Source organism: Cryptomeria japonica, chromosome 2, assembly GCF_030272615.1.
Source record: "Cryptomeria japonica chromosome 2, Sugi_1.0, whole genome shotgun sequence".
NCBI classification, from domain to species: domain Eukaryota; kingdom Viridiplantae; phylum Streptophyta; class Pinopsida; order Cupressales; family Cupressaceae; genus Cryptomeria; species Cryptomeria japonica.
In genome coordinates this window covers 529,656,828-529,801,006 of record NC_081406.1, presented here as the reverse complement: position 1 = coordinate 529,801,006, position 144,179 = coordinate 529,656,828, and the positions used below count along the sequence as shown (strand labels likewise).

Sequence of the window (144,179 nt, the reverse complement as noted above, 5' to 3'; positions counted from 1 at the left end):
CATCACATTCTACTATGAAAAGTTTCTCAAAACTAGGCAATACCAACACCGGTTGAGTAGCTATCTTCTCCTTCAAGGTTTCAAAACCTTTGTTTGCTTGTTCACCCCACTGAAACTTTGCCTTCATTCCACCTCTAATGGTGTCCAACATTGGTGCACATATAGCACTGAATTGCCTAATGAACTTCCTGTAGTACTGAGCTAGTCCATGGAAGCTTCTCATCTCTGTTGCTGATTTAAGAGTAGGCCAATTTACAATGACCTCAACCTTGCTAGGATCCATCTTGAGGTTTCCTTGAGACAACACAAACCCAAGGTAAACCAACTCCTGCTTAACAAATTCACACTTATCCAAGTTCATGGTTAGCTTTTCATCATACAATCTTTCTAGTACATCTTGCAAATGATTAATATGACCTGCCCTATCCTTACTAAAAATGAGAATATCATCTAGATATACCACCACAAATTTACCTATGAAGTCCTTTATCACCTCATTCATGAGTCTCATGAAGGTGCTTGGAGCATTGGATAAGCCAAATGGCATTACAAGCCATTCATAAAGACCCTCTGTAGTCTTAAATGCAGTTTTCCACTCATCACCCTCCTTAATCCTAATTTGGTGGTATCCACTTTTAAGGTCAATCATAGTAAAGTACTTGGCTTCCTCTAAACAATCCATTAGTCTTCTATTCTAGGAATTGGGAATCTATCTCTGATGGTGATCCTATTTATAGCTCTAGAATCATTATACAATCTCCAAGTACCACTTTTCTTTGGGGCTAACACGGTAGGGACAACATAAGGGCTAATGCTTTTCCTAATTAGGCCTTGGTCTAAGAGCTCTTGGATTTGCTTGGCAATCTCAACATTTTGTTGGGGAGTCATTTTATAAGTTGCCTTGTTAGGTAAGGATGCTCTGGGAATGAAGTCTATTTGATGGCATATGGTTCTTTTAGGAGGTAAGGTGGCTGGTTGTCCATCACTCACTATGCCTTTGAACTTCTTCAACAAATCTTGTACCTCTATTGGCAAATCTGGATACTCTTTCTTGTCTTCCTCTTTAGGCTTCATTACTAGTGCAAATCATATGCCTTCACCTTCCTCTAGTGTCTTTATGAATTTTTTTCACTTACCAAAAGACCATTAGGACCTGCTGCCCTCTTTTCACCTTCCTCAAGGATAGACTGAATCTTGAATGTAACTCCATCTTTCTTGAATGAGTATGCATTCTTGGCTCCATCATGATTTGCTTGCCTATCAAATTTCCATGGTCTTCCTAATACAAGATGGCATGCATCCATGGGCAGGACATCATATGACACCTTGTCCTTATACCTCCCAATGGTAAAATCCACCCATGCTTGCTCATTGACTAGGACATGTTGACCTTTGTTCAACCAGGTGACTCTATATGGGTTGTTGTGAGGTATCCTTTGCAATTTTAGCTTACTCACTACCTCTTCTAACACAATATTGTTTGTTGACCCTGAATCAATGATCACTTTGCAAACCTTGTCCATAATCTTGCATTAATCCTAAATAAGGACCTTCTTTGACTTGGCTCTTCTCTGACTGGTTCTTTGATAAAATTTCTCCTTATCATCAAGTTGTCACCTACCTCTAATTCTAAGGCAACCTCTAAAGTCTTGCTTCTTTAAGACTCTTCTTGAAGATAGTTCACTCTTCTTTCACTACCATGTGATGATGATCCCTTCTCTAGACATCTATATGTTGGATGACCAAGCTGGTTGCAATGGTGACACTTCATTGTTGCAAAATATGAGGAACCTCTACCTTGGCCACTAGATCTTCCTCTAAAACCACTGTTGGACCCCCTTCCTCTATTGAATCCTCCTCTACTAGTGACACTCTCTTGTTGCTCAGTGAGTTTAGACTCACCTTGTGTTCTTTGTTCAGAACTTCTTCCTCCAAAGCCTCCCCTATGGCCTCTATTGCCTTTTCCTCTACCTTTGCCCCTATTGCTGCATGAGTCATGTCTTCTTTTCAGTTTTTCTTCCACCTTAAGGGCAAGTTGATAGGTTTGATGAACTGTCTTTGGGCTCATTAGACTGATTTCTTCTTGGATGTTCCACCGTAGACCATTTAGGTACCTAGCAACCTTGAGACTCTCTTCTTCCACCACATGAGATCTAAGGCTCAGATTATGGAACTCCTCCCTTATAACTACTGACATCAAGGTCTTTTTGTCTTAAGTTTTGCCTCTTCCTATGAATTTGCACTTCATAGTCATCAGGGAGATAAACTTCTTTGATTTTGACTAACATCCCTTTCCATGAAGAGATGGGAGCTTTGCCCATTTTTTTCCTCTCATCTTGCACAAATTTCCACCATGTTAGAGTAGCTCCTCTCATCCTTGACTTGGCTACCTTGACTCTTTAGGCTTTAGTTATTCCTTCACATTCAAAATGGTTCTCCATGCCCTTTACCCATTCTAGGACCACTTCTGTCTCCATCTTACTAGTGAACAATGGCAATCCTTCTAGTGATTTACCACTTAATGCCTTCAATGCCTTTAGGAAAGGTTCTTGTTCTAGGACAGGGTTAAGTTCAAATACTTTGTCAATCTATGACACTTCTTTACCCTTCCCTTCTACTCCTTCAACCTTTACCAACACTTCATCTGCCTTGGTTTCAACCTCACCAAGCTTACTCTCCAATTCTAGCAACTTCTCCTTCAGTTGTCTATTCTCTTCCTCCTGATCATCCACTTTCTTTGCCAACTCTACATTGGTCACCATGTTGTTGTCTCCTATAGATTCCACTAAGGACATCTACTCACCTAGCCCAAATCTTATAGGCTCTGATACCAATTTGATGGGGTTCACCTAGCTTGCTCACACTTCACCTAGTTGGTGTTTCTCAATTCCACCAACTGTCTAGGCCTAGTTGCACTCTAAGACCTCCAATTCCTTCTCAATCTCTTCTAGGGCTTGCTTCTTATCCATTTCAAGGTGTTTTCTTCAAGTGTTTTAACTAGGAACCCTACCAATTCACAATGTTTCCCATGTGCTCATCATGGCCGTCTTGGCTTCAACTTGTCAATTTGACCTCCTACTATTGTGAGTTGATGAAGAGGTGGCTTCTAACATGATTTCAATACCTTTTGGGTCCATTTGAGGTTTGCAATCATTAGCTTTCTTACCGATTTCATCATTTTGCCTAGAAAAGGGCTACAAGGAATTAGCCCTATTAGGCCTCCAAAATCCGGTTTTCTAGGGCTTGAGAGAAAATGGTCAAAAAGACCCTACAACAAGTTTGGATTTTATTCAGAGATACACATAACCTCAAGTGATTTTTATGGTTTGGGTTCTTATCCCACTGTACAATTCCCTAACCCAAAAATGAGGGTTTTAAAGGGTTTATAGGCCTACTAACCAGCAGTGACTGGTCAAGTTTGTGTTTGAGAAACAAATGGTCTTGTCAAGGCTTCCATTTGCATTGGAAACTTATTAATAACTTCATTTACCCCTCAAAAAGGTTATATTGTGATTTGGCATTCACCCCTGCACTTTGCACACCAAATTCACCGTCTCCTCTAGCCGAGTTGCTCCTGGACTCGCCTAGAACAAGGTGACAGTCACATCAAATTTTATCTCCAGCACTTGTCCCTGCTTATATACATTGTACAATTGGTTTCCTTCCATTTCCCAATAGTCCATGATGGTAGCATGGAGGGAATTCATGGAGCAACCATTTTACACAAAAGAGCTATTTACAAGCCAAAATTGGTTGTTTGCAAACCAAACCAGGAAAACACCAACACACACTACCTAGGAAGATTAAAATGAATTAAAAGACTTTGAAATACACCAAATAAACTCAATCCATTACTGGATCAATGGATTCAATCCATTTGTATTCACAAAATGAGCAAAATAAGCCAAAATGATGACAAACAGTCTGAAAATGAGTAGTTTCAGATTGTTGATCTTACAAAAAAAATACTCTAACCTTGGTAATTGTGCAAGAGAAGTTTTTAATAGTATTCCCCATGTGTGGAGGTATTCTAGGGCATTGATAAATCCCTAACTCCATCGCTAAGTATTTTAGGACAAAAATTGTCATGACAACTTTTTGCGACTTTGCACTTTTTGCAATTCTCAACCTATGAGACCTATTTTAAGTCATTACTCATGACTTTTCAAGCATTCCTAAGACTATTTTAACCCTCCCTAATTCTTGTACCAAGTTTTGACACTTTTGACCATCAAGAAGGTCAATTACCTACTCAAACCACTACCTATACACAAAATGCAAACCTAGGAAGCAACTAACTCTACTAGGCCTACATTTGACTCAAGAAACTCACTCTTGGACCTTCCTGGAGTCCTTATTCAATACCTAACTTGGATAGGGTCAGTACAAGCAAAAATAGATAAAATCCTATTAGCCTAAGTCCTAGGTGCTCCTGCACCATGAGGAAGCAAGGATGGCAAAACATTAATCCTAGAGCCATTAGCTCACTTGTGAATACAGATAGAATCAAACTTAAGATAGGCGAAGTTTGGGGCCATCTTTTAAAATACTTTGTTAGTTTAATATTGAAGACAAGAATGGAACATGGGAGTGGAAACCCTTTGAAAATTTAGATGTCCCTAGGGCAGAGATTATATAGCTTCAAGAGATTCTTCAGAGCAGACGAATGGCTTTCAGGGATTTTAGAGACAGATCAAGATGGGATGGCTCTAAAACATGGGTTTACTCGGCAAAGGGGGGTTATAGGGATATGTCTATTCAATAAAATTGGTCAAAATCTAAGCTCCCCCTGCACTTATGTTGGAACAAAGAATGCGTACTTAAAGCTGAGATTTTTTCTTGGGCTATGCTTAAAGGACGAGTTCTGATAATAGAATGGTTTCAAAAAATTGGTTGTAATGGACCTTCGAGATGTGCCCTTTGTAAAAAGGTTGAGGAAACAATTAACCATCCGTTCCTACATTGTCCTTATGATCAACAATGTTGGCAATGGTTGTGTGCAAAATTAGGGTGGGCTTAAGCTTTTCCACAAGTTATCTTAAGTTTATTCAAGAGCTATCCAAGTATAAATAGGTTGGGCTTACTTAGTGGTTTGTGGACATCAAGTCTATCCATTTTGACTTGGGAAATCTGGAAAGAAGGAAATATAAGAATATTTAAATATTATAAAATGAAGATAACTTCATTAATCAACAAAAATTGAAGGGGCTATAGTAGAGATAGTGAATAGTAGGAATGGGCATATATCACTCAAGTACTCTTCATTCACTCATTGGGATGGTGAAATTAGAGGGAGATGGTATGGTATCAAAATACCTCATTACTGTGGCAAGGGGGGAATGGGTAGTGTTTAGGACATGCTGGAATGTAAATGGGAACCACCCAAGGAGGGATGGTTCAAATTAAACTTTGATGGAGCAGCCAAAGGTAATCAAGGCACATCAAGTGTTGGTTGTCTTATTTTAAAATGGGATGGAAGGACCATAGATAAATTGGTAGAGCCTTTAGAATAGGGCACCAACAATAAAGATGAATTCCAAGCTTTGGTGATTGGGCTTAGGAAATGCAGAGAATTGGATATAAAACTCTTAGAGATATAAGGGGATTCTACCATAGTTATGAATGCATTGAGAAACCGGAACAGATAATGTTGACATCAATGCCAAAGGGGGAGATTGTTGGCATTGAGTTGTCATTGATGTCAATCGGTATTTCAGGCTACCGGTAGGGTTTGTCAACCCTGTATGAAGAAGATTGAACCGACATAAGGAAGGCTGACATGAAGACTTGTCAACTAGTATGGTGGAAGATAAGTAGGTATTGGGACTTGTAGCATTGTAAATTGTACGCACTTGCTAGGGTGGTACAATTTCACACCTAGTTTAGCACCCGCCTTGGCGCATTTTGCATTTTGCATTGCATTTCCCCTTTAGCACTTAATTAATCAAATTAATTAGGTCTAAGGTTTTATTTCATCATCTCCCACATCATAAAGTTGGGCCCTTTCATTAAAGTGTGCCCTTTTCATTTTATTCCTCCTATACATCATTCAATCAAAAACCCTAATTAGGTCCTATTTTGAACTTGGGGGCTTGATTTCGGGGGTCAAAACATCTCGAAATCACCTGTAACTTCGGGATTCTCTCTAAAATCATCATATCCGACAGTCCTAAAAATTTGGTGAAAAGTTGTCGGGACCATGGCGCCTAGAGTGCAACATGGTCCCGGACATTTTTCCCGAAATTTTAGGAGCGCGATCCAATCATAAAATAAAGCTTAACCCCAAGAAATTGGCGGGATGTTCAATCTCTAGGTCAGCCAAAAGTTGAAATTAAGACCTAGGGTTTCATACATAAGAGCTCTCTTTCTTCATTTGAAAGGATCAGAATTTTGGCTTTCAAGGACCTTCTATGCAGTGAAAGAGTAGATCTTTGAAGACTTCAATAACATTCAACATCCATCCATCAAGCATTCATCAATTTCATTCATTTAGGGCTTGGGAGACATTGAAGAACAATAGGAGATTACCGACTGAAGATTGGCTTGTACTCCTCCCTTGAGGGTTGGGTATGATTTCATGTTGTTTTCATGTCTTTGCATAAGCTTCAATATATCCTTTATTCATGCTTTGGATCACTTTGCATCTTGATTTAGAGCATTTACATTATCATTTACAAGCAATTAGGGTTTACTTTCTAGGTTGCTCTAGTTTGCTTTCTTGCATTTAAGGACCTTGCACACACACTAGGTCTGCACACACAATACATTTTACAATACAACTTGGCTGTGGAGGTGGAAATCACCGAAGCAGGGGTTTGACTAAGGCAAAACCCTATATAGCCGCCCACCACACCTTTTCAGATATAAGTGTAGGTTTCGGAATCCGGACGACGCCGCAAGTTACAGATCCGGAAGAAGCAGACGGAGACCGAACTTCACACCAAATCTCAGAGCAAAAGACCAGGATAGGGGCGTGGGGCGCCCTGGTCCCTGGGACAGGGGCGCTGGGTGCCCTGGTCCTCCTGACAGATAGCATTTTCAGCATTTTTGACAGCTTTTTCCAAAGTGCAAAACAACAGTTTCCGGAGCAGTTTCAGGGGCAGAATCAGGACAGTGGCGCCCGTGCCCCCGTCCCGAACATTTTTAGTCAGATTTTAACTCCGGGTACGCATTTTCATTCTTGTCTTATCCTTGTGTTTACAGCTTTCCATCATTTAAGTTCAATTCTGTAATCTTGTTATTAGTTCATACTTGCACTTTGGGGTTAGGGATTGAACTTGCATCATTTCATCTTTCAATTGCAACAAAGGAATAGAAATCCTAATAGGTAGCCTGTGGCTCTCTCTTCCACAAGAAGAAGTAGCCAATTGTGTGATACCTCTAGGCTCTTTCGTATTCCACAAGTGTGTGGTTGAAAGTGAGATTAGGGCATGTTTGCTTAGTGTCACTTTTTCTCCCACACAGGACTGTTAGTGATATCACCGGTAAAAGGTGATATGAAGTTGTGTGTTGGCATGACCAATTGTAACTGGTATACAGGTTGGTTGTTTGCTTGTGATAATGTTTGTGATAAAGAGGTAGGATGACAAAGAGGTCACAAACTATCAGAGGTGAAGTTGTGCTACCTGTGTAGTGTGCACTACCGGTTAGTAGAAGGAGAAGGTCTCACCAGTAAGGGCTTGTGCCGATATGAGTTTGTTGTATGTTTGAGTTTAAACCAACATTCCGTCAGTGAGCTGAGTGTATGCCCATGTGATGCCACATGGAGCTGAGGTGACAAACATGCAGAAGTCGGTAAAGTGTCTATTGATATGGTTGTTGGAGTAGTTAATCGATATTAAATGAAATAACCACAAATCATGAGTTGATAACAGATAAATGTGGCTCAAGGATGAATGAATGATAGAGAATGATCAGGGAGTTGTTGAATCCTGAATCAAAGCAAGGAAATCAGATTGCAAGAGGGCCTAGAGAAGGAAACAGATGGGTCATAGATGAGTTGACAGATTACAGGTCGAAAATCATGGTCAAGATTGCTATTTTTGGCAAACATACTTTGTACAGATGGAAAAATGTGTACTGGTGCATCTTCCCATCATAGGTGTGTGATCCAACATGGATTGAATCAGATTGGATGTAGATTTGGCCAGGAGAAGGAAACCTTAGCCACCCTCTGTTTGAATTGGTTTTTGGCAGGAAAACTCTAGTTGAAATATGGCGACCTAAGATAGATAGTAGGGTTGTTGAAGAGTGAAGGTGAGTGTGAAATTATTTGAGAGTCGAAGAGATAAACACTTGAAGTGTTTATGAGTGAAGACTATACTGGTAAGGAGAAGTAGGGTAAATTGGTGTAAGGAATAAACCGACAGAGTGAGCATAGAATGCAAAGGTGAAATTTTGAAGGAAGCAATATCTGATAGAGAGTAATCAAGTGTGATTTGATTTCAAAAAAAAAACAGAAGGAGAGAAGATTAAGCAGAGTTAAAATCAACAGAAAGGTTGAGTTACAGTGTGTATTGAGTTGATACAGACCAGTAAGTTAGAATCTGGTAGTGCAGAACTTTGAAGGGTTGCAAAACTTCATTTGCAGCAAGGATCTCATTAGTATAACAGAGTTTTAATATTTTTTTCACTGAGTAGGTTCTTAGTGCAGGGGTTGTATCTCCTTTAGGTTGTAGCCTATAAATTGTGTAGGGTTTGGTGCTCCTTTGAGTTGGTGTTCATAAATCAGGGGTTGGTGCACCTTGGGTTCGTGTCCTAAAATTGTAATCAAAACTTTTACATTGTGAGGATGGATCGGAGCAGAAGATATCCAGTAGCTATTCACACCGAGGTTTTTCCCACATTAGGTTTTCCTCGTATATCTGGTGTTGTGTGATGCATTATTGTGTATGAGTTATGTTGATATTATAGCAAATCCTTTCACACACTTAGTTTGCAATGTCTAAGCTACTGGTTAGCACTCAGATTGTTTTATCTAGTACAGGTATATCTCTATTGAAGAAAAAGTATTTAAATCACTTATTCACCCCCCTCTCAGTGATCCATTGTGTCCAACAATCGATATCAAAGAAAGGTTCCCTATTTTTTCAAAGTATTCTCTAGCTTGGGTAGATCCTGTTAAGTGTTCACAATGGCAAGAAATGAATCAGCCTCCTCAAAAGCCCCTATGTTTGATGGTGTCAACTATGCCTTTTGGAGTAGAAGAATGGAAACCTAGTTGTCCTCTCTAGGTTGTGATGTATGGATGTCGGTTGTAAATGGGTATATTGTCCCTAATAATCCCCCTACTGATCCAAATGCTAAGAAGGAATATGAGAACAATGCTAAAGCAAAAAATGCTATTCTTAGTGGGTTATCTGATAATGAGTTTGTTAAAGTCATGCACAACTCCTCTGCCAAATAAACTTGGGATAAGTTGTAGAAGATATTTGAAGGCGATGCTAAAGTCAAGGAAGCCAAGTTATAGACATTGAGAGCTCATCTTGAGGATTTGAAGATGAGAGATGAAGAGAAGATTGTTGACTATCTCCAAAGGATTGATGAAACAACAAATACCATTAGAGGGCTTGGAGAAGAAATAAAAGATGAGGTGGTAGTAAAGAAAGTACTTAGATCCCTCACACCTAAGTATGATACAAAGTTTTCAGCAATAGAAGAAGCAAACGATCTGAAAGTCTTTACAATGGATGGGTTGTATGGTTCACTAACTACTTATGAAATGAGGACTGTCGGTACTGAGGCCATGAAGAAAGAAGCTGCATTCAAAACATCAAGAAAAGGAAAAGAAGAGTCTACTCATGATGGAACTGGTGAAGACTCAAACAATAACATGGCAAACTTTGTCAGAAGACTCAAGATGGGTTTAGGAAAATACGAAGGCAAGCTACCCCTGCAATGTTTCAACTGTGGAAAGATTGGACATTTTTCTGCCAAATGTCCCTATGGTGATAAGAAGGAAGATGATCAATCAAGTGGTAGCAGAACATACGGTAAAGAAAGGAAGCAGAATGTCTACCAGTATGGTAGAAGAGGCAACCGAAAGTAGAACAATCTTTACACACATGAAAATGATACCACTGATGAGGAGAGTGTCTCAGATGACTGTTGTAGTGAAGATGATGTTAATGCAACCCTTTTCATGGCCCAAGAGGTTCTGGTACCTAAAGAAGGAGAAGAGGAAGAGTAAAAAGGAGAAGTAGATCTTGAAGCAAAGCTCATCAATGCCTTGGAAGAGCTGAAGAAAACAAGAAGAGATCTAAAGAAGGTGAAAAAGACTGCACCTGAAGAACAAGAGATATTGGAGAAATCTCTTGAAGAGTCCAAGAAAATAATTGGTGATCTAAACATTCTATTGGAAGAGGCAAAGAAGATTTGTGAAATTACTAGCACTGGTTTGAGTAAAAAGGAGAAGGAGCATCAGAACCTAGAAGAAGAAATTGTCAAGCTCTGAAAGGAATTAGAGAAAAGTAAGAAAGAAATGAAGGTGAGAAGCAAATATGAAGGCAACACTGAAGCTTTAGAAAAGATGTTGAGCAAAGAAAAGCAATCTAAGGATATCAGTGGCTTAGGCTTTGAAGAAGGTCAAAGTTCAAACAACAAAGGCACATCTAGTAAAGAGATACTGTTTGCCTCTTCAAATGAAGGTGAAGAGAAGAAGACATTCACAGTAAGAAAAGATACTGGTGAAAAAACATATGCAGATGTTGTCAAGAATCGTCACACAAACCGGTATATACAATCAATGAACTGGAGACCATACTCAATGCACCGATAGGCAGATCCTAGGAGAAATGCAAGAGCTGATCATGAAGGATTCACCAGAGTTAGCAACATGAAAGGAAAACCCCTAGTGAGGTAGTCATTTGCAGGACCAAGACAATCTAACTGGTATGTTCCAAACTTTCATGGTTATTATCACTAGTGTAATAAGTTCGGTCATAGAATGGTAGGTTGTAGGAAAATGAATGTAAATTGTAGTTTTAAGAGTAGAAACTCATTTGTTGCATTACAAGGTACAAACATCACTTGCTATAATTGCAATGAGTTTGGTCATAAGAGTTATGAGTGTAGGAGAAGTGTGCAGATGTCTTACAAGAATGCCTTGGATACATCCTTCAATGCTAATGTCAAATGTTACAAGTGTCAAAATTTTGGTCACATAGCAAGGCATTGTACGCTGAGTACTGGTGAGGAAAAGAAAATAGTACCGGATCAGAATATAAAGACTAAGTTGGAACTCAAGATGATATAAGAGGAGAAGAAAGAAGAGAAACATGTTTGGATAGAGAAGGAGAAGAACAAGACATAGTCAAGCTTGATTGTGCAGACTGCTCTAGATGCTGAAAGGAAGAATTTATGGGTAATTGATAGTGGCTGCTCAAATCACATGACCGAAGACAAGAAAAAGTTTATCAAGCTTGATGATTGGAATGGTGGTTCCATCCATTTTGGTGACAACTCCTCCATCAAGATTAAAGGTCATGGTACATTGAATATTGATGGCAAGCTTAAGGCTCGTGATGTGTACTATGTGGAAGGATTGAAGCATAATATGCTAAGTGTAAGTCAAATGTGTGACAAAGGGTACAAGTTCACATTTGACTCTACCGGTTGTCAGATAAGAAAGTAGAGTACTGGTTAGGTTGTGGCAGAAGGAAAGAGAATAGATGATAATGTCTACAATCTAAAGGAATGCTATGAGTCCCAATGCATGATGGGACAAGTTGAGGAAAGATGGTTGTGGCACCAAAGATTAGGTCATATGAACTTTGACAATCTGGTGAAGATAAGTAAGAACTGGTATGTAAGAAACATTCCCAAAATAACAAAACCAACAAGTACTTTTTGTAATGAATGTATCAGAGGCAAGCAAATCAAAGTTGCAAAAAAAAAAGAGTACAATACCTTAAGACCTCTAGAATTAGTGCATACAGATATGTGTGGGCCATCAAGAACAAGGGCTCTGATCGGTGAGAGATACTTCATGTTGTTTATTGATGACTACTCAAGGATGACTTGGGTGACATTTTTGCATGAAAAATCACAGGCATTTGAAAGATTCAAGATATTTAGAAGGATGGTTGAAAATCACAGTGGACACTGGATGAAGTGTTTAAGGTCAGACCGGGGTGGAGAATATTCTTCAAATGAGTTTATTGCCTACTTTGAGAGACATGGAATCCAGAGACAGTATTCAGCAGCAAGAACACCACAACAGAATGGTGTGGCAGAAAGGAAGAATATGGCAATAAAGAAAATGGCTAGAACAATGTTGAATGAGGCTAGCATACCAGATACATACTGGAAGGAAGCAGTTCATACTGCTATCTATACATTAAACCGGGTACAACTAAGAGTGAACAATAGAATGACTCCCTATGAGTTATGGTACAATCATAAACCATCACTCAATCATTTTAGAGTGTTTGGAAGTAGGTGCTTCATCAAGAAAGATGCAGATGGATTAGGAAGTTTTGATTCTAGAAGTGATGAAGGAATCTTCTTGGGTTACTCAACCAAGAGAAAAGCCTACAAATGCTACAACAAGAATTTGATAAAAATGGTTGATAGTATAAATGTGAGAATAGGGGAAGACCTACACAAGAAAGATTTTGCATCGACACCCTATATTGATGTTTCAGATGATGAGCATGAAGATAAATTTGAAAATGGATGGGTAGAGGTAGCACCAAGAAAGAACTCCAATTGGTATGTGCAGAAGAATCATCCGGAAGAACAAATCATAGGAGATAAAAATGAAGGTGTGCAAACCAGAAGAAGACTAGCCCAGAGTGATGAGCAGGTAAATTTTTGACTCATGACAGAACTTGAACCCAAAACTTTTGATGAAGCTAGAAAAAGTGAGAAATGGGTAGATGCCATGGATGAAGAGTTGACACAAATTGAGAAGAATCAAACATGGGAACATGTTTCTAGACTGGCATACAAGAATATCATAGGTACCAAGTGGGTCTACCAGAATAAGATGAATGAAGAAGGCAAGATAATCTGGCATAAAGCTAGGTTAGTTTGTGAAGGGTATGCTCAAGTGGAAGGTATTGACTTCAAAGAAACATTTGCACCAGTTGCTAGGTTAGAGGCAATAAGAATGTTTTTAGCTTTCTCTACCTATAAAGGTTACAAGGTCTACCAAATGGACATCAAATCTGCATTTTTTAATGGTAACCTTGAAGAAGAGGTGTATATGGAACAACCAAAGGGTTATCTTTTACATGATGATGAAAGTTTTGTATGTCGGTTGAAGAAAGCCTTGTGTGGCTTGAAGAAGGCTCCCAGAGAATGGTATTCCTGGTTGGATAAATACTTGAAGGGGCATGGATTTTGGAAAGGGAATGCAGACAGTAACTTGTATGTCAAGGTAAATGGAGCTCGCATGATTATAGTTGTTGTATATGTGGATGATATTATCTTTGGTGGAGACAAGGACATCATGTGCAAAGAATTTATAGATTAAATGAAGACAAAATTTGAGATGTCCATGCTGGGTGAGTTGTCTTATTTTCTTGGTTTGTAGATCTCTCAGTTGGAGAAAGGAATTTTCATCTCCCAAGCCAAGTATGCGAAAGACATGCTAAACAAATTTCAAATGGAGGACATCAAACCGGTAAGTACTCCCACGATTACTGGTTGTAAGTTGAGAAAACTAGATGAGTCACCAGAAGTAGAGAAAACACTGTATAGGTCTATGATTGGTAGTCTGCTATATTTAACAACATCTAGACCAGATATTGTACAAGCTGTTTGCATGGTAGCAAGATTCAAAGCTGCTCCTAAACAGTCTCACTTAAATGCAGTAAGGAGAATCTGCAGGTATCTGTAAGGAACTATTAGTTATGGCCTGTGGTATCCAAAGAAAGGAGACTTTTCTTTGAAGGCTTATACTAATGCAGATTGGGTAGGAAGTATTGATGACCGAAAAAGCATAAGTGGAGGTGCTTTCTACTTAGGAGACCGGTTAGTATCATGGCACAACAAGAAGCAAGAATCAGAGTCATTATCCACTACTGAGGCTGAATATATAGTTGCTGCTACTTGTTGCTCACAAGTTCTATGGATGAAGCAAACATTGAAAGACACACAGGTGGAGATATCGGATCCTATTCCAATCCGGTGTGATAACTCAAGTGTAATCAATATCTCCAAGAGTCCAGTAATGCACTCAAGAACAAAACACATTGCAATCAAGTATCACTTCTTGAGGGAGAAGGTAGCTGACAAGGAGGTCATTGTTGAGTATGTTCCCACTGGTGAGCAGTTTATTGACATATTTACCAAGCCACTTTCTTTGGGCCGATTTGAGTACATAAGGCAAAAGATGGGAGTAGTCCCACCATCCGACAACACTTAAATGTGTAGGAGGATGTATGGTTCAAGGGGAGTCACCACATGTTACTATCTTATGACTCTTGAATCATGAAGCCTTGCCACAGTGGGAGAATGTGTCCTAATTGGATGTAGAGAAGGGAGACATTATTGGTGTTAGACTAAGGTTCCCTTTTCCATTGTTGTCAAAGGGAGAGAGAAACCAGAGAAATCAAAATAGACAATGTTGACATCAATGCCAAAGGGAGAGATTGTTGTTATTATTTGTCATTGATGTCAACCGGTATTGCAGGCTACTGGTAGAGTTTGTCAACCCGGTATGAAGAAGATTAAACCGACATAAGGAAAGATGACATGAAGACTTGTCAACCAGTATGGTGGAAGATAAGTAGGTATTGGGATTGTCAGTGACATCACCGGTAAAAAGTGATATGAAGTTGTGTGAACTGGCATGACCAGTTGTAACCGGTATAAAGGTTGGTTGTTTGCTTGTGATAATGTTTGTGATAAAGAGGTAGAATGACAAAGAGGTCAAAAACAATCAGAGGTGAAGTTGTGTTATCGGTGTAGTGTGCATTGTCGATTAGCAGAAGGAGAAGGTCTCACAAGTATGGGCTTGTGCCGATATGAGTTTGTTGTGAGCTAAGTGTATGCCGAGGTGATGCCACATGGAGTTGAGGTGGAAAGCATGCAGAAGTCGATGAAGTGTCTATCAACATGGTTGTTGGAGTAGTTAGTCGATATTAAATAAAACAACCACAAATCACCGGTTGATAACAGATAAATGCGGCTCGAGGAAGAATGAACGACAAAGAATGATTAGGGAGTTGTTGGGTCCTAAATCAAAGCAAGGAAATCGGATTGTAAGAGGGCCTCGAGAAGGAAACAACTGGGTCATAAATGAGTCGACAGATTTGAAGGCCGGAAATCATGGTCGAGATTGCAATTTTTGGAAAACATACTTTGGACAGATGGAAAAATGTGTACCAGTGCATCTCCCCATTGTAGGTGTGAGATCTAAGGTGGATCATATCAGATTGGATGAAAATTTGGTTGAGAGAGGGAAACCCTAGCCACCCTCTATTTGAATTGGTTTTTGGCGGGAAAGCTCCGATTATAATATGGCGACCTAAGAAAAATAGTAGGGCTGCTAAAGAGTGAAGGTGAGTGTGAAATTGTTTGAGAGCCGAAGAGATAAACACTTGAAGTGTTATGAGTGAAGACTGTACCGGTAAGGAGAAGCAAGGTAAACTGGTGTAAGGAATAAACTAATAGAGTGAGCATAGAATGCAGACGTGAAAATCTAAGGAAGCAATTTCTGATAGAGAGTAATCAAGTGTGATTTGACTTTAGAAGAACATAAGGAGAGAAGATTAAACAAAGTTAGAATATGTAGAAAGGCTAAGTTGCAATGTGTACTGAGCTGATACAAACCGGTAAGTTAGAAACCGGTAGTGCAGAACTTTGAAGGGTTGCAAAACTTCATTTGCAACAAGGATCTCATTAGTATAACTGAGTTTTAATATTGTTTTCACTAAGTAGGTGCTTAGTGCAAGGGTTGTAGCTCCTTTAGGTTGTAGCCTATAAATTGTGTAGGGGTTGGTGCTCCTTTGAGTTGGCACTCATAAATCAGGGGTTGGTGCTCCTTGGGTTGGTGCCCTAAAATTGTAATCAAAACTTTTACATTGTGAGGCTGGATTGGAGCGGAAGATCTCCAACAACTATTCTCACCGAGGTTTTTCCCACATTGGGTTTTCCTCGTATATCTGGTATTGTGTGATGCATTCTTGTGTATGAGTTATGTTGATGTTATAGAAAATCATTTCACACATGTAGTATGCACTGTTTGAGCTACCGATTAGCACTCATATTGGTTTATCTAGTACAGGTATATCTCTAGTGAAGAAAAAGTGTTTAAATCACTGATTCACCCCCCTCTCAGTGATCCATTGTGTCCAACAAGCCCTGTTTTGATAGATAATCCTTTAATGGTTTGATATTATATACTTGATAATGTAATAGAAAGTTATATATGGGCAGGATATGATAGTTAAATATCTTTGGTTTTGACAAACGGTAGAGATAGATGATATACTATGAATACCATATCTATTTTGCCATTTAGGGATAGTTGCAGTGAATAAATCTATTTTAGAACTGATATGGCTATGTAAATGTTCTGAAGAGATCCAAGAAGGATCATTTTGTATGATGTAAATCTCTATTTTTATTAATATAAATCAGCTATATTCCCTCTATTGAGCAAAAAAAAAAGGACAATTGGTAGGCCACTTAGAAAATGGTGTTGTTTATGCAACTATGGTCCCAATGAAGAAGTGATAGATGAAAATCAGTTATACATTTCTTTATAAGAAAACAAACATAAGTGAAAGAAAACCTTTGAATCATGTTATGTTTTCAATATTGAGGAAGAGAGAGATAAATGGATAGATAAAGAGAATATATATATCTAGAGAGAGAGAGAGAGAGAGAGAGAGAGAGAGAGAGAGAGAGAGAGAGAGAGAGAGAGAGAGAGAGAGAGAGAGAGAGAGAGATACACATAAAGAGAAATATAGATGTAGAGGGTGAGATAAAGATAATGATGAGAAGATAGAGTGAGAAAGAAAATAAGAAATGTAGAGATAGAGGGAGAGGGAGAGAGATATGCGTGGGCCAATTTGTAACTAACTCATCAACGAAGATGTTGACATAGGTTGACACCTAGTATGGTGGCTATACCTTTGGTAAATCTTTTAACCTAATAATAGTTTTAACAAAATATTGAATTATTTGTAGTTGACATGTATAACCTCAATTTTCTTTTTTGTCACATATGCATTGGCATTTAGTGGCCTTAGAAATTGCATAGTAGGTGACATTTTTCATTGATATGTATGATGTTACAAAATATTTATTGATTTGACTTCATTGCAATTGATCTATTATATCTTCTTTCTCACTTCTCTTGTTTGTACTTGTTTCTCACCTTTGGGAGTCTTAAATTACACTATAATATGATTTTCCATATATTCATACTTGGAATGCTTTAGTTTAATATTAAACCTTATGACCATACATTATGATGCCAAGTCATCATAAATTCCATATAACCTTGCACCCTTCTAATGATTTTTTGTGTTGCTCCGATTTTCTTAAATTCTTCTATTATATCTAAGTGTTATTCATAAATTTAATTATTAACTAAAATATATATTATTTCTATTATTACAAATGATATTAGATTAATAAATGAAAAAATACAAAGTAGTATCAAACTAATTTAATATTTTTTTATATAATATTAAAAATTATTTAAATAACATCTATTACTGATTAATAATGTAAATATAATATAATTATATATAACAAGGTTTTTCCTATGATTATAAAATAACATTGATATAATTTATAAATTATTATACGATATTAGATACAATGTAAATAATATATATTATTAATAACATTAAAATGTAATTATATTATTCTACTATAGTTTTATGTTAATTTAATTCGTATTATATAAAAACATATTAATCTTAATCACAACAATTACTTATTTATTTATTTAATAATCTTTATATATTAATTTTATTTGTAGCATATAAAGTTATATTAATATTAATTATATAACTTATATTTATATTTAATTCTTTTTATAAATATATAATAATCATAATATTTGAATACATAATTATATACTAATAATTAAAGTTATATTATATATTATTATATTTATTTTTTAATAAATATAAAATAATAATATAATTTGAATATATAATATTATATATTAATAATATAAACTATATTATAGATTATTATATTTATTTTTTATTAATCTATAATATAAAATAATATAATTTAATATATTTATGTATTATTATATTATCTTATATTTTATTATATAAATATATATGTATAATGAATATTATATATTTTTATTATGACAACTAATATATTATAATATTGCATAAAGGATAATATAACAATATATAATATAAATATTTTTTATTCCTTGTGTATTTATTTACATTTATTAAAATAAATAAGAAAAAAAATTAAAAGTCGTAAAGAGATTAACTTATTATCAAAACTCTTAATATATAATTAACAATTAATATATTATATTTATCATTTCAATATAATTTTAATAGATAAAAGTCTACGGAAATAAATTAAAATAAATTATTTTTAAAACTCTAAAATAATTAAAAAATAATTCTATGTATAAAAGGCATTTTCCCCCTAACTCAATCACATGTCTCAAAACTAATTGCGAAAAAATTTCCTCCACGTTTTAGCACATGAGAGAAACAAACAAAAAAACTAGAATTTAAATTCCTTGCATACACAATTTAATGTTTTTAAGAATTACTAAAATTCAAATCAAAATGAATGCTCCATAAAATGAAATTATAGCTTATTGAACAAAAAGTTGTAACGATAGTTATGAAGCAGTAGATGCATTAAAAAGGTTGTGGTAATGGTGCAACAAGTCAAAATGAAACATGCAAGTATATGTAGAAAACGATGAATGGAAAAAACGATAAAACAAAAATAATGATGGAAAATAAAGAAATCGATGAAAATAATCTAACGACCATTGATCTATGAATCATCTTGTATCATTTCTCCTTCAAGATACAATGTTGATGGCCGAATCTTCTTCTTCTTCTTCTTCTTCTAGGAGTGAGCCCTCTCTTTCTCGTGGTTTTAGCCAGACAATGAGCCACCCTTCGTAAAAATTACCTTAATCACTATCACCCTAACATGAGTTTTATACTTGAGAATTAACATCATCTGTGGTTTTTCCCTTCTTGGGTTTTTTCACGTAAAATCTGGTATTTCATGTGTGTGCTCTCTTGAATTATATCAGTTTATGGTTAAGTAATTAAGTATTAGTTTACCGGATCTATTTCTATGAAATAAGTAAAAGTTTTAAATTGACAACTCATTCACCCCCCCAATTGTCTAGGATATTCAACAAGTGGTATTAGAGCTTGGGTCACAGGTTCAAACCCCCTCACTTGCACTGGGGGGGTTTGTTGCAAGGTGTGCACCCTTGGTCTCCTTGTGTTGTGCAATGCAATTCTTGGGTTTGTGACATGGCTTAACAACCTCTTGTGGATTATATAAGTCTAGTGGGTGTATCGGGCATTAACAACTCGATCTTTTGGTGCAACAAAAATCGTACTTCTAATAGTGAGAATGAATAAGTTCTCTTGGTTAAGGAGATAAACTTCATTTATTTGATGTCTCCTATGGATGTCATTGTAATGCATAATATGTTGTCATAATATAAGTATAGGGTTCAATATTTAATTGTAATTATAATGTATAATATATGTAAAATCTCCAAACATATTGGAGAGAGTACATGGACAGTAGGCTCTTAAGTGGATAAGACATAATATTATCATTGTTCTCTTGCTTGGCTTGGAATATTAGTTGTAGTGGTTGTAATGGTTCAAATTTGGAAATTAGGGTTTCAATGATAAAACCACAAGCAATCCCAAATTGACCAAAACATTGGAAAGTGAGGTGAAATTAATTGATCTAGCCTCAATTCCACTAAGGAAGGGCCAAGAATTCTAATTAGATTCACCTAGGTTGGAGTTTGACTTCGTCTTTCCCAAGGATTGAATTGGATTGATTAAAATTAGGGAAAAATAAGTGATAATTGAAGTGATTTGAAAACAATAAGCTACAGTGTCCCACAGAGGCATCAACGTGGATTTGGACAAAATAATATGTCTGGAATCTGTTCTCAGAAGTTCGACCTAAATTTTTGAGACCAGGGAGTATCAATTTGCCATGGTCCTCTGAATTTTTCATTATTGAAAGTTGAACATGTTCATCTTTTTGAACTTTGTCGATCCTACCAAGTACAACTCTGCACCTATTTCTTGCACACAAAAAGAAAGGGAAAGATTTTGGAGATAGGGATTTGCCTAAGTCAAACCCTAGTCTAGGAATTAACCTTGAACAAAATAATGTAAATACTGAAATAAATGCTTGATAGATTTACCTTAGATCTGTAATTATTGATGATGATGCAATTCTCTTTGAATTTAATCACAAATTTGTATGTAATGGCATGACAAACACATGAACATGAAAAACCCTAATCACACACACATGCTTGCATAAGATTGATGTAATTTTTCTCCACAATGCTTGAAGGATGAATATGCAGCCTTTAAGATATCTGAAAATCCTTGATGATGAATGCTTCATGGATGTAGAAATATTAGGGTTGGAGAGTTAGGTCAAAATGAATTGATAAGATGTCTTTATATAGGGTTTCATAAGTAATTTACCAATTAGGTCGACCTCCAATTGTCATGTATATCCACTTGGATCAATTCTTGTTTGGGAGATACAACACCTACCCCAATTCAAATTTGGGCCCCATTGAGATGGACCGTGGCGTTTTGGGGCGCCATTGTGTAGACTAAGGCGTTCTACACTTTGGTCCCTCTGTAAACAAGACCAAGATTAGGTGCTGAGAGGAAAGGTAACTCACCATGGGACCCACTAATGGGTGTTCATGGCCTCAAAGCTGGAGAATGAGGTCAAATTAGACCTAGAGAAGAGATGAGGGTAAAACACGCTAAAGTGGGAACACAAACATGAGGTGTAAATTGGACCAATGACAATTTATGATGCTACATTTAACCCCCACTTTAATGGGAGTATGAGCCTATGCATATTCTCGCAATAAAGTAGATGAAAGATGAGAGAGAAGAGAAATTAGGAGCGAGATCATAAGGAGTATAAGACATCATTAATTTTTAGGAACCAAGTTCCTAATCTTAAAATCTTAACTCACACAATTACATGCAAGGGAACACAAAACAAGACAAAGACAAAAAGGCAAACAAAGATAAACAAAAACAAAAGACAAAAGACACACAACACAAAAACTAAAAACCAAAACAAGACCTCAAGTCAACTAGTCGAAGAGACCTTGATAATCAAAATGTCTCAACCACTAATATCATTCTTGAAATGTCATCACAAGAACACAAACGATCTCATAAAAAGAGCAAGAGCATGCATCAAACCATGAACCACAACAAAGCTATGAGGTCATGGAGAGAAGAAAGAAGGAAGCATGAGCTAGTTGTGTTTAGGTGATCCATGAGAGGAAGAGAAAGAGAAGACATGGATACCACATGATAGTTTTGGTTTGCTAGGTGATCCATGTTGGGGAGGAGAGTTGGAATAGTCTAGTTGTGTTTTGCTAGTTCCACTCATCCTGTTGTGTATGCAACTATCTAGTTTCAGGAGCTAAGCAACTCATATAAGATTTTGTTTTCTTTGGTTTCGAGCATGCAAAAACCATGAGGTCTAATGGTTACACCAATGGTAAGTTATGCTTTGGGTAATATATTGGAGGATAGGCAAATGTTGGAAGAAATGAACATTGCCTTTGTTAGGAGTAATTATTTAGAATACAGTTGAGTCAATCTTGAAATGTAGGAAAAAATTGAATATGAACGGATAAAGCCTATAATTTAAACCAGAAAGCTATGCAAATTATTTTTGTAATACATGTTTTTACAATTTGTTAAGATGATTAACTTGGGATATTGGTTACATTGAGTAGATTTATTTTGTGCTATGTTTAGGAATATGATCATCAACAATGATAGTTATTATCCAAACCCAAAAGTGTCAAACCTTCACATGATATATTGTGGTTCAACAAGATTTGTGCATCTTTACTTTGGATGGTTGCCTCAAACAATATTCTACACAAACCAATAGTTGAGTTAGAGAATTATTATTGAAAATAATAATTTCTAATTTTTTTAATAAAAATAGTTAGGTGAAAATAAACACTTGGTTACATTTGATGACAAGATTGTGTGATATATACCATTTAATTTGGTGATATATGACACTTGCAAAACAAAAGCAACAAAATGATTTGATGTCTAAATTAGATGTCAAATTTTGGAAGTAATTATATAACTTGAATCAATAGATAAAATGGGAAGAAAATTAGAGAGATTTAATGGAGAAGTGACACCACATAAATGGATTGACAAGCTTGAATTTGCATTGATTGACTGATAAGCATTACAATTTTTGGAAGGACCAACATATACATGGGGTGTCAAATGGAACAAAATGAATATCATAATGATGCATGGTTTTATTCATCTTGTCAAAGACTAACACCAAAGAGTAGAATGAATTTGCATGACCCCCATAAAATTATGAGGTACAAGTTGTTGGTTGCTTACAGAATAAGCGGTCAATACAAGATAATGTAGAAGAGATCCAAACATTGGATTCCAAATGTATAATTAATGATGTTGACTAGAGCTTAGGGCTAGAGTTAGAGAATTCCATCCATTATCAATCGAGCAAGCAATACATGATGCATGTATTGCTTCTAAAGTGCAAAGCCTTACAAATCATTTATTTTTCACACCAAATAATTTCTCTCTTGTAATGGTCAATACACAACAAGAACTCAATACCAACAAAGAAATAGCTATTTCAAGTGTGATGTGTAATACCCAAAGATTTCAAGTTACAACTCTTTTTGTTTCTCAGAATATGCTTATCAAACTGGATTTCATTTTTAATGGAGCCTTGTCACCATTTTATTTTATGAACATACAATGAGATTTGTGTTGACCTATATGAATTGGGATTTGCTAGTTAATAAACCGACTGTATTTAATGTAATATATTTATTTATCATCAAATGAAGTACAACATCTCACAGTAATTGCAAGAGTAATGTTCTGAATTGCACATGTCTCTACATCATTGTTTTATTGGAAAAATAATAACATGCTTATTCTCTGAATTCTATGGTTAGAATTGGATCTGACCACTTTCCTATATGTCTGATGGTTGAGCCTAAAAATGGTCCACGAAGGAGGTTTTCGTTTAGATTCGAGAAAATGTGGCTCTCCCACCCAAACCTTTCCAATAGCGTGAAGGATTGGTGGAATGTTCAAGTGGATGGTTCTGCTATGTTCCAGGTTGCTAAAAAGTTAAGGCATGTCAAGTATAGGGTTAAAAAGTGAAATAGAGAAGTCTTTGGGGACATCTTTGTTCAGAAATCTGTTATTTAGGAGGAGTTGATCCTGATCCAGGATAAAGTCCAAATGAAGGATATGTGAATGATAATTTTGCTAAGGAAAGTGAGGTTCTGTCCAAATACCACAATATTATAGCTCGTGAAGAGACTTTTTGGAGGCAGAGATCTCAAGCCTTATGGCTCAAGGATGGCGATAAAAAACACCAGATTCTTCCACGTCTCTACCCTTAAACATAGGGCTACAATTAGAATTGGCCACCTTGTGAAGAATGGGAGAAGAATTGACAATGAGGATGAAATAAGTGGAGCTATTGTTGAGTTCTTTGCTGATCTTCTAAAGAAAGATACATTGTTAGACTTGGAGGCTCAGAATATGTTGGTTGATATTATACCTAAAGTCCTATCTGAGAGCCAAAATCATAATCTTGCTACCATTCCTTCTAAGGACGAGATTAGGAGTGTTGTCTTTTCTTTTAAAAACAGTAAAGCTCCAGGCCCTAATGGCTTTCCTATGTTTTTATTTTAGCACTTTTGGGATGTGGTAGGGGAAGATGTGTCTAATGCTATTAAAGAATTTTTTGGAGCTAGATCTTTGTTGAAGGAATTGAATGCTATTTTCATTGTCCTTATTCCTAAGAAGCAAGGGGCTGATCCTTTGGATGCTTTTAGGCCTATCAGCTTGTGCAACTCCTTCTACAAAATTATCTCCAAGGTCCTTACATCGAGGTTGCTGAGTGTTCTTCCTCTTCCGATCTCCCCTCAACAAAATGGCTTTGTGCCAAGAAGACAGATTCTTGACTCCATCATCATTGATCATGAAAATATTCATTCACTTTTGGAGGCGAAGTCTCAAGGCTTTCTTCTGAAATTGGACATTGGTAAAGCTTATGATAGGGTGGATTGGTGCTTCTTAGAAAAATTTCTTTAGGCTTTTGGTTTCTATGGCAAGATTATTAGTTTGATTTGGCAGCTCATTTCCACCGCTTGTTCTGTTGTTATTGTCAATGGATTGTCATCCCACTTTTTTAGAACCTCAAGGGGTCTTAGGCATGGGTGATCCCATATCTCCTATTCTTTTCACTATAATGGCAGAAAGTTTGGGTAGATTCATTCATAAAAAAGTTGTGGAAGGATCCCTGAAAGGTCTCAAGCCGTCCTCTGCCAATTTGATTTTCTCTCATCAAGAATTTGTTGATGACACCATTTTAATGGGTAGCTCATTTTTTGGAGAAGCCAGAGTCATCAAATCGATTCTCAACATCTATGAAAAAGCCTTTGGACAGATGGTTAATAGAACTAAAAGTTTTATCTATTTTATCAAAGCCAAATGAAGATTGCTAACATTCTCGACTACCTCATTGATAAGCTCCCCTCTACTTACCTAGGTCTCCCTCTAGGATCTAAACCTTCTGAGTCATTTTGGCAATCTTTAATTGATCGATTTAATAGGAAGTTGGCTGGGTGGAAAGGCACCCTTTTGAGTTAGGCTGGTAAAATTCAGCTGTTGAAAGCTACTCTTCAGAACCTCCCAGTGTATGCACTCAATTTGTTCAAAATTACCTCTAAATTTGTTGAAATTATTGACAAAATTCAAAAAAGATTCCTTTAGTTAGGGGTTGAGGAAAAGAGAAGAATCCTTCTAGTTGCTTGGGAGAATGTCTGCAAGCCAAGGCGATCTGGTGGATTGGGAATTATAAGCATAAAAACCTTTAATAGTGCTCTTCTGGCTAAACAGTTATGGAGGTCTTATGACTGTAGAAGGGAATGGAACACCTTATGGCACAATAAATATCTTTCTAATGTTCATTCTTTGCAGGAATTTTTGAGTTCTTCTCATATCCCCTTTGGATCTCATCTTTGGAACAATATCCTCAAGGCTAGGGATGTGGCTAGCTGGGGAGCCTATTGGAAGCTAGGGAATGGAAGAACAATCCGGTTTTGGGATGATTGTTGGATCGGGAATCACTCACTTGCTTCTGATCCTACTATGGGATCTTTAAGGGATCTTTGTGTGGCTTCTTTTGGCTCTATGGTGGCTAACTATTGGAAGGAGGGTAAGTGGGTTAATCTTCTTGTTATTAATCCTTCTTTTACCCATTTGCAAATTTCCCTAAATTCTTTTGGTTTGGAGGAAAGTGTGGAAGATGAACTAATTTGGAAATTCAATCCCAATGGGAAGTTTTCCTCGGCTTCTGCGGATGTCTGTAATGAACCCCATGTGTCCTAGTTTTGTAAAGTTTGGATTAAGGACCTTTCTCCTAAGGTCAATATGTTTTTTTGGCTCGCCTTTCTGAATAAAATCTTAACTACTGACAATCTTGTTAAGAGAGGATTTTCTATCCCAAATAGATGCTACTTGTGCTTGCATGAGGCTGAATCTATGGACCATCTATTTTTACATTGCTCTTACACCTCTGAGATTTGGAGTTTGGTGCTTCAGAAATGGGATCTTTGCTATACTTTATTGGGAGCTGTTAAGGAGTTTGTCAACCAATGGAACCTGCCCTCAAGAAATCCCTTCATAAAGAAGCTCTATTTTTTTGTGTTTCCTCACATGGCGTGGGGTTTATGGAAAGAACGTAATAATATTATCTTCAGAGATATCAATCTCCCTTCTGATATTGTCTTCAAGTAAATTTCTAGAGCTATCTCTGATAACCTCTTGGTTGTTATCCCCAATATCCTCTCTCACAGTGGCATCCTTAAGGAGTATGAAGCCAATGTTGTCAAGGACTGGGATTTTGGTCATCATATGGTTACACCTAAGTTCAACCCTAGGGACAACATTAGTTGGAACTTCCCACCCCAAGGATGGGTTAAAATCAACTTTGATAGGGCAGTTAGAAGGAATCTTGGTCAAGCTAGTTGTGGTGGGGTGATACGAGATTACTATGGCAACTTCATTTCTGCTATTGCTCTCCCTCTGGGCAAATAGACTAATAATATTGTTGAAGCCATAGGAGCTTATTACAATTTAAAACTTGCAAAATAAAACAATTGCAAGCTTTTTTGGGTCGAGGGGGACTCAAAGAACATTATCAACTACCTAAACCTTTGATAAATGCATGTTCGTCCATGTTTATAGACAAGCCAATGTGATTGCTGACTTTCTTGCCAATAGGGGAGTGATGTGTAAAGCCTAGCTTTGTTGGACCCATGGTGACAAGTTGGACTCAGAATTTGCTATGCATCTATTCCACGAGCGAAGTCAAGGGAGTAAATTTAATGATTACTAGTGCCATTATGACTTTGAGTGTTTCTAGAATTGCTAATACCTTCCGTTTTGAGATAGGTGGCAAGAGAGGACATAAGAATTGATGCAAATTTATTTCACATACTTTGTGGGTGATTTTATACATTTTATGGAGGTTTTCTTTAACTTTAGAAATTCATTGTATAGAGTATTACAAAGAGATCGATAAAATGGGTGGTGCGAGAAAAGGAATTGAGCCGCCTAGCTGTGTGCAACTTAAGAATGAAAAGAAGCTATGGCATATTCTGGAGAAAGGTGGGCTCACTCCATACATTGAGAGGCTTCAAGGGCGAAATCAAGATGTTACGAGCTATTTTTCTATAAACTGGAAGGATGGAACGATTCTTCTTCATGGTCGGAGGGTCCTGATCGATGAAGCCCTTATTGCTCGAGTTACTGGGTTATCTATGGATGGCATGAAGTATTATAGAGATAGGGTGTATAAAAAGCAAGATGTGCATAATTTCCCCAAGAAGGAGGCAGAGTGGGCTAAAATCGTTAAGAAGATGACCAACTAAAAGAAGTTAACAACAATAATAATCTCCAAATGTGTGTCAACATATTTACTCACGGGTCTGAGTTGTTGTTGTTGTTGCGTTCATGCTGGGGATGAGGTCCCCCATTTGTGGCCTTAATAGTTTTGCTCTAGTTCAAAAATGTCTTGTAAAAAACAAAGTTGTAAAGATTCATTCATTTAACATATAAAATACTTTTAGATTGACTATTGTCATTTTATTGGTAATGAATGTATATAGTGGTAATATTTTTTCTAGATTCAAAATAATTCTCTTATGACGTTGACAACTTTTTTGCTAGTTGTTAAAATGTGACCATGTTTTCATACCAAGTGTATAATTTTCCACATTTTCAAAGAGAAAAATAGTTTATATAATTTTTACTTAGATGTAGATCTTACAATGGTTGTTGAGCCTACAATTTATAATAGCAAATTTTGATAGAAGTTGTAAGTTTGAAGTAAAATAGTATTTTCTTCTTTAAATTGTTTAATGAAGCATCATTTTATTTTAATTAGAATCTGTACGAATTTATAGTAAAAAATATTATATAGGACACTCTACATGCACTCTGAGCTCAATGAAATGTTTTAAAGTATGTGCACTTAAATATTGTTTATAATATGTATTATGATTATTATTAGGCAATGAGATTGGTGATAAATCATTTAAATAACATTTTTAATTGAAAGCTTTGCATCTTAATTTTATAAGAGATATTCATTTTCTTTAGATTAAAAAGTTAATAACATATAATTTGTTCTTAGGTACAAATGATAATAACCAAGTAAGAAATCTTGATTGCAATAATATAATTGCCAAAGATAAATACTAATGGTGATTTGATCTTTAAGAGTTTTTATCTTTCATCTTAAATGTTTGATGTTGGGTACTTCAATATAATTTTAAATGACAAAGATTGATTGAACTAGTTTTTTAAGAAGGTTTTTTGTTTTTAATCTAAATTATAATGTACATTTTTTAATTTTTTTTTAATATTTATGATTTAATTTGTTTTTGTAATGGTGAAATTAGTATACCTATATCATTTCTAATTTCATTTTGTACCCACCTTGACGAGAATGTAATAATATATTGATAAGTGACATAATCGAATTAAAATTGACTTATTACTTTTGATTTTTATTCACACTCATTTCGCCCTTTTTTATACTATTTTCTATACATTTATCTTGTTACACCCTATTTATACATAATTGTAAAGACCTTGATCCCTAACTCGAAATTATCTATATCCACATATAAAATAGAATTTGTTGAAAAAAAATTAGTTGCAATTTTTTTCTCTCATTGCAATTTTTTTCTACCAAAATATCTCCTTGTCAACATAGTCATTAAGAGGGAACATACCTTACCAACGTGTATAGGTATGGTCCATAGCTCATTGTTAACATGCTAAAAAATTTGGACCACTAACATGCCTAGACTGACGTGTACATTACCCCTAGAACATTAAAATATCTTGGAAAAGATTAAAAATCAAGACTATAGAGTCCTATTAAAAGTACATTACGTGTCGTTCACCTTGGAGATAAACGTGGGGACATTTGTGCGCACAAGACACTTTACATAAAAAATTGACCTCATTTTGGCATTTTATGTGTCTTATCCATAAAAAATAGATTTTGTGGGAAAGTTTTTAAATATATTTTATTCATGAAAATTGTATACTTATCTTAGTTTTTATTTAATTTGGAGGTTATTATTAGTTCCTGCCGACAGGCAGGATACTATCGCATCCGTTGGATGCATATAATATTTTAAACTGTCCAATAAGCATGAAGTATTTTTTAAACTTTTTATCTTATGCTAATGTTTTCATATTTAAATGAATTAATAATTCAAATAAAACTATTTATTCTAATTATGATTGGTTAATGCTGCTGAATATTTTTTAATTATAATAATTTTATTAGTGTTTAAAAAACATTGCCGAAAGGTTGGATGATTCCAGAACGATGTCGGATGATAAGATGCCCAGCAGCCAAGAACCAGAGCCATGACTGCGACATTTTCTAGACAATTTTGCTATATGCTGTGACAGAAGCGGATCTGAAGTCGGAGGAGGATGTGTGCGAGGGAAGAGGAAAGGCATGCTCCCATTAGCAGGGCCCACACTGCAGCAGTGGAGAAAAATAATAAAGCAGATGTACATCTTCTAAGCGAGCTGCCCGGGATGAGAATGGCCGCTGGAATGCTCAGCCTGATAATGTCATTTATACAGATTTGTATGTATTACTGTAAGTTTCGTTGAAGAATCCAGCTTTCCTTCTCCATCTTCTTCATTGTCTGTGTGCTTTCGAAATTTCTCGCTGGTTTGAGGCGATTGAAGTGTTTCTATACAAAAATCTACGGTACGATTTTTCCCCTCTGAAATCAGCGATTTTCCCTAAAGTTGTGGTGAAGAGCTTTGAGGATCTGTTCGCGCTCTCTAATCTTTTATGGTGGTTGTCCACGTGGTATTCTGCCCAATGAAATTACAGAGTACAATATGCAGCCGGCCGTTGAGTCCAAATGGAAAGTTTTACAGATCTTTTATCTGTTACATTATGACTTTTGATTTATGGGTTATACAGTGCTCCAAAAAAAATTAATCCAGATATTACGAGGTTAAAAATGATAAAAAATAATTTTCCATAAGACAATCAAAGCAGACCTAAAGTTAGAGATTAAAAATTTAGGGATGTATTTCAATGCTTCTGGTTTAAATTTCATGCCAAAATAAACAGTACATTTAAATCACAAGCACTCACCTCAGTCTCTTTGAAAAAACTGAAAAAACTCACCTCAGTCTCTTTGAAAAAACTGAAAAAACAACGCCTGTGCTTCAAATTCTGGGGTTTTTTTACTTTTAGACTTGCTTTCACCATTATGTTCTGCCAAAGAACTTATACGGAAACAAAATGCAAAGGAACAATGGTCATAGAATTATAAAGAACCCTACCCAAAACATTCTATTGAAAATAATGTTCTTTGCTTCCACATTTAGATCCATTTTCTCTACTAATTTATAAATTTGTCCTCTCTTCCACATTTTGAGACTCTTCACACGCATTGAGGGAAGCAATAATGATTCACAATCAAGTAAAGAATTCAGTATAAGCTTCTTTTAAAAATGGTAAATGAGAGAAATGAATTTGGAACCCACAGCTATTTCGAGCGACTAACCTCATCAAACGTCTTAAAGTAAATTCAATAGTTCAAAAATAAATTTGATTTTAGAAAATTATAACTAATAGAAAGTTGAACCTAATTAAATAAAATAGTAAAAATAAAATTAAACTATATTAAAAATGTTAATGCTAAAATATTAACTCTTATATTAAAACTTACAAATAGAATCAAATTTAAAAAGTTAAAAATAAAATAAAATCTATTAAAAATGTAAAAAGTAAATTCTCAATTCTTTTGAAATTTTAAATTTATTAAAAATAAACAAATATTTATATTTATCAAATTTTTATTTTCTATTTTAATGATAATTATATTTGTGATTGTATTGCATGCATAAATAAAATACTATGAGAGATGAGGTTAGAATCATTGGTCAAATGACATTGATTGAATAATTTTATCCAAATTTCAACTTCTTAATCAAAGAAATATTCCCTTACACTTATATTTCTAAGTTTAAAATAAAAATAATTTAAATTTATTGAACCCGTCATATAAAAAATAAAAAATAAAAATTTATAAGGAAAATGATAGAACCATAAAATATGTTATTTCTAAACAATAAACAGGAAAAGGATTTAATTACAAAACTTTAATGTTTTAGTATCAAATCTGCTCTCTTCATGTGAATCAAGTTTGCACTTAATTTATTTTTGGATTCTTCTACACATACAATGAAAATCAAGATTTGATAATGATAGCAATGGAGTGTGAATCAAGTTTGCACTTAATTTTTTTTTTATTCCTTTACACATACAATACAAAACATACAAAAAATTTCCTAATTAATTCCCCATTTTGCACTACTTTTATCTCTCATGCCTACTGCAATCCATTGACCCCACCTTTCTACTAATTCTTCATTTTTCGTTTTCTCTTCTACTCTCTACATTTCTAACTCTCGGCACGAACATGACGCTATGCCTCTCTTGTTTTAATAGTGATTTTATATACTTATATATTAGATAAACATTTTTTTATAAAGTTAGGTTTATTTTTTATTTTTTATTTTATTTATTTATTCTTGTTTATATAGAACTATTTTTTTGTTATTTTATTTATTGTACTTATATTTGTATTTGTTTTTTTTAATATATTTATTTGTTATTTGGGGTTTTATTTATTTCGTCATAGTGTGTATTTGATTTCATATCATTTAAATTTGATTCTTAAAATTCAAAATTCAATAATTCTTGATTCTTATCCATTTCACTGTTGTTACAAATGAACTTTACACACATTTACAGAATTAATTCCTCTTTCTTAACATTTAAAGACATTGAATGTGTAGATTAATATTATTTTTATTTAGAGATGATGAAAATAATTTTTTATATTGATCAAAGCAAAAGAAAATACAATAAAAGTAAATAGCAGTCCAAGGGGTAATTGTAGACAGAAGAAATAAAATTGCAATGGTTGTATCCACCAACTCACCATATAAAGAGACATAATACTACATGAAAAAGTCTGTTATGCTGAACCAATTAGCTCACTAAACATGACAATACATAATAAGTATGAGACTCTTGAACATGTACAAACAAACAATATACATGAAAGCTATGGGCAACAAGGAAGCTAAACAATATAGAAACAACAATATGAAGTTGTTTATCAATATAGAAATGATCAGAAACAAATTTGAAATATCGAAAAAATATTTTCATATTTTTTCTAGTTTTTTCTACATGTTAGTAATTGGGTATTTTGAATGCCTTCGGGGCATTTTCAGGCCTTGAAAATTTGGCCTATCCTTTAGAATGTTGCCATAGGCAATTTCTTTCAGGGCTTCGCCTTCAACTCTTGGAGACCTTTCCAACGAGTTAAATGGCTCGCAATTTTGAGTCCCGAGTAGAAAGTTATGTCTAGCCAAAGTTAGCACAAAAATTGATATAGTTTTTTGAAAATTTCGTAGTTTTGGATTTTATTATGTAAACAAACAAATATGATTGTTGAGTTTCGATTCTCAAGGGTTTTTGGTGACCCTTGGAATCTCATAAACTGTTATATGTTGGATTTTCGAATTGAATGGATTACTTTTTTGGCTTGCTTCAATTCTGTGCTTACCTTGTTTGTGTAAACAAATCCACAATACCACAGGTTCTCACTCAGGTGTTGTCGTCCGAATCCATAATTCGGATCAAGAAACAATCAAATCGAGAAGTTGTTTGTCAATATATAAACAACAATATGAACAATATATATAAAAGCTACAAATAGCTTGAACCATCAATGGACCACATCAAACGTGAAATTTGAGGAACTTTTGTAGTTGTCTGACACATTTTAATCTCTCCATCATGAAGCTGTAAAAATTGATATTTGATCTCATCTGATATCTACTGTGTCTACCACCATTTATTTGGCCAATCTTCAACTGTGAACATAAGAAAATGAGTTAAAACGTGATTTTCGAGTAAGACAATATATGATGAAGAGAATTGAAATGCACATTGTTAATTTTAGAAATTCATTTACCATTGATAGTCTTTGAACTTTTTTTTTGAATTTTAAAAAATTTCTTGGTCGCCTCAATTTTTTTCTTCTTCTTTTTAAATTGTAAGATAATAATTTGTATAATTTAAATTCTTTAAAACCCTAAACCCTAATTTTATTCCCAACAAAATGATGAAAAAGACTTAAAATTTGTGATAATGAACACATGACCTCCAATGAAAACTAATTTCAACAAGAATAAAGTAAGTTGACGTTTCATTGCTTTTTCTCCACCATAAAGGTTGCAATCATGCATTTATGTTCACAAGGTGGACAAAGAAAGAAAATTGCCCTACATATGGTATGAATATTGTCATATTTTTTTGTGTGTCATATCCTTTGTATCATAGAGAAAAGTGAGGTGGCCCACCCTTGGTATTGAATAATGAGCATGATGGGTTGTTGCACACGTACACCACCAATTTACCATATTTGGATTTGAATCACAATGAAGTGGAATCTGATTTATCCAAAAAAAACCTTTGAAATCGATACCTTAAAGACACTTCGAAGATGGCTTTGGATTGTAAAAGTGGCTTTTGTAGTTTTGAATGAAATGAAGATTTTATTGGAAATAATAAAATATATAAATATATTAAATTATAAATGATTTTAATTGGAAAATATGGGATATTTTAATGTAAAGAGAGGAAGAGGTCTTACTTAGGTTTTGACTAGGTTTAGCTTGTATGTTTTTCTATCATCCTTGTTATATTTATCTCATGTGATATTTTGAAGAGTATTATGGGTTTTTTAGGTTATTTGCTTTTAGGTGGTTTTTTCCTTTCTTATATGGTGATCAATTTGAATAGCCTCGCATTTGGTATTGGGTTGCTTTAGGTTTGGATGTATAGGAAAATAGTTCTCACACTATTGTAGAAATTCATTTTGAAAGTAGTACGAGGTAATGTCATTGCTCCAAATGTTGTCTTACATATTCATGATTTTAAAATGCTTATAAGTGGCTTAAAATTACATCTTTGTTGGTTGCTTTGAGGGTCATATTCCTTTTAAAATCATGTTGTGTCATGGGGTCAAGTCTACTTGGGTCCCACATGGGGTCCACACAAAGGCCATAAAAAATATCACTAAATAATTTTCCTTTTTCATTTTTCTGAAGTGAAGTTTGTAAATGCCATTTTTTAGCATGGCCCTTGGTATATTTAGTATCTAAATTGCATGTCTTATCCTCTTGGACTAGATACTTTGTTGTCTTTGAGGAGCAATATCTTCTTGTTCCTATCTAACATTGTTACATTTTTAAGGTAGGTTGTTCATATTGAACATGACCACTTTTTCTCTATCTCTTCTGAAAAGAGGGTTTGTGTTTATATTGATCCTGCGAAAGTTCTCAACATCCCATAGAAGTGCAAGTAGGAAGTTCTCAACATCCCATAGAAGTACAAGTAGGTGACCAAATTTTTACCCATAGAGTCTTGTACCTTAACTTGTTGAACACTTTTTATATATGCCACTCCTTAATTATAGAATCCGTGGCTGTCCTTTGATCATCCAATAAGCCAAAACTCCTCCCGAGTAGACCTTAATAATTCCCCCACCCCAAAAAGATGAGGGTGGTTGGACCACTATGGATAACAAAAAAAACCTATCATGTGGGTGGTTTGAAAGGTGTTGGCTCCCAACCTCCATTTGTTGGGCTAGAGAATTCAAAGCCTTTTAAGGTGATTGAGGTAGGAGATTATCATCTCTTAGGGGAATAATCTTAGGTGGCCACTAGACCATGCTTCAATTGAACCCTCATGGTAGCTTATATTATATCTTCTCAAATCAAGAAGAGACCTTCATCTCCTTCAACATCCCACTAGTATTGCAACTTGGTGCATGAGTTTGAGGATGGTAAAGTCATATTAAAAAAGAAAAAGAATTCTTTTATTTTTCTAGTTCATAGTTCTAATATTGGGTTTAGTCACTGACGATGGTTTCTTATAGAATGGATATGGAGCTCTTGATGAGCTCCCTAATGATGACATGAACCTTGAACCCATTCTCATCAAATTCTATTTCATGAAATGTTATGAGTCTCATGAATCCTAGAAGAGAATGCATCATGTCCCAGATGTTTTTTACTGATTTCATAACCTTCATATTTTATGTTTATAAGAGTAAAAAATTATCGGTTTCATGCTTTTTATTGTTTTTCATGTAATCTGGTCAAAATATCACGTATGTGACTTGAGAAACCACGTTTTGTGGTTTTTATTTAATATTGAGAACCTTGAGCTCTTAGGGTAATTACTATGTATACTTTTAATAATTTTGAAAGATCTCTTCTTTGGCAATGGATTGTATAGTCATTATCCACTACTTCTTGGATCATGTGAAAATTTTAATATGGTTGAGAATGGCATTTGATAAATATATCCTTTTGTTTATGTGCTAAATAGTTGGTAAAATGGAGGTTTGGTACTTCACGCACAATAGATTATTTGTTAACCCTAATGTTGGTTGTCGTCGTCTTGATTGTCTATGGTTTACATAGAATTAATTTGTGTGCTAGCATGGAAAAATTCTTGAACTCATTATTGTTATTTATATTTAAAAAAAATATCCACTCTTCAAATTCATCTCTTATTTGTATATTTTAGAAAACTCCAATCTTATTGGTAGCTAGATTACTATATAAAAATAGAAAGTAGAAGAGTTGAGTAAACAAATTATTGACATGAAATTTATCTCTTTCTTTCTCACCTCTATGTTAGTGGTGAGGTCATGAATATTTGTTTTATATTTTGTTATACATATATTCACAACCTTAAATAATATAAACCTTTGTATTTTTTATTTAATTCATTTCCCAACATAGTGGTATCTTTGCATGCCATTATATTAAGGGGTGATATTTTTACTAGGCAAAGTGTGTATAGAAAAATGTGAATAAAACATGAGAATAAAATTCAAATATTAAACCCTACTTCACATGTTAGAGAAAGAAACCCTAAATATTGTCCTAAAATTTTATGGTCACTCTCAAATTTCCATGTCATTATTGACCTAAGTATCCATGTTGATTCTTCTATGTGCAAGTATGCGAGAAACTATTTTTTGCATTACTCTTGTATGCGAATTAGCTCTTCATATGGGATATATTCTTCTATTTGTCTTTGGGTAATCCCTAGTTGCTCCCAAATATCTTTTCATATTTTCTTATGTTGTGTTTTAAAAGGATTTCTATCAAATTTGACATGTTTAATATTGTTCAACCAATTTTGACTTAGAAAGATATGGGAAAGGCATTCAAACTACACTTTTGAAACAAGTTGAGAAAATCCTTTGTCCGTAAAGGGATAGAACATGAGTTCAATCTATTGTTGAAGTTTAGGTCAATATTTTTTTTATCTTCTAAAGGATTTTAATAAACGAAAGAGGAAAACCCCCCAAAAAACTTCATAAAATAAAAAAATATATCAATTCTAGTAGTGATGTAAGTCACACCAACACATTTGTTAAACCATATGTATTTTCCATTTGTGGGTTTAAGATCTTCAAGATCTTGAGTATCCATGATATCTTTTAATGTATCTCTCTCTATTATAGACAAGAAAGCCACCCTTTTTCTCTTTAAAAAAAATAAAGCATTAAAATCTGCACCAAAAATCTAGTTAGCTAGAATACTAAGAGTCACATCATCAACGATAGATTACTACCAATCTTTTTTATCCATAAAGTAGATTAGTAGGTATTAGTGATATTGACAAAGAGATTGGAGTTCTAATGTAGAGTAATTATGATAGTTGGTGTTGAGGATGAAACTTCTAAGGGAAATACCTAGTTTTTAGGCCATGACAAGACCTTTAGAAACAATTGAAGAGAAGATTGCAATGTTGATGATATTGCTCTAAATCTTATTAATGGTTCTAATTGCTTCTATGCTATCAATTTTTTTGTTGTAAAAATAAAATATCTAGGTTTTTGAAGGGTAGAAGACATTTCAAAATGCTCTATTTTTCACTGCTAAATTTTAAAATTCCAAGAAAATAACTTTATTGATTACCTTGCTCACATTTGTATTTGATGATTGAGCCTAAAGTGGCTTGTTCATGTTTTTAATCTTCACTATTGCTTTTCTTGAGTCAACTTCAAAAATATTCTTTCTTCCTTTGGATTTTCAATGATTATATGGAGAGGCTAAGGCTTCTTCATATTCACTTTCTTTCTCTTTTTCTAGGATAGGGATTTTCCTTTCTTCTATCACATTCCATTTTAGGGCTAGTTGATTGAGCTATTTTTAACCAATTAAAAGTCAAATAATTTGTTATACATTTTAAATTATGTTATCAAATTTATGATTTGAAGGTAATTGTGCTAATATAGTTATATTTTTTCATGTTATGTGGAAAGACAATATCAACTTGAAAATTATTAAAAAACCTAGATGTGAATTCTTATTTGTATGATAATTGTTATTAGATGTTTTTATTATATGATAGATGCCATAGTTAGTGGACTAACTGTTAGGTCCCGGAGACAACTGGGAGGGGGGGGGGGGGAGGGTGAATCATTTGTCCAATAAATTCAACCAAAATTAACTTAGCCAAAACTTAATGCTTAATGTCGGTAAACCAAACTTTATGCCGGTAGACAGTTTTATCAATTAATTGTAGTACCGGTAAAGATTAATGCATGAAACAGAAAGACAATAACATCCACAACACATAACACAAATATTTGTACGTGGAAACACTGTAAGGGGAAAAACCACGGTGGGAAGCCTTACCCACAATCAAATGATACTACTGTAGATAGTATGTGTGTACAATATGGATTCTGCACATGCAGAAAGGCTAGCTGCCTAGAGCTCACTGCTCAATCACAAAATGAGAGTCACACTGACTACAATATGTTATTACATTTGCATAATATGTTTATATATTTATGTATGTATGTATGTATGTACATGCATGCATGCATGTATGCATATATAAATTTATTCCCTCTTAAATAGAATTGATTTTGAAATTTGTCGAGCTCCACTAAGTGGAGATAAAATATATTGAATGCATTTATTAGAGGTGTTGTGTAGTTATTGGAGTTTTAAAGACTCCATGAGCAATTGTAGTAATTGACAATATGGAGATGATGGAGGATGCTTTATAGGGATTCTTGTGACTATGGTAAAGAGAGGACAAACAAGAGGAAAGGTGTAGTGGTAGTAGATGAGATATAGGCTTTGTAACTCGAAGGAGAATTGTCAAAGTAGTACATCAATATGTTACTTAGTAAATGATTGTCTTCCATTTTTTTTGAAGAAACATGCAAAATATTGCTTCCTAAATAAGAATGTTTTTTACATAAAGGAGGGTATTTTAAGAGGAAGTAGGAATAGGAGTATCTCTACTCATTTATTTGAAATTCGTATGGTATGTTTTGGATTTATCCATGGTTTGTTTGTTATAGGTTGAAACTATAGATTTTTCAGGGTCTACAAAACTAGCTCTTAAATCTTTTGACAATATTTTTGGGTATAAAAGAAAATTCCATGTTTAATGGTTATATGGTAAAAACACCTTAAATCTAGTGTATTGTTTTTATGTTCTATATATTTATACTTATATACATAATTTGGCAACTATTGGTGTATCATTTTTTATATTGTCCTCAATAGCAATATTATTTTTAACCAAACTAATTTGCAAACAATTGAGATTTCCGTGAAAAGTTTGTCAAGGGTTTTAAATGTAAACTTATCTAATCACTTTGTAAATGTACAAAGCAAAGTTATTATTGTGATGCTTATATTTTTCTTGTTGTAAGTGAAGTGTTATGTTTTTGTATCTAGGTTTGCATACTATTTGGTCTATATTATGATGTCTTGACTATACGAAAAGTCAATGTTTTGGGGGTAGTAGATAAGAGTCTATATTTTCTCCAAATATTTATAAACCATAGTTGATTGCTCAAGAGTCATTATACTCATTTTAACGATAGAAAATTTCCAATCTTGTGAGTTTTATAATTTTATCATGTGCATCTATTGTTAAATAATGATAATCATGTATAAATACATGTTTATATAAGCATATATGTATATTATAGAACATCTCTACACTTATGTAGACATGACTATATATATGTGTGTGTGTTCTTATGCTATATTACAAAAGGAAAAGTTAAATTGATATGTTTACATATGTATATAGGTAGAGGAAAGAACATTCATATGTAAATATATGGGTAGATAAACTCATATGAATATAAGTGCATGAGAGTTATTCTAGATAAAGATATGAGTGCTCTTGAGTGAAAAGACTTAAATTTAGTATCTAACTTGTATCCATTTGTCTAGTAAAAAAACTCTGGTAAATACTTTAATCTATCAATTTTTTTATTATTCTTAATAATTGATTTGAGTGTTTGATTTTATTTGACCTTGTCTAGGTCTATCGATTGCAAATAAACATTTGTATTATTTTTATTAGGAGATTTTAGGAATTAGTTTATAGTGCTTGAGGCAAAGGAAAACAAAAGTAAGTAATTTTTTTATTTAATTTATTTTCTTATAGAAATAAAGAATATAAGATAACAATATAGAAAATTATATCATATTTTGAGCATATATATAACTATGATTATTATATAAATTAAAGATGTAGGATAACAAAAGGTAGATTTATAAATGCCTATAGAATTATGGAAAGTTGAAAATGTGAGTAATCTACTAATTTGATTACAAGCTGGAAAATCCATAATATTTAGGTGATTTAGTTTGTGTAAACCAATAAACCATCTAATCAAGCCTATGATAGGAGAGTGTGTTCTGAGATAGTAATGCTTGTCTATTATGAATGTGTGAAAGTGAAATAATAATTCATGTTAACTAGTTTGAGATAGAAGTGTGTGGAAACATGACATGCATATCCATTTCAGAATGGGTATTTGTTTATGGAAACAAAACTTTGACCAAAACAATGCAAAATCATTGCTTGTATTGTCAGTTCATAGTGTCAATTCATTTATAATTCAATCAAATTGTGTCATACTTAGCTAGAGGGAATATAGAATTGTATGATGGATTGTTTGTATTAGACACATCACTAGTTCTCAGATTGTATGATAATTTTTGATGATTCCATTGATTTTTTCATTGTGAAGGGTAGGGCCACTTCTTGATGGAAGGTGTGTAGGGGATTGTTGGTCTATGGTTAGGGGAAAGTGCTTGAGTGATGCTCTCCCTCTTGCAGATGAGGAATGTTGAAGAATTGATTACTCAAAGATAGTATTTGTACTTCACATGTCAATTATATTAATATTGATTTATAAAATTTGTATAATATGACATCATAAATGATACTTGTAATATGCACTTTATACAATAAAATGTTGATCAATGCTTTTGTTATCAAAGTTGAGTGCACCCTTGAAAGATTAACAAGTTAATTTTCTCCGCAATTGATAGCATAAAAACACCCCATGACTTGTGGGTTGCCTATAGATTGGCTTGATGTTTCACCTAGACTAATTTATCTTACTACCGTTTCACAAAGCAAATAGGTAGAAAATTGATAAAATCCAAAACCTAAAGGAAGGTGATACACCTATTTTATGACCTTTATTTATCCAGTGTCACAATTTTTCAATGAGCAAGCTATAGTGTGCACAACAGATTTCTCATTATATTTATGCATGAACGCGTCAAACCTAAAGGAAGGTGATACACCTATTTTATGACCTTTATTTATCCAGTGTCACACAATTTTTCAATGAGCAAGCTATAGTGTGCACAACAGGTTTCCCATTATATTTATGCATGAGTGCGTCATAGGAAAGTTAGAGTTTCACAATTTAGAAGGAAAACAGATGTTGTTCACAACTTAAGAGCTGTTTAAACTAGTGACATAACTTATGACCCGCATAAAATATGTATAGGTGTTGGAGAATGAGACATGGAATTTAAGGATTAATACGTACTAAATGCGTGGATAGTGTTCCATCCCATCCTAACAGCCATAAACTCATATGCAAGATGATAGGGCATGCGATTCTAATAGGTGAACTGAAGTAGGTCCCCATGATGGCGTACAATAAGGCCTTTTTCTGCATTGAGATTTGAAGGGCATGATAAAAACTCTTTTATTACTCTTAATCTCACTCCCTTACCTTGCTTCTTCTAGGTGGATACTTGGTAAATAATTTTGTCATGTCTTGGTTGTTGGGCTTCTGTTTGTCATTTAATCATGGAGTTTTGTCCAAAATCCACACTTGTCTGTCCTTTCTTTATTTTTTCAACTGTCCTTATTTATTATCACACTACCACCTCTCCACACTTGTCTGTCCTTTCTTTATTTTTTCAACTGTCCTTATTTATTATCACACTACCACCTCTCCACACTTGTCTGTCCTTTCTTTATTTTTTCAACTGTCCTTATTTATTATCACACTACCACCTTTTGTTAACATCGTTGTACTGCCATTTATTTTCAATGGTAATTGGATTGCCTTGTTCACTACTAGATACTATGTCTTGATGCTCTCCCTTTGACAAGGTGAAACACTACTTGTATGACTATCACTATACTGTCTTTTATGTATATTAATGTTATCATATTTCTTGCCATTTCATTCCTTACACATAACTCTGATACCGAATCTTCCATGAGCTTTCCATGACACACTATCTTCTTTTGACTACATTGTCATTTTGGTACTTTTCTTTGGATCCTTTTATTACAAACCTGTATCTTTCCTTATGACTGTCCCCTTCTCATGCTTATCCATGTATGACAGTGCCATTGTAAATATGCTTACAGATTGTCTTTCTTGTTTTGAGTTTTCATGAATGAGCATTCTAGACTGTCCTCCTCATTTTGTTGCTACAATCTATCATGCTTGATCCTTGATCCCCTGAGTTGTTCTTCATACACTTCCCCTTCTGTTAGGCCTATCATACTCTTCATTCTATGCACTATGTGCCATTTGTTCTCTACCACTACGATGACAAGCTTGTAGGTGTCTTTACCACCTTCCAGATGATTGTCCCTTGAATGCCACAGGGCCGCCAATATCTGCCACTGCTATCCCTTCATTATCCTTTAGACTTCTCATGCATACCTTGAGACTACCACCTAGGAACACATAAATGACTGTCATGTCTTTTTGATGATCCATGACAAACTTGCTATCCCCGTCCTCTATCAAATAAGACTCACTCTTGCTCTCAGGTCTGTATTACCTTCTACTCAGGTCCATGCTGTCCAAGCATCCTACAAGTCAGTCTCTTGGCCTTAGATTCATCGATGGTCATGATACTGCCAATATCTTGTGGCATGACATTGTACCTTACATGGGCTATCCTTTGAGAATGCAGCTAAACTGGTTTCAAAATCGCGATGTTGTATGATGCAAAACTTTCATGTTATGCGCACAGAAAAATTGCAGAATAGGCTCAGAATGGCTGCGGGGCTTGGCAGAAGTGCTGCGGCCTCTTCCCCCTGTGTATAACATGAAGGTTATTCGCGATAGTCAGGGACTTTTTGGAACCAATTTAGCCACAGCCATCCTTTGACCTAGCACTGTACCTGATCGCTGTAGATTGCTCTTTTAAGGTTTCTATTGTCATGTATTAGCCCCTTCTCAAGTTGTAACTATCCCTCTTATGAACTCCTTCCTTTCTCAATGAACTGTCATCATGAGAAGGTCTCTCCTTTGTAATGACTTATTTTTTTGATTGACCTAGCACTGTACCTGATCGCTGTAGATTGCTCTTTTAAGGTTTCTATTGTCATGTATTAGCCCCTTCTCAAGTTGTAACTATCCCTCTTATGAACTCCTTCCTTTCTCAATGAACTGTCATCATGAGAAGGTCTCTCCTTTGTAATGACTTGTTTTTTTGTCTTCTATATCATATACTGTCACACTTAGTGGATGGGTAAATTGTATTTTACTTTCTTGGTACTGTCATGCTCTTGGCAAAGGATTTCCACCCTCATATATCATGATTGTTTTGCCACGATAGTCTTGTTTCTACCTTCTATGGACTATATGTGCTTCGTTCCTTACGTGACTATCATGGAATTTTATAAACTCTCTTTCATACTCGATGTGTTCATGCAAGTGAGAGTGTCACTCCTCCACTTTCCTATTGACTGTAGACTATTTTTGCCAGTATCCAATCTCATGATATCTTTCACACCTTCCTTCACTATACAGTGCGTGCTCTGATCCTTTAACCCTTGGCATCACAGTACCTTGCACAAGTACACTGGCTCGTACTTATATTTCTTGCATGGCACAATCTTTTCACTGGTCTTTTGATGGAAACAATTATCCTTTCATGCCCTTCCCATAACTTTGTCATGGTTTGAAAATCACTACCCTTTAGGTCTCTTGTTTGCTGTGCAAGGTCTTTTATTCAAACCTTTGGTTAGTCCTATAGGTTGTGTATTGGATTCTTCACATGATTGTCCCTCTTAGGCTCAATCGAACCTTATCATGTTTTCTTTTGGTTCTATTCTTCGTGGATGGTGTTTGAGGCTGCCACTATACTATGACTTGTCATGTGTAGTTTGAAGAAACATTACTGTCCACTTGTTCTTAATATACTTTTCCTGTTAAATCATTTTTGTGGCATTCAAAATCAATTCATTTACTGCCATTTATTGACAGTCCTCTCATGTCTTTGCTGCCCTCTTTAATCACTGTACCTACACCTCTGTCATAATAATGGTTCCATCTTAAATTCACTGTCGTATTCTATTCTTTGAACTGTCCTTTAAGTTTAAACTATAGTCTCAAGGAGCTTAAGTACCACTGAGACAACAAACAAACTGTAATTGAAGAGAGCGGGCATGTTCAACAAGATGAAAAGTAAGCTCCATCCCTGTTGCCCTAGGGAGACTGAAGTTGTATACCACAAACAATGTATTTCATGAAGATTAACAATGCCTTGTTTATCACAACTCTGCTCTTGCTCTGGTTCGGCTTTGTGTTTCTGCAACCCTGTTTCTCCTCTGCTCTGCTAAGCTGGAGGAAACGGCTATGGGGGTGACAGGTTAAGATTGGAACCCGACAAAACTGACGATTTTAAAGCTAAGCCGATGGTGTGGTTTGTTTGTTCGGAAGGTGGGATCGACAAATTTATGGAAAGCATGAAAGGGAACGATGAGAGATTGTCTAAGCAATTCGTGGCTTCCTGGGAGGATATAAGGGTTACCATGGGGGGTATCTCCTTTGAAATAAATGAAGTTATTGCTCAAGCGATGGGTCTGTCTATGGAGGGGAGGAAATGGAAGAAACAGAGTCGCATTTCGGATACCACCAGTCTGAACTAGTTTTTTCGTGAAGGCGAAAACCCGGTGAAGAGGGTGGGCGGTTTCAACCGGGAGGAGCTTCTACCACCATGGGACGAGGTCTGCTATATCGTTATGAGATACTTCACTCTAGAGGGAAGGTATGGAATTTTTTACTATTACCACCTCCCGTTCCTTAACCACCTTGGGAACAAGGATTACATCTCCATTCTGTTTTTCCTGCTTCATTTGTTGGATTCAAATGTTAAGGATATTGCCGAGGCTAGGAAAAAAGGAAAAGACTTCCCCATTCTGCACCAAGGCCTCATCCTTCGTCTCTACAACTTCCACCCGGCCCTTTGCCTGCCCCGAACTATCTCCGTCTAGAATGTGGCTGATAACCGCCCCCCTGCTATTGCTACCGTTAAACCTAATGCAAGCCCTCCTCGGCTACCTGAAATTGGCTCTTGCAGTAAGAAAAATAAAAAGCGCCCTCCTGAGAAAGTTAGAACCCCTAAGAAATTTAGAATCCAGGAGATTGATTCTGATATGGAAATTACTGATGAGGCCAACACCCCCCGCCGTTCAGTGAGACTGGCCTCCAAATCCCCTAAAAAATCGCTAAGAGACCCCTCCTCTTCCCATGAAACTGGGAATTCCATCCCTTCTGAGAATGTGGCCCTGTTCCAGTCTACCTCGATCCCCCACTCTGTTAGCTCCACCCATGCCTCTAAAAGCCCTAAAAATTCCATGAGTCCGGAGGCCGGCCCCAAATCCCAGACAAATTCTCCCTCCACAACTCAGAGGTTCGAGAAGATGATGGTGGTGGAGGAAGTGAGCAACATAAAGGAGGAAGAAGACAACAACCTAGCGGAGTTGGGTAAGAAAGTGGACGTTTCATTTGATAATGTGCAGGAAATCACCAGCAGGATGGAAGCAATGGAAAACAAGCTGCAGGACGTCTCCAGTTTTGCTTTGAACATGATGCATTGCTTGGCGACCACTCTGTGTCTTCTGCAGGAAAGTTCTACCAAAGGCAAAAGCAGGGAAGACGATGACTACAAGGCCCTTTTCAAATTCCTCACCAAGGAATGGACTAGGAAGCTCCTCTCCAAGAGGAGCCATGGAAAAAAGAAATAGTTTGTTTCTATGTCTCGGAGGTCTGGTTTTTTGTTCGGTCCTAGTTGCCTCTGGGCTGATAGTTTTAATTTCTGTTTATATTTGAACTTATCCACCTGTTGCCTTGCGTGGCAAATGTTTAAAATGTTTATTAAGACTTTTATATATCTACTGAACTTACATAGAATGATCATAGTTTTTGATAGAGGAAAGTAAGAGAGCTGTAATTTTGCTGATGTTCTGCTGACAGTTGGCTTGCCATTGTTTCTTTGTTCTATTCCTGAGTCAACCCCCTTGTTTTGGTTGCTATTAATATAAAAAACAATGCTTTGTACTATTCCTTGAAATGAACCAAAATCATCCTTGATAATAATTTTTATAGCCAAAATTTCTACATGTCGGAAAAACACTGAAGGGAGACACTGATGCCAGTGCGTGTACCTAAGCCAATGTAACTCCTATATCCTTAGAGGACCAATGCAACAACTATGCGATTATTTTTTCTTATCTCATACTATGACAATGATAATGATAGTGATAACAAGGTTTTAAAACATGCAAACTGGTCATTGACTTATATTTTGATTCCTAGCTCGAAAAAATTGCTCTCATAGTCGAAAAAATTGCTCTCATAGACTATCTCTAAAACTCTGTCATAAATTGTAGTGTGCATGACTTTTTAGCCTCATAAATTGTAGTGCGCCTGTTAAATTTTTTAACGTGATTGGTGATGCTGGTGCGACATGTCCTCTTTCTGTACCACGTGAGCTGGGGAAGACTGGACCTTGTGATCTTGTACTTTACGACAGAAAGCTCTCGCCAATCAAACCAGACCCAACCTCTGTTTGAACAACTTTAACAGGACCTTTAATTGAACAACATTATCAGAACCCTTTAGAAATAGTCATTTCTAGTAATAACAATCACAATCATTTTCTAGTGATAATAGTTGTTTGATATCCATTATGCCTTAGTGGCTGTGTAGATTATCAATCTAGCTATTCGCCTATGGCTATTTAGGTTGTCATGATACAATAAGACCCCTATCACCATTGACGTTCACGGCCCTTAGAGAGACACTATTATATACCATCATCCATAAGTCGAAAGCATTGTCCACCAATAACAAGAAACTTAGTAAATCACTGCCCTCTTCAACAAGGGACACACGACTTCACTATCTTCACATAGACTATCCATCAAACATTACGTAGACAGTTAAGTTGTGACCTTGTTGTATACTGCCATGGACCAATAGATGAATTTCCCACTTTTCCAAAGATCAAAACCCATAACCATGTTGTGCAAGACCCCTCTTTGAGACAGATACTTGCCGTAACAGATAGATGAAGCATTCCATCTTGTTTAGGAAGGATTAAACTTTTCAAAATACTTCTATACTTTATCAACAAAACTTTACATCCTTAAAACTCTATGCAAACCCCCTTGACAGCCTTTGTAACGTACAATCTTCAACAAAAGAGAGCATACCTGTCAAAATGTAAAGACAACCAGATATGACCTGCAACATGTATAAGAAAAATGAATACTTGAAACCCCTCCAACCTCCCAACAATGTGCCATACCCATTTTCCTCATCTCTGCAACGTGTCGCATTTATCTCAATAAGGTGGCAAGGTGTAGTGGTGAAACTTCAACACCAAATCTGGATATGAATCCTTCAACTGCATCCCTTTAATGCAACCTGACATGCTGAGCAGAAGAGCAGTTTTCATGTAACAATTGAAACATGTCTTCTTTAATGCCGTTGTTAACAGTAATTCTAAAAGAAAAAACAGCCTTTATTTAAACAAATTATTCTCTAAAACTGGCGTGGAGTTTTTGGTGAATGTTAGGGTCTTCATTTAGGCACATAATGAGGTTTAAAAACATTAATACCACAATAATATTTTGGTTTTCAAAGTTTATATAACTAATATAGTGTTGGACTATGATAAATTACAATTTTTTTTGGTAGATTCTTGCTATGCGAGGATCAAATATTTGGTTGTTCAATGTCTTTTTGTTAGGGAGTAGGTATATATTAGTGATTATTTTACAAATCGTAAAAGTTTTATAACGTTTATATGGTGCAAGCATCCAATAGTTTTACTATTAGATGCATGAGTTGTATTTTTTTGTCTATTATAAACTCTATCATAGTACATGCAAAGTTTGTGCCACTTTAGATCATTGTTGTGTGACATGAGGGCTTCTCTTAGTGCAACATTAATGTGGCTATAATTATAAAATATTTGGTGAATAGCACATTAACAACTATATTTGAATTGTGCTATGTGGAGGTTGTACACTATAGTGTATAAATGAAGACTTTATGATCTTTGGCGTCCAAATGCCTATACTAATTAACATTTCAGCAAATGCAACAACAAAGTGACTTATATTTGCTTATATAAATTATTATATATATATGTGTGTGTGTGTGTGTGTGTGTGTATACATATATACATATGTATATATGTATATGTATATATATACATATATGTATACATATACATATATGTATACATATATATATATATATATGTATATATGTACATATGTATATATATACATATGTACACACACACACACATACACACATACACACATATATATACAGATATATACACACACATATACACACACACATATATACACACACATACACATACACATACAGATACATATATATGTATATATATGCATATACATATGTGTATATGCATATACATATGTGTATATGCATATACGTGTGTGTGTGTGTGTGTGTGTGTGTGTGTGTGTGTGTGTGTGTGTGTGTATGTCGTATTTGACTATTAATAATTTAATTCCTAGAGGAATCTAACTGAAACTAATTCCTCATAAGTCTGTAGAGATATGATACCAAGTAATGGTAGGAGGGATAATCAAACTAACGCATTTGATCCTCATCCTCTTAGACAAATTGTGAAGTAAGGGAACCTTGATTATAGGACCATTGGTTCAATGGGTGAAAAGCCTTGAAAGAGATTACAAAATACCATATTTCATTTGTTGTTTAGGTCTATAGTAAAAATACTCTTACTAGCTTGGTCAAGAGAAAAGAGGAAGTTAAAGATTATGTTACATCTAACCCTTGGTTTATAACATGGGTATGAAAAATAACTACTTACTTATCATTGAAAAAATAAGACAAGATAATTATAATGTAAATGGAAAGTGGACTAGAAAAGGATAAACAAGATATGAATAGGGAAGGAAGTTAGACATTAGGACAAGATAATTGAGGGAGTTTTTAAAATGTATATTGCTACTAATCTATTTTGGATTTTATTATCATAGATAGTAGACATATAAATATAAGAGGTTATAATAGTTATAACACTTGAGATATTTGAAGGGAAAAGTGTTTACAAAGATAATACTAGTATGAAGATACTAATCAAAAGAAAGTATAGATAGGTTGGGATGAAGGAGAAATTAAATGTTTTAATGAGGAAATGTTGTGTGCTGTTTAGAAAGATTGTTTAATATCATATTAAATTAGATAAATTATTATGTTTAAATTAAATAAGAAATACAAATTAAAAATAATTATTTATTTTTATGTAATTAAATAATGAAAAGGTATATATAAAAAAATATTCATACTATTAAATTTGTTTTAAAATATTAATTTAAAAAAAAATAAATTGTTAGAAAAGTCCAAAATATTTATCCTTCTTCTATTTGTTTACTTTCATATTAAATTTAATAAATTATTATGTTTAAATTAAATAAAAGATTAAATTAATATGGATATTTATCTTTTTTGCCAAAAAAATATTATTGAAATTTAATTTATTTTGATTATAAATTAAAGAACATTTTAAATATAATACATCTTTTTAAAATATATATATATATTTTAATCTTGTTCATAGGTTAACTTAAAAGAACTACCTATTACAACAAATAATGAAGTTAAAATTTAAGCACTTATTTTAGATGAAACCTGAGATTATGGGTTGTTCCGAGAAACCCGCCTATAAGAGGCAAAATGATATTAGCCAATAGTTTGCAACAAAAATAATTTTTGTAAATTATAATGTTAACAAATGTGCATCTATACTATAAAATAAATTAAAAAATAATTGCTTTTCATTGGTCTAAATAATTTTTTTTAATAACTGTGGGGGTGACCCATGACCTCAAACCGACCATGACAGCGAAAATTATTACTTTGTGGTAATTATGAGTGAGATGAAAATTTATTGAATGAACGTATGTTCTAGTGATGAAATATTTACATAGTGAATTGAATTTATATTATGAGCCCCTTTAATAAGTTAGTTGGGGGTGACCCACGACCTCAAGCCCACCATGATGACCAAAATTATCACTTTGTGGTAATTATGAATGAGATGAAAATTTATTGAATGAATGTATGTTATAGTGATGAAATATTTACATAGTGAAACGAATTTATATTATGAGCTCCTTTAATAAGTTAGATTTTTTTTTTCTTTTTTCTTTTGAACAGATAATTGTTTAAAGATCTCATTTTGGACTTCATTTGCTTAGGTTCTTTTGCATGTGTTTCTTCTAGAATATGGTCCTTCTTTTCTTCAATCTAGTTGAGATATTTTCAATATCCTCATTGAGTATCTTCAATATCCTCATTGAGTATACTAAACAAGTTTGAAGAAGGGGATTTTGGGGGATAAGAAGTTTTGGATTATTTTTGTTGTTTCTTTACAAAATTTTGGAAACTTTCATATTTAGTTTCTTGTTCATTAGTGAGTTTAGAATTTTTTGTACTCTTTTATGAAGTGTCCTTGTCCATGAAAATTATTACACTTTATTGTCCAATTTTTGGGTGACAATTGGGTCATCCATATTATGATTAATTAATGGTTGTAAGGAGTTCCTTGATGAGATCTAGTTCAACATAGACTTAGACTATTGATATTTTTTAGTTTGGTTTAGCCTGTATCTTGAAAATGTTAATGTGGTTCCCAATAAATTTTAAGGTTTCTTAATGTCACATATAGAGAAGCAAGAAGTAGAGCCTAACTTGAATAGGGATTTATGATAGGTTTCATTATGAGGGTTACACAAAATAATTAAGTGGATATTTAAAAAATATGAAGATGAGAAAAGCAAATAGGATTACGTCATAAAATTGTGAAAAAAATTCACATTGGTTTTTATGTATTTGAAAGAAGAAGATTTATTGATCAAGTACCTTAGAGGTCTCCATTCTTACACCAAAAGGAAAGTATTAATCATGAACCACATGACTTGGATGAATCATGTGACCAAATTTACTATGTGAAAAGTGAGGAAAAACTACCACCCTCCATAGAGGAGGGGAAGTATGTGATGGGATCTTCTCCTCATTCTAAATCTCACTACGATATTTTGAGATGGGAAGTGTCTCTAATAAAGTAGGTGTCATCCATAGAGAAAATTAAAATTATAATATAAAATATTTAAGATTTTTAATTTTATCAATAATAAAATTGTTCCATAACCTAGATAAAAACATATAGAAAAGTAATTTCAAAAATAGAGTAGAAAAAGTGTGTAGGATGGAATTGTGATCACAATAATGTCTAAGACAAAGTCATCACTACAATGGTTGTCATGATGTACAACTATAAAAATTAGAATCTAAATTGAATGAGTACCATTTTATCTTTCAACGGACATGGGGAAAATTCTAGGTGAAACATCGCATTCATGTAATAGAAACTAGCATTTGTGAGTAGTTTGCATCCAAGAAATCTATAGTACTTTGTTCCTCTTATAAAATACCTTGCAAAACTGACTCCCATGATATTCTCCATAGCAAGAAAACCCAGTGATCTGTAATGTTAGGACATATTGAGATCAATAATACAAAAGTGATGCTGCTTAATTTTTATATATCTGCTGTACTTTTAACATTGTCACCAACCTATTATAACAATTATTTTAAACTTCTAATATTAGAAACATCTATTCTGTCAAGACTGTTGATCTTCTCTGGTTTTTGTCTGGAAGACCATTCATTCTCAATACCAAACTGTAAACCTTCCAAATCTTCATTGTTTCCTTTGGGATCATGCAATTGGGTATCAGGAAATTGTATTTCTGTTTCTCTTGAAATCTTGTTATCATTTAATTTGCCCCATAGAACAGCATACAGACCCACAATAATCACTACTCCTCCCACAACACTGCATTTATACAAGAAATCTTATGAGTTCTAAGTTGGATAATAATTCATAAGACTGGGGTATTTGAAGGAATATTGACATACCTTCCCAAATGGATATTCTCAGCCAGTATAATGGATCCCATGAATGCCACAATAATGAGCCTTGATGGAAAAAATGCAGAGGCAAAAACAGGCCCTTTTAACCGCATGGCAACACCTTGAAAATAGTATGCCATTGCTGACGATACCACACCCTGCAATTAAAAAACCATCTTTCTTACAATGTTTTTTTAAGTGAGCAATTTTGAAGGAAAAAACATTTGTACTGTTTGGAGTCATGCCTCTTAAAATAAAATTTAAGTTGAGAGAAGAATTAGAATAAAAATACAAATTTTTTATTCTAAAATCTTTTTAGGAATATTAATATTTATTGTGTGTTGTTATTGAAAAGGGGTTGTAGTTCAATTGATGGGGTCATAGTGTGTCACACGATGCTATTGAAAATATCAATTTTATTATGATAATGCTATTGAAAATATGAAACCAAAGGGGTTTGAGTTCAACATGTTGGCAATTGACACTCATCCGGTAGTCACCTTCTGAGGTAAATTGCATTTTGGGTTGTCATTTATGTCAACTCATCTTTAGGTGTTGGTATTTCTCATTCGGAATCAATGTTTTATCTTTTTTGTCTTGATTGGGCCAACCGGTATACACACTTTGCTTCGCACTTGTTAACTGGTTAGTCTTGGTACAGGTAACGTATATTTGGGACATGGTTGAGTATAGGACCGATTAAGGCATTTTGGGACTCGGTAATGTCTTTGAAGGAATTTAAGGTAACGTGTGGGCCGACATCAGATATGATCATCAGGATAATAAATAACATACTTTGTGATCTGAAAGCCAAAGAACACATCATTTCATTACAAGGAAAGCTATCAGATGTTCAAGCTAAGAGGAAGGAAGTTTGTGATCAATTGCAAAATTAGAGTAGTGATGAAGAAGATGCCTTGAAAGATCAATGTCAGAAACTTACTCAGGAGAATACTACCTTGAAGAATGAAATGCAAGCCTTAACTATGAGAATGTGCAAGGAGATTGAAGATAGGAAGATGAATGAAGAAAACTTAGCTCATGCATTGAAGGACAAATTAGATGAATGAAAAAGACTGATACATGAGAATGACATGTTTAAATTTGAATTGATTCAATCTCGAAATAATGAACAGGAACTTGAGAGACATATCATAATCATGAGAGATGATTTAGCCACTACAAATGAGTACAAAGACAAGTTCAAAACTAGCTTTGCAAGAATTGATGAATTGCTAAAGAGTTAGAGAAATGTTAATGACAAGAGAGGTCTTGGATATGGAGTAGGAGAGAGCTCCGATACTGCACAATAGGATCAATCATCCGGTCAGAAGAAGAATCATGTGAAGCAGTCACCGTTGAGGAGGGACCTCAAAGAGATCAATTTGGATTGGTCAACAAGAGTAAACACAACGGAAATACAAAGATATGATGGAGGCAATGCAGAGCAGATTGTTTTATTGCATAAATTTTGATAACATCCAACCAGTAACAACTGGGTTACAACATACTGGCTCACAGGCCTGGTAGAATAGGTCACAACCGGGACCTTGAATCTTATGATCTATCTACTACACACAAACTAGCTACTTGATTCTCCCCTATGTCTCATTCTAATACGTAATTACAAATATATATATCAATCCAAAGGATCCAATTGACCCAAAAGGGATCAAAACCCGAAGAACAACGCTAACCTTCGCCAAGAGATTCCTTTGGAAAATCCAAAAGATGAAACGTAGATCATGGGAAAAAGGTTGGCCACATGCCAAGGAACATCAAAATCAACACCCAAGGGCTTGCAAGCTTCGGAAGGGGTTCCGGTAGATCACCAAAATAGGTCCAGGCAACCGGTCACAAGAAAATGTCATGGAAACTGGTAGCAAGATTTTGTTGGAAAATGATCGAAATGCGATGCGATCTAGAAGCCAGAAAGATGATCAAGTCTTCAAGTGAAATCCAACTCCACAGGATCCGGTGAGCCAAAACTGGAACACACAGAAAGGAAAACTAAAACTACAAACATAAAACAAAACAAAAAGGAAAATGTTTTTGGTGTTGGAATACAAGGAATCCAATAACACTTAGAGGGGGAGGGGGGGTGAATCAATGTTCTACCAGTAAAAAAAGATTTTAACTTATTATAACATACATATAAACCAGTAAATGAAGAAACATATAACATGAAGTAAATAAACCTCAAAGAGGAAAAACCACAGTGGGATTTGTGACCCACAATATCAATTCAATTGCCATATGAAAGATATTACATAATATGGGGGCCTGCACATGCAGGAAGGCACACTGCCTAGAGCACACTGCTCAACACAAAAGAGTCTTACTGACTACAAGCTTCTACTGAGATAAAACAATAATGAACTCACAAAATGCATCTGCAATGCCAAAAAGAGTTCTGGTTAAAGCTCTGTTCTGTACCAATTCATAAACCCTGAACCCTTTTACCAGTATCTCCTTTCCTCCAAGAATGCTTTACAAACCATCTACTGATCACATCATGATATAATTTTTGCATATAAATGACCTACATACATATCCTTCGCATCACACTGTTATTCTACCTCGTCATATATCAAAATGACCTAATAAACTGACTTATATACCCTCTACAAACAATATGCCTTATGTTAGTTTACAATACATTACAAAACATATTCAATGTCGTCCCTATACAATAATTATAAAATGATTTTACAAATAAAACTTTTCGGATCCCAAACTAATGTCGGCTTCACTGAAGTGCTAGATGTTGGTGCGGGTGCCGATGATCACCTTGATTACTCCAATACTGGTATATGCCAGTGTATGCCTCCAATGCCGGTATATGCCTTCGATGGAATCTTGTTGCCATCAATGACAACATATGAATCCAATGAGTGTTAATTGCCAACATTTGGCTGATGCAAAATTGCTATGAATAGGGGATGCTCCTACATCAGACATCTGGGGTTATTGAAAAAGTGAGTCTCTCACTTTGTCGAGGTCAGAGGAAAACCAAGGTGATCTACCTCTGCCTGAGAAATCCAAGATGAATCTTCAATTGGTTTGTCCTTCAACTTCACAAGATATTCCTTATACTGACTGCTCCGGGTACTATGCCCAATCCTACTGTCCAAAATCTCTTCAATCTAATCCGGTTCCTTCCGGGGCAACTGTTTCTCCAAGTCTACAACACTATCCTCACTACATTCTGGTTCATGATACTCATGAAGATCTGCAATGTTGGATATAGGTGAAATACTTAGACTATTTGGTAACTCCACTTCATATGCATTTCCAGAACCGAACTTCCTCAAAATCCTGCAGGGTCCAAACTTCTTCATCTGCAACTTGTTAAGTTCCAATCAGGAATCTCTCTCTTGTCAGATACACCATCACTTCATTGCCAACTTCAAATTTCTTATGTCTCCTCTTCTCATCTGCCTTCTCTTTATACTTGTTGTTCATGTCTTCCAAATGTTGTTTAACCTAAATATGCAATGTTACCATGTGATCTACAAAGTCTTCTGCTTCTGAACTTCTCTGGTCTTCACTGCTAATGTCTCTCAACTCTGATATACCTCTAAGATGCACTCTGGTAACAATCTCAAAAGGTGTTTTTCTGGTACTTCTATTCACTAAATTATTGTAGGAAAACTCTGCTTGTGCAAGGATCAAATCCCAACTTCCAGTTTTTTCTCCCACTAAACATCTCAACAAATTTCCCAAACTCTGATTAACAACTTTTGTTTGTCCATCAGTTTGTGGATAAAAGTAGAACTGAACTTCCAATCTATCTTTATCTTCTTCCAAAGTGTTCTCCAAAAATAACCAACAAACTTAGTGTCTCTGTCTGAAACTATGCTCTTAGGTAATCCATGCAATCTCACCAGTTCCTTGAAAAATAGGTCTGCTACATGCAATGCATCTGATGTCTTCTTACAAGGTATGAAATGAGCCATCTTCGAGAATCTATCAACTACCACAAATATAGAATCATTCCCTCTCAACATTTTAGGCAATCCAAGTACAAAATCCATGCTTATATCCTCCCAAGGTCTTACCGGTACTGTCAAAGGTTTATACAATCCCACATTCTGACTACTACCCTTTGCAACTTGACAAACTCTACAACTCTGCACGTATCTCTTAACATCCTGATGAATCTGGGGCCAAAAGTACTGCTCACTCACCAATGCTAATGTTTTGTCAATGCCAAAATGTCCAGCTAAAGCTCCACTATATTTCTCCTTTATCAGATTCTGTCTCATAGAACTCTTAGGCATGCACAACTGAAGTCCTTTGAATAACATCCCATCTTGAATGAAATAATCCAACAATTTGCTTCTATCTACCATAATCAGTTCTCTACATTCTTTCCAAGGATATGCAAAATCTGGGTCTTCATCATATAAGGTCTTCAAATATTCAAATCCTAATACTGTCACTATCATCTTTGTCAGCAAATTTCTTCTCCTACTCAATGCATCAACAAATTTGTTAGATTTCCCACTTCTACGCTTTAACACAAAGGTGTAACTTTGCAAGAAATCTATCCATCTCATATGTCTCTGATTCAACTTATTCCGACTATTTAAATACTGCAAATCTTGATGATCTGTATACAACACAAACTCCTTAGGCAACAAGTAATGTCTTCACTTCTTCAAGGCCGAAACTATGGCATAAAACTCTTGATCATACACTGAATATCTCCTCTGGGCATCATTCAATTTCTCATTGAAATAGGCTACTTCTCTTCATTCTTGACTCAAGACTGCTCCTATTGTTGTTCCACTTGCATCACATTGAAATACTTTATTGAAATCCGGTACAAGCTGCTCAGTCACTTTCTGCTTCAACAGTTCAAAACTTTTGTTTGCTCCGGTGGTCCACTTGAATTCCTTCTGATATCCTCTCATGGTCTCAGTCATAGGGTTACAAACTGAACTAAAATTTCTGATAAACTTTCGATAAAACCTAGCCAATCCATGAAATGATCTTACCTCTCCAATGCTTTCTGGTATAGGACATTCAACAATTGCTTTCACTTTCTCAGGGTCCATCTTTAAACCATCCTCAGATATCACAAATCCCAAATAGACTAACTCATCTTTCATGAAAGTACACTTCTTGATATTTATCAACAACTTCTCTTCTCTTAATTTTTGCAAAACTTGTCTTAACTACAACAAATGTTCCTCTCTTGTCTTACTGATAATAAGAATGTCACCCAAATATACAATAACAAACTTACCCAAGAATTTCTTCAATACTTCATTCATCAGCCTCATGAAAGTAATTAGTGCATTAGTCAATCCAAAAGGCATCACCAACCATTCATACAATCCTTCATTTGTCTTAAATGCTATTTTCCACTTATCATCTTCTCTGATCCTGATATGATGATATCCACTCTTCAAATCTATCTTTGTAAAGTATTTTGCTCCACTCAAACAATCCATTATGTCATCCATCCTAGGCAAAGGAAACCAATATTTCACTGTGATCTTGTTTATTTCTCTTGAATCGATACACATTCTCCACTCTTCATTCTTCTTAGGTGCTAATACTGTTGGTACTGCACAAGGGCTTAGACTCTCCTTGATCAAACCTTTCTTCAACAACTCCTGCACTTGTCTATTCAGTTCTTCATTTTTTACTGGTGTCAACCGGTGTCCAACTTTGTTAGGCAAAATAGCTCTGGGAACCAAGTCCATGCAATGACTAATACTTCTCACAAGTGGCAATCCATCAGGTACATTATCTGAAATGATGTCCTTATATTCTGTCAGCAAATCTTTTATTTCTTCCAGGTGTTCTCCTTCTAGTTCCAGTTTCTCAGTCTTCTTAGATATTAAGGTAAAACACACATCCTCATGTCTCAATCCATCCAGGAATTTCCTTCCATCTACCAAACAAATTTTAGCATTCGTACAGACTTCATTCTTCAAAGGTTCCTCCAAGGGTAACAAGGTTTGCTTCATCCCATTGGCCACAATAGTGTATGTATTCTTCCCCCCATCATGTACTACCTGTCTATCAAAATGCCAAGGTCTACCTGACAAAAGATGACAAATATCCATAGGCATAATATCACACAAGACTTCATCATGATAATTCCCAATTTTTAATTTCACCAAACATTGCTCACTTACTAACAACTTATGTTCATCTTGAATCCATGCTATATGATAAGGCTTAGGGTGTTTCAATCTCTCTAATTTCATCTTATTCGCCATCTCTTCTGAAACAAGATTATCTGAACTACCACTATCAATAACAACTTTAGCACACTTACTGGAAACCTTACATCTAATTTTGAACAGATTCTTCCTTTGCAAGGGCTCTTCATCTCCTCCGGTATGACACAAAGCTCTCCTCATCACCAACAGTTCTCCATCTTCGAGTTTATTGTCTGATCCAGTGGGGTTTTCTTCCACCATTGCTGCTCTTCTGGTAGTTTCTATCTTCTTACACTCGAATGCATGATGTCCTTCTCGTCTACACTTAAAGCAAGTTCCTCTAAATGTCCTCTTGTCTTTTCTCCCAAAATTCTCATTCCAGTAACCATCCGATTCTGTCCTCCGGTATAAATTTCTATCATCATTCCGATATGAATTAGATTCTTTGCTCACTTCCTTGTCCTTGTTCTGATATGTACTAGTTCCTCTTCCTCCAGTATATCCTCTTCCTCCTTGAAATTTTCCTCCGGTAAACCTTCCACCACTACCTCTCTGTCTCTACTCATGTCTTTTGTTTAACTTCTCTTCTGCCTTTAGGGCATAATGATAAGCCTCTTCAACACTCTCCAATTTGATCAAACTAAGTTCATATTATATAGACATTTGCAACCCATTCAAATAAATTTCAACTTGTTCAACTTCATCATCAACATATCCGGATCTGATATTTAACTTGTAGAATGCTTTAGTGTACTCCTTCACACTAGATTCCTTCTCTCTCAAATTCTACAACTTTCGAAACAAATCCACTTGATAATTCGCCAACACAAACTTTGATTTCGACTTAGCAATCATCTGATCCCATGTTTTAATATTCTCTTTACCTCTTCTTTGTCTATCAACTTGAAAATGCTCCCACCAAAGAGATGCATGACCTTTCAACCAGGTATAGGCATATTTCACCTTCCTCTCTTCTGCAGTGTTTTCAAAATCAAAATACTTCTCCATCTCTGAGATCCAATCCATCAATTCATCTGAATCTAACTTCCCATCATATTCTGGTGGGGTAAAATGAGGTTTAGTATTCTCCCTACTCAAAACCCTTAAAAACCTTTCCTCATCCAGATCAACCACCGGTAGATTTGCTTGTTCTGCCGGGGCTTCTTCTCCTTCATCTTTACTTACATCTTCAATATATCGGCCTCTTCTTTGGGTTATCTCCACGACTTTCAAATGGGCTGCTATTCCTTGCAACATCTTCATCACAGTAGGGTCTGCATTCCCACATGCTCCACCTTTCCCAACTCCTCTTTGTGCCATCGTTCATGCTTGTCCTCTGCAGCTGCAGGTCGGATCCGCAATCCTCCACCCTACAACAAAATTTTAGAACACACAAGCTCCAGAACGAAACTTCACTTTGATACCACTTGAAGAAGTCATCGGCGAGGAGGGACCTCAAAGAGATCAATCTAGACTAGTCAGTAAGAGTAAACACAACAGAAACACAAAGATATGATGGAGACAATGTAGAACATATTGTTTTATTGCATGAAATTTGATAACATACAACCGGTAACAACTGGGTTACAACATACCGACTCACAGGCCTGGTAGAATAGGTCACAACCGGGACCTTGAATCTTATGATCTATCTACTATGCACAGTCTAGCTACTTGATTCTCTCCTATGTCTCATTCTAATGCGTAATTACAAATATATATATTGATCCAAAGGATCCAGTCAGCCCAAAAGGTATCAAAACTCGAAGAACAAGACCTAACATGAAAATAACAAGGTCAACCTCCGCCAAGAGATTCCTCCGAAAAATCCAAAGGATGAAACATAGATTGCGGAAAAAAGATTGGCCACATGCCAAGGAACATCAAAATCAACGCCCAAGGCTCCGCAAGCTTCGGAAGGGGTTCTGGTAGATCACCAAAATAGGTCTAGGCAACTAGTAATAAAGGAACAACTGGTAACAAGAAACTGTCATGGCAATTAGTAGCAATATCTTGCCAAAAAATGATCCAAATGTGATGTGGTTTGGAAGCCAGAAAGATGATAAAGTCTTCAAGTAGAATCCAACTCGATAGGTTCTGGTGAGCCAAAACTGAGACACACAGAAAGGAAAACTGAAACTACAAACAAAAAACAAAACAAAAAGGGAAATGTTTTTGGTTGATGCAAGATTCCTATGAACTGGGGATGCTCCTGCATTATCATGCCAACAACCAGAACTAGAGATCATCGGTAAGATAGCCTAATGCTTAAAAATTCACTGGTACATGCTTTGTTTGCAATAGATATGGTCATATAGCAAGTCAGTGCAGAAACAAAGATAATTAGAACAATGCATCATTCACCGGTCTTGGAGATGTCAGATGTCATGCATATAGTAGATTTGGACATATGGCTAATCAATGTAGATAAAAAAGAAATCAAGGAAATTAAGGGTATAACAAAACAATTCAAAAGATTAATAGTCTGTTATGCATGCAACAAGATTGGACATATTGCTAAGTATTGCAGGAGTAAGAATCCACTGGTAGCTGATGGAAATGCAGATGAGAAAGGAAAGGCAAAAGTTGAAGATATCAAAAAGAAACATGAGAGAAGATGGGTTAGGGAATCAGATACTCCACTGGTAGATCAATTGGTAGAGCCATCAGGTCCTACATTGGAAGCAGGAACTTCAACCAATAACTAAGGCACTTTGCCTTAGGGGTAGGCAAATCATTGAAGATCATGTAGACACCCCAGATTAGGTTTGTAGTTAATGAATTCTATTTGTGGATGGTTTCTTAGGAGAATTCAAGTGTTTACCAGAGCCTATATGCAGGTTATGTGATCCGGTTAGATTCTCTGGTAGCATCTATGACAATGGAAAATTAGGGTTAATGGCAATAAAAGGGAAAAAGTTAAGCCATTTCTTCACACAATGATCAAGCATTCTGAAACGCGATTTCAAAGGCATTCAAGAGTCCAAAGGAAATTTGTGTGAGCTTTTGCATCTGAAGTGCATTTCATCATTCATCAAGTTATCAAGGTATTTACCATTTGCAGAAACCCTAGATATTTATCATGGCATTGTCATCGAACGTTGATACTCCTTTGGTAGTGGAAATTAAGGATTGCCCTCGTTTAGAATTAAGAAGCATCCTTTCAAAACTCTTTTGGATGATCCATTGGGAGCATTTTCAAGTGTTTGTCATGGTGTTATTCATATCGAAGATATTAGGGCATACATCCACTGCAACATTGAGGAGATCAGAAGTTATGAAATGTCTTGTGTATTCATTGAGCACTTGATCACTAACAATCAATTGAAACTAGAATATGCACATCTATAAAAGAAGGGTTTTACCTAGTTCATGGATTTTCCATCCTTTGACAAAGATGAATGGGTAAGGTATATTCTTAGCCGCATTCAAGGTGAATTCCTGTGGTTGGACCAGCCATACAAAATTACCGAGGAAGTCATCAAGAATATCACATGCCTTCATAAGGTCAGAGGTTTGCTAGGGCATAGGTCAAAATTCTCTAACACAGATTTCTACAAACTCATCGGTGCCACCTATGATGATAGATCGATGAGATTTGATGAATTAGGGATATTGATGTAAAATTTGCAGCGATGGTGATTGGCTACAAAGTCTATCAGTCAAACCGGCTGAAATCTGTCTTGGGAATCACCATTCTCATTGCATATCAGATGGTGAAGGAGGATGCAATCTATGCAGCGTAATGCTGAAGGAACTAATGACCAATCTCTAGAAGATAAAGCAAGACAAGAATAATACATTTTGGTATGGCTCTTTTATCATATGTTTGGCATTTTATTTTGTAAATATGGTTCCTAGTTATGGGAAGATTCAATGGGCTTTTGATAGACCATGTGCAACACAAATTGCACAAATATTAGACCAGCAAGGTGATGAGAAGCAAAAGGCTAACCTGTGGGCATTTTTCAAAACCTTTCAAGAAGAAATGAAAAACAAGGTTAGAATTCCAAAGGAAATGTTGAAAATATAAGGATACAATTTGCTTCATGGTTAATAAAGACGAATGTATGATGAGGTAGTGTAGCCTAGAATAATTTGGATCATGCCGATGAGATATGAAGTGGATGAGGCCACATTGGATGCTTATGCACATCATTTACTGAAAGATCCAGTTGATGAGAAAGAAGAAAAAATTGGTATTGCTTAGTATAAGGGGTTAAAAGTTCATCAGGAATGAGTTGCACCAGCCATTAGAAAGAAAATGACAAGGGTTGTAGCAAAACAACTAACTAGTGAAGGGAATGACAGGGAAGAGGTAGAGCAAAAGGTCAAAATCCTTGAGGCCTAGAGGAAGGAAGAACAAAAGTAGAAGAGAAAAGAGGAAAGATAGACTAAGAAGGCAACACAAGCTACACCCAATATGGTACTGATTGCCATTGATCCACCAACACAACTAGAAGGACCATCCGATGAAACTACAAGTTCTAAGCCTAAGGAACCAGTAAAGAAAAAGCAGAAACCTACTAGGCAGTACATGATTGTTTCTTTAGAGGAGACAAAATCAGAAGAAGAAATCCAGCAAGCTCCAAAGAAGAAAGGTGTTTTGCTAGAGTTGTGAGAGAGAAGAAGGTATACCTGAAGAAATAAATTATGAAGGAGCCTCCTCGAAAGACTCCTAAAATCACAATTGTACATAAAATGAATCCTAAGACTGATGAGTATAATGTGGATACCAATCCACCGGTTAACACTCCACCGGTTACTACTCAACCGACTAATGAGTCCAATTTTGAAGCCGATGATAAAGGTTTAGATGATAAAGTTTCTGATGAGGCACCTAAACAGAGTGAGGCACCAAGTGGCGAAGCCATCGGTGCATAGGAGGTATAGACTTCTGAGGATAAGATACCGATATACTTAGGGAAAAAGACAGAGTCAATCTTCCATTCTAGTTTGGCAATTGACACATCATCTTTAGCCAAAGGGAAATTACTAGAATTTACTATGAGTTTTGACAAGCCTTATCATTTGATGTCTCTGACAGAGAAATTTTTGGCCACTGCAGCACTTCAGGCACAAGCAACTCAGGAATTGGCACAGGAGGAGTCTAAAGATAGAGAGTTGATTCAAAATACTTTTGAAGTTTTGAACTGACTTGTATTGGAATTCTAGGCAAAGGAGAGTGCAAGCTCATCTGGTAAATTGTAGGAGATAATTGAATACATTCGTAAGCAATATGATTCTTTTGTTAAGTTTTTTGTAATTGAGGCTAAGGATAAATATGTTGAGGCCAGGAAGCAAACATTTTTGTAGATGATTGCATCTAAGAAGGCTAAACTTAAAACTTGTTTATAGTCCATTGATGTAGCATTAGTGGAAGGAGGTAAGGTTTATAAGACTTGTCTAGATTTTTCAACGCTTACTGCTTCCATGGACAAGGAAATTTTAGATTACAAGGGCTAGCTGCTATAGATTTTAGATTCTTATAATGCGGCAACAAATTTAACAAGTTCTTTAGAAGGTCTAGTTTTGGTAGTTATGGATCAGATTTTGAGGTTAGAAAAGGAAAGGGACAACACAATAAGGCGAGCTACGAAGCTCCAGAATTTCATTGGTCCCTGATTAGATAACCTGCAATGTCATAAAACAGATTGTATATCTAATATGCAATAGGAGGATCCCACTGAATCTTAGGCTATAGAATATTATGCCAGTCTCTTGAATGGATTCACCTCCATTCTTGATTCTCTTAAGGAAGGTTGGGACTCTTAATTTTTATTTTTTAAGACTTTATATGCTGACATTTTGAAGCTTGTATAGAACCAGTATGTATATATGTGTACAACATTTTTGGTGGGCACCCCGCTTTGTCATTGATGTCAAAGGGGGAGGAGTACAGTGAAAAATGAATGTATATCACAGGGGGAGTGTACAAATGTATATAGCTTCATGGATGTACAGATTAGGGGGAGCACTTTGAGGTAATATCATTTTTCACATGAGTGTTTCCATCAATGCCAAAGTGGGAGATTGTTGGCAATTGACACTCATCCGATAGTCACCTTCTGAGGTAAATTGCATTTTGTGTTGTCATTGATGGCAACTCATCTTCAAGTGTTGGTATTTCTCATCCAAAATCATTGTCTTATCATTTTTTCTTGATTGGGCCAACCAGTATACACACTTTGCTTCACACTTGTTAACCAGTTAGTCTTGGTACCGGTAACATATATTTGGGACCCGGTTAAGGTATTTTGGAACCCAATAATGTCTTTGAAGGAATTTAAGGTAGCACATGGGTCAACATCATATATGATCATCGAGATAATATATTACATACTTCATGATCTAGAAGCCGACAAGTTTATTTTTCATCTTGAGGCCGACATGATAAACAAGTTACAAGGGTATTTAAGGAGGATAATCTTAGCGATGGATTTCATGTAAGTGGTGATATGATTGGAGATGCAAATCAGTCAGAGATTGATGGTATGCAAATTGGTGTGTGAGTGATTGCATTTGTGCGTAGTTACACGTGCGCAATCCTAACCGGTATAGCATAATAGAGAAGAACATAGCAGAACAAAATATCATAATAACCAATTCAGAGGAGGTTGTTAGAGCTTAAACCAGAACTTATCTAGTATGGTTAGATTCACTATATAAGTTCATTTCTATTAAATCATTGTGTAATGTTGTGTAAGTCAGTGATAATTCTGTTTGAGCATTGAGCTCTAGGCGGTAAGCCTGATTGTATGTGCAATCCCCTTTATGTAATATTTGTATACCTTGATCAAGTATATATATATATATATATATATATATATATATATATATATATATATATATATATATATATATATATATATATATATATATATATATATATATATATATATATATATATATATATATATATATATATATATATTGTGGGTATCAGACCCACCGAGGTTTTTCCATTTATAGGGTTTTCCATGTAAAAATATTGGTGTTATGGTATGGCTGCTTTATGTGTTGATTTGTTTATGCACTTTAATTTTATATTTTGTTAACCAGTTTATCAACATTAAGTTCAAAAATTCACTTACCAGTAGAACACTGATTCACCCCACCCCCCCCTCCCCTCTTAGTGTTATTGGATTCCAACACAACGATGGTGTACCACACCGTCCACTGAAGTATACATTCCTAGAAATATAGTGAGGGCTACGTTTGATATTTATATTTACTCAATATGTTGCAATCAGCTTAAGGGCAAATACTTGATATCTAGGTAACTTAGTTGTGTGTGTGTGTGTGTGTGTGTGTGTGTGTGTGTGTGTGTGTGTGTGTGTGTGTGTGTGTGTGTGTGTGTGTGTGTGTGTGTGAGTGAAATTTGCATACTCATGCCAATTTGTGTTTAGTTTTGTGCCCTTTTTGAGAGTATGAGGGTTAGACCTAATATTTATATTTACTCAACATGTTTTAATCAACTTAAGGGAAGATAATTGATATCTACATAACTTAGTTGTGTGTGTGTGTGTGTAATTTGAATACTCATGCCAATTCGTGTTTAGTTTTGTTCCCCTTTTTGAGAGAATGCCTTATTGCAATTAATATCAATAAATGGTGCAATCTTGTGAAATTTTTAACTCATTCTATTAGCCTTTACCTATACCCATTTATACACATTCACGCATATATAATTGTACCTATCTATTCGTACACATGTTCTCATACAATTGACATTTATTTCACCATTCATATCTAGAGATTTGTTCTTTGCATATAAATTACCATTCTTTTATCATAGTCAATCCCATGGATGCATATGTGATCCCATGTTCATGGATTTGACCTTTAAAATTTAAAATTTTGAATTCAAATTTGGTTGACTCTTGTCCATTTCACTAGCAAACATGAGCCAACTAAAAATATATGTATGCTATTATTTCTATTCCTATATTTGAAATAATTTAATTAGATTCATTTAATAATATTATCTCACATTAAAAATTTATTTTATTATTATTTGCATTAAATAAATAATCAAACTAGGATCACTTTGCACTAAAATGGATCACCATTTGTATAATCTTCTAGTGCATTTGCATGTTTTTTCAATTTGTATTGATCCTTGCATGATAATAAATTATTTTTAGGGGTTGACATAGGATAATGTGTCCTCTAGTGATCTTGTAACCCTCTATTTAGGTATTTTTAAATACTATTAGCCATCATAGTAGAGTAGACATTAGTGAATTTGGTGAATTAGAGAGAAGTCAACATGTAGGATAGGATTAACATGTTAGGGATAAAGCTCATGGATAAGAAAAATGATTCAAATAGGTGGATTCAACTTAGAAAAAGGTTATAGTCTCTATATAGAAATTGAGATGAAATATTGACAAATCTAGGATAAATTCCAAAGCCCAAGACACTCAAGTTCTAGAGCTACATTAGAATCATCCACTTTTATTTCTAGAGATAATTATATCTATCCACCACACTAATTTTCTTGGGATAGCATTTACTAATTCATTTGTCACACCATGATTATAAAGTAACTAATCTAGGTTGATTATGCATATGCATTTTATGGATAAGCCTAGATTAAGCTTAGGAAAAGTTTATTTTCCTTCACATTTGGCTGATTTTTTATATCTTATTGTCATATTTGATTCCCATTTTATCTTTGTTATTTATTCATACATTCTTATTTTAGGTTTTGGTATACTTATTTATAGATGCAATTGTTCACCTAACCTATTAACATTGGAATTAGCTTTATAGTTTATATTTTTTTATTTTATTTCTATCTAATATATTTCTAAATTTTTAGTTTTACAATATGATTGATTATCCTTTTGTCCTAGTATTGTTTATGCTATGAGCTACTCTTGATCCTTATCTCCCATTGATGACTGTTCACATAAAACCTAATATGGTTCCTCATTTTGAAAATAATGATATATATAATTGTGTTAATGGTGATACTAACATGTAGTTGATAAAAATATTATTATGATGTATGTGTGTGGATCAACAAGACCTTACACTTTTAGAAAATCATTAATTGATATAAATCTATGAAAATTCAATCCCCTACTTTATCAATGACAATACATTAGTGGAATGTCCTCGTGCAACAAATTTTGTACAAAATATTATATCCTTATCAAACCCTTCTAATGGTTTATCCTCCAACCCCACCCATCACTTCCATCACCACAACCACTCTTAGCCCCACTATTAATCCTCTCTCCATTATTCCTACCCTAGGATTCTCCATTGGCTTTACTCTCCAATATTTCTTACCCGCTAGTTATTATTTTACCATTATGACCATTAGTGGTTCTCATATGCTTTATATAATTTCACATATATTACATCCTTCTACCCATATAATTGTCAATGTTACATCCTCCTTCATATGTGTTATGACATTTTTCGAAAATAAATGCAAAAAATAGAAATACATCAGACCACTTTGAGGGGGTGACCTCCAGTAATTAGATAATAACATATTAATTAAAAATAATATACGATATGATGGTATGGGAGATAGTTCTCATCCTTACGTATAGGCTTAACTATATAGGGACACACCCTTTCATCTTAATTAAGAGGGATTAGTGTATTGACTAATATCTATGTTAGGGTTGACCATGCTATGAGTGATTCATTTATTAGACTTAGGAATTTATAAAATATACTTAGGAATATAAGATATTAGGATCATACCATTCCCTTCCCCTTCAAAATATTATTTCTCTCAATGTTTATCAATTCTAAAAAATTTCATATGAATAATTCATCATTCCATGTTGCATCTTCAATTATAAAATTATCCCACTTGATTAAGAAATTTGAGGTTGCTCTATTTTACAATCTAATTTTGTAAATTCCATCATTTTTTAAATATTTTGTATGAATACTTTTTCTATGGTCCTTGCATGAAATGTATGAGAGAATCCACATAAATGTGCACACTTAATGAGTCTAAAATATGCAAAGAAACTTGCATCAAGATTACTTGACTTTGACAAGCCCACAATGAAGTCTATTAATTTTTTTCCCAATTTTGTTTTGGAATGCCTAATATTTGTAAGAGGCCTAGAGTATTTATTGTTTCTCTTTTATTTTTTTGGCGTATCAAACATTTATCCACAAGTTTTTGGTCATTCACTTTAATACCTTCCCAAAAGAAATCTTTCTTATGAATGTTAAAAATATTCTATAGTATCTTGTTAGTCCCAAAAATTCTACCTTATTAGGGTCCATCTTAACACATTTAGGTGACATCAAATTTCCTTCTACTTCTTTCACTCTAAAGACATATTTGGATAGATTTATTATCTCTTTATTTATTAGCTAGAAAATTTTAAACTTATCTTTATGAGTGATCTTGTTTAGCTCTTTGTATTGTGAGCACAATCTTCATGGATCATCCTTTTTTTATGAATTATCATAAGGGATAAATAGGTACATATTTTGGGATAAATAATGATTATTGTTATTAATCAAATATCATGATTATAGTCTTTGATTAGGGGTACAACCTTGGATTCTTGAAATAGTTGTTGACAATGTTCAATAATTTCTTAAATTTTTGGGTGATCTTGAGTTGTCACATATATCTTGCTTCTATAAAATGTAATTGAGCCCTTACATTATAAGAAACTTTCTCGAGTATTTTATTCATCCTATGGAAGCTAATAACTACAATTGGTGGTGATAATATCCCCAAAAGTTCATACTTTTCCTATGTGTACTAAAAGTCATGGATACGTCTAAAAAATTGAAAGATATTGCTCCTAGTTGTTTAAGCCATTGTACACACAAAACTACATCCACATACCTAATAGGGAGAGAAAATGTTTATGAATCCAATTGATAATTTCCAATTAAGAGTTTAATATGATGACATTTACCACCACAAGATAGTTGTTTTCCATCATCTATAATGACTTAAAATCAGGGATAGGAGAAAATAAAAAAATTGAGCTCATGGAATAACCTTCTATCAATAAAGTTGTGTGTGCTACCATTATCAACCAACACTTTCACATTTTGATTTTCAATATTACCAATTAATTTGAGTGTTTGTGGTGTATTTTTTCCATTCAATGCATGGAGGGAGATAACATTTCTTTCTTTTCCTTGGAATCCTATTTCTTGAGTTTTATATTTGGTTCTTTTAGAAGTACTTCTCCCTCTTCTTCAAACTCATTTACTTTCTCACCATGCCAAAACACTTATGACTACTTGATCCTTTTTATTTTTTCTTTATCTCTTCTTGAGGAGAGAACTTACTACTTCATCTTAGGTTAAATAATTCGTCCATGTTTTCACTAGTAGGATTAGTCACATTTTTGTTAGTTACTCTCATTGTTTCACCTTTGGTGGTGTTTTGTTTCTCAATATCTAATGCCTGTTATATAACTTTTGTAACTATACAAGGTTCCAACAAATAAAAATCATCTTGAATTTGGTCCTTAAGTCCATTGATTTTCAATTGTATCCTTTGGTAAGGTGACACCTTGGAAGCTTGAAGTACCAATATCAAATACTCAACATTATATTTAGCTAAAGATCTTAATCGTTTTAAATTCTTTAGTTGGTTAAACTAGCTTCTAGTACATGTTTGTTCATGGAAGTTCACTAATTCTTTATTAAATTCTTTTCATCTAAAAATTTGTCCTTGTCTATCACTCATCTTCCATTGGTACCAGTGGTAAGGTCCTAGTTCAAAATATTGTAAGGCTATGTCAACCATGTCATTATTTGGTATATAGTGAAGTTTAAACTGTTGTTCTATGAGTCTTATCCATGAAATTATATTTCTACCATTAGATTTATGAATACTTATTCTTGGTAGGTATGATTTTACCTTAAAAATGTTCTTTTATTCATTGATTTGGTTTATTAAGGTCATACCCACGTTGTTGGTTTTTTTGTGAATTTAATTCTAATAATAGTTCTTTTGTAAACTTATTTAAACCCTCATTTAAATATTTTACAAATGGGTCAAAAAAATTATCTTTAATGAAATGTACCATTTTTTTATGTCCCTGTGGTCAAGTATTCTCTTAATTTTAGGTGGTGAGAAATAAAATGGCTCCTTATATTTTGTATGTGGAGAAAGGTGCTATAATCCTACTTGGATGACATGAATTTGATTATATTTTTATTTTCAGATTTATTAATGTACGACAAAAATAAATCTTAAAAAAATTGTTGGAGTTATTAGGACATTTATCCAATTAGTTATTAATTAATCCCTTTATTACTTTCCACTTAAGTTAAACTTAGGTGCTTTTTATTATCTAGAGTTTTCTTTTCTAGCATTAATTCTAGATGTAGTTGAGCTTAATTTAGCTCCTACTTTGCATTGCTTTAGTTCTCCTAAATTTAGTATTAGGGTTTTTCACCTAGGATTTCATTCATTCTTTAGAAGGATTCATTCATTCATTGTAATTATATCTCTATTTTTTTTTGCAATATAATACATAATTCTTTGGTTGTTATAGAGAATATTATCTTTGCTTGATCTCTTTTGTGTGACATGTGTTTTTCTTGCAGATGAAGCTTGGTTTATGTGGTTGATCATCAACTTCTATGTGGTATCAGAGTTTTTATGTCAAGTTCCTATCCACTTGCTTGAGGGATCCTGTTGCAAATATAAGTTCTTATTGTCATTGATGTCAAACTTGTTGATCAGAATGAGCAACTTGGTTATACTCTTTTGTTTGAATGTGGTTTGGTATAGTACAATTATAGTGGGATATCAATATGATCATGTAAATGTGTGTAGTCTATTTGTGGTTACTTCAAAAGGCTTATACATATGAACCATGATGTATCTTGAAGTTTCTGGAGCTTTGGTGTTGGTTTCTTAGATCCACAATTGGTGTTTAGTCAAGTGTGATTGTTCCAGTATCAGTGTAAAGGAATGTGTTGCATTCTATAAATACCAGTACTTTGGTGATGTAATTTAATTTCTCAGTGTTGTGGGTATTTGTTGATTCTATCTTGGGCATTTGCAAGTACTCTTAGTGGTCTGTATTGAAGTTTGTGCAAAGTTATGGTTATGTGTTGTGATAGTATTGTATTTTTCACTTGACCTATTGTGTTTTGGTTTGTGTGGATCTATGGAAAATGTTTTAGGATTGATAGGAAGGTGTGTCAACATGGTGTGATAGATCACATATCTCATTTTGCTTTTCACATTGTGTTATTGGAGTTTGTTTTTGCATCGATAATTTTGTATTTGTACATTACATCTAATTAGGCAGACCTAATTAATGTCATTGAGGTTGTGATTGGTATATAAAGGGTGGAATCATTATGGAGAGACATAGATAATTTTTGTGTTCTGTGTGAAGTATATGCAAAGCAGTACAATGGTCTAGAAGTATTTCAGAGCAATGATGAAGATAATTTCTAATATGTTTTGAATTGTGAACTATGAAAAGCATTTCAGTAGATCTTGTTCTTTATAGTTCAACCCTATTGATGTATTTCTATTAGAAGTATTGTGTCTTTCCCTAAACAAGTGATCTTCAAAGTTTGCAAGTCTCTTTTATATCTTGCCCTAAGGTTGTGTGCCTTAGCCTTGTAAGTCATCTTAGGGGCAGTGAACTCCTTGGCCTCTGGCCTAAACATTGTAATAAGTTTATCATATAGTGGGGCAATTTTCATCATGGTTTTTATCAGTTTGGGTTTTCCATGTAAAAATATTAGCGTTCTTGTGTGGTTGTTTTTGTGGTTTTAGTTGTTTACTTTTATGCATAAGGGATATCAAATGAATGATAAGTAAGAAGGCTAATTCTGATTAAGTTTTTGTATATGTTGGTTCACCCCCTTCTCATAATTAGGTAGTGTTGAACAATTGGTATCAAAGCATGTTCCTAAAATTATAGCCTAACGACTGAGGTAGATCTAGGTTTTAAACACTATGTTTTCAGAAAGAGATTTGGATGCTATGGAACAACATGAATGGGATAGTGATCACATTTAAATTTTAGGTTCATTCCTAATAACAAGTATTCAGGCAACACTAGCTCCTAACTCTTCCTTGGAGAAAGCTCCATCAAATCACATGGTTCAGAGATTTTTTTTTGTTGGATTAACATTATTAGGAAATTCCATGAGTATATGAATATTCTCTTGAATATTATGTAGGAATATAAAATAATCATGTTCCTTTTCAATGTATATTACGTCATTCAATCTCTTGTAAGGCTCTCAATTATATGAAGAACCTTTCTTTCACTCCATAATATAAATTTGTTCTTATGAAGTGGAATGACAACTGATGAGCCTATAAAATGTCCTATTTATTCTATTATTTATGTCACTTTATTCCATGTTTATAATTCCATTCCAACACATTTTCCAACTTTACCTTATTTCCATGAAGCATTGATTATGAAAAATGATGATTAATAAAAAATTATATGTTTAGTTAGTTGATAATTAAATAATGGTAAATTATTACATGAATGATGATTATCAAATGTTTAGTGTTTTAGATAGATTAACATGTTGTTTGTAAGAAATTTGAGTCACTCATGGGGCTAGAAAGAAGAAGAAGCCAGTCAACAGTTTCCGCCATGAAGTTATTGACTAGAAGTGTAGAAAAAGTCAAAACCCAATTTTACTAAATATCTCCCTCATTTATTAATGAAATTTAGATATTAAAAATGATTTGTAAATCTTAAAAGGAAATCTAAATAATAATTAAAGTATTTGATATGATTCGCAATAGTTAAGGAGCATCATTCACTAGAAGTTGTTTGAGACAAAATTAGTGCAACGATAGGAAAGGCAATAGACTTAGTCAAACCTCTTTCATTTATTGTAATTTGAGTTTCAAATTGACAGGTGGTTGTATATGAGTTTTAATCTATTTATGAACACCAACAAAACTCTAGAGAATTATATTTTTAATAAAATATTCCAAACAAACTCTTATTCTAATTAGCCAAAAGACAAGTTGTAATAGGGCTCTATTTCTTAGTCATTTTTTTGTTGTCACTTGGAAGAATAAGTCTCTTCCTTGTTTAAAATAAGGAAGGGACACGTATTAGATGTTTGTTAGAGATTTAATTAGCTTATATATTCAAATTTATAATTAAGCAAAGAGTATTAGATGGTAATTAGGATTTTTAGAGTCATCATTCTGTAGCAACAAATTTGTAGTAGCAACAATTTTAATATAAGCAACATATTGTATTTTTAATAAAGCAAGTTACTTGTGTATGAGTTTTTAGAACTTGGCCAAGAGTGTAATTATCTGAGAAAGGGCCCCTCGAGATATTTTGCACCTTTGATAGTTATAGTAGCAAAACCCACAACAAACCGCTATGTTATTACACAGTTTCCTGCAACCATTGTTGAGCAATTAGATTTATTTTCAACACTGTTATGTTTCCAGTTTTGTTTATTACTTTCAACTAATTTTCTATAAACATTGATAGAATAAATTAGAGAATTCCATAGTGAATATACAATGTTGACCCATTTCAAGTTCATGTCCCCAGGTTGACAATAAAATGTAGCTCCTAGTCCATTAAGCGTTGCTCAAATTGGATAACTATCCTTGAGTTAGGAAAGCTACTAGAACCGAATCTTAATTGGAATTAGAATCCTCAACATTTTTGGTGCTATTTCCAAGGATGGGTCAAGCTATGAGAGTCTCTAAGTTTTTTTGAAGCTTTTTCCTATTTTTTTAGAATCATAGTTTTCATTCAAAGGACTTAGGCTTATTAGGCATTTTGTAAAGTACCGCAAGCAATAATAGAGGAACACAAAATTTCTAGATCCATGAAGCATAATAACATGATGTGTAAGTTGGATATTGTTGAAGATATTTTTGCAAGCATCATAGAAGACTTTTTCAAATATTGATGTCAAATAAAAATTCATTCTTCAAGAAAAAGAGAACCTTGATGTTCCTATGAATCCTCAAGAAAGCTGCCATAAACTAAAAATCAATCCCCTCATGCAAAAAAGTAAAGAAGATATTGAAGAAGACCAATTTTGAGATGATTTAGAGGTGTTTTTATTAACTATAGATTATAAGCTAGTATCTTTTGTAGAGAAAAATCATGAGCAACATTAAGATGGTGCAATTTTCTTTGTGCTTCTATCATATCAATCACACAAATTGGTGTTTAGAAATCAAGAAGAGGACAAGGAGGCTAATGAATACTAAGAGGGGGGGGGGGTTGAATTAGTATGCCAAAAATTTCTGTACTTAAAGACTTTACTATTCTAACAGTAAATCAGTAAAGCAGTTTAGCAAACAAACTGGTTAGAACACATGCAAACCAAATAGCAAATAATGCATTCACCCATAGAAGCACAAACACCATAACACAAGATATTTTGACATGGAAACCCAAATGGGAAAAACCATGGTGAGATGAAACTCACAAGTAACTATCTGCAGAATAGGAACCAGACCGGTTAAGGTCATACAATGTTCTTTACCAGACAGATCCTGTTAGGAATATCAATCTCTGTTAGGAGATAAGTCCGATTAAAGACTACCTTGCTAGAGGATTTTAGATCCATAGATGTGAACCACCTTGTTAGAGGATTTACAAAAGGCTGTTTGGGCCTACCCGGTTAAGGGCTTCAGACTTGTCGAAGATGTGAGTAATCAACAAGTGAGTGATCTAGCAAATATCATAGATTGCTTGGTTAGATCCTTGATAGCTCATTCCTAATGCATTCCAGCATTACTTCAGTCTTCAACACATTCATACTCTACCTTTTTCTCACATACATGAACTTCTCTTCTATAATCTCACTTACAAAAACTCATAAACCACCTTAAACCCTTGCAACAACTAAAACCACAGACATGATGTCATTATAAAGGAATCTGATTTCATGTCGGTCCAATAGGATTACAATACAATTTCCTAGGTTCAATGCATCTAGACATATTTGGTAACACGACACAAAAAGCACTGCCATAGTGTCAACACCACAAAACAATCGGTGGATGGTAACTCATCGCAAAATGCTAGTTGGTAACTCATCACAGAGTATTACTGGTTCAAACAAAATACCGGTTAAAGCAAAATACTGGTTGCCGGTTTGAAAAAAATGTAACGACGCACCATAATTAATTCAACAAAATTGAGTATTTTTTTTTTTTTTTGTGAGTTTAATTTAATCATTATGTTTTATTCAATTGCATACTCTAGGCATCCATCGATTAGGATTAGGCATTCACAATGGTTAGTGGGAGTGGGGCCCCACGGTCCCCTCCACTACCCTGTGGCCACTGCCGCAGCAGTGACCGTAGGCTAGTGGAGGGTACCGTAACTCCCCCTGTGGAGTACTATCTTCGTCCTCCACCTGCGAGCCGGTACGCATGGTACCATGTCGTGCGATGGAACATTTAAACGCTTCACATACCAATAATATCATATGCATTTATATATATATATATATATATATATATATATATATATATATACATATATATCTATGTATGTATGTATGTATGTATGTATGTATGTATGTATACATACATACATACATACATACATATATATACATACATACATACATATATATATACATATACATACATACATACATATATATATATGTATGTATGTATGTATGTATGTATGTATGTATGTATATATATATATATATATATATATATATATATATATATAGTTCATTTCAAATATTAATTTGTATAAAATTGAATACATAAACAGGTATGTAATATTAATATTAATGTAAGAGAGATTATCATATTAAACCTAGGGACGAAATATAATAGAGAAATAAGATAACCAGAGAAGGATTATTTATTCTTTCACAGAGAGATTTGTTCTTTACATAGGGAGATTTATTCACAGAGAAGGGAGATTAATTTATTCATACACACAGAGAGATTTATTCACAGAGAAAGAAATATTAATTTATTCACAGAGAATTTATATAACCAGATAATGAAATCAAATGAGATTATCACAGAGGAAATAATCATAGCGAAAATCTATCCTTTCATTTCAACTAATTTTTACAGAGAAAATATATATATACAAGATAATGGAAAATATGTATAGAATCAAATGAGAAACATAGAGAAACATTCATAGCGAGATCTAAGAGATTCAGATTTTTTTTATTCGAAAATCAGAGAGATGAATTAGAGGGAGAAATCTAGTTCTTCAACAAGAAACTGAAATAAAATGATCTAATCTAATTTTTTTTTTCAACAAGAAATTGAAATAAATTGATCTAAACTAATTCTTCAACAATAACTGAAATAGATTGATCAAATCTAATTCTTCAACAAGAAACTGAAATAAATCGATCTAATCTAAATTTTTTTTTTCAACAAGAAACTAAAATAAATTGATCTAAACTAATTCTTCAACAAGAACTGAAATAGATTGATCAAATATAATTCTTCAACAAGAAACTGAAATAAATCGATCTAATCTAATTCTTCAACAAAAAACTAAATAAATTGATCTAATCTAATTCGCAGCAAGAATAAGATGCAAGATTCAAAAATAAAATAAACTAAATAAGAAGAACCTGTATACTTGCAATTGATGTAGAATCCCCTATGAATCCTTCAATTATCCTCCCTTGATCCTTCAAACTTGAAAGAAATCCTCCAAAGCAATCTTAACTATTTTCAAAAGAATGAAATATGACTACAAAAAGAATTTCTTGAGAGAAGAATTTCTCTATGGACTAACCAACTCCTATCTTTGAAAACTTGCATATCATTTATAAGAAAAATCCCTATATTCCACTATTTATAATTTTAATTAAAAAAAGAGATTCTTTCCCAATTTTGGATTTCATGCAAATTGATTAGACTTAGTGGGAGGAGTTACATGCAAGGTGGTGGAGAATCCTCTAGAAGCTTCTTATTCTTCCTACAACATGTGCCATAATTGGATGAGGAAAACTAAATAAATAATTAAGAAAAATGTATATTTTCCATGTGTGTGTGTGTGTTTTATTATTTTATCCCTTTATAATATTCATTCATTCATTTAAATAGTTTATCAAAAAAAATATAATAGAGTTTGTATTTTAAACCCAAAGGTGATAAGGGAGGGTTGTGACATCCTCCCACCCTTAATTTGTGCATCGTCCCGATGCACTTATTGAATGCATCCAAGAGTCTATAGTTTATGATTAAAACAAAAAAGGGAACAACTACTACATCTCCTTAGTATCTTCCCACGTGGCATTCTTTTCATCATACTGGTCCCATTGCTCTTTGCACTGATCAACCTCTCTGTTGCGCAACTGGCACTGGCGCTTCTCCAAGATTTTGAATGGCTCTATCATTATTCCTCCCATTTCTTGGACCTGTAAAGCATCCCAATTCAAAATGTGTTTCTCATCAGGTACATACTTTTTAAGAAGAGATACATGGAAGACATCATGGATTCGGCTCAACTGGGGGGGTAAGGCCAACCGGTATGCAACTGGATTAATCCTTCCCAATATTTCAAAAGGTCCAACATAACGAGGTGCAAGCTTAATCTTCTTCCCAAATCTTATGGAACTCTTGTGTGGCCTAACTCTTAGGAAGACTTTCTCTCCTACCTCAAACTCCCTTGGTGTTCTGTTTTTGTCTGCATAACTTTTCTACCTATCTGAGGCTTCCTTCAATCTTTGCCTAATTTCCTTAGTTTTCCTCTCCATCTCTTTCAACATATCCGGTCCAATAATCACTCTATCTTCAAGACTATCCCAACCCAAAGGTGTTCGACATGGTCTACCATACAATGCTTCGAAAGGTGCCATTCCCAAAGATGTTTGATATGTATTATTGTAAGCAAACTCTACCAAAGGTAGGTACTCTTCCCATTTCCTCTGTTGGTCCATGCAATACATGCGAAGCAGGTCTTCCATAATCTGATTTGTCCTTTCTGTCTGACTGTCGGTCTCAAGATGGTATGCGGTGCTAAAATTTAGTTGAGTTCCTAGAGTTGATTGAAGAGTAGTCCAAAACCTTGAAGTGAATCTAGCATCTCTATCTGATATGATTTTCTCTAGTATTCCATGCAACCTAAATATTTCCTTAACAAAGTGCCTAGCCAAGGTAGGTGCATCATCCGTCAGATTCCCTGGTATAAAGTGTGCCACCTTAGTGAGTTTGTCAATTACCACCATTATTGCATCATGCCTAGAAGGTGACATGGGTAACCCTTGTACAAAATCCATGCTAATAACTTGCCACTTGTGTTGAGGTACATCGTGCAATTGCAACAATCTAGCTAGATGTCTATGTTCTGCCTTTACTTTTTGACACTCCAAACATTTAGCCACATACTTGACAATGTCATTCTTCATCCCTTGCCAAAAGTATAACTTCTTTAGATCTGTATAAAGTTTGTTAACTCCTGGGTGTCCTGAATAAGGGGCATTGTGAGCCTCTAACAAGGCTACTTCCCTTAAGTTCCCTGAATTAGGAATATAGATTCTATTATTGTATCTGAGCAACCCATCTTCATCTAATGTATACCCTTCAATCATAGGATCGATTGGATCGTATTCTAAAGTCAATTTGACTTGCTCAGACCATGGGTCATGTCCTTGTTCATCCATTACTTGCCTTTTGAAAGAAGTTTTGAATGTTGCTATAGTCATCAAGTGTCTCCTCCTACTTAAGGCATCTGTCACCCTATTTTCCTTCCCCTTAATATATTCAATTTCAAAATCACATTCACTTAGAAACTCTAACCACCTTCTTTGTCTGGCATTTAAGTGGGGTTGGGTAAAAATGTACTTTAGTCCTTGGTTATCTGACTTTAACTCAAAGGGCTTCCTTAGTAAGAAGTGCCTCCATTTTTGTAGGGCATGCACAATCACTGCCAACTCTAAGTCATGGGGTGCATAATTGAATTCATGAGTCTTTAGCTTTCTGGATTTGTAAGCTACTACCCCTTCATCTTGGACAAGTACTCCTCCTAACCCTTCAATAGAAGCATCAGTTACGACTGTGAAGTGTCCATTCAGATTTGGTACCTTTAGAATGGGTGCTAAAGTTAGTTTCCCCTTCAAAATTTGGAATGCCTTATCACTTTGTTCTGTCCACACAAACCTTTTACCCTTCCTTTGCAATGAGGTGATGGGGTTTTCTATCTTAGAGAATCCTTCCACAACCCTCCTATAGTAATCTACTAGCCCCATAAAGCTTCTTACCTCAGAAACATTTTTAGGGATTGGCCATTCTAATATTGCCTTTATTTTATCTGGATCAACTGCTATTCCTTCCTTTGATATTATATGCCCAAGGTAGTGAATCTTTTCCTCGAAGAAGGTGCATTTTGACAATTTCCCATATAACTTATGTTCTCTCAACCTTTGCAAAACAATTTGTAGGTGTACTAAATGTTCCTCTTCATTCCTAGAGTAAATCAATATGTCATCCAGAAATACCAAAACAAATTTATCCATGTAGTCATGGAGTACACTATTCGTTAGGTTCATAAATGTAGCTGGGGCGTTGGTTACACCAAAAGGAACTACTGTGAATTCATAATGCCCATATCTAGTCCTGAAAGTTGTTTTTAGAATGTCTTCCTCCTTAATTCTGAGTTGATGGTACCCTGACTAGAGGTCTATCTTTGAGAAAATTGCTGCTCCTTTCATTTGGTCAAAAAGATCCTCTATGTGAGGTAAGGGATACCTATTCTTTATTGTGACCTTGTTCAACATCCTATAGTCGATGCATAGCCTTAAGGTTCCATCCTTCTTCTTAACAAATAAGACTGGTGCTCCCCATGGTGATACACTTGGCCTTATTAATCCTTAGCTAAGAGTTCCTCTAATTGCATTTTGAGCTCTTGTAATTCAGTTGTGTTCATTCGGTAAGGTGCCCTTGATACTGGTTCAGCTCCTGGGAGTACTTCGATAGAAAAGTCAAACTTCCTTTTAGGGGGTAAGCCAGGTAATTCTTCTGGAAAAACATCCTTGAATTCCTTTAAGAAGGGGGTATTTTCAAAGGTGGGTGTATTTTCCTCTTTTCCTTCATCAATTTCAACCATATAGATTAAGCCTCCTCTTCTCCTTTCCATCTTTAATTGCATGGCTGAGATGGTTTCTATATTAATGGGTTTAAACTTTCCTTGGATTTTGACCTTTTTCTCCCCATCATCCAAACATTCAACAACTTTGTTATAGCAATCTACATTAGCTTGATGGTCTGTTAACCAACTCATTCCAATAATTATATCATATAATCCTAAGGGTGCCACATAGAGATCTACCCTTGTTTCAAACTCAGGAAATTGTACCCTTGCCCTCGGCAAACACTTAGTTACTTCCCTAGTTGCCTTATCCCCATATTGAACAGTCCATGATGACTCCATTTGATTAACTTTTAATGCATATTTGCTTGCTAATTCAGGTGAGATGAAACATTCAGATGATCCAGTGTCAATTAGAATTGAAATTGGTTGTTCAAATAGTGTACCTGTAGTTTCCACGGGAACATTCTGGTATCTTCCTCTTCGGTTCCTAACCACTGCATGAATCCTTTGTTGGGGCCCTTGTTGGGGTTGATTGTCCCTAATTTGTCCTTGCATTGTAGGGTACTCTCTAGCAAAATGGTTTCCCCCACACATGAAGCATCCACCTGGAGGACCCCTCCTACCTTGATTTCTAGGGGGATCATTCCTTGTTTCATTGGCGCTGGGTGGATAGGTTACCCTGTTCTGTTGGTCATTCCTGTTATAGTTGCCTCTGTTATTATTGCCCCTATTATTATTATTATTTCCATTTCTCTGATATTGATTAGGAGGTGGCCTTCTTTCAGAAGAATTATTCCTTTGACCCTTGTTGAAATTAGTGTTCCCATTGAATTCCTGCTTCCTTTTAAATGAGTGTTTCCCATTATAATTCCACCCTGCTAGTGTTTGAATCTTCCTCTCTTGCCTTAGGGACTTTTCAAGTACTTCATTCATGTTTTTGGGTCCATGTATGTCAACCTCTGCCCCTATGTTGGTATTTAGCCCCAAAATGAACTTCATTTCTTGGCCTTCTTCATCTTTCTGGTACATAGGTACATATTTAAGCAACTTGATGAACTTATCCCAATATTGTTGAACGGATAGGGGCCCTTGATGTAGATTATGGAATTTTGTCACCTTCTCATCAAAGAACAATTAAGGGAGCCACCTATCTCGGAAGTGGTGAACAAATTGATCCCATGTGACCGTAACCCTGCTATACCCATTTTGTTCCTTAGTGTTGGTCCACCAACTGGCTGCCTCCCCTGTGAGTTGATAGGAACCCCATAAGGCCTTGGTTGTTTTGCTAAAATCTCTTTGCTCAAAATACTTTTCCATCTCATTTAGCCAATTCTCAGCCCCTTCACCAATTTGCCTCCCATCGAACTTAGGAGGGGTGATTTTCTTTAAGTCCTTGGAGAGTTCCAATATGTTATTTTCCTTTCTATTACCCAACATATTCCCTTGATTTCTACTAGGGTTTCCATTTTTGGTACCACTTCTATTTTCAAAGTCATTTTGCCTTTCCCTAAGGTCCTGCATTGATTGTTCCAGGAAGTTGATTTTATCTCTTGTTCGGTTAGAAGGTTGATTATAGCTTGGACCCCATCTTCGTTATTTCTTGGATTGTGTCGATCCTCTTCATGGTCTTCCTCGTGGTTTTCTTCATGGTTTTCCTCATGGTTTTCCTAATGGCTTTCCTCATGGTTTTCTTCCCTTTGACTCCTAGTACGTCTTCCATTACCCCTTCCTCTTTCTCTTCCTCTTCCTCCTGCCATTCTAGGTTTTTACCTGAAAGTTAAATTATGTAGTTAGTTCTTGATTTAGGATTTTAAAATTTAATTTCTACCATTGCAAAACATTCCCTCAGTTGAATAATTTGAAGTGAGCACAAGGCCTAGATTTGAACCTTTGCTCTGATACCACATGTAATGACCCACCATAATTAATTCAACAAAATTGAGTATTCTTTTTTTTTTTTGTGAGTTTAATTTAATCATTATGTTTTATTCAATTGCATATTCTGGGCATCCATCCATTAGGATTAGGCATTCACAATGGTTAGTGGGAGTGGGGCCCCATGGTCCCCTCCACTACCCTGCGGTCACTGCCACAATAGTGACCACAGGCTAGTGGAGGGTACCGTAACGGTACCACTCCCCTTGCGGAGTACTATCTCCATCCTCCACCTATGAGTTAGTACGCACAATACCATGTCGTGTGATGGAACATTTAAACACTTCGCATACCAATAATATCATATGCATATATATATATATATAGTTCATTTCAAATATTAATTTGTATAAAAGAGAATACATAAACAGGTATGTAAAATTAATATTAATGTAAGAGAGATTATCATATTAAACCTAGGGATGAAATATAATAGAGAAATAAGATAACCAGAGAAGGATTATTTATTCTTTCACAGAGAGATTTGTTCTTTACACAAGGAGATTTATTCACAGAGAAGGGAAATTAATTTATTCATACACACAAAGAGATTTATTCATAGAGAAAGAAATATTAATTTATTCACAGAGAATTTATATAATCAGATAATGAAATCAAATGAGATTATCACAGAGGAAATAATCACAGCGAAAATCTATCCTTTCATTTCAACTAATTTTTACAGAGAAAATATATATATACAAGATAATGGAAAATATGTATAGAATCAAATGAGAAACATAGAGAAATGATCTAATCTAATTTTTTTTTCAACAAGAAACTGAAATAAATTGATCTAAACTAATTCTTCAACAAGAACTGAAATAGATTGATCAAATCTAATTCTTCAACAAGAAATTGAAATAAATCGATCTAATCTAATTTTTTTTTTCAACAAGAAACTGAAATAAATTGATCTAAACCAATTCTTCAACAAGAACTGAAATAGATTGATCAAATCTAATTCTTCAACAAGAAACTGAAATAAATCGATCTAATCTAATTCTTCAACAAAAAACTGAATAAATTGATCTAATCTAATTCGTAGCAAGAATAAGATGCATGATTCAAAAATAAAATAAACTAAATAAGAAGAACCTAGATACTTGCAGTTGATGTAGAATCCCCTATGAATCCTTCAATTAGCCTCCCTTGATCCTTCAAACTTGAAAGAAATCCTCCAAAGCAATCTTAACTATTTTCAAAAGAATGAAATATGACTACAAAAAGAATTTCTTGAGAGAAGAATTTCTCTATGGACTAACCAACTCCTATCTTTGAAAACTTGCATATTATTTATAAGAAAAATCCCTATATTCCACTATCTATAATTTTAATTTAGAAAATAGATTCTTTCCCAATTTTGGATTTCATGCAAATTGATTAGACTTAGTGGGAGGAGTTACATGCAAGGTGGTGGAGAATCCTCTAGAAGCTTCTTATTCTTCCTACAACATGTGCCATAATTGGATGAGGAAAACTAAATAAATAATTAAGAAAAATGTATATTTTCCATGTGTGTGTGTGTGTTTTATTATTTTATCCCTTTATAATATTCATTCATTCATTTAAATAGTTTATCAAAAAAAATATAATAGAGTTTGTATTTTAAACCCAAAGGTGATAAGGGAGGGTTGTGACAAAAAATGAAGACTGGAAAATATGAGTTGTGCCACTTCATTTCTTCGTACCGCTTGAGATCCTCGAACCGCTTGGGGTCTTCATACTGCTTCAGATCAGTAAACACTTTTTGCAAAACATCGATAGTCTAAAGACTATAATACATCATACTGGTTGGAACAAATACCGGTTGAGCTTTAACTCATACATACAAAAGTGATCTCAAATCAAGTGTGTGTCCATCAATGACAATCACAACATCAATCATAAAAAATGTCAACAATCTCCCCCTTTGGCATTTATGGCAACACAAGAAAATTTTGACATCTAAGTGTTTTACAATAAAGAATATGCCATAATCAAAATTACTTCCCCTAAGCATATACACTATCCCTTTTGCAGAAAATGCAATGTATACTACTCCTTAACAGAAATAACATGAAAGTATACATCAAAACATCAAAATTTATATACTTCTCCCCCTTTGCCAACAATGACAAAAATATTGCAGACTAACCCCTGTTTCATTAGTATTAAAATAATAAGTGTTTATGACAATAAAGAATAAAATTTGTCAAAAACTGATATAAAGTCTTGCAAAAATTGCTTCATGGATAAGGACCATGACTCAAGTAGGGATGTAGCCACCTCTTTCTCTGTCTACATCTGGGAGACCTGCTCTTCCATGACATCTATTGTGCTCATTTCTTGAGTGACCGTTAGGGCATCAAGATTTAGATAGCATTTCTGGAGAATTTGCAGTCTTGGCAGTAGGACCAGTTGAAGTTCCTGCAAATTTCGTGTCCGGTTGCTTATCTTTGCCTCTAGTCTTGCAGATTGAAGTTGAAGCCGATGAACAATTTTTCCATAGGTGGAGAAGGAGTCATAGGGCATCTTGAAGGTGCTAATAAATGACTGCATATCAATTTGCAGTTTTTTCTTCTGAGTGAGCACATCATCACAGAATAAATGAGGTTGACAAATCTTGCTGAGTAGTAGATTTCCCTCACTCATTGCATCTCTAATGTCCTTCTATTCCATCTAGAGATCAGACCGGAGCTCTGTTAATTTTCTCACCAAGGTAGTGTCCAAAGCCTTTTGATGTTCCTTCTTGGCATTTGCTTCTACGAACTCTTCCCGGCTTTGCACCTGGTCTTCTACAACTGTACATAGGAGCTTCAATTGTGCAAGTGAGGAATCGGTACTGGGAAGGTTTGTACTAGGTATCAAACTGGTAAGAGTGTCCACCGCAACTTGGATAAAATCTTTCTCCTTTTTCCTCCTTAGAGCATCCAATCGCTCTTGAGCAAGCTTAATGCTCTGCAACAGCTCCGATTCATTTGCAGACTGGAGGTCAATAGGACTAGTAGTGTTAGCCGGTTTAGCCTGACTACTGGTTGCCATTGGGGTCTCCACCTGTGTGCTCTTTTCCGCTGCTTCCTTGTTCTTGGCTTTTGCTTATCTTCTTGAGCCTTCCTCTGCTCCTCTTCTTCTTTCTTTCTTTTCTCTTCTTCTTGTCTCTTCTCTTCTTCTTTTCACTTCTTCTCTTCTTCATCCTTCTTCTTCTCCTCTTCCTTCTTTCTCTTCTCCTCTTCCTATTTCTTCTCTTCCTCTTTCCTCTTCTCCTCTTCTCTCTTTTCCTCTTCCTTCTTCTTCTTCTCTTCCTCTCGTTTCTTATTTTCCTCTTCTCTTCTCTTCTTCTCCTCTTCTTTCTTTTCCTCTTCCTTCTTCTTCTTCTCTTCTTCTTTTCTCTTATCCTCTTCATCTTTCTTCTTTTCCTCCTTTTGTTTCTTATCCTCTTCCTCTTTCCTGTTTTCCTCCTTTTGTCTCTTATCCTCTTCATCTGCCTGTTTCTTCTTCTCTTCTTCCTATTGCTTCTTTTCTTCTTCTGCCTGCTTCTCCTGTCCTATTCCTTCTGATGGTGTACCCTGAGTAAAATTTTCACCATCTAAGGCATCAACATCAATGGGGTCCATTTGTTCTGTGTCCGGTTCTCCTTCACTGTTATACACCTCATTCGGTTTGCCAGTTTCCGGTTCTTGCTCATCTTTCCTGTTGGCTTCAGCCACTTGATGCATCTTTAGAGCTTCTTGAGCATGAGTATGTGTATCTTTTATCACTTCATGAACCTTTCCTTCTGGTAAAAGGAGTCTTCTTCTTCTCATGAAGAAGAGGCCTTTGTATTTATTCATAACTTCGAAAAGTTCTGAATTTGATACATCAGGGAAATATTGAGCAAATATTTCCTCCCTCATTTCCTGTTCCTTTTCTATGGAAATGTGCCATTTGTTGTCTAAAGAATTATAGAAAGAATCCGGTGTCTCAAATCTAATTTTTGAAGGCGACCAGTCATTTACACACAAATACTTAATGATTTCTTGTTCAACTTCTTCCTTTTCATTATCATTGAAGTCATCAAAACAATTAATTAAATCATTCAACAATTTTCTCCTAATATTATTGACAATGTGTCAAAGGTTTGTAAGAAGATATATCAATATTTACCAGTGCAGATGTTGCCGGTTCATTCTTTGTCTTTTTCTTTGTTTGCCTAGTCATCTTCTTAGGCAGTTCTTCTGACACAGTTTCCTCTGAGTCCGGTGTACTGCTTTTTGTCTTCCGCTTCCTTTCAAAGACTTTGGTAGGTGCAACTTCCGGTTTCTTCTTAGCTGGTGACTGCTTGGTCACTTTCAGACTGGCTGCAGTAACCGGTGCCGATGTTGAAGGCATTGCCTTTCCTTCCTTTATAGAGGGTTCTACAATAGGTGTAACCCTTTCCAAATAGGTTCCGGTTCTCTTTGTCTTAGGATGAAGGGGTGAGGCAATTAGGGTAGAAGCATACCCGTCCAACATATCATACATTACCTCATAGCCCATAGGCTCCACTTCTTCCTGCCTAGGCTCAACGACCTCCATTATGCATTCAACCACTTTGATGGTGAAGCAAATGTCTTCCTCATACTTTTTGACTATGTCACCGGATATTCTTATCCTTTGGCTCATCTTGCATCTGAACTCATCAAAGTATTTGTTCAGTGCTTCCAGATACTTGGTTCCAACTGCTTGTAGACTTTCCTTGATTTGTTTTGTCACTGGTTGGTCGGCAGACCACTGAATGTCACCTACTCCTAGAAAGTAGCCTTGGAAGTAAAAGAAAAAACCAACCAGTAGTTGTCTGAACTTAAATCTTAGTGCATTGTCCTGTTTGATCGACTTAAGATTCAACATAAGTTGTCTTTGTATACAAGTGCACAAATCAAGCGATGCATCTTCCTTGATCATCCTGTAAGCGGTATTTACCGCTACATCGGAGATAGAATTAATTCTGCTAGCAGAGAACATCCGATAACCTATCACCATGCAAGCATACTTGACCAGATCGTCCTTGATTGAGTTGACGGTCATTCCACGTGAGTCGCTCATTGAACCGGTGAGCTTAGACATTTCAATCTTGCTGACCTTCCTTAGGGCTGGCACTTCCCCTATGTTATAGAAACCGGTGATGGCATGAATCACTTCTGGTGTGATATCATGCATCTGCTCTAGGTACATCTTATCACCGTGTACCCTTCTTAGAATAATGCGAATGTGATCATTTGAAAATTCTTCAAGAAAGTAAACTGCATTGTGAAGTTTCTTCTTTTCCAGAATGCAGAATTCTAGTTTAATCTTCTTATCCTTTCCGCAAAATAAGCTCAGTTGGGAATGGATTACAAGAGACCCTAGGTCTTCGATTTTGCAGTCTATGTAATCGGAAATGCCTTCTTCTACTATAATACCAACAGGTACTTGAGACAGGGCATTGTATTTTGACTTTTGTTTAATGAAGTCCATAGAATCAACGAGTGTACTAGAGCTATCATGTGATGCGGAAGCCATGATAAACAAAGTATTTTGAAGAATACCTTTGTAGATTGAAATTTAGGGCTTCACAATTTGAACTATGCTTCACACTCCTTCGGTTGCAAAGATACCACTTTGCGTTCTACTCTCCTTCAGCAGATGTTAGCTTCAGATTCTTCTTCAGGTTTTTGATAGACTCCTTGAATCACCGTGTAAATCATTTTTCTTCGCTCTGCACTTGAAAAACTTCTTCGCTCAAAAAATGATAAGTGAGAAATGATTTGAAAATTCCTTTTAAACAGGTTCTCTACCTACCATAATAAATGCTCCACTATTAGGGCGTAAACCCTAATTTGCCTTTTACCATTTCTGGTCTTCTGTCAACTGACAGGTATCACATACCGATTAAGGTCTTTTACCGGTGTAAACTGGGGGTTCAAAGTATTTCACCGTTTGCTCCCCCTAAGCTTTTCAGATGCTTAGTTTGTCAGTTTCGTGATTTCCACACTAGGTGCAGAAACCAGTTCTTCATGCAACACCACTGGTTTCTTTTTCTAGGTTTTGTTCATATCTGCTTGAACATCTTTCCTTCCGGAGTGACTGGTATGTCATTTGATATGTTCTTTCTTGTTCTGTAGAATCTGGCAATGTGACCCGGTTTGTTGCAATGATAGCAGACCATTCCATGTGCTCTCCATGGTCCATTATTCATGTTACCATTCTTCTTCCTGCATGTTGCAATAGTGTGACCATGACAATGACAAATCACACAGATTTCTCTCCATCCGATTGCTGCTTGATAGCCATCGCTACCTGACTGATGACTATAGGTATTAAACCGGTTGGGATTCCAGTTCACAAAAGGTTCCAGTCCAACTCCTTGAGTCCTCTGAGGATATCTTCTAGTGTTGTTCATAACAGACCTACATTCAGATGCTCTATGCCCAAACTTGTTGCATGCATAACAATTACCATTGAACTTATTGGATCTAGGTACATTGTTTATAAAGTAAGGAAAATTATTGTAGGCTTTGCTTCTACACACATTAGCAGTATGTCCTTCTTTAAGACAGTTAAAGCAAACATGTTTGAACTTTTTCTTACCTTTACCTTTGAAAGCCAGTTGCTTCTTCGATGCTTCAACATTTGCACCAGAGGTCTCACCTTCCTCATGACCGGAGTAACCAAGTCCATCAGTATTCTTGAAAGGTTTGGCCGATTCAAGCTTTTGCTCTAGCTTATCAGTACTCTTGTTGAACTTAGCAAGTATTTCCTTTGACTTAGAGAGTTCTTTGGTAATAGCAGCATTTGTTTCCATCAAGTTTGCATTCTTAGAGATGGCTATGTTCAATTCTCCTTGCATGTCTTCCTTTTCCACCTTGCTCGCATGGAGTTGAGCGGTTAGGGCATTGATTTCTTGTTTTAACTTGGAGATCTCATGATCTCTGTCTTTTACAAGATCTTCAACTTTCCTCCGGTTCTCAAGCTCTTGACACATTCAGATAGTCAGTCCTTCCAGCTCCTTTCTTAGGTTGGAATTGGATTCATTCAACTTTTCTACTTCTTGAATTAGGGCTTCCATGTTCGCTTCATCAGAGGAACTGTTTTCAGTTAGCTCCATCAATTTTTTAGTATGTTTTGTCCTTTTTGCCTGAGAGGCCTTATATTTGACCATAAGTTCATCATAGGCTTGCTCAGACTGAGTGAGCCGATGAGTAAGTTCCTTCACAGTGTATTCCCCCATATCTCTTTCCAAGGGGTTAAACTTATAGAAAGGTTGGGTCTGATACCAATTGATGAATACTAAGAGGGGGGGGGGTGAATTAGTATGCCAAAAAATTTTGTACTTAAACACTTTACTATTCTAATAAATTGCTTTACCGGTTAGAACACATGCAAACCAAATAGAAAATAATGCATTCACCCATAGAAGCACAAACACCATAACACAAGATATTTTGACGTGGAAACCCAAATGGGAAAAACCACGGTGAGATGAAACTCATAAGTAACTATCTGCAGAATAGGAACCAAACCGGTTAAGGTCATACAATGTTCTTTACCAGAACAGATCCTGTTAGGAATCTCAATCTCTATTAGGAGATAAGTCCGATTAAAGACTAACTTGCTAGAGGATTTTAGATCCACAGATGTGAACCACCTTGTTAGAGGATTTACAAAAGGCTTTTTGGGCCTACCTGGTTAAGGGCTTTACACTTGTCGAAGATGTGAGTAATCAACAAGTGAGTGATCTAGCAAATAGCACAGATTGCTTGGTTAGATCCTTGATAGCTCATTCCTAATGCATTCCAGCATTACTTCAGTCTTCAACACATTCATACTCTACCTTTTTCTCATAGACATGAACTCTTCTATAATCTCACTTACAAAAACTCATCAACCACCTTAAACGCTTGCAACAACTAAAACCCCAGACATGATGTCCTTATAAAGGAATCTGATTTCATGTTGGTCCAATAGGATTACAATACAATTTCCTAGGTTCAATGCATCTAGACATATTTGGTAACATGACACAAAAAGCACCGTCAGAGTGTCAGCACTGCAAAACAATCGGTGGATGGTAACTCATTGCAAAATGCCGGTTGGTAACTCATCACAGAGTATTACCGGTTCAAACAAAATACCGGTTAAAGCAAAATACCAGTTGCTGGTTTGACAAAAATGAAGACCGGGAAATATGAGTTGTGTTGCTTCGTTTCTTTGTACCGCTTGAGATCCTCAAACTGCTTGGGGTCTTCATACCGCTTCAGATTGGTAAACACTTTCTACAAAACACCGATAGTCTAAAGACTATAATACATCATACCAGTTGGAACAAATACTGGTTGAGCTTTAACTCATACTTACAAAAGTGATCTCAAATCAAATGTGTGTCCATCAATGACAATCACAACATCAATCATCAAAAATGTCAACAAAGGCAACACAAAAGTAACAAGGAGGGTTCAAAATTTGTTATTTCATGAAGATGTATTATCAGACATCTAGCTCAGATGGAGCTAAGCAAAGCATCACAAGTTATAGTTGAAGATGAAGCTAACTATGTAGTTGCAACTAAAGGAGAACTATTTCAACATACCTATGCACTTCAAAACAACATTATATATTATCAAAATAAAGTAATAAGTAAGCTTGTATATGGATTTCTAAAATTATTGCAACTGGTTATTAAGTTTCTACTTGTGCTACACATCATTTTGGTTGCTCATAAACATATTAAGCATTGCAAGTTACTGAGAAAAGAAAGGTATTTCATAGAACCAATGAATGGTTTAATTTGATTAAGTCTTGTTGATGGTTAGTGTAGATCATGATAGGTTTTTCATTCAATATGTGTTCTTTCACAATGTATTAGATGTCTTTTTATTCAATGTTGAAGCATCATTAGTTAGTTGTTGTCTAGTGTAGGTGTTTCCCTATTTCTTCTTGTCTAAGTTGACTATTTTTGAAGTGTGCAGAACTGGCTAGTAAAATTTCATTGTTATTTGTATTCCAAGGTTGTGAGTGATGTCTTAGCATGTGCTATCAAATTTTTTCTATTAGGTGGCCATGTCTTTATGAGATAAAAATGTCTATCCAAATGGTGTTTTTTAGTTAACCACCATCTATGGTTGTGCCAAAATTCATTGGATAGAGAGACTTTCCTACAATAACCACCCAACTATGTTTTTGTCTACTATTATGTTATTGCAAAAAAATTGTTGATAGTTTCTGTAGTTGCTAACAATAATTTTTGAGATTGTTCCTGCAACCATTGACAACAATTTCTAAGTTTGTTCCCGCAACCATTAACAATAGTGCCTGAGATAATTCCTACAGATGTTGATAGCAATAGCTAAGACAATTCATGCAATCAAATAAAATGGAATATAGAGTAAATATTTAGATGATGAGGTGACATAATAGATGATGAATATGCAACTATTCAAGGACCTGTTCATTCTGTTATTTATGGACCTATTCATTCAACTCTTCAAAGACATCTAGATATTCACCAAGTTTGCAACTTTTCAAAATATCATAACTGGTATTTGCATTTATGATTATTCATTCATTAATAATATTTATCATTTATTATTTGAATACCTACCTATACATTACAATGTTTTATCAATTATCATTGTTCTCATCACATGCTTCATATATGATTTATTCTCCCACCATCATCCATACCTTGTCATTTGAGGACAAATGACCTTTTAGCTGGGGGGAGTGTGCATGCCTTGTGTTGTTGTCCCAAACTATATGTTCCCTTTCTCCTAACTTTTGAAGAAAGACTATCCTCTTATTAGTATGACCACAAGCTTCCTTATACTTTCATACATGTATGCAAGAATCAAAGTGACAAAAGATAGAAGTGTTAGGGGAGCAATCATGCCAAAACAACAATGGAAAAGTGAAGTCTAGTGAGAAGAAGCACTAAAGAATAAAACCCCTTAATGGTAGCTGGGTGCTAGTAATAAAGGAGAACATTTAGAGCTTTGGTGGAGAACAATTAAAATAAGATAGTCATGATACACATGCAAAGAAAAGAAAAGAAGAAAGAATTTCAAAATCAGCAAAGTACAATATTGCAACAAGAATTCAAATTATAAAATGTCTTTGGGTAAGCAATCAACAATGAAAGAACAATGAAAAAGTACTATCCTATGAGGAGATCACAAATTGAAAAAACCATGATGCAAAGACTTTCTAAATTTTTAAGGAAAGACAAAAGTCTATCCATGACAGTCAATAGTATGTTAGTGTGATAAATGGACAATCATACCAAGCATATGAGAATGAAAGGTTTTCATCATGATATATAAAGAATGTATTGAAAAGAGAAGATGTTGAGAGAAAATGAACATATATTAATGTTTCTATCTTGATGAAGAAGAGGGCAAGATACAATTATAAGCTTTTCATGCTAGGAGTTTTCATGAATAACTAATGTTTATCCCCTGCTTGAGGACAAGCAGGATTTTAGTTGGGGGGAGTGACGAGCCTATAAATTGTCCTATTTATTCCATTATTTATGTCACTTTATTACATGTTTATAATTACATTCCAATACATTTATCAACTTTACCTTATTTCCATGAAGCATTGATTATGATAAATGATGATTAATAAACATTTATATGTTAGTTAGTTGATGACTAAATAATAGTAAATTATTACATGAATGGTGATTATTAACTATTAAGTATTTTAGAAGGATTAGCATGTTTTTTGTAAGAGATTTGAGTCATTCATGTAGCTGTAAAGAATAAAAAGAAAGTAGACAATTGTCACCATGAAATTATTGATTGGAAGTGTAGAAAAACTCAAAACCCAGTTTCAATAAAATGGGCATATCTCCCTCATTTCTTAACAAAATTTAGATATTAAAAATAATTTGAAAAGATTAAAAGGAGATATAAATACCCATTAAAGCATTTGAGATGATTCACAACAATTAAGAAGCACCATTCACCAAAAGTTAATTGAGACAAAACTGGTGTGGCAGTAAGAAAGGCGGTAGACTTAGTTAAACCTCTTTCATTTATTGTAATTCAAGTTTCAACTTGAAAGGTAGTTGTATATGAATTTTAATCTATTTATGAACACCAAAAAATCTATAAAAAAATAGTTTTGTAATAAAAGAGTCCAAACAAACTCTTTTTCCAATTAGCTAGAAGACAAGTTGTAAGAGGACTCTACTTCTTAGTCATTGTTATGTTGTCACTTAGAAGAATAAGTCTCTTCATTGTATAAAGGAATTAAGGGACACATATTATATGTTTGTTAGAGATTCAATTATTTTATATATTCAAATTTATAATCAAGAAAAGAGTATTATAAGGTAATTAGGATTATAGAGTCATCAGTTTGTATAAGCAACAATTTTAATAGAGGTAGTAGATTGTATTTTAAATGAAGCAAGTTACTTGTGTATTATATTTGAGCATTTGACCAAGATTGTCAATTATCTAAGGGCCACTTAAGATATTTTGTAACTTTGATAGTTATAGTAGCAAAACTCACAAGAAATTAATGTGTTATTACATAGTTTCTTGCAACCACTGCTGTACAATTAGATTTATTTTCAGCATTTTTATGTTTCTGGTTTTGTTTATTGCTTTCAACTAATTTTATATACACATCGATAGAAGAACTTAAATAATTCCATAGCTCACATACAATACCGAACCATTTCAAGTTCACATCCTTAGGTTGACAATTAAATGTAGCTTCTAGTCCATGAAGGGTTGCTTAGATTGGATAACTGTCCCTAAGTTAAGAAAGCTACCAGCATTGAATATTAATTGGACTTAGAAACCTTAACAATAACATATGATGAATCCATTTGTAATATTCCTCCAACAGAGGTTGATGACCTCTTAGAAGGAGCATATAAATCTACAATAGTGATTCCATAAGCATAGATTTTCTCCGAAAAACAACTAATTGAATTCTACATCATTGACTACTCCATTTCCATGTATCTTTCTTAAATCCATTATTACTTTCTCAAAGGCTAAAAAAATGTCAATCCTAGATCACTCATTAGCTCAAGAGAAATACTGTTTGTGAATGCATTGGAATTAACCATACAATTTTGTACTAACAATCCATTAATGAGTAAATAAGCATAGAAAGTTTTAATAGTAATTTTCCTTTTAACCAATGTAGTTTCTATATAAATGCCTAGGTTCACTTCAAATTATTTTTACTTTGAAGAACAATAGTGACCAAATGATTTAAAAATTAGCTTTTGTATTCAAGAATATTGAGAAACACTAGAGTAGGCACTTGCATTTTGACTTGACTAAAACCATCCTATATCTATTTCTACACGTTGTCTCATATCACTAACATTTATTATATCATACATTTCTAGATATTCTTTTCTTACACATGAATTACCATTCTCTTTCCTAGGTAAATTCCATAAGTGTGAGATCATTTTTTCACCTATGGATTTAAGCTCAAAATTTCAAAACCCTAAATTAAAAAATTTGATTGAATCCCACCTATTTCATTAAGCATTGTGAGATGACTAAACACATGTTTATATGATTCATGTACCTCAATTTAAATACATTTAATAATTAAGAAACAAGGTGAAATTACTACGATAAAATCTTTTACAAGTGTATGCTAATTTGAAATATAATTTTTTTGACAAGAATTTCCATATAATGATGAGATGATTCATAGAATTAATAGTAAGATTAAAATTAAAAAATCATATGGACCTAAGATTTACATGTGGAAATAATTTGAGGAGAAATCAACATGAGAAAGAGGACAAGTATATATTAATATTCAACAAAGAGATACAACCATCACACTAACACTCTCTTCATTCTAATAAATTTTTTGCAATAGTTATGTACCTATCAAATAAGCTTATGAAACCACCATCTCATGCCTACAATTTATAAACAAATAGGAGGGGAATACCACAAGTAGTTTCCCAAAATAATTTACCATAAAAAATTGATAAAATTTAAAATCTCCCACATCCAATTTAAAGAGGCTCTTTCAAGAATAGTAAATGAAATTCTAAATGAGCCCTAAATAAAAAATAACCTCCATAACAATGACATATGAAAATTTTGAATGTAACTCCTCTAGAATGGACCATATCCTACCAACAACATGTTGTTGTAAATGTGAAGTTTTTTGATGAATTAGTATGGTTGTCATTGATGTCAACGTGTTGATTCTACTTTAGTGTTTGGTTTTGGCTCTGGATGTTTTGACTTATTGCAGATATATTCCTGATATGTTGGCATGTTGTTGGATATTTCTTTGAGATTCTTCTTTCGTGGTTTGGTGGTTTGGAAGGTGTGCACCAAAAGTCTATGCAGTGATGATAATGGTTGTTTGACAGAGTTTGCAAAGCTCCGCATTGCTCTGTGTCTTCAGTTTTCCAACTACATTTTTGGATTTATGTTTCTCATGCATATATCTTTGTTATTCTAATTTGGCATGCATTGATGTGATCTAGAATTATGTTTTTGACCATGTTATTTATTGGTCTGATTAACCCTAGATGCTCTTTCTTTTGGTCTAGTGATTGTGGTGTGGTCCACTTCTCATTCCTTTCCATCATGGGAATGCTTAGTTAAGACCTATTTTGAATTGTGCTTTATTATCTCCTTGGCTGACTTGGAAAATCTATCTTGGAGATATATATAGTATGGTTGTAATGTAATAATATAAGAATATTTATATAGAAGGAAGTTGATTGTAAAAGGAAGATCTATCTTGGATGTGAAGTGGTTGATTAGTGTGGTTGTTTTGCTGATGTTGTTTGGTACTAGTGGCAGTGAGTCTAAGGTTTCTTCTGGCATTGCAACAATTTGGCAATTGTGCCTTTGCAATGGATTCTTTTTTTCTTCCTCCAGGAAGTGAGCCCTCCTCCTTTTTCTAGTGCTTTCAGTCGGGCAGTGAGCCCACTTGCAGTGAGAAATTCTAGTAGTGAGCCATCTTGTAAAAATCACCTTAACTGGTGTCATCCTAGCAGGTGTTTAATTTGTTATGAGAACTAACATTCTTCATGGTTTTTCCCTTCTTGGGGTTTCCACGTCATATCTGGTGTTTCATGTGTGCATTCTTTCATGTTATTATTTGTTCATGGTTAAGTAATCTAAAGTTTAAGTTGCCAGATTTATTTTTGTGGAAAAGTAATATAAATTTTAATTTACAATTGATTTACCCCCCTCTCATGTCCAAAACATTCAACAATTGGTATTAGAGATTTGGTTCCTAGAAAGAGACTAATCACTCGAGGAGATTTGATGACATATAAATTGACTATTCCTACCTTTTAAGAATGCGACTATAGTTTTTGGAAAGTAAAGATGTGAGGATATTTGATTTCTCTAAGTTATAAAACCTAGAAAGCTATGGAGACTAAGTATTCAACATTAGCAAATGGACCTACAACATCAGATGTGATTGAAGACTATGAAGAAAATGAGCGAGCAAGGTATGCTATCTTTAGTGCTTTATCTAAAACTGAATTGGCAAAGGTTGTTGCTTTAGATGTTTCTTATGAAGTCTGGGAAAGAGTGAAAGTATTTATGAAGGAAATGAAAGATTCAAGCTATCTAAGATGTAGATTGCTAAGGGCACTTATTGGAATTCAAAAATGGAAGAAGGTGAAAGAGTTGCAAGCTATTTTCAAAAGGTTGACAATGTTGTAAATGAGACCAAAGATCTTGGTGGTGTCTTGGATGAGAAGGATATGATACAGAATATCATGAGGACTTTATCAAAAAGTTATGGTGATAAGATATTAGCTATTGAGGAGACCTAGTGATCCATCAAAATTCACTAGAGAACAGATGTTTGGACTTTGACTACATTTTAGATGAGGAAGTTTGGTAGAGACAAAGAAAAATTAGAAATGAACTTTAAAGCATCAAAATTTGTAGATGAAGATTCAGATGATGAAGAGAGCCTGGATGAGATGGAAGCAAACTTTGTGAGAAAGATGAAGAGAGGAACCAACAAGTATAAAGGTATGTTGCCCCTTAAATGTTTTAAATGTGGAAAGATTGGTCATTATGCATCTAGATGTTTGGAAAGAGGACCAAAACAAAACTTTAAGGATAACAAAATAACATTCAATAAGAAAGCCTACTATGTTAGAGATGATGTTGGTATTTCAGATGATGAGTCAGATTACGAGGATGGTGAATTTTTGTTCATGGTAGAGAAAGATGGACCTAAATCTAATAACTTTGAGGTTGTTAAGGTTGTTTCTTTAGCATTGTATGTTAGGAGAGATATACATGAATGGTTGATTGATGGTGGATGTTCAAATCATATGAATAGTGACAAAAGTAAGTTTGTAAAGCTTGATAAGTATGATGGTGATTTTGTTAGATTTGGAGATGACTAGACTGCTCAAATTATTGGAATTGGTTCTATACCTTTGATGGGAAGCATAACATTGACAATGTTTACTATGTAAAAGGGTTACATCATAATCTCTTGAGTTTTGGATAGATGTGTGAAAATGGTTACAATGTTGTATTTTGGGATGGTGGCTGTAAGATCCAAAACTGTAATTACTGCGGGGAAAAAGACAGGTGGAAACATGCATCAATTAGAGGCTGCTACATGACAAAGTTTCTAATCTCAGATCAATGAGAGTTGGCTTGGCATTGGAGGATGTGTCATATCAATTTTGACAATTTGGTGAAGATAAGTATGATAAAAGCTGTGAGAGATTTACCAAGATTGACTAAATCGAATAACGATATTGCAAAGAATGTCAAGTGGGAAAGAAGACTAAAGGAATATTCAAAGGAAAGGAACAATAATCTACCAGATTGTTGGATTTGATACACATAGACCTATGCATGTCCGACCAAAACAAGGAGTTTTCAAGGTGAGAGGTATTTCATTCTCATGGTTGATGGTAATTCTAGAATGACTTGGGTTGCATTTCTAAGAGAGAAGTCAAAAGCATTAGAAAAATTCAAGATATTCAAAGCTAGAGTTGAGAATGAAGTTGATAGAAGAATCAGGTGTCTGAGATTTGATAGAGGAGGAGAATTTATTTTTGATGAATTTGATACCTTCTGTGAGAAATATGGAATTAGAAGACAATTATCAGCTCCTAGGACACCTCAATAGAATGATGTAGTTGAAAGGATGAACAAAACTATTCAAGAGGTGGAAAGAGCCATGATCAAGGAAGAAAATCTACCAGACATTTATTGGAGAGAATCTATACACATTGTTGTGTATACCCTTCACAAAGTTCTATTTAGGAAGAATTTTGGGAAGACAACATATGGGTTATGGTATGTAAGGATCCCTTCTATGAAGCATTTCTAAGTTTTTGGAAGTACATGCTATATCCAGAGAGATGAAGGAAATATTGGGAAGTTTGATAGTAGAGCAGATGAAGGTATATTTCTTGGTTATTCTGCAAAGAGTAAAACTTACAGATGTTATAACAAGAGATTGAATAAGATCGTTGAGAGTGCAAAAGTCAAGGTTGATAAGAACATTTCAAAAGAAGTTGTTATTCAAGTAGGATATGAATTTGATGGAGAAGAGAAGAACATAGATGAAGATAAGCTGAAAGAAAATCAAGCTGCTCTGATAACTAGATCAAAAACCCCAAGCTATCTACAAAAAAATCATTCTGAGAATCAAATCATAGAAGATAAAAATAGAGGAGTCATTACAAGAAGCAAAGTTGCTTAAGAGAAATTTATTTTGTATTTACTTTTTGAGTCAAAACCTAAGACAATTGAAGAAGTCTGTAAAGATCAGAATTGGATGCAAGAAATGAAGGAAGAGCTGGATCAAATTGTGAAAAATCAGACTTGGGAACTGGTCCCTAGATCGACAAATAAGAATGTTATTGGAACAAAGTGGGTATTCCAGAATAAGTTGGATGAAGATGGTCCAGTTGTGAGAACAAAGCAAGGTTGGTATACAAAGGTTACAGTCAGGTTGAAGGTATTGATTTTGAGGAGACTTATGCTCGTGTTGCTAAAATGGAGGCTATTAGGATGTTTTTTTCTTTTGCAGCATACAAGGATTTCAAAGTCTATCAAATGGATGTGAAGTCAACATTTCTGAATGGAGAATGGAAAGAAGAATTCTACATTGAACAACTAGAAGGATTCAAGTTATTAGACAATCTATATGTTATTTGCAGATTGAAGAAGGTGTTGTATGGATTGAAGTAAACACATAGAGATTGGTATGGAAGGTTAGATAAGTATCTTCTAAATTAAGGTTTTAAAAAAGGGTCTAGTGACAACAATCTCTACTTTAAAGTTGAATCAAGCATGATGTTAATTGTTATGTATATGTGGATGAAATAATTTTTGGTGGCAATGATGATATGTGCAAGGAATTTGCTAGTGAAATGCAGAAGGAATTTGAAATGTCTATGACTACTGAGTTGAATTTCTTTATTGGATTGCAAGTGAATCAAAATATTAAAGGCATTTTTATTTCTCAATCAAAGTATGTTAGAGAATTATTGAAGAAGTTTGGATTGGAGAATTCCAAACTGGTATGTACTCCCATGACTACCTAATGCAAGTTGAATAATGATGATAAATATTCTAAGACTGATGCAAGAAAGTATGTATCAATGATTGGAGGATTGTTATATTTGACTACTGCAAGACCAGATATCGTGTATGTTGTTTGCTTTGCAACCAAATTTTAGCGAGAACCAAAAGAGTCACATGTTGTTGTAGTTAAGAGGATATTCAGATACTTAAAAAGAACAAAAGATTTTGGACTGTGGTATCCCAAAGGATTAGAATTTACTCTAAAAGCTTATATTGATGCAGATTGAGCAAGAAGTGTTGATGAAAAAAAATACAAGTGGTGGAGCATTTTTCTTTGGCTCCGAATTAGTTGCATGGCTAAGTAAGAAACAAGATTTAATATCTTTATCAACTGCAGAAGCTGAGTACATTACAACTACTTCATGCTGCACTCAGGTACTTTGGATGAAACAAACATTGAAGGATATTGGCATATTGTTTGATGAATTTCTCAATCATGTGTGATAATACAAGTGCAATCAATATATCTAAGAACTTGGTTTGACATTCTAGAAAGCACATTTCTATTCGATATCATTTCTTAAGAGAAGAAGTTTTGGACAGTGAAGTGAAACTTGAATATGTACCTACCAAAGAGTAAGTTGCAAAATATTTACAAAGGCATTGTGGAAAGATACTTTTGAGTATCTCCGACAGATGTTGGGAGTTATTCCCCTTCCTAGTTTGAACTAAGTGCATTTGGTAGTGCATTAGTCCAAGATATTTCATGCATATTTATGTCTGGGCTAATGTTTGGGGCTTCCTCTTAGGGGGAGCTATTTGGTTTTTGAGTTGTGTTTTTATTTACCTTTGTCTTTGATGTCAAAGGGGGAGAAGTTTGAGAAATTTGAGAAGTTTGAGAAGTTTGTGCATGAGAAGTTTGGGACAAGTTTGGAAGTATATAGTTTTTCTTTCAAAGGGAGAGAAGTTTCTTTTTGGGAAGTTTTGTTGAACATGTTGTTGGAGAAATAGTTTGTCATTGATGAATGCTTCTTGTTGCCCCTCTTGGTCATTAATTGGCATTAATGTCAAACTCTAAAACATCATGGTGGATGTTTATCTTGCATTTGTTTGAGACACTATTATGAAGTGCAAGTATGATTATGTTCCCAATTTAGGTTATTTATAATGTGGTCATACTTATATATTCTTCTCCATGCATTTTTGGGTTCATTTGGTATGCTTGGAATCCTTTTTGAAGGACCTTCACTCTATGCTTTGTAACAGTTGTGATAACATTTGTGAAGGTATTATTTGTATGTCTAAGATGCTGTATCTTCCAAAGGTGATGTATTAGAGTCACATTAAGTGACTAGGCCATGGGTATTTTATATTCATTTTATTAAAGGAATCTCACTGAAATACACTTTAAGTGGGGTATGAGTTATGACTACCAAGGTTAATGGGATATATCATAAATTTTAATCAAGAAAAATAGAGCTCATTTTTGTTTTTGATTTCATTGTTTCATCTCAAACTAGGGCATGACACAAATTGATTAGTCGCGGGTCTTCAAAACCCTACTCTTGAAGCTAGGGCATTGGTGGTTTTGATAGTTCAAAGAATGTTTTTAACGGTTATAAGAAGAAGAATGATGGTCTAAAATAGAATATGGCAGAGACAGGTGTTGTTATTCCAAATCACTTGTTTTATTGTTGTTTAGATTAAGCTAAGCATTTCTTGGTTTGAAAGGTTTATGTTTTAGTTCGGGTTTTAAAAAAAAAACTGGAAATATCTTTGTTTTGGGCTTGTTTTGCATTGTTATTATGAAATAGTAGAAGTTGTTAAGTCTTGGTTAAGGTAAATAAGACTTTATCTATGGATAAGTCTCTCTCTATCTAGAGACGGTTTCTATGCTTAGCAATAATGGTTACAATTTATATTTGGGCAAGTAATATGTTTAGTGTGTAACTCTCACATAAACCCAATTTGCATTTATGGGTTAATATTCTTTGTTAAAATTTCTCAAACCCTTGCTCAGATTGGCATTCCTTGTTGAAAATGAAATGCTTATGTTAGATACGCTAGTTTAGGGAAAATTTTCTCTCGGGTTTCTTGAGCAGAGTGTTGTTCTTTGTTAACCTAACTATGGGGTTTCTTCTTTGTAAAGTTCTTTGTTGTAGTTATGTTTGGTAGTTATCTTTTACCACAAAGATTAATTTTTTCTGCAATTACTTGTTAAGGTAGTTATGAAGTATTCGGTCACACAGTTCAAAGATAGAGATCATTATTTATATTTTAAAAGAGATTTCAAAGTGGTATGGTTCATTAGAAAGATATATCTGCATTGTTGTTTTTGAAAAAGAGTTTTTTTATATTTTCACATAAATACATTTGTGGTGAATAAATGAGATCTTAGGTAGAACATCATTTACAATATCTTTGTAAAAGTTCATTACCTTATATCACTGCGTATGTTTTGCTTATGCATAATGATGTTGTGTAAGTGAACTTTATTGTTCTCTATATGATACTACTGTGTGTAATCTTACAATACACAATGGTGTATTGCATATGAATGAATGTGGGATGTTGCTCTATTGCTTCTAAATCTCAATTGTTGTGAGATTAGGAGATGTTGGTAAATGAAACAAAGATGAAACTCTGTATGTAAATTCAAACAAATTTGATGTGAAAAGTGTTGTACAGTCAGTGAGACATTGAAAAGTCTATCAATGAGATAATATTGTCAGTGAGACACATAAAACAGTCAATGAGACATTGTAAAAGTGATTATTTTTCAGATAAGCCAATGAGGCAATGTCAAGTGGTTTTATTCCCTAGAGGGTTTCCACTTAGGACATATCATTGTGTGAACTTGTTGTGTATGATTTGTTTATGATGCTGTTTTATTCTTGTCATTTCATATTGATCATATTTGTCAGATTTACAATAAGGTTTAAAAGTTGAAAATTGACTATAAACACTGATTCACCCCCCCCCCCCCCTCAATGTTTACTGTAATTCAACAAATGGTAATAGAGTCAAACCCTTGTTTAAAAACAAACTAGGGGTTTCTTGGCAGGAGTACTTATGGCTAGTCAAGAGGGTCTAACCTATGTTAGAGCACATTTATTTGATGGGTCTGATTATTCCTTTTAGAAGTTCAGAATGAAAAGGTATTTAACCTCTCTAGGCTATAAAGTTTGGTCTATAGCTCAAAATACTTATACTTCCACTACAACACCTTCCAGTCCTGATGAGGAGAAGGAATATGAATGTGATGCCAAATCTTTTAATGCTATTTGTTATGGCTTAACTAATGATGTCCTGGTTAAAATAATGGACTGTAAAAATGCTAAAGCTACCTGGGCTAAGCTCTCAAATATCTATGAGGGTGATGAATAGGTCATAGAAGAAAAAATGCAAATATTTAGAGATAGGTTTGAAAGTCTTAAAATGACTGAAACTAAAAAATATTGCAGATTATTTCTTGAGAGTTCAATAAGTTGTGAACTCTATAAGAGGTCTTGGTAAAGAATTGAAAGAAACAATTGTAGTCAAGAAAGTGTTGAGGTCACTAATAGCTAAATTTGATTCAAAAATTTCTTTAGAGGAAAGAGATATCCACAAAGTCACACTAGATGCTCTACATGGCGTCTTTACTACTTATGAAATGAGGATCAATGACAATCACTCTACTAGTAAAGAATCTGCCTTTAAATCTATTAAAAAGGATAGTGATAGTATTTGTGAATATAAAAAATCTAGATGAACAAGACATGACCTTTGTAAATAAATTAAAAAGAGGGTCAGGCAGATTCAAAGGGAAATTGCCCTTTAAATGTTTCAATTATTGTAAGATTGGCCATTATGCCTCAGAAAGTCCAAATAAAGATCTTGATAGTGATGATGAGGACATTAGAATACCTGGAAATAAAAAGTTTTCTAATTATAAGAAGAAGAATGTCTTCAAGGAAAAGAAAAGTTTGTATGTTGATGTGACAACCAGTTGTTCTAATGAGTCTCTTGAAGAAGAAGAGAAATTATTAATGGCAATAGTTACTCCAAATACCGATTGGGATGAAATTGATTCACATAAATCTAAATTTGAAGGATAGCTAACAAGTGCTCTCAAGAAAATAAATAAACTAAGAAAATAATTTGTATCCTCAAAAGGTCATAATAAAAAATGATGAAAATATCATTTCTGATCTAACATTACAGATTGAAGAAGAAAAAAGAATTCTTGAAGTAGCTCAAGAAAAACTAAAAGACAGGAAAAGAATGATGCTCCTTAGAAGCAAAGATTGTAAATCTTCAAAAGAATCTTGACGAGTCATCTAAATTTGTGAAGAAGTCCTGCAAAGACAAGAAGCTTTCTAAAGGGCAATGCTAAAATCAAGCTAAAGTTGAGAAGGAGATTGACAATAAAATTAAGTCTCCTAGATATAATTTTTATTTCTTTGGTTATTGTTTCAATTGTAATCACATTGGACATAAAGCAAATGAATGTAGGATTATGTCTAGAAGAAAACCTAGTCTAGTCAATGGTCATCTTTATAAATTTCTAAGCAACCTCAGCGGCTTTAAGTGTAAAGATTTTGGTCATATTGCTTCTTTCTGTAGCTCTATTCTTAAACAGTCAGATAAAATTGTTGAACAAAGACTTGTTTGGAAACAAAAAGGGAATTCTGAAGCTTTAGTTGTTCAAACAACCTTACACTCAACTAAAAAGAATCTTTGGGTTCTAGCTAGTGGATGCTCTCACCATATGACTGGTGATAGAAGAAAATTTATTTATCTTGAAAATTATTCAGGAGGTGTTGTTAGGTTTGGTAATGATTATTGTATTTAAATAATTGGTAAAGGCACTATTCTACTTGATAATGATAAACCAGTGCATGATGTTTATTATCTTGAAGGTTTAACAAATAACTTACTCAGTGTACGTTAAATTTGTGATAGTGGTTTATGTGTTACCTTCTCTGTTCTTGGTTGTGAAATCAAAAAGAAATCTAGAAAGGTTATAGCAGCAGTGTTGAAAACTACTAATAAAAATATTTATAACCTTTATGAGAATCCTAGCAGTAAATAAGAGCCCAATGTGTGTTTTATGAGTCAAGTTGATGAGACCAAACTTTGGCATAGAAGATTAGAGAATATTAATTATGATAATTTGATTAAAATCAGCAAAAATCAAAATGTAAGAAAAATTGCCAACTCTTTCAAATCCCGATAACAATGTTTGTAAAGAGTGTCAAGAAGGAAAACAAATCAGGGTTAGTTTTAAACCTAAAGAGTACTCTTCTACTAAATCATTGTAGCTTATTCACATTGATCCGTGTGGTCCTACAAGGACAAAATCTCTAAACAATGAAAGCTATTTTATGCTTTTTATTGACGACTACAGAAGAATGACATGGGTAACCCTTTTGAAACATAAGGCATAAGCTTTTAACGGGTTTTAAGTGTTCAAAAAGATAGTTGAAAATGAATCAGATCTTAAGATAAAATGTCTTAGATAAGATAAAGGAGGAGAGTACACTTCCCAATAATTTATGGATTATTGTGAGGAACATGGGATAAAAAGGCAGTACTCACCCTCCAGAACACCACAACAAAATGGTGTTGCCGAGAGGAAAAATATAACAATAAAAGAGATGGCAAGAACCATGCTTCAAGATGCAAATTTGTCCAATACTTATTGGAAAGAAGCAATACATACTTTTGTTTATATCTTAAACAAAGTGCAATTGAGATTTAACACTAAATTTACTCCTCATAAGCTCTGATATGGTAGGCCAACAAACGTTGGCTATTTCAAATTTTTTTGGTAGTGAATGTTATATTAAAAGGGATAATGATGGTATTGGCAACTTTGAATCTCATTGTGATGAAAGAATCTTCTTAGGATATTCTTCTCACAACAAAGCCTATATGTTATAACAAAAGACTAAAAAGAGTAGTGGAAAGTGCTAATGTTAAAGTTGATGAAATGATCAACACTGATACAAAGGAACTTGAAGATGATAATGTTGTAGGAGCACTTGAAAGTGAACTGAAATCTGAAAATGAACAACATATAGGTTATGATAAAAAATTAGATGAGGAAATTGAAAAAAATATATTAAATGAACCTATGAATTCTACTTTAATAAGATCTACTAAATTATTGCAGAAGAATCATCCTCAAGAGCAGATAATTGGTGACAAAACTACTGGAATTCTAACTAGAAGAAAAGTTGCAAATATTAGCAATCAAGTTTATTTGTATTTACTATCCCAATTTGAGCCCAAAACATATGCAAAAGCTAGTAAAGATGTTTGTTGGATCAAGGCTATGCATGAGGAACTTGATCAAATTGAAAAGAATAAGACCTTGGAGCTTGTTCCTAGGCCTTCAGATAAAAATATAATTGGAGCCAAGTGGGTTTTTAGGATTAAACTTAATGATAAAGGCAATGTGGTTAGGAATAAAGCCAAGTTATTATGTAAAGGATATTCACAGATTGAGGGGGTAGACTTTGATGAAACCTTTGCCCTGGTAGCAAGACTTGAAGCCATAAGAATATTCTTAGCCTTTTTTGTCTATAAGAATCTTAAAGTATATCAAATGGATGTTAAAATTGCTTTCTTAAATGGTGATCTTGAGGAAGAAGTGTACATGGAATAGCCTAAAGGTTTTGTATGTGCAAGCAAGGAACATCATGTGTATAGGTTAAGAAAAACCTTGTATGGATTAAAACAAGTTGCAAGAGCATGGTATGCCAGGTTAGATAATGAAGCTATAAGAGATCAACCCAGATCGGTCAACAAGAGTAAACATAATGGAAACACAAAGATATGATGGAGGCAATGTAGAACAAATTTCTTTATTGCATGAAAATTGATTACATCCAACCTATAACAATCGGGTTACAACATATCGGCTCATAGGCCTGGTAGAACATATAGAATAGGTCACAACCAGGACCTTGAATCTTGAGATCTATCTTCTACACACCATCTAGCTACTTGATTCTCTGATTGATTACATTCTAATGTGTAAATACAATTATATATTGATCCAAAGGATCCATTCGGACCAAAAGGGATAAAAAATCGAAGAACAAGACCTAATGTGCAAAATAAACAAGGTCGGCCTTCGCCAAGAGATTCCTTCAGAAAATCCAAAGGATGAAATGAAGATTTTGGGAAAAGGTCAGCCACATGCCAAGGAACATCGAAATGAATGCCCAAGGCTCTACAAGCTTCAGAAGGGGTTCCAGTAGATCACCAAAATAGGTCCAGGCAATCGGTAACAAAGAACTATCAACTGGTAACAAGAAACTGTCATGGAAACCGGTAGCGATATCTTGTCAGAAAATGATCCAAATGCGATGCGGTCTGGAAGCAAGAAATATGATCAAGTTTTCAAGTAGAATCCAACTCCATAGGACCTGGTGAGCGAAAACTAGGACACACATAAAGTAAAATTGAAACTGCAAATAGAAAGAAAAACATAAAGAAAAATATTTTTGGTTGATGCAAGATTGCTATGAACTGAGGATGCTCCTGCATTAGATAAGCATTTGTAGGAACAAGGATTCTTAAAGGGTGCTGTTGATAACAACCTATAATTTAAAATAAAAGGAGGAAACATGCTTATTGTTGTTATCTATGTAGATGACATTATTTATGGCAGTGATGACACAAATCTTTGTTCTGAAATCCCTCACATCATGACATCTAAATTTGAAATGTCTATGCTGGGTGAAATTTCTTTTTTCTTGGGTTTACAAGTCTTCCAATTGGATAAAGGGATATTTATATCTCAAACCAAATACGATAAATAATTACTAGAAAATTTTTATACGAGTGGGTGTAAACATGTTGGTACACCTATGGAAACAAGTTGTAAGCTTAAACATGAAGTGGATCAGCCTGATGTGGACCATACACTGTACAAGTCCGTGATTGGTAGCTTATTGTATTTAGCTACAACCATACCTAACATCATGCAATCTATGTGTTTAGTTTCAAGATTTCAAGCATTACCTGAAGAAAACTCATTTAGATGCTGTCAAAAGAATTCTCAGTTACATTTTTGGTACTCTTGATTATGGTCTTTGGTATCCTAGGCACAATGATTTCACTTTAGTTTTGTATTTTGATGTTGATTGGGTAGGTTGCTTGGATGACAGAAAGAGAACTTCTTGAGGTGCTTTCTTCCTTGGTGGTAGATTGGTGGCCTGACATAGAAAAAAATAGGACTCAGTAGCTTTGTCCACTGCTGAGGTTGAATACATTGTAGCAACTTCTTGTTGCACCCATGTATTATGGATGACTCAAACTTTGAAAGATATCAAGATATTTGTTCCTAAACCAGTGCCTATTTTATGTGATAACACTAGAACGATAAACATTTCAAAGAATCCAGTTCAACATTGTTGTACTAAACACATTGACATTTGTTATCATTTCCTTTGTGAAAAGGTTTTGGCAAATGAAGTTGTTTTGCATTTTGTGTCCTCCAAAGATCAAGTGGCTGATATTTTCACCAAGCCATTACCCAAAACTACTTTTAAGACATTGATAGATCAACTTGGTGTCTTTCCTCTCAATTCTTCTCAGTAATTACTCCTAGCAGTGGAGTAAGGGGGAGCTTTATATGTTTATTTTTACCCATTGTTGTACATGTTTTGGCATTTTGGGTCTTGCATAGTATCTTGTATGCTGCATGTTGGTACATTGTACTTTTATGTACCATGCATTATTCTTTCTTGCCCCTCTTCATTTGGCTCTCTTTCCGACTGTTTCTTTTCTCTCCTTTGGAATTGTTGTCAAAAGGGGGAGAATTTGTGGTGAATTTGTAGTACAGTGTAGTGATTTTGATTTAAGCAGGTGCAATGATTTCAGTATTTGCAGTGATTTAAGTGATTTTTGCTTTATGCTATGTTCATTTATATCTGTGATGTTCATGTAACTGACAATGCTATTTTCTCCCTATGTTTAGTGACATAACAATGTAGTGGTTTGTGACATGGTTATTACAATCCTATTATGTCATCATACCTTTATGATTGTTGATATTTGGGCTGATAGTTTGTGTGATTTTTCACAGGGCAGATCATGTGGCTTCTAATTTGATTTTCAGTAAAGCTATATCCTTTAATTGGAATTTGAATCTGATTATTTTTATGCTATTTGACATCAATGCCAAAGGGGGAGTTTGTTGCCCCTCTTGGTCATTGATTGACGTTAATGTCAAACTCGAAAACATCACGATGGATGTTTATCTTGCATTTATTTGAGACACTATGATGAAGTGCAAATATAATTATGTTCCAAATTTAGGTTGTTTATGATGTAGTTTTACTTATACATTCTTCTCCATGCATCTTTGGGTTCATTTGGTATCCTTGGCATCATTTTTGAAAGACATTCACTCTATGCTTTGTAATAGTTGTGATACATTTGTGAAGGTATTATTTGTATGTCTAAGATGTTGTATCTTCAAAAGGTGATGTATTAGAGTCGCTTTAAGTGAATAGGTCGTGGATATTTTATATTCAAGTTTTATTAAAGGAGTCCCACTGAAATACACTTTAAGTGGAGCATGAGTTATGGCTACCAAGGTTAATGGGATATAGCATAAAGTTTAATCAGGACAAATCAAGCTCATTTTTTGTTTTTCATTTCATTTTTTCATCTTAAACTAGGGCACGACACAATTTGAGCAGTCATGGGTCTTCAAAGCCCTATTCTTGAAGCTAGGGCACTGGTGATTTTGACAGTTCAAAGAATGGTTTTGATGGTTTGAAGAAGAAGAAGAATGATGGTCTCAAATAGAACAGGGAAGAGACAGGTGCTGTTATTCCAAATTACTTGTTTTATTGTTGTTTGCATTAAGCTATGCATTTCTTCATTTGAAAGATTTATGTTTCAGTTCCGGGTTAAAAAAAAAAAATGGAAATATCTCTGTTTTGGGCTTGTTTTGCATTGTTATTATGAAATGGTAGAAGTTGTTTAAGTCTTGGTTAAGGTAAATAAGACTTTATTTGTGGATAAGTCTCTCTCTATCCGGAGACAGTTTTTATGCTTAGCAATAATGGTGACAATTTATATATAGGCAAGTAATATGTTTAGTGTGTAACTGTCGCATAAACCTAGTTTGCATTTATGGATTAATATTCTTTGTTAAACTTTCTCAAACCCTTGCTCGGATTGGTATTCCTTGTTGAAAATGAAATTTTTATGTTAGATACCCTAGTTTAGGGTAAGTTTTCTCTCAGGTTTCTTGAGAAGAGTGTTGTTCTTTCTTAACCCTAGTATGGGGTTTCTTCTTTGTAAAGTTCTCTGCTGCAGTTGTGTTTGGTAGTTATCTTTTATCGCAAAGTTTTTTTTGTTTTTTGTAGTTACTTGTTAAGGTAGTTATGAAGTATTCGATCACATAGTTCAAAGACAAAGATCATTATTTATGTTTTGAGAGAGATTTCAAAGTGGTGTGGTTTATTAGAAAGATATATTTGCATTGCTATCTTTGAAAAAGAGATTTTTTGTTTTTGCACAAAAATACATTTGTGGTTAATAACTGATATCTTAGGTAGAACAACATTTACAATATCTTTGCAAAAGTTCATTACCTTATATCACTGTGTAGGTTTTGCTTATGCACAATGGTGTTGTGTAAGTGAACTTTACTATTCTCTATATGATACTACTATGTGTAATCTTACAATACACAATGGTGTATTGCATATGAATGAATGCAAGATGTTGCTCTATTGCTTCTAAATCTCAATTGTTGTGAGATTAGGAGGTGTTGGGAAATGAAATAGAGATTGAACTTTGTATGTAAATTTAGACAAATTTGATTGAAAAGTGTTGTACAACCACTGAGGCATTGAAAAGTCTATCGATGAGATAGAATTGTCAAGGAGACACATAAAATTGTCAGCGAGACATTGTAAAAGAGATTATTTTTTAGATAAGCTAGTGAGGCAATTTTGAGTGGTTTTATTCCCTAGAGGGTTTACACTTAGGACATATCATTGTGTGAACTTGATGTGTATGGTTTGTTTATGATGCTATTTATTCTTGTCATTTCATATTGATCATATTTGTCAGACTTACAAAAAGGTTTAAAAGTTGAAAATTGACTATAAACACTAATTCACCCCCCCTCCTCTCAGTGTTTACTGTACTCCAACATTTCCATTAATGAAAAAGGGGGAGATTTTTGCAAATGTGAAGTTGTTTGATGTATTAGTATGGTTGTCATTAATGTCAATGTGCTGATTCTATTTCAGTATTTGGTTTTTGCTTCGGATGTTTTGACTTATTGTAGATATATTCTTGATATGTTGGCATGTTGTTGGATATTGCTTTGAGATTCTTCTTTCATGGTTTGGTGGTGATTTAGAGTGGTTAGGCTCTCTTAATGGGTTTGCTTACTCTTGATGTCTCTTTAGGTTGTCTCTTGAACCATCCAATGGTTCCACACTTTCCAACCTTCCAAAGGTTGTAGGGCCCACACTTACTGACCTTCCCAAGGTCCTGAGACTAAGGTGTCCACCTTTTGTTTCACTCATTATTAGAGACCTTCCTTTCCCAACACCTTCTCACACCTTAACCAAGAGCCAACCTCCTCTACTATAGGATCTTCACTCATACATAACCAACACACTTAGCGAGGACTTGCCTTAGTTTTCCAACCCTATCCCTTCATTTAGGAATTTGGTGTTTACCAATTCCAAGCTTTATGGCCGAACTGCTCTTTTAGGCCTACTAGGAGACCTAGTACAATTAGCTCTACCTGCGAGGTATTTTGCAATTATCTGTAAGAAGTCCTGAACACCCCTATGAACTCTTTAACTTTTCAGATACCCTTTTGGAAGCTTCATACAATATCACAAAATTGGACATGGGTTTGATCGCTAAACATCCTAACCCTTACTAGGCCTAATTCTCTCCTTTTATACCTACAAAATAGGGATTTGCTTGTATGTCTTTACTAGTCCAATTTCTTAAGGATTTTGATGATTTTTCAGGTCTGTACATCCATGAGGATGTCCAATCCAACCTTGTCTCAATTCCATCCACCAAATTTACCCAACTAGGGCCTGATGTCCATAATCCCCAATGCTTGCCAACTCAACGTGCCAAGCCTAGGGTATGGTGGAAAATTTGAAGTTTAGCCTCCCCAATCTTAAAACCACAAGGAAAACATAATATACAAGGCTACCTAACATTCCATAAGGCTTCAGTATGGAAATCCACCATGGAATGCTAGGTAGGGGCCATAGAGTCCTCAAACCCTGGTTTTTAGGTCTTTAGAACCCGCCTGCACCAAAATGCCAATAACTTGCAACCTACAACACTTCAAAAATTCAAACCACAAACAAATGAAAGATATGACACTTCTCTAGTAGTCCATGTCCTGATTTGGGCTTGAAAGTCTATACAGGCCGTACAAAACCAGTCAAGAATCACAATACTTGCTAGAAACTCAGTTTTGGAAAGGCTAAACTTGCTCTCTTTGATTCAAATCTTCAACCACCCATTCTCATCGGTATTCACAAGCCTTATCTCAGCCTTGGATTGGTTACAAATTGTTTTAACTAAAAAATGACAACCAACTAGCCGTTGGTGTATGAAAGTGCAAAATGTTGCAAAGTTGCTATGAGCAACTTTTGCAACTTTTACAAGTTTTTACATAAGTGAGCAACTTTGCTCAAATCCAACCTAGGTCACTTCCAATGATTCAAATGACCCTAAAAAACCTCTAAACAATATCAAACCAACCTATTCTAAATAAATAACAACTTATTCTACTAAGTGCTCTACCTTGCACCCTTAAGAGCTCATATGCCCAAAATTGGCCAAACTGTAACTCTTAGGGTCCTTACAACTTTTGAGCACTTATTAAAAGACCTATTGACCTTATTACAAACCAAAAAAACATTATTCCAATCTCTTGGAATCAACACACTAAAAATTGGCTAAGTGCCCCTACACCAGGTGGTCTTAAAGGTGTGCACCAGAAGTTTATGCAATGATGATAATGATTGTCTGATAGGGTTTGCTGAGTTCTGAATTGCTCTGCATCTTCAATTCCCCTATCACATTTTTTTATTTATGTTTCTCATGCATATATATTTGTTATTCTAATTTGGCACGTGTTGATTGGCTCCAAAATTATTTTTTTGACCATGTTCTTTCTTGGTCCGGTTAACCTCAGATGCTCTATCTTTTGGTCTTAAGATTGCGACATTTGGATAACGTGTAGTTGCATTGTGGTGTGGTCCACTTCTCATTCCTATCCACCACGAGAATTCTTAGTGAAGACATGTTTTGAATTGTTCTTTATTATCTCCTTGGTTGACTTGAAAAATATATCTTAGAGATCGGTATATATATATAGTTGTTAGGACCCAGAGGCAACTGAGAGGGGGGGGGGGGGTGAATCAGCTGTCTAATAATTTCAACCCAAATATAACTTAATCAAACTTGATACTTAATACTGATAAACCAAACTTAATGTCGGTTAACAGATTAATAGTTAATATTAATACCGGTGAAGCTTAATGCATGAAACAAAAAGAGAAACAACATCCACAATACATAACACAAATATTTGTACGTGGAAACCCTGTAAGGGGAAAAACCACAATGGGAAACCTTACCCACAATTAGATGATACTACTACAGATAGTATGTGTGTACATATGGGGTCTGCAAATGCAGAAATGCCAGCTGCCTAAAGCTCACTGCTCAATCACAAGAAGGGAGTCACACTGACTAAAATTGGATGATTAAATCCAATGATAATGTACTGCTCAAAGTAGCATCTCCAATGCTGGATTCAATATCGGTTAAGCTCTGATTATCTCCTTCAAACCTTCCTAGAACCTTCTCTATGGTTTGCTCATATGATCTTGAATATTCGCACATACCATGTTACAATACCATAACCATATACCATTATCTTCCTTGAACCTTATTACATTATCTCACAAGTGAGATCTTACATATATACCAAAACCTAAGACCAAATGTGTAGATCGGCTCACTAAGAATATTACAATAAAATCTATTACAAGTAAGTCAAGATGTGATGCATCATGTCAGCTCAACAACAATACCAATTTTGATTAAACCATCTCCATAACATGTCGTGCTGATCTGGAATAGATAATGCATGTCGGTCCATAACCTAGATCAATTTACTGGTAACAACAAATATGTCAACCCGATTAGACCAATAACCAAATCACCAAAACCAAGTGTCCAAACCATGTCTTCGACATAACCAAGTGATCTCCAGATGATAACAAGTCATCCTCAGTGCCGGTGAACAATATAACCTACCGGTGAACCATATACCGATGACTGTGCATAAGTCACTGAACTTGCTGATGAACATAACCAAAGATCTCCAGAAGGATAAGTGTTGAGAAGTGTTGACATCAATGACAAAACCAATGCAACATATCCATAATACTGACAATAGTGTGGTTGTAATTTAATAATATAAGAAGGTTTATATGTAAAAGGAAGTTGATTGTAAAAGGAAGATCTATCTTGGATGCAAAGTGGTTGATTAGTGTGGTTGTTTTGCTGATGCTATTTGGTATTTGTGGTAGTGAGCCTAAAGTTTCTTCTGACATTAGAATTGTTTGGCACTTGTGCCTTTGTGGTGGATTCTTCTTTCTTCCTCTGGGAAAGGAGCCCTCCTTCTTTTTCTTGCAGGTTTAGCTTGGCAGTGAGCCCACCTGTAGTGAGCAATTCTGGCAGTGAGTCATCTTGTAAAAGTCACCTTAACTGATGTCACCCTAAAAGGTGTTTTTATTTTGAGAAATAACATTCTCCATGGGTTTTCCCTTCTTGAGTTTTCCACATCATATATGGTGTTAATGTGTGTGTTCTTTCATGTTATTATCTATTCATGGTTAAGTAATCTGAAGTTTAAGTTGTCAAATTTGTTTATGTGGAAACGCAATATAATTTTTAATTTACAGTTGATTCACCCCCTCTTAGTTGTCTAGAACATTCAATGCATGTAATATGATCCACTGCTCAATTTTGATTCCCAAGTTAATGAATTTGCTAAAACTGGCTTTATAATTGTCATTGCTAAGTCGACCTCCTTCATGAATGCATATAACAACTAATACAAAGTGTCTTGGGAAATATTAATTATAAATTATATTCTAATTATATCATAGGAATCCAATGATACTTCTCAAGAGTTTTGGATATATAAAAAATATATATAAGATTGCAAAGTAAATGTCACCTTAATCCTAACATTAATTACTTTCATTTAATCATATTTTCACATATAGAGAATCATTAATTATCATTTGCATTATAGGGAAAATAAATGTAGGAACACTTCAATTTGATTCACTAAATGGAATTTGAATCGACATGATATTTCTAGTAAATATATAATTTCTTGTTGCATTTTGATCCTTTGCATGATTATAATTCTAATAATTCTATAGATAACCTAGGAGAATATATCCTCTAGAGATTTAAAATATCTCTAAAGGTATTATTAAATATTATTAGTGTTCATACTATTGTAAACATTAACAAATTTGATGAATCATAGAACATAAGAGAATAACATATAGGATCAAATCCATGTATCAATATGAAATTCATTATTATAAAAAAGATCCAGAACTATATATTTGACCTAGAAAATATTATTATCTTTATGTATAATTTGAGTAAAAATATAGACAGGGATGATATATTCCCAACTTTAAGATATCTAGATTCCAAAGAAACATCATCTAATAGTCCATCTTTATTCTTAGAGCTAACTACATCTATCCTCCACATTTTATATTTTACTTATAACTCTTACAAATATCAAGTAATTAATTTATGCTTATACATATACATTTTATTGAATGGCCTTAATTAAACTTTAAAATAATAATATGTTTAGTTTAATCTATAACAAAATGAAGATTTATTAATTAAATTTATTTAAATATAAATAGAAAAATAAATAATATTTGACTTTAAGATTTCATAAAAATTAAAATAATATAAAATATGAAAAATAATATGACTTTAATGATTAAAATATGGACAATAATATAAAAAATAAAATATCTTTATTTTCTTTGTAATTAAAGAGAACATTCTTAATTAAAGAGAATAGAATAGTGAATACATATGACTTTATGATATCCAACTAAGGAAGAATCAATTAGTGAAGATTATCTATTCTTATATTTTTTTTGGACCAATCAATTAATTGTACATATGGATGGAAGCACTTGATAGTCTTTAAAAATCTATAAAAACCATTAAAGAAAGTCTTTTGCATTTATTTGATGAATGGGTCTCCTTCAAATCTAAAGTAAAATAATGCAATTAACATTTTAATAAAAAATCAATCTTAATTATAAGTAAATATTTTGGAATATAATATTTGTAGAAATAGATAGTAATGAAAATACATATAGATGTTTCATTTTTATTTTAAAATAAAAAAAATATCAAATTTGATCAATGATCTTACCGTGTAGATAACAGCTACGAGATTGACGTTCCATTTTAATGTCCATATTGAAATATCTCTCTCAAATATAAAAGTTGTTGTAAGTGCTTCTATTGTTCCCACCAAACATATCAAGGTTGTAATTGAAAGTTGAGCATGGTATCCCTTAATGATTCTTGTCTACACATCAATTAGCCAATTATTTAGTATATGCAACATTTGTTACTATAATATTTCATATTAAATCTAATATAAATATTATATTACCTGGAGAATATAGAATGTAGTAAAACATAGACATGAAACAAGTAACATAAGTGAACCCTTGATCCAGTCTTTATCCTCAACTTTGGTATATTTTTTCTCCTTAGAATTATTATGCAAAGTCCACAACATGTGAAGAATAGGACCCTTATAGAAGATGAGGATCATAGCCCCACCCACACTAACTAGTGTCCCTACTATCTTTGCTTGGTTGCGAACATCTTTAAGCCCCACTTCCTCCATTCTGCAAGTTTCATAAAAGTTTAGTTTAAGAAGTAATATACATATATATTCTTATATAATTTATTTAAGAACTAATTTATGTTTGAAGTAATTTTATATATTAAGTTCTCTTAAAAACATTATTATTTTTAATAATGGTATCATAAAATTTGTTTTCATATATTTTTCAAATATCAATATTTAATTTATTTTAAGGTGAACTTTGTTTTTGAATAGGAAATATAAAACTTTGATCAAAACATTTAAAATTGTACCAAACTATTATTAGGAGACAATCCTCATAAAATCATTTGTTGATCCTATTTGAACTGTTCTACTATTTGTTATATTATAATATTATTAATTCCTTCCCTAGTGAATACTAGTATGGAACATACTAAAAAATATCATTAAATATAGTATACAAAGACATTCTTACAAATATATATGATATATAATTCAATATCATTAATTTCCTATTAATAATTTGATTCATTAGATCTTGAAAAATTAAAATTCAAAGTGCCAAGTAAACCTATTGATAATTTATGACATAACAACAAAGGAAAAAATATTTCTTACAAATATATCACTTAACAATAATAATAAGAATCACATTATTTTTATCTCTAATGGTTTGGACAAATTGATATGGTGACCTGTGAAGAACGGAAAGTACTCTATCAAGGAAGGGTATAAGGCAATTCATCAGATGTCTGTTCAATCCTATTCACAAAGAGCTTATAATTTATGTTGGAATAAAAATATTCTTCCCAAGGCAGGGATGTTTGCTCAACTTTCTCTACACAAGAGAATACTCACCAGTGAGAGACTTGATAAATTGAATATTGCACATCCATTTGCTTGTGTACTTTTTGGTGAGCACAGTAAAACGTTAGATCATCTCCTCCTCCAATGTGATTTTTCTCCTTATTGTTGGATTTGTGCTTGATAAACTTTCCTTTAGCATCCCTCTTCCAAATAATGTATGGGATTTGTTCCAGTCATGGCCAGTCTTATACTCATCCTCTCTTTTTGCATGCATTTGGAAAGTGATCCCATCCATAGTAGTATGGACACTTTGGTGGGAAAGAAATAAGCGTATTTTTAGAAAGCAAACATCTCCTCTTTCCGATGTTTTTAATTATATTGAAAAATCAGTATCAGAACTGGTTAATGCTCATGTTTCAAATCAGTTCAATCCAAATAGGGAATTTACTTCTTGGGATGGTCAAGTTATTAATTGTTGGAATGGCATTTCTATTCCTATATCACCTTGCTTTCCGAGAGTGAGAACTAGTAAAATTGATAGAAATAAAGTGAAATGGTGTTCTCCGGATTCAACGCATTTCAAATTGAATTTTGATGGCTCCTCTAAAGGGAACCTAGGTAATGCAAGAATAGGAGTATGCATAAGGGACCACAGAGGGTTTGTTTTTGCTTTGAGATATGCTACTATTCCACCAGATACTAACAACTTTGCAGAGGCATATGATTTGCTTGAAGGCATTCTACTAGTAAAAAAAATGAACATCTCTTATATTCACATTAAAGGCGATTCAGCTATTATTATCAACGCTTGCATAAAGAGAAATATTGACAATTGGCAAATAAGATATTTACTTGAACAAGCATGTACACTTATTGATACATTTGTAAACTTTACCATTTCACATGTGTATAGAGAAGGGAACCGGGTTGCAAATCATTTGGCAAATATGGGAAGTTCCAAGGTGGAACTTAATATGATGGGTCCGAATTGTGTTCTCGATTATTTTCCAATTCTTAAGGAAATTTTTTTGGAGGACATGGGTACAAGATAACATTACACATGGCTATGCAGTGGTCTTTTTCATAATGATAAAAATTGGTATGTGAGGTATTATAAGTGCAGGGTTTCATGGTTCCATTGTATCTATATGATGTGAATGGATGTCGATTTGAGCATCTAAGAAGCATGTTGGATTGCAAATTGAATAAATGCATAAGTGAGAGAGACTGTGGACTGCTATGTAAATGTGCACAACTCTCGTGATGTTTTGGTTCAGACTTCATCTTGGTCAACATATTCCAGAAAGCATTCGATACTTGGGGATGATTTGTGGCACTTAGTATTCTGGACATTATAAGATATATTGTACTTTTTGGCATACTAGGGATTTAAGTTTCACAACCTTTCTATGTATTATAGAGCAAGGATCAAAGTTTTTCTTACTGGTTCTTTTCTTCGAGAGCTCTTTGAATCAACTTTTGTAAAAGAAATATATAAATAAATAAAATATATTAAGTGGCACTACCACCTTTTAAAAATAAAAATAAAAATACAATAATAATATTTCAGGCCTCATCATGTTTAGTCATTTTTGTATTTATTTCATTTTTGTTGTAATTTGTCATGGGACGCCACCTTTTTCCTTGGCATGAGTTTCTTTGCTAAGGTATTCTTAATGATGTGCTTGATATATGGTGGCTCATTTGGGTTATTAATGTTTCGTCGGCCCTTCGTAGATTGCATCACACTCGAAATCTGTTGTTTTTATTATTGGCTAAGGTATTCGTTGCATGTGGTACATTTATATCATTAAATATAGTTCTTAGCCGCCAAAGTTGGATCCCTCCAAAGTTGTGGATTTATTGTTATTACCTTGGTATTATTTTCCTTCATGTGCTTCTTGTTTTTCACACACATTGTGTACTTTGGCCGACACATTATGGAATTAATGCCAATTAAGGTGGCATTTTTCCTTGTTTTTAGTTGCTATTAAATGCTTCATTGCATTGTGGGAAGTTTCATGTTTGTTTCTCCATGTCTACTGACTGTGAAATTGCTTGGTATCAGGTCTTTATGGTTAAGAATTTTTTGGGATTTTGAAGACCCTTTCATTTTTTATGATGAAAAACTTAGTAGGTTATTTCATTTTCACAATGTGGATGTTGCTTATGTTGTTAGGAAAATTGTTGGTAAGTTTTGGTTGGCTCAAAACTTGTCTGTTCTCCTCTCTGAAGTTTCTTCTCGGTTTCTCACTGTCTGAATCGACCTTATTTTGGACTCTTGTTTGGTTCGGGCTATTTCAGATACTTTTCTTCACCCCTTCCTCTTTCTTCCAATGAAGCGGATTATGCTCTATCTTGTTATCATTTTGATGTTGGCATGTTTCCTTATGGTAGTTTCCTATCTCTTAAGGAACTTCTTACTGAATTGTTGCATGTAGCTAGGTGTGGTCTCATTTGTAACAGGTATGATGATACCATCCTCGAATTCAAAGCCTTACTTGTTTTTTTGGCCCCTGGTATTCTGCTTGTTGCTTTGGATGTGTTTACTGAAATTCATTCATTGCTTGAGATGATGGCTCTTATGAAGGAAGACCACTGGGTGACGGTTCCATTGTTGTCCATTCCCCTAGATGATGAGGAGGATATGGCCAATGTCTCGGGTGACCCTCCAATTGATTCCTTTGGGGCTAATTTTTGTAATAGGGTTATGCTATTGGATGTAACTATTATTTAGGTTGAGTACCCCTCTTTTGGGTGTTTTTTGGTGGGGTTATTTTTTGATAGGGTACATACTTTGTCCCTCTTGATTCTACCAAGATTGAGTTTCATGTTAGCAACTAGTTTATGTAAATCTTTTATTATTATTAATATAAATTTTTAGTGGCTTTGCCACTTTTATAAATAAAATAAAATAAAATAACTAAAAAATTCAAGATTTTAAAAAAATGATCTTCATTATGTCAATATTAATAATAATATTTTAAAATTACTTAAGAAATTCAAGATTTTCTTAACTACATGATAATTTGGAAAATAAAAATATAGAATGTTGTCATGGTGAAACTTGTGTACCCATGTTAATATGATTTTGTATTGGGTTTATTTTTAAAGAATGATTTAATACAATTATATATTGACAAGTGACATTATTTTGTGCTAAGTTTGTTTCATTCCTTGATCCTTATTCATAGCCATTTACTCTTACTTGTTGGTGTGAATAATGTTTTGGACCTAGTAAAGGTATTAAACCTAGTGTTTTCACTATTTCCTAGTAGGGGATTTATTCACATGACTTATGTTTACTTAGGTCCTAGGTGTCCTTAGAGAATATTAATTAGTTGTCACATGATCCTATATTATCTCATGCCAACTACTTTTAGTTACCTAGCTCAATGCTTTAGTTGTCCCATTGTATAGGATTATGACACATGTCACAATCTTATCTAATCCTACCTCATCTTGTCTTTATAAGAAAGGTCACTCATGTACATTTTCATGTCAATTTATAATATTCCATCAATCTTGTGTATTTGAAGTAAGGTATTCTTGTCATTCTCTCTTGTGGAAGTTATTTTGGTCTTGTAGGGATCATTGGGGTGTTGTGGAGTCACCCATCTACTCCAACATGATATCAAAGTTCTAGATTTGAAGACTCTTTCCCAAATTTGAAGGACTTGTTTTGGCTTGAATAATTTTTGAGGTGCACATTGAGGTTTCATTGACCTCAAAATTGAATCTAGGGCATCAAAGAAATTCGGGTTTGTATTTTGTTGTATTTTTTCAAATGTACTTGAGGGTTTGAAGAAATGTAAAGATTGGCTGATCTAGGAGGTCACTAATTCTTTGGAGCACTGTGGGTCCAAATAAACCTTGAAATTGCATATAGGAGTCTAATCTGATTAAATTTGACTATGAATTTATCTATTTTTTGATAAAATTATTTTTCAGGCAAAATAATTTGGCATAGGTAGGTCGTATGGCCCCTTGAGTGCATCGATCGATATTTTATTTATTGAAAATAAAAAATAATATTTTTATGCTTTATTTTATTTTGTCAAATTTTTGGCAAAATTTTGTATATCTAGTTGAAATATTTATCTCAATATAATTATTTAAATTTCAATCATAAATTAGTGTTAGAATAATTCTACCATGCATTTTCCTAGTTGGCCTTTTTTGATAGAATATTTTTTGTACTGGTGGTCAGCTTTTGATATTTGTGTTGATCTATGTTCAAGGTTTTTTTCCTAGGGTATAACTGTATGCCCATGCTCATTCATTGAGTGGCCGGTTCTTTTTATTTCATGATCAACACTTTGATTAGATACACACCTTTTCTATCCACCCATTACCTTTCCTTTTAGATTACAGGTGATTTTAACCCATGGTAAACTCGATTGAAAATTTAATCCCCAGGTGCCTTGTGAACCCTATGTTTCATAAGTGGGTTTTTTTTTTTTTTCTCATAACTTGGGAAATGGAGGCAAAATTTTTCAGATGACATATTATTAGAAAGAAAGTTCCATCAATTTTCCAATAATACTGGTAATTTTACAAAAAAAATTGTTTGAGCATATTTTTTTTTGTTTGAATTTAGATCTTCATTTTTGGCTCTCGAGCCTCATAATTTTTTACCATGATCTCCATTTTTTTCTATTCTTGTAGCATTGGAAATATATTGAGAAGACCTATCAAGCCATTCATGCACTTTTTCTAGATTCTATCCCAACTAATGTTTGATTCAATTTTTCTAGTTTTGCACGCTAGTGAATTGCTTGAACATTTTGACAATTGGGAAGGTGTTGACTTTGTCTAAACGCTTCATTTCAGCTATATTTAATGTAATTGATATTTGGTTTATCATTTGAGAAGTGTATCATTGTTGTAATCATGGGTTATTCAACTCATCCTTCTATAATCGCTTTGGCTAAATATAGTTACAAGTCATAGAAAAAAGACATTGCAACACATTGTATGTGGCTTAATATTTTACCTCATCTTTATACTCATTCTTGAGCCAAAGACACAATAGAAAAAAATAGTTTTGGGTGATTGAAATGATCATATTATCATAGGAGTAATTGGTTGCAATTCTAGTTCAAGAATCTTCAAAGACAATTATAATGATTAGATTTTAGGAATCAGGTTCCCATTCATAGTTTGGACCAATATTTGGGATATTTTTGGAGATCCTCATGTTCCTCCATTCCTAGATGATCCTTCTTCAAATTTCCTCATTCCACTTGACGATGTTGACAATATTTCCTTTGATGATGATACCTTAGAGGAGCTTAAATTTTTTATAGAACTAGAGCGTCTTGATGATCTAAAGACTTCTCATGTAGCTCTACTTATCTAGTTGAGATCACATGTTCATTTTTTGTTGGTGATTCATTGAGTACTACCAATGATCCCTCGTTACAAGTATCTAGTTATGTTTGTAATTGGGATTCCTATCTAGCAGAAGTTTGTGGAGTCTCACATTTTAGATATGGAAGACTAGTTTGAGGGTTTTGTCTCTCCTATTTGATGACATTCATGGAACAATTGTTGTCACTTTAAATTTTTCTTTGGATCTTGCTCAAAATTAGTTTCCATTTGTTCCTTATTTGTGACCTTCTATTGTGCTTGGGCATGTACCTAGTTGGTTTTTGGCATCTTCATCATGTTCAAAGACTTGACAATAAATGAGCAGATTTCAGAGACATCTTCACTTAATTGGATCCCACTTCCTACCAATTCCTATTTGAAATGGGAAGCATTCCTAAGTTTCTACTTGGTTTATCTTCTTTCCTTAGGAAGAATGTTGTTTGTAGGTATTGGACTATGTTACATATTCAAGAATTCACCTTTTTTGCAGGACATTGTACATTGTGGGGGGATATGTAATCTCTCTTTTCATTCCTATGGGGGTATCATTTCTTGTATATTTATGATGGATGCAGTCCTTCATTATTTTCTTGTATCTATTCTCTCTTTTAGAGAGTTTTTTTTTCCCACTGGGTTTTCTCCCTTTCTTCTTTTGTGAGACATCACATTTGCATTGTAAATGGGTACCTAATATGTTCTTGTAGTTAGGACCCAAAATAATGATAATAATATTTCATATTTGCATAAAAATCTACTTCCTAAGTTACAATTAAGGGGGTTGTTGGGGTGAATAATGTTTTGAACTCTATCACTACTTACACATGTTCTCATACATGTAATTTTATCGTAGATTTATTTTTACCTATTTTTACACATTTATCCCATCATTAACCTAGACTTCCATGGACATCTTCCTAATCTTTAGATTGGTATTTTCTTATGTTGGATCAATCTTTTAGCACTAAATTATTATCTATAGAGGGTCTGTATAAACTTGACTATTCAAATTTCTAGGTTTTTGTTGGCACCTTCAAATTTTGTGAATTTGAAAATTTGAAGTGCCTACACACCTTCAAATTGGTGACTGAGGGTAATTTTGCTTCTTGTTGAAATCTAACCTAGAGGCCATATTTGGCAATTAAAATTTTGCAACCTAAATGTCTTCAATAAATTTACATCGGTGAAATTTTTTTGTGACACATGTGAGTATGCCTATCCAGTTTCGTGGTTCCTAGATGAGTGCTAATATTATTTTTTGATTGTTTTGTGGTTGTAACCTAGCCTAAAATGCATTCCAAAAAAGTTTCAAAATTTATAAATTCAAATGTGACTCACCTTATACTTTAGCCTCGAATACATCTAGTTTCAATTTCATGAGAATCCAAGTTTATATGACATATTAAACAAAAACTTTTATCATCTCACAACATCGTTGGTAGGGCCCGTTTGCAAAGGAGGTACTAAATTTGATGAGTTGTTCAAATTCCAACAACAAACTCATGTTTTATTTAATTTATTATGCTTGTTAACCATTTTCCATGGCTCTAATAAGCCCAACTTTCTCACAGTAAAATTACTTGAAAATTGCTATAAGACACGAGGGCTTCACTTAGTGAACCTAGGTTATATCACGCACATTCATGGCATACTAAAGAATCCCCCTATTTTCAAAAAATATTGCCCTAAGCTCCTCTCTTGTCACCCCCTCCCAATACACATACCAAATTAAAAACCCCCCTAAATTAACTTGAGCTTCTATTTAACTTGGCTTAGTTTAAAGTTGGAGCCCTAGACACATGTTAACAATTGCATATCAGAGAAAATATTGTTATATCCTTTCGATTGAAATTAACAAGTCATAGTGTTGGTTTTTTGATGCAGTCAAGGTAGGGAGATCTAATGAAGGACAACCCATCCTTCCATCCTAACACAAACACCATGCAAGATATACCAGTAATCGATAACACAATACCAGATAAAGTAGAAAGAACAACTGGTAACAACACATAATACATAACCGGTAAATAGTATAAATAAATCTTCTAACAACTTGAAGAATTACATATGTCACATGCTGGACCATAGCCCAGGATTACAAAATAACTCTTACAACTTAGATCTATGATCCATAGATCATCCTCTCAACAAATCATCATCCGATAACAACTTCCACTGTTCTGCACTGATCCGAACCTCAACCATCCTTGCTTCAGTCTCCCCGAACCAGAATCTCACTGGAATCAATATACAAATCTAAGATCCATAGATCTTCTGCTCGATGAATAGATCTCCAATAACAGTCTACACTGATCTAGACTTCAGCCATCCTGACTTCAGTCTCCCCAGACTAGAATCTCTCTGGAAACTACATCTTGCTCGATCTCTAACTTCCATCTTCTATCTTTTGTCTTCTCAAATGATTCACAAACTCCTATTTATGCCATCTGCAAATAATAATAACTTGATCAAGTCAGCCCAAAGACCAACCGGTTCATGAAACATGTAAATAATAACAAGTTGGCTCAAATCACTAAGAACGTCTCCAAAATGCATAAAACAACACACAATTCTTCAAGAGCAATGGAAAAGACACAAGAAACAAAAATCAATGATCCACAAGTCACAAGAATTAACTGCAACCCAGTCCAACTTCACCTAACATGCTGCAAGACTAACTGGTAAGAACATATCAACCGGGCCAATATCAGAATCCATATCTCACCGGAAACAAATCCAAATGCTATGAAACTCAAACATGACAAAGACCATGAAATCAAGGGAATAAATCCAAATACATAACACTAAACTCTCAAACATGAAGAAATGCCACAATCTCCAAGCAATTCAACTGCTAACTGCTCAATCGGTAAGAACTACACCAGTGCTCCTGCATCAGACTCTAGAGGTTAATTGAAAAGTGAGTCCCATCACTTGATCTGGTTCGGCGATAGGAACAAGTCAACAACTCGCCTCAACTTCCTTTCCAACCAACCGATGCATAACTGAGTCTTCCTCAAACAACAGGTTCACAAACCGGCTCATATACCACTTGATGCAGTCAAGGTAGGGAGATCCAATGATGGACAACCCATCCTTGCAGCCTAACACAAACACCATGCAAGCTATACCAATAACTAGTAACACAATTCCAGATAAAGTAGAAAGAACAATCGGTAACAACACAAAATACATAACTGGTAAACAATATAAACAAATCTTATAACAACTTGAAGAATTACATATGCCACATGCTGGACCGCAGCCCAGGATTACAAAACAACTCTTACAACTTAGATCTATGATCTGTAGATCATCCTCTCAACAAATCATCATCTGGTAAAAGCTTCCACTGTTTTGCACTGATCCAGACCTCAACCATCCTGACTTGAGTTTCCCTAGACCAGAATCTTGCCAGAATCAATATATAAATCTAAGATCCACAGATCTTTTGCTCGACGAATAGGTCTCCGGTAAGACTCTGCACTATTCTGCACTGATCCAGACTTCAACCATCCCAACTTTAGTCTCCCAGACCAAAATCTCTCCAGAAACTACATCTTGCTTGATCTTGAACTTCCATCGTCTATCTTTTGTCTTCTCAAATGATTCACAATCTCCTCTTTATACCATCCACAAATAATAATAACTTGATCAAGTCAGCCCAAAGACCAATCGGTTCATGAAACGTGTAAACGATAACAAGTCAGCTCAAATCACTAAGAACATCTCCAAAATGCATAAAACAACATGCAGTTCTTTGGGAACATCAGAAAAGATACAAGAAACATAAATCAACGATCCACAAGTCATGAGAATCAACTGCAACCCGATCCAACTTCGCCCAACACACTGCAAGACTAACCGATAAGAACATATCAACCGAGCCAATACCAGAATCCATATCTCACCGGAAACAAATCCAAATTCCATGAAACTCAAACACGACAAGGACCACAAACTCAAGGGAATAAATCCAAATCCACAACGCTAAAATTTCAAACATGAAGAAATGCCACGATCTCTAAGCAATTCCACTGCTAACTACTCAACCAGTAAGAACTACACCGGTGCTCATGCATCATGTTTCTAACTAATTGCCCAAGAAATCCTTAGATGGAGCCAAGATCTATTATCAGTTCTTTGGATCAGTGGCCAACTAATGAAGATCAATTACTCTTTGATTTATTTTTTCTACTCTTTAGGCTTTGCTAGACCTAGGAAGGTGGGCCTCTACAGTTTTTAATGATGCAACCCACAAGTATGCAGGGTTATGGCAGTAGACAAAGAGGTGGTCCCACGAACCCACTAAAATTATGATTTGGAAGACAACATGTATGTAGGCACGATGTGAGATTAAAGAGGTGGTGGGCCTCGTGGTCCCCACATAGGTCAACAACTAGATGCCAGGCAAGAACATGAATGCCACGTGGGACAAACTCAACACAGAGGACAACAATGTGGATGCTATATGGGTTGCCAGTGAGGATGCTATTTGATAGGAGGCACCATGAACATGTGGGCCCAAAGATAGGGTAAAGAAAAGGCTGAGTGTATGTACCCTAGGCCTCCGTAGGGGAAAACATAGAAATAGGAATGAACTTGCGGGGATGTGGGGTAGACAAAGGGAAGGCTATATGCACCCCACGCCTTCGCGAAGGTAATAATAAGAAGGAGAAAAGACCATGAGCATACAGGATCAAATGAAGACAAAGGTGGTGGGCTCGTAGTCTCCACACAAGACAATAACGGTATGGGATATGGCCACATTGAGAAGTCAAACAAATTTTTACCTAGTCTCGACCAATCAAGATGCATGTCAACAAAATATCCCCTAGGAATTTTGCCCCTACTTCTGACATTTGTCAAATAAAAAATACCTTATAATAAATTCGTATTTTGATGTTAACTTTATAAAACCCCTACTTCCTTAATATATTTGCAATATATTGTTTTCGATTTTTGGGATATCGAAACCCCAATATGAACACGTGTGATATAATATTGCCTAGCCGGTGAAGCCCTTGTGTTATAAGAGAAATTAAAAGTTTCCTAATTTCTATATAGATTTTGTGCAACACTTTAAAACATTTTAAAAATGTTTTAAATAACTATTTAGGGCAAAGCTTATTGGTGTCAAATATTTATGATTTCATAAAGTTTATAGTTTATAATTTTTTTGAATTTTAAGTCCACGTGTAATTTTAAAAGGATAAAATAAGCTTCATCATTGGAATATTTTGGAAGCTCCTTTGATGGAACTACCTCACCATTGGATAAATGAAAGAGAAAAAGGAAGACATCACAATATGAAGGATGCAATTAATTCAAGGAGGTCAAGGTCAAGGATACCCAAGAAGGATGATGGCAAAGATAAATATGGAAGTGTAATAAAGCATAAACAAAGCATTTTGAAGTTTCAAAAGAGGTAATGAAAGTTAAGATGTCGTGTATCAAGAGATATTGTTAGAGATGTAGAGACTTCTTTAGGATGATATAGAAGCCAAGTTGAAACAAAAAGTTGAGGAGGCATCAAGGATAGAAATCCTACCTACCCCACTAATGACAAGTTAAGAATTATTGTATCCAAATTCATCGAACCTAATTCAAGAAAGAAGAAGAGATGGACATGTAGAAGGAATCAAATAAGATATGACAATTTTTTCTCTTATTGGTCCTTTCTCCAAAAAGAATATGTATTCCAAGACTTCCAATTTTCTCATTGGTTGCCATTAAATGTCTAAGGTGTTAGTCTAACCCCACCTTAGGGTTTTATTGTTTAATATTTCCAATTGATTTAGAATAAATCTAGGCCTTTGGTTTGTAATTGTAATTCTATAAAAGGCTTGGCCTTTTCATTAGTATTAGTAGTAGAAGGGAGATTAGAAATTATTGCCAATACTATGCTAGAATAAATACTTAATTTTTATTGTTTATATATGATGAATATTTGTATAAAGTTTCAACATTTTATATGGTTTATACTTCTCAATATTTAGTTGAAGTTCATTGATTTTAATGGAGGAATGTGAAGATATTTGATGAATTCCTTCATTCACACCATTTTTACTTTTTTGATTGCAAATTGTAGTGTATGGTTAGTGTGAACCTTATTGTGGCAATAGTTCAATTGTGTATGTTCATTTGGATTGTGCGAGCATTGGGATTTTAGATGCATGTTTACAATGTGAAATTTTTTTAATACCTTCAAAGATCATATCAGTTTTGTGTAGTTATTGTTATCATGGTGAAGAAAAGCTTGATTTAAGGAATTTTTCTATCTAAAATATTGTGTGTTATCATCATTGTTCATAGGACTTAGATTAGATTCTCTAACCCATATCCTTTTGATCTTTGTTTGGTGGAAGTTAAAGTTAGTTTAGGAGGAAAGCATGAGGTTTCATTATTCAAGAGAGGATATAATACTTAGCATTTTATTCTAGATGTTGGAGAGTGTCACAAAACACTCATCAAGAATTAGGCTTACCATTACATTTTGATAAAAAAACTATGTATAATGGTGAAGAAAATATCAACAACATAGTAAAATATAAGAAGTTTACTTTGAATCCATTTAAGGACAAGTAAGAGGAGGTAGAAAATAATGCACGAGTATGCATGATTTCAAGTAAACATTTTGTAAATGAAAATAATAATAAAAAAATATGTTTTGAATAGACTCATGACACAAAAGAAGTGAGGTCAACAATTTTTCTTGTTGAAGATATTAAAAACAAAGAAAAATTAAGTTTTAGAGGTTGGAGAAGAAGGAAATATCCTCATACAAGAGGAAAAGGAAGAAGAAAGAAGAGAGGTTATAGCTAAAGCATGTGTTTTTCAAAGTGTGGAGGATGTTAAACATGAAGTTGCAGGAGAGAAAGAAGAGTTGAATTTTGAATTTTGAACTTCCTTGGTGAAAATAATTTGGATGGATATGAGGAAATGAAAAGGATGTTACAATAGAAGAGGAGATTTCAAAGGTTATGATTTCTTTATTGAATTTTAATATTATAATTGAATATGATTTTAGTGTGGAAGAAAAAGTAAAGAGAAGTGAAGGAAGACAAATGGTGAAGTGTAGGGGTAAGAGGTCACAAGTTGAAGAACAACATCCTATTTGGAGTGAAGAAATAGATTTTGAACGCAATGTACCACTGAGAGGGGGGTGAATCAGTGGTTCCTAAATTCCTTTCTTTTTAAATAACGCTGGTATACCGGTTATCACCCTAAGCACTAAACAATCAAACTGGCTAGACAAATGTGGATATCAAAAGAGGAAAACACACAAATGCAATCCACAACACTAGATGTATGAGGAAAACCCAATATGGGAAAAACCTCAGAGAGAAATACTGCTAGAGTCTACTGCTCCAATCTAGCCTCACAATGAAACAATGGATTATAATGATTTTGGGCACCAACCCAAGGAGGACCAACCCCTACTAATTTAGGGCACCAACCCAAGGAGCACCAACCCCTGAACCAAGCTCCAACTTGGTGATGTATAATGAAATAAAATTTTGATACAGTTATAGCACCTGGTTGCAAATGAGTTCTGCAACACCTGATCAATAGATTTATGTTGGTCAACAACCTTCTCTTCTTCATTGGTTCTCACACTGCTGGTTATCAGATTACTCTCTCTGATCACTCACTAGTTACTCTTAGCCTCTCTTCTTTCTCCCTCAGCCTCAAACCACACTATGTCACTCTCAGATGCCTTCTTGATCAATCAGACCTCACCGGTTAGCTTAACTGTTAGACCTGCAAAAAATTACCAGTTACTCTGTCTCTACCAGTTAGACCCTCTCACTGATTTGCCTACTAACTCACTCTACAAATTTCTTAGAATAAACTCTAAGGAAGATGATATTTCTCCTTGCTTAAGCTCTCTTCTCTCTCACTCTTCGCATCAAGCATCAACTGATTTCAGTCTTGAGCGCACATATTTATCTTCTAGGGTTCCCGCCAAAGAAGCATTCAAACAATATTGTGTTAGGTTTTTCCTTCACCAACTCGATCCATATTGGATTTAATCCGATCTTCTTTTCGAGAGAGATGATCTGCATGCCATCGATCAACACCACCAATGCCTCACATTCCAATGTGTGTTTTCTAAATTTGGAGGTCTGCACCATGCTTTTTTGCTTTTCTCTGTCACACGCCATTAATGGCTCAACTATTTCCTTAAGCAAATGGGTACGAAGATCAGATCTTCTTGCAGGATAAGTTCAATCGCTTGTCTGCTTGTCTTCCTCGAGCTGTAATCTTCTGGCATTCTCTATGACTTGCAGGTTCCTCATAAAATTCAACCCGCTTGCTGACTGTTACGTCAATGCACACTTCACCGACCTGTGCATGATCACCACCTGGCTTCCTGCTGTCTTCTTTTTCAACATCCATCTCTTCTTGGTTTTCCATGTCGGTTTGAATTTCTTTGTTGACCAAGATTGACTACCGGTTCAACTCTCCTTACCGATATAACCTAACTCTGCCGGTGGGCTTTCATTCCTACATCCCTCTTCTTTGTTGGTGGATCAACTTGGCCTTCCATCAAACATGTTGGTCGTACTATTCAGTCCATTTACCGGCAACATTAACCTTCTCTGAGTATACCGGTTTACATCCTTCAATTCTTCTCTTGCTTGCTTTCTTGCCTTACTAGTAGTCCTTCTTTACTAGTTGATGACACATTCCATGTGTACCGGTAACCTTCCTTTTATCTTCTTACACACATATGGATTGACATCATCATGTCTTACTTCTCCTATTCCGGTCACCACTTCTTACTAACCGGTGATCATGCCAAACTAGTTGACATCAATGGCAACTTAATGCCAATAATACCAACAATCTCCCCCTTTGGTATTGACGTTAACTTACTGCAAGACTTCATAGTATAAGATTTCTCCCCCTTTGACACAATGACAAAGGGTCAAGGTACTTTATAATCCCCCTTTGATAATGCCTATCTCCCCCTTAGTGAAATCTTCTCTTAGTGATTACAACTGGTACTGAGACATACAACCTTGAACTTTCCCTATGATCATCATGTGGTTCAAGAGTTATAGATACTGCTATGAACTACCCCTGAACCATATAACTCCTTCTTAACTTAAGTGCATAAGGCAGGTGACACAAATCACAACTTGTATCTTAAGTACTCAAAAGTACTTACGGGCAATGGTTTAGTGAAAATGTCTGCCACTTGTTCTCCTGTAGGAACATAGTCCATCTTTACTTCCTGTCCTTCAACATTCTCTTTGAGAAAATGATACTTGATGGCTCTATGCTTTGTCTTGGAATCCATCACCAGATTCTTTGATAGGTTGATGGCACTTGAATTATCACACCGAATGGAAATAGGATTAGTGATGCCCACCTGTATGTCCTTGAGGGTTTGCTTCATCCAAAGCACCTAAGAGTAGCATGTAGCAACAACAATGTATTTTTCTTTAGCAGTTGATAGGGGGATTGAATCCCGCTTCTTTCTATGCCATGAGACCAACCGATCACCTAGGAAGAATGCACCACCACCTGTGCTCTTTTGGTCATCAATGCAACCTGCCCAATCAACATCAGTGTATTCTCCTAGTGTGCACACCATCACTCTGGGGAAGTCTTCTCCTAGTGTGCACACCATCACTCTTACTTTCTAGAATCTTCTCTTTCAGGAGCTTCATCTGTACATACCGGTTAGGATCCTTTTTGGATGGTTCTTCTGATTCATTGTCTGACTGAGCTTCCTCACCTTCATCATCAGAGTCATCATACCGGTTTACCTGTGATTTTCTTCCTTTGTGCATGTCCTCATCAACTCTTACATGCACACTTTCAATAACTCTTCTTAGTCTCTTGTTGTAGCATTTATAGGCCTTGTTGTTAGATGAGTAACCAAGGAAAATTCCTTCATCACTCCTGGAATCAAAACTACCTAGACCATCCATATCTCTCTTGATAAAACACTTGCTTGCAAATACCTTGAAGTATTTGACTGATGGTTTCTGGTCATACCACAACTCATAAGGTGCCATTCTTCTATTTATTCTTAGTTGAACCCGGTTCAACGTAGATGCACCAGTATGAACTACTTCCTTCCAATATATGTCTGGAAAACTGGCTTCATTTAACATGGTTCTGGCTATTTCCTTGAATGTCATGTTCTTCCTTTCTACCACACCATTTTTTTGTGGTGTCTTAAGGGCTGAATATTGCCTTCTAATTCCATGTCTTCCATAGTAATCTTCAAACTCATTTGATGTGAACTCTCCACCTTGGTCTGATCTTAGACATTTCAGCTTGCACCCACTTTCCTTCTCAACCATCTTCCTAAAGATCTTAAATTTGTCAAATTCTTGTCATTTATCTTGTAGGAAAGTGACCCATGTCATTCTTGAATAGTCATCAATGAAGAGCATAAAATATCTTTCACTGGCAAGAACTCTTGTCCTAGTTGGACCACACAAATCTGTATGTACAATTTAAAGTGGTCTTGAGGTGTTGTGTTCTCTTATTCTGAAGTTCACCTTGGTTGGCTTCCCTTTTACACATTCATCACAAAATGTGCTTACCGGTTTGATGATGGGTGGAATATTTCTTACAAACCCCTTTTTGCTTACTGCAACTAAGTTATCAAAATTTATGTTTCCTAATCTTCTGTGCCACAACCATCTTTCATCCACTTGTCCCACAATACATTGGAATTCAAAACATTCTTTTAGATTGTATACATTACCATCTATCCTCTTTCCTTCGGCTATAGTCTAACCGATACTCTCTTTCTTTATCTAGTAGTTGGTAGAATCAAAATTGAATTTGTAACCTTTGTCACACATCTGACTCACACTCAACAAGTTGTGCTTTAGGCCTTCCACATAATACACATCATGTGCCTTCAGTTTTCCATCAATGTTTAGAGTACCTTTTCCCTTTATTTTGGTGGATGAGTTGTCTCTGATACTCACTGAACCACCATTCCAATCTTGAAGCTTGATAAATTTCTTTTTATCACCAGTCATGTGGTTGGAACAACCACTATCTACAACCCATAGATTTTTCCTTTCAGCATGTAAGTTAGTCTGCACTATCAGACTTGATTCCGCCTTGTCCTTTTCTTTCTCAACCCGTACCGGTTTGGTTTCCTTCTTCTTGTCAGCTGATATTTTGTGCTCCGGTTTAACTACCAGTTCTTGATCAGGACATGTCCTCTTCTCCTTGGTTTTCCCATTTTTACAAAACTTTGCTATATGTCCAAACTCTTGATAGTTATAGCATTTCACATTTTCATGTAAAGATGAATCTTTGGAACTATTGTAGGACATCGGTTTGTTCTTCGTACATTCAAAACTCCTATGAACAAATCCATTACACTGATAATAGACAAGATTTATATCCAAGAGTGCATTAAATGGATTTATACTTTCATAACTCATAGTGGGCTTATTGGTTAATATACAATCAGCTATCCTATGTCCAAATTTTTTACACCGGTAACAATAACCATGAAAGTTTGGAACATACCGGTTAGGTTGCCTGGGTCCTGCAAATGATTGACTTACCGAGGGTCTTCCTTTCATGTTGCTGACTTTGGTGAATCCTTCATGATCAACTCTTGCATTTCTCCTTGGATTTTCATGCTGGTACATTGAGTGTGGCCTCCGGTTCATTGATTGTGTATACCGATTTGTGTGGCGGTTTCTAATAACTTCTGCATAAGTCTTCTTACCTATATCCTTGCAACTATGAATGTCTTATTCTCTTCACCTTCATTTGAAGAAGTGAACTGTATCTCCTTACCGGGCGTGTCTCTATTGTTTGAACTTTGTCCTTCTTCAAATACTAAGCCATTGGCATCTTTAGATGGATTTTGTTTGCTCAACATCTTGTCTAAGGCTTCGGTGCTACCTTCATATTTGCTTCTCACTTTCATTTCTTCCTTACATAGCTTCACTATTTTTGCTTCCAGATCTTGATGCTCCTTTTCCTTCTTCATCAGATCAGAGGAAGTAACTTCACATATCCTCTTGGGCTCTTCCAACTGGAGCTTCAAGTTAGATATAACTTGATTGGACTCATCCAGGGATTGCTTCAAGAGACCTTGTTCATCTACTGCAACAAGCTTGAACTTCTTGAGTTCTCTTATTGTTTTACTCACCTCCTCAAAAGAACTTATGAGATCACCTTCTAGATCCACTTCGGCCTCAATTTCTTCTTCTTCCTCATCAACCGGTTCATCAAGTGCCATAAAGAGATTAACTTCTCTTTCATTCTCATGGTATTCATCTTCTGATGCACTTTCTTCATTTGAGGCATCATCCTCAAAAGTATATAGGTTGTTCTGTTTCCGGTAGCCTCTTCTTCCTTGCTGGTAGACATATTTTTATTTGTCTTTACTAGTAGATCTGCTAAAACTTCTTTGCTCATCTCCATGATGGGTTTTATTATAAGGACATTTTGCATCAAAGTGTCCAACTTTACCATAGTTGAAACATTTGAGTGGTAATTTTCCTTTATACTTGTCAGATCCTCTCTTGAGATTTTTGACAAAGTTTTCTACCTCTACATCCGAGTCTTGACTGGATCCTTTATGAGCAACGTCTTCTTTCCCTATTTTGGTGGAGTTGAATGCCGCCTCTTTCCTTGAGGATGCTTCACTGGTTGTTCTCATTTCATAGGTTGTTAGTGAGCCAAACAGCTCATCCATTGTGAAGATCTTCATATTCTTGGCTTCCTCTATGGCAAAAACCTTAGTATCATACTTAGGTGTGAGATCTAAGTACCTTCTTGACAAGAGTCTCATCTACAATTTCTTCTCCAAGTCCTCTGATGGTGTTCACAGTTTCATCTATTCTGTGAAGGCAATCTACAATATTTTCTTCATCCTTCATCTTGATACCTTCAAGTTGACCCCTTAGTGCTTGTAGCTTGGCCTCTTTGACTTTTGCATCTCCTTCAAATAACCTCTATATTTTATCCCAAGTCTCCTTGGCGGGTGCACAGTGCATGACCTTGACAAAATTATTATCAGACAACCTGATCAAGATAGCATGTTTAGCCTTTGCATTATTCTCATAATCCTTCTTAGCATCCAGATCAGTGGGAAGAACACTAGGGACAATATACCCATTCTTGATAGAAATCCACACATCAAAACCAAGGGTAGAAATATAGGTCTCCATTCTTCTACTCTAGAAGGCATAGTTAGATCCATCAAACATGGGGGCTTTTGAGGAGGCAAACTCATTTCTTGCCATTGTGTTCCAAGACCACAATCTACCAAGCTTTAATCAACAAGGAACCTGACTCTGATACCAATTGTTGAAAACAATGTACCACTAAGAGGGGGGTGAATCGGTGGTTCCTAAATTCCTTTCTTTTTAAACAACCTTGGTATACCGGTTATCACCCTAAACATTGAACAATAAAACCAGTTAGACAAATGTGGATATCAAAAGAGGCAAACACACAAATGCAACCTTGGGTGTGGTTGATATTGTTGACCTTAATCCTAAAAGTGATGAGCTAAATGATAAGAGGGAGGATTATGAAAATGTTCTGGGTTTGGCTTGTGATCATGCAATTGACACCTTTAGTTTGTTCAAGTGGCTATTTCATGAACTTAAAGAGATCCAAATTAACCAAAGAGCCATGGGTAGTGAAATGGATTCCCTCCCTGGTGGTTCTTCTCTTGGTCTGCACAATAAAGGGAATTGGACTGAGGATGAGAAGAATTCGACCATGGACTGTATCAAGAAAACAAAGGAAGGGGTTGACCAACTTAAGAAAAAATTGGAGGAATGCATCACTCGAGTTGAGGATGGCTACAAAAAAATCCAAGACACCCTCAAGACCATTATGGTTAGCAGTCATAAAACTGTTAAACAATGTGCAATGGTTATGAATACCATAGTGAAAATTCTGAACCAACTAGATAAGGCTATTGTTGTTATTGGTGAGGAAGTTGAGGCGGCTCAAAGTGGTGAAGGACCCTGCAAAAGGACTTGAGGGAACATGAAGAAGAAGGTGGCCTTTTAGAACTTGGATCATAATGCTATGTAGGCTGCTGTTGATACCATGAACGCCCTAGAGGCTAAGGTTGCTAAGACCCTTGGAAGCCTAATGTAATTGGGTTGTTTTTTGTTGCTAGTTCTTTCTGCGTCTAGGTTTGGTCTTTCTGTTGTCTTTTTGTGCCCAACTAGGCTTTTGTTGTCTCGTTGGCTGCCGCTTTATATGCTAATCCTTGCAACCCATTTTATTTTGGATGCTGCTTTTTGATTCCAATCCTCATAGAATCATTTTGTAAAGGGTTTCAGGGCCCCTTCAAAACCTATTTTTGCTTTAATCCAAAACAAACAAATGCAACCCACAACACCAGATGTACAAGGAAAACCCAATATAGGAAAAACCTTGGTGAGAAATGTTGCTAGAATCTACTGCTCCAATCCAGCCTCACAATGAAACAATGAATTACAATGATTTAGGGCACCAACCCAAGGAGCACCAACCCCTGCACCAAGCTCCAACTCGGTGATGTATAATGAAATAAAATTTTGATACAGTTATAGCACCTGGTTGCAAATGAGTTCTACAAAAACCTGATCAATAGATTTTTGTCGATTAACAACCTCCTCTTCTTCACTGGTTCTCACACTGCCGGTTATCAGATTACTCTCTCTGATCACTCACTGGTTACTCTTAGCCTCTCTTCTTTCTCCCTCAGCCTCACATCACACTATGTCACTCTCGGATGCCTTCTTGATCAATCACACCTCACCGATTAGCTTAACTGTTAGACCTGCAAAAGTTTACTGGTTACTTTGTCTCTACCGGTTAGACCCTCTCACCAGTTCGCCTACTAACTCACTCTACAACTTTCTTAGAATAAACTCTAAGGAAGATGATCTTTCTCCTTGCTCAAGATCTCTTCTCTCTTACTCTTCGCATCAAGCATCAACTGATTTCAGTCTCGAGCTCATATATTTATCTTCTAGGGTTCCCGCCAAAGAAGCGTTCAAACAATGTCGTGTTAGTTTTTCCTTCACCAACTCAATCCGTATTGGATTTGATCCGATCTGCTTTTCCAAAGAGATGATCTACATGTCATCAATCATCACCACCAATGCCTCCCATTCCAATGTGCATTTTTTGAATATGGAGGTCTACACCATGCTTTTCTGCTTTTCTCTATCACACGTCATTAATGGATCGACTGTTTCCTTTTGCAAATGGGTACGAAGATCAGATCTTCTTGGAGGATAAGTTCAATCGCTTGCCAACTTATCTTCCTCAAGTCACAATCTTCTAGCATCCTCCATGACTTGTGGCTTCTTCATAAAAGTCGACCTGCTTGCTGAATGTTACGCCAATGCACACTTCACCAACCTATGCATGATCACCACCTAGCTTCCAGTTGTCTTCTTTGTCAACATCCATCTCTGTTTGGTTTTCCATGTCGGTTTGACTTTTTCATTGACCAAGATTGACTACCGATTCAACTCTCCTTACCACTATAACCTAACTCTGCCAGTGGACCTTCATTCCTACATACCTCTTCTTTGTCAGTGGATCAACTTGGCCTTCCATCAAACATGTTGGTCCTACTATCCAGTCCATTTACCAGCAACATGAACCTTCTTTGAGTATAACAGTTTACATCCTTCAGTTCTTCTCTTGCTTGCTTCCTTGCCTTACCAGTGGTCCCTCTTTACCGAATGATGACACATTCCATGTGTATCGATAACCTTCCTTCTATCTGTTTACACACATATGGATTGAAATCATCATGTCTTACTTCTCCTATACCGGTCACCACTTCTTACTCACCGGTGATCATGCCAAACCAGTTGACATCAATGACAACTCAATGTCAATAATGCCAACAATAGAGAGGGGAAATACATACATTTGATTGAAATTCATGAGCAAAAGAAAGAGGGGAAGAGGGTCAAATAAATGGAAGGGAAAGAAGATGAAAGAAGCAACATGGTTTGAAGCTTCAAAACTTCTCAAGCTTGGAGTCCCAATATCAAATGAATGTTCATGAGTTCTCACTCATGAAACATTCCTTCTTACCCAAGGTGTTTAATGTAGGAGCATTCAAGTGCACAAGCAATCTTGCACAAACAAAAAAGTTATTTTATTTTGTTGTGTGTTTGATTTTTGTCTTGTAGACATGATTTATTGTTCCCTTCAAACTCCTCCAACACATTAATGTTTGATTTTAAAATTTGGGAAGTTTAAAGGTTCAAGGTGACATAGTTACAATATTGCAAAGTTATTTGTTTTTTTTTCATTACTGAACAAGAAAAACTCAATGCCTAGGCAAGTTGAGGCTCATTAAATGCATATTCTAACTCCATTTTAGTTGTGGATAATTGTCTTATTTGGTTGGAAAAGAATCTTAGGTGCCCAAAATTGTAGGTAGTGGGTTTGACCAATATAGAATGGTTATTTTTGGAAATGAATTAATTTTTTTTGCCTAGCACAACCAAGTGGAGGAGTAATGGAGGAGTAACGGGTTTCACACACCTAGGAAAAGCATTAAGGATTCCTAGTCTTGGTAGAAAAATTCAACACTGATGTTTGGACAAGAGACACTGATGTTTGGACAAGAGAAGAGAATGTTGAGAATTTGAAAAATTGTAGAGAAAAGTAGAAAATGGGCAAGGAGACCTTGGTACCCAAGAAGGGTGGATTCAAACAAATGTTAGTATGTTTGCATTGCACGTAGCTAGTTTTGGTGTGTTGAGATTAGATTTGCAGAGGTTTATTTTCTATTGAAGTATGTTGCAAAACTGAATGCATGAATGGTTTGTTTTTTCCTGTAGCTTATTGATCAAGAAAGGAGGCATTGCTTTTTTTCAAATAAAGTTTATTCCAGCAGTTTGTCTTCCAAAATGTGTTGTTTTGTTTACTTCATTTCATTCCAATAATAAATTTGTCTATGAGATTTGATAAGGTTGAAAGATTGAATAGTATACTACAACAATTGACAACCCTAATGGGTACTCAATTATTGACCTACACCAAGTACTTTTTCATCCTCCTTACTCCTACTTAAACATATTCCCATACGTTCAATCTTCTCTCCACCTCATTTGCATTTATTTTCACATATTGACCCTTTTAGTAGCCTAAAATTCTACACGTATTCTTGAACCTAAGATTTGTATTTCCTTCTATTGGATAAATCTTGTGGCTTTCAAGCTCAATTATGTGGGCCTTCGGATTGAAGTCAAAATTCAGATTTTTTAATTCCTAACCTTTTTGTTAGTCATTGTAGGATGACATGGTACAAGTTTATGAGACATGTTGTTATGTTTTGGTATTTAAAGACATCGTATGTGCAATTAAATCACAACGATGATCAAGGTTAATATCAATCTAGGAACATTTCAATTTGGAGCTTAAAAAGAATCCATTGCATCAAATTCTGCAAATAGGCTATACACACTTTTTTATGTTATCTTTGAGTATTTTCCCAAGGTCATAAAGCTAGTTCATCAAGGGGGTTGACCTAGGAAAATTGATCTTAGTAATTTTTCTCAAAGATGTTTATAAATACCATCATCCTTATGTATCTAGATATTAAAGTGTCATAAATCAAGTTGTAGAAGTTTGATTTGCATGCATCAAAGGGAAGATCTACATTGCTCTAAATTGACTCTAAACAACTTAGAGTTAAACCACAAAGAAATATAAGTACTATTATGATTCTAAGACAATATGTTTGCCAAAATGACAAATTAATTTTATTCATTATCAACTCCATATTTCATCATGAAATTAAAACTAAAAACACACATCTTCTCATTTAATCTATAAATAATTTTTTTTTACTAGTCCCCTAGGGAGAGAATCCGGAGCCCGTAACCAGTCCTCCCTTTTAAATCCGAGAGGGAGTCGAACCCGAGACCGATAGAGAGCAAACCCACCGCCCAAGCCAACTCACCTACCCGTATGAGCTATTTAATCTATAAATAATTATTGCAATCATCAAAGTTCCAAATACTTAAATGTAGATTAAATACATAAACTTTTAATCAAAAGATAAATCTTACAGGAGCCCAATTTATATAATATGAAGTTAAAAGGAATGTAAATAGAATCTAAATACTTTCTAATATAGCTTGGAGTTAATGGTTACCTTAAGATGGCAGCCATTACAAAGGTGATAACAGGCATCAAGGTTAGCATTGCTGTGGCATAAGTTGAAGAAGTATATTTCAAGCCCAGATTGTATAAATTTTGTCCAAGTACAGGCCTGCAAAATACTCATGAGTGAATCCTGATTTCATATTCAACATCATCATGATACAAATTTAAGAAAGAAAAATCTGATTAGTAAATCTAAACTTTTAGATATACGATATATAATTTTTAATTTGATGTTTTGAACATATATTATTCTTTAATGAACATCAAATTGAAAATTATACACACAATTTTATCTCAAAGTTTACATCTAATAATATAAAAAAACTTGTACACGATCTTATCCAGAAATCTACTACAAGAAATGTGAAAATCTGATACCATTGAAAAATCTTGTTATAAAGAAGATTATACTAACCCCAACATTCCTGTTATTAAGATTTGGCATATAAAAGGAAGTGTCACCTTGGGTTGCTTCTTCCTGCAGTGCAGTTCAAGAGAATTCAAACTATCACCATTAATGGTGGAAATCTCAGACCATTAAGAAATACAGTCTCTGTATGATAAGTTTAAAAGCTTACCTTTCAAAAAAAAGTGCAAAGGGAGCCATTACAAGAGTAGCAACAGCATGTTTGTAGACCCCCAAAGCAAAGGGATTCATTCCACCATTAAGAGCAACTTTACTGATAACATTTGTCCCAGGATGCCCAAATTGTACAAATATCATTGCTATGTATGGCATTGATTTTTGAAGGGCCAAGGAACAACTCATCCTCTGAAATCCCATTCTATAATAGTTAATACCCACCTAAACTTCTAACCATTACTGATATAGAATGAATTCCATACTCAGAAAAGATTTCTGAGTTATATTTATGGTCTTACAGAAAGATTTGTTGAAGAAGACTGTAAGAAACATTTTAATAAAGCTCCTTATGATCTATCAATGCATATACGCTGGCTATTTTACTACAGATTAGTATACATTTCCATTAAGTGCATTTCTGTGTCATTAAGGAAAGTTATACACAGAGACTCAAATAATCATGCACTTTGATTATTGGATAAGTCCATGTCTAGAGCCATTAGTGAAAAGAAAGCACCTTGTTTTCTTTACTATAAAACACAAGTTATCTTGCGTGCAGATAAAAAATTGAGGTAAAGAACATGGAAATTCATTTTTAAGTGGAGTGGATGAAATAATGGTCTATCCAACGCACCATCCATATACATATATGAATATAAGATTACATGAGTTGACATATACCTAGTTCTTCATTATAAAAAAGTAATAATTTAGAAAAAAAAAACTTTATTGTTTTAAAGGGATGTTTTGTTTTAATTATTAAAAATAATATTGATAATTAAATTGATTAATATGAAGAGGTATTTTCTAATGGTATTAAGGTATGGAGTATGATATCGTCTTTATTTTTTAAACTTAAATTTGATATGCATTTCTTAAGAAAGGTTTTGATCTTGAGACATAAAGTGTCGGCAAGATTCTTGTTTGGGTAAGGCTTTCTAACCTGCCTCTTGAATATTGGAAGGAGGATGTCCTCAAGAACACTGCTAATTCTTTTGATCAGCTATTAGTGGTAGATGAAGTCACCAATTCCAGGAAACAAATGCTTTTTTGCTAGGCTCCATAGCTATTTACCCTCTAAACTAGATGTTTGGCGGCAATAACTTGTATTTGAGGATCCACTTGTGGTTTGTAATAGTTGCTTCAATGTAGGCTATATAGTGGGAGGTTGCTCAAACAACAGGTGCTCACAACCTATCTAGAGAAAAAAGATCACACAATTCTTCCTCAACCTCTTGTTAAAGATGCTAGCAAAACCTTCTCACAAGAGTTGTTGCAAATGGTTTCTTTGGGAGAGAGAAATAGAGGAGTGTAGAGGAATTGCGGAAATTTGAAGTGCTCACATTCCTTTGATTGTTAAATGTAAGGTTCACTTAGTTCAAGTAAAGAAAAAGGTTAACTGAATGAAGAGAGAAGCTTAGGCCTTTACTCCTTCCTATCTCAAAAGAGGCCATTAAATCAAGAAGACTAGCCAAGAAAGAAATTTGCTTTAAGAATCCATCTCCTTGGAATGTTTGCCCTCAATATTGCCTTGATATGGTTGGTCTTTGGTTGTCCATCAATTACATGCTCTTTGCTTCTTGTGTTCAACCCCTTGGATAGTGGTGCTAATGACTTTTGACTTTTTAAAAGTCTTTTTATTGATTTTCCCAAGTTGTTGGATAGTGGTGATGGTCGTTAGATTTTATTGACCTATCTTTATTGCTTTATATAAAAAGAAATATAACCCTTTTAAAAATCTCTACCTTTAACCTTTAATAAAAGACAATATTAATAAACATTATAGAAATCTTAAATATATATATTTTAGAAAATGTCAAAGCTAAATTTTATTTAAAATAGTTTTGATAATTTTTTAAATAATGTATTTAAGATATCTATAATATTTATTTAACAATTATTTTTCCTTTAAATCTATTTTATTTACTATAAAAATGAACCCAAATTTTATTATACAATATAAATAATATCTAGTAATTTATACTTATATATTCCTATTAAAAAAGTATATTGATTTGTAAAACTTCAATTTTGAGTCACTTTTATTTAAAAATAAAATAATCCTTAAATAGTTATAAAGTAAAATGCAACAAGTGTCATGATGGGAGTACTTGCTTTACTAGTTTTGCAATTGATTCTAATTGTAACCATAAATATAACTATAATTTTAGTTCTTATAATTTTTTTAATATTTGATTGAGGATTGTTTGGTGTCGTGGTGTTTGTTTAGACTTCCTTCAAGCTGGTCGTACCTTTGGGGATAAAGTGTTTTAACCGTGCTTGTGTGTACTCAAGATTTTGCTCAAGTTGGCTCTCTTGGCTCGTATGGGATTTTGATTACTACTTTCAGACACTTCATGATATGATGCTGCCATTAATGAGGTATGTTTGTTTAGATAGCCTGGCAATATGGTTTCTGTTTCATTAAAGTTTTTATTCATTTGAGAATAGGCTCTGCATTTCTTTATGTCGATAGCTCAGTTCGAAGCTTGTTACAGAGTTTGTGTTCCTAAAAAAATTGGTGATTTTTGTGATCTACATGCATATGATGATGAGAAGCTTGGTCGAATTTTTAATTTGTGTACTCCTAAGGTTGCCTATGCAGTTAGGAGGGTGGTGGGTAAAACTTGGTTGGTGGAAAATGCAAATGCTAATTTATATCTGAGATGGTCTCTTGTTTTCTCACTATTTGTATATATTTTCTTTTGGATGCTCCTATGGTTCGGGCTTTGGCTAATACCTTCATGGTTTCATCATTTTATTCTTCTAGCGATGTGGATTTTGCTTTGTCTCTTTACAATTTTGATTATTGTTTGCTTCCTTATGGTTGTTTTTTGCCTATTACTAAGCTTCTTGCTAGTGGATGGTGTGGAGAATTGCTTTTTGTAGCCAGGTGTCGTTTAATTGGAGACTGCTATGAGGACACTCTTGTACAATTTGAAAAGTTGATTGACCGTGTTCCTCCTCTCTACTTGGCTGCCGCTCTTGATGTTTTCACTGGGATTCATTCTCTTTTGGAGATTCGGGTGGTAGTTTATGGATCCCCTCATTTGGCTGAGCCTTTACAAATGATTCCTCTTCCTTTAAGTGGAGATGATGCTCCTCGATCTTTCTCTGATGTGCCTCTAGATGAAAGTTCTAGTACATGGTTTCTTGAGTGA

The 144,179-nt window shown here is 34.6% G+C and overlaps 1 protein-coding gene across 1 annotated transcript; it reads right to left on the bottom strand.

The window, feature by feature from the left end:
• Positions 1 to 51,169: 51,169 nt before the first annotated feature.
• Positions 51,170 to 141,219, bottom strand: LOC131052188 (WAT1-related protein At1g21890-like). Its single transcript, XM_059215313.1, has 7 exons — positions 141,014 to 141,219; positions 140,851 to 140,913; positions 140,425 to 140,541; positions 116,103 to 116,160; positions 115,674 to 115,832; positions 51,503 to 51,654; positions 51,170 to 51,419 (listed from the first exon to the last, which is right to left on the bottom strand). Exons 1-7 carry the CDS (start codon positions 141,217 to 141,219, stop codon positions 51,170 to 51,172), a joined length of 1,005 nt encoding a protein of 334 aa, XP_059071296.1.
• Positions 141,220 to 144,179: the final 2,960 nt, after the last annotated feature.

What these genes read in the sequence shown, in the direction of transcription:
- LOC131052188 (XM_059215313.1), bottom strand. Translation starts at nt 141,219, where the DNA reads ATGGGATTTCAGAGGATGAGTTGTTCCTTGGCCCTTCAAAAATCAATG. An exon ending in CAAAGATAGTAGGGACACTA is followed by an intron (nt 115,833 to 116,102) that starts GTTAGTGTGGGT and finishes ATTGATGTGTAG; the next exon opens with ACAAGAATCATTAAGGGATA. An exon ending in TCGTAGCTGTTATCTACACG is followed by an intron (nt 51,655 to 115,673) that starts GTAAGATCATTG and finishes TTTTAATTGCAG; the next exon opens with GGTGTGGTATCGTCAGCAAT.